A 121,896-nucleotide genomic window follows, 5' to 3' on the forward strand; every position below is an offset into this window, starting at 1 on the left:
CAATACTCTTTAAACTATTCCACAAAACAGAAACAGAAGGAGCTCTACCCAACTCATTCTATGAAGCCACAATTATGCTGATACCAAAACCACACAAAGATCCAACAAAGAAAGAGAACTTCAGGCCAATTTCTCTTATGAATATTGATGCAAAAATACTTAATAAAATTCTTGCCAACCAAATCCAAGAACACATCAAAATGATCATCCACCATGATAAAGTAGGCTTCATCCCAGGGATGCAGGGATGGTTCAATATAAGGAAATCCATCAATGCAATCCACTACATAAACAAACTCAAAGAAAAAAAAAACATGATCATCTCATTAGATGCAGAAAAAGCATTTGACAAAATTCAGCATCCTTCCATGCTAAAAGTCTTGGAAAGAACAGGAATTCAAGGCCCATACCTAAACATTGTTAAAGCAATATACAGCAAACCTGTAGCCAACATCAAACTAAACGGAGAGAAACTTGAAGCAATCACACTAAAATCAGGGACTAGACAAGGCTGTCCTCTCTCTCCATATCTTTTCAATATAGTACTTGAAGTTCTAGCTAGAGCAATTAGACAACATAAGGAGGTCAAGGGGATACAAATTAGAAAGGAAGAAGTCAAATTATCACTATTTGCAGATGACATGATAGTCAACTTAAGTGACCCAAAAACCTCCACCAGAGAACTCCTACAGCTGATAAACAACTTCAGCAAAGTGGCTGGTTATAAAATCAACTCAAGCAAATCAATTGCCTTCCTATACTCAAAGGATAAGCAGGCTGAGAAAGAAGTTAGGGAAATGACACCCTTCACAATAGCCACAAAAAATATAAAGTATCTTGGTGTGACTCTAACCAAACAAGTGAAAGATCTATAGGACAAGAACTTCAGGTCTCTGAAGAAGGAAATGGAAGAAGATCTCAGAAAATGGAAAAATCTTCCATGCTCGTGGATCGGCAGGATTAATATAGTTAAAATGGCCATCTTGCCAAAAGCAATCTACAGATTCAATGCAATCCCCATCAAAATCCCAACTCAGTTCTTCACAGAGTTAGAAAAAGCAATTCTCAAATTCATCTGGAATAACAAAAAACCCAGGATTGCTAAAAATATTCTCAACAGTAAAAAAACTTCAGGGGGATTCATTATCCCAGACCTCAAGCAATACTACAGAGCAAAAGTGTTAAAAACTGCATGGTATTGGCACAATGACAGGCAAGTGGACCAATGGAATAAAATTGAAGACCCAGGAATGAATCCACACACCTATGATCACTTGATCTTTGACAAAGGAGCAGAAAACATCCAGTGGAAAAAAAGATAGCCTTTTCAACAAATGGTGCTGGGTCAACTGGAGGTCAGCATGCAGAAGAATGCGAATTGATCCATTCTTATCTCCTTGTATTAAACTCAACTCCAAGTGGATCAAGGACTTCCATGTAATACCAGACACACTGAAACTAATAGAAAGGAAACTGGGGAAAACCCTTGAGGACATGGGCACAGGGGAAAAGTTCCTGAACAGAACACCAATAGCTTATGCTCTTAGATCAAGAATTGACAAATGGGACCTCATAAAATTACAAAGTTTCTGTAAGGCAAAGGACACTGTCAAAAGGACAAAATGGCAACCAACAAATTGGGAAAAAATCTTCACCAACCCTACATCTGATAGAGGGCTAATATCCAATATATACAAAGAACTCAAAAAGTTAGACCCCAGGGAACCAAATAACCCTATTAAAAATGGGGTACAGATCTAAACAAAGAATTTTCACCTGAAGAAATTCTGATGGCTGAGAGGCACCTTAAGAAGTGCTCAACAGCATTAGTCATTAGGGAAATGCAAATCAAAACAACTCTGAGATTTCACCTTACACCAGTCAGAATGGCTAAGGTCAAAAACTCAGGAGTCAGTGTTGGCAAGGATGTAGAGAAAGAGGAACACTCCTCCACTGCTGGTGGGGCTGTAAGATGGTACAACCACTTTGGAAATCAATCTGGCGGTTCCTCAGAAAACTGGACATGACACTTCCGGAGGACCCCGCTATACCTCTCCTGGGCATATACCCAAAGAATTCCCCAGCATACAATAAAGACACATGCTCCATTATGTTCATAGCAGCCTTATTTATAATAGCCAGAAGCTGGAAAGAACCCAGATGCCCCTCAAGGGAGGAATGGATACAGAAAATGTGGTATATTTACACAATGGAATACTACTCAGCAATTAGAAACAGTGAATTCACAAAAAATTTTAGGCAAATGGTTTGATCTGGAAAATATCATCCTAAGTGAGGTAACCCAATCACAAAAGAATACACATGGAATGCAATCTCTGATAAGTGGATATTAATTAGCCCAGAAACCCTGAATACCCAAGGCACAAATCGCATAACAAATGACTCCCATGAAGAAGTATGGAGAGGGTCCTGATCCTGGAAAGGATTGATCTAGCATTGTAGGGGAATATAAGGACAGAGAAAAAGGAGGGAGGTGATTGGAGAATGGGTAGAGAGAAGAAGATTTATGGGACATATGGGGAGGGGGGATCCGGAAAAGGAGAAATCATTTGGAATGTAAACAAAGAATATAGATTAAAATTAATTAAAAAAAAAGTCAAATGTCAAGGCTAGAAAGATGATTCCACAGTTAAGAAATCTTGATGCTCCTGCAGAGGATTCGAATTTGGTTTCCAGCACCCAGAGCTCATAGCCTTCTGTAGTAACTCCCACTCTAAGGGATCCAGCATTCTCTTCTGGCCTTTGAGGGTACTGAACCTACACACATATGCAAGCACACATAAATAAAAAGAAACTAATTATCAAAATATTAGTTTCTGATAGACCCTTTGAAACAGGTTTCCACTTCTATATTTTGATCCTATAAGGATCTCACTCACACACATGAGAAAGTGACCCATATAAAAGGGTGTTTACTGCATCTATATTTGTTCGGTCAACAGTTAAAACAATCTAAATAACCCCTGATTAATTGCTGTTTAGATCAACTGCAATATATCATATTTCTATGCAATGCAATGACAGCAGTCTTTGGAAAGGAAGTTATCTCTCTGTGTTCTAATAATGGAAAGACGTTTCAAGTAAATTATTCAATGAAAAAAATAAAGGGCAAGATAGTACCTAAAGTTTTGGGTTACTAAACAAAAAGTACATATGTGCTACTTATATGTATAATGATTTTTACTTAGAAATTAATTATAGCTTCAAAATTAAAAATAGTTAGGGAGCACCTACATTTCCTTTTCCTGATTACGAACACTGTAGAGGAATTTTAATCTTGCAACATGGCTGTTCTGGCAAGGAATCACATCCAAAGACCTAGGAGTATACGATCCCTCTGGAATGCAGACATACCCTTAGGACATTCCTTTACTTCCAAACATTGAAGGTAAAATTAGTTTGTAGAAAGTAGTAGCTATGTTTGAAAGTGGCATCTAATCGAGGGGTGGACAAAGTGACAAATCAAAGATTTAACAGAACGAGTCAAAGATAGGATACACCCAACTCTCAAGAGAACAGCAAAGGAAAGGGAGACTACTTAAGAGCAGCAGGGAGATAGAGGGAGTCAGTTAGTTGGGAGCCATGCAGTGAGTACAATTTAGTAGAGTTGAGTTCATTTGTGAGTTCAGGCAGTTCAGTTCAGGTCAGCAGAGGCAGTTGAATCCAGAGAATAAGGATCCAGAAGGTGAGAATAAATTGCCAAGTAGAGCAATTCAGTGAGAAGCTGAGAGAAGCCAGATTGAACAGGTCAGCTTGGAGAGCATGAGAGCCAGAACAGCTGAGTTGAGTCAGACAGCCAGAGTTTAGAAAGAACTAGAAAAAGTGAGCTTATTCAGCACAAAGTCTCCCAGATGACAATTATATCAGAAGAATAAAAGTTACTTTTATAGAATTTATCCCATTTGCTTTGTCATTCAACTATATACAGTTTCAATATCCAGGGAAGCCATAAACAGCATGCAACAAGAGCTGAGCATGATGGGACATGCTTATAATCCCAGCACTCAGGTGCTAAAACCCAAGAATCTCCAATTGAAGGCCAGTCTGGACTACAAAGTAAAATACTTGTCTAAGGGATACCATAGGAATGCCTATCTCTAGAGAGAATACTGAGTGGGGACAGGAGAGTAAGACTTATTATTCTATACTTAATCAAGGTATAGAATATACTTTATGTTATTTAAGAAATTAATAAGTATATAAACATCTTAGACAGAAATCTGTGGTCTGTATCCTTAAAGAAAAGATTCCCATTCCAGCTAAGGAAGTCAGTTATCTGAAGAGGTAAAGGAGAAAAATTAAGTCATTAACTAAAGAATGCAGAGGAGTCAGAGAAACCATTTAGATGACTGATTGCCACTGTCAATTGTCAACTTGACAGGGTGGGAACCATGAAGGCCACTCTCCATGCACACCTGTGATGGGTTTATTAGATTAAGTTAGCTGTTATGCCCAAATTGCAAGGTCACCACAGACTGCCAGAGACCACCAGTTGTCCAACTTTTATGCAAAAGCAAAAAGTCTTTATTCAAACTCAAGCTCAGATCCTCCAACGTCTGCAGTACAGGGGAATGTGTGGAAGGTCCTGAGCTGGTGCAAGCCTTGCCTATTTATTATGGTTACTGCAGCAGAGTGAGGGGCTTTCCAGCTTGGTAGTTACATAATTATCTGACCTTGTCTTGGCATACTTCTATTGGCTAGTAATCATTTAAGCTTGGCTATATACAATGGTTGCTAGTTTAATCAATATACTTTAAGACAGTAGGTGCTTTCCCATTAAGAACTGATTGGCTGTTGCTAGGGGTGGAGTGGCTGTTTGTTTAGGCGAATTGCAGTTGTTGCCAGGGTGGCATGGCTCCTGGGAAAAGTTGGGGTTTTCCCAGGAGCTGAGTTCATTCAGGGGGCAAGCTAATTATAAAATGAAGTCTGAAAGCAAGATGAAAATTGTAATGTTAAGCTGGGCCCTTCATTATCCTCTGGCACACCTGTAATGGAGGTAGGCCATTAGGTTAACTGAAGTAGGGTGGTGCTGCTTCCTGGGCCTCAGTCCTGGAGTGCATGAAGAGGACAGTACTGAGCACCAGCCTTGATCATTCTCTGGATGCTGACTGTGACTTCTGTAACAAGGTGCACTGTATCCTCTCTCTCTTCAGTTGCTTCTGACAGAGGTTTGATCACAGTGATAAGAAAGGTGACACAATGACCTTGCCCACATTTAGGCAATTGTCATAAATACAGACAAATATTTAAGTTCAAGAAAACAAAAAATAGGTGCAATGGGTTATGCTTAAATTTAGATGGTAAAATATAGCACACAGTCTTACGGTGGTAATTTAAAGCCTCTGTAAAATTAGGCAAAGTGTTCAAAAGTAACCAAGGAATTGAAAGAAATACTGAGTCTAGAAAAGGGTTCTGGACTGGGTAAATGACAGATCTGAGCCCTCTGCCCCTATAGAACCCTGCTTCTTATTCTAGAGAGGCTGGCTCTAGCAGGATGCCTTCTTAGGTTCCTGCATCAGCTGGTTTCTGGCAGATTTCAGGAGTGAGAACTGGTAGGAAGCTAGAGATGAGGAAGAAGAGGAACCACAGGGCTTTATCTTGTTTTGTTCTGTGTCTGGAATCTCTAACATCACTCATCGGTGTTCTGTAGTGATAGCTTCTTCTAGTCACACGACCGTGGCTCCAGCTTCTACCCCATGACTTAATAGCTTTGTAGCTGTTTCTCTGTCTTTGTCTCTGTCTCTGTCTCTCTGTCTCTGTCTCTCTCTGTGTATGTGTGTGTGCGCCGCACGCGCGCGCGTTGGGGGAATATGTATCTCCTGTGTATATGTGTGTCCCCATGTGTGAAAGCCAGGGGTCAATATCATGTATCTTCCTCTACAACTTTCCAGATTTTCATTTGGGTGGGATTCCCACACTTTGTTGCCACACCATTATTACATAAGTACTGGGATCTGAACACAGGCCCTCATGCTTACATAGCCAGCACGTTACCTATCAATCTTTGACCTCCAATAGCACCTCTTCTCCCCCTCATCCCCTCCAGGTTGGGGTGGTGGTAGGATATATTTAGATGCTGCTAATTTCATTTGGTTAGATTTTATGTTCCTTCCAATAGCTGAGTAATTAATCCCTGCTTCGATTCTCTTTAAAAATACATAAAATTTTGTTTTCTTGGTTGGACACCAATACAGGTTGTTTTATGGACTATTTAAAACTGAAAAGCATATAACTTCTGGTATGCATATGTATGTCATAACTTAGAAAAGAGACCTTCTAGTCTTTTTTATTAATCATTTTTTATTATATATTTTTATTTTCTATAATCTTTGTTTACATTCCAAATGATTTCCCCTTTCACAGTTCCCCCCCCTCCCCATATGTCCCATAAACCTTCTTTCCACCCATTCTCAAATCACCTCTCTCCTTTTTCTCTATCCTGGTACTCCCCTACAATGCTAGATCAAGCCTTTCCAGGATCAGGACCCTCTCCTTACTTCTTCATGGGAGTCATTTCTTATGCTAACTATGCCTAGGGTATTCAGAGCTTCTGGACAAATTAATATCCACTTATCAGAGATTGCATTCCATGTGTATTCTTTTGTGATTGGGTTACCTCAGGATGATATTTTCCAGATCCAACCATTTGCCTAAAAATTTCATGAATTCATTGTTTTTAATTGCTGAGTAGTATTCCATTGTGTAAATATACGACATTTGCTGTATCCATTCCTCCTTTGAGGGGCATCTGGGTTCTTTCCAGCTTCAGGCTATTATAAATAAGGCTGCTATGGATACAGAAAATGTGTTATATTTACACAATGGAATACTACTCAGCAATTAGAAACAATGAATTCACAAAATTTTTAGGCAAATGGTTTGATCTGGAAAATATCATCCTAAGTGAGGTAACCCAATCACAAAAGAATACACATGGAATGCAATCTCTGATAAGTGGATATTAATTAGCCCAGAAGCCCTGAATACCCAAGGCACAAATTGAATAACAAATGACTCCCATGAAGAAGTATGGAGAGGGTCCTGATCCTGGAAAGGATTGATCTAGCATTGGAAGGAAATATAAGGACAGAGAAAAAGGAGGGAGGTGATTGGAGAAGGGATGGAGAGAAGAAAGTTTATGGGACATATGGGGAGGGGGGGATCCAGGAAAGGGGAAATCATTTGGAATGTAAACAAAGAATATATAAAATAAAAATATTAATAAATAAATAAATAAATAAATAAATAAATAAATAAGGTTGCTATGAACATAATGGAGCATGTGTCTTTATTGCATGCTGGGGAATCCTTTGGGTATATGCCCAGGAGAGGTATAGCAGGGTCCTCCGGAAGTGTCATGTCCAGTTTTCTGATGAACTGCCAGACTGATTTCCAAAGTGGTTGTACCATCTTACAGCCCCACCAGCAGTGGAGGAGTGTTCCTCTTTCTCCACATCCTAGCCAACACTTGCTGTCTCCTGAGTTTTTGACCTTAGCCATTCTGACTGGTGTAAGGTGAAGTCTCAGGGTTGTTTTGATTTGCATTTCCCTAATGACTAATGATGTTGAGCACTTCTTAAGGTGCCTCTCGGCCATCTGAATTTCTTCAGGTGAAAATTCTTTGTTTAGATCTGTACCCCATTTTTAATAGGGTTATTTGGTTCCCTGGGGTCTAGCTTCTTGAGTTCTTTGTATATATTGGATATTAGCCCTCTATCAGATGTAGGGTTGGTGAAGATTTTTTCCCAATTTGTTGGTTGCCATTTTGTCCTTTTGACAGTGTCCTTTGCCTTACAGAAACTTTGTAATTTTATGAGGTCCCATTTGTCAATTCTTTTTTTTTTTACTTTTTTTTATTTATTTATTTTTATTTCCATTGCAAATGATTTCCCCTTTTCTGGGTCCCCACTCCCCGCAAATCCCATAAACCCTCTTCCGTCCCCCTATTCTTCCATCTACCTCTTCCCACTTCCCTGTTCTGGAATTCCCCTATACTCTTGCACTGAGTCTTTCCAGAACCAGGGCCCACTCCTCCATTCTTTTTGGACATCATTTAATTTGTGGATTATGTCCTGGGTATTCAAAGTTTCTAGGCTAATATCCACTTATCAGTGAGTGCATACCATGATTGATCTTTTGAGACTGGGTTACCTCACTTAGTATGATGTTCTCCAGCTCCATCCATTTGTCTAAGAATTTCATGAATTCATTGTTTCTAATGGCTGAATAGTACTCCATTGTATAAATATACCACGTTTTTTGTATCCATTCCTCTGTTGAAGGACATCTAGGTTCTTTCCAGTTCCTGGCTATTACAAATAGGGCTGCTATGAACATAGTGGAGCATGTGTCCTTATTGCATGCTGAAGAATCCTCTGGATATATGCCCAGTAGTGGTATAACAGGGTCCTCAGGAAGTGACAAGCCCAGTTTTCTGAGGAACCGCCAGACTGATTTCCAAAGTGGTTGCACCATCTTGCAATCCCACCAGCAGTGGAGGAGTGTTTCTCTTTCTCCACATCCTCGCCAACACCTGCTGTCTCCTGAATTTTTGACCTTAGCCATTCTGACTGGTGTGAGGTGAAATCTCAGGGTTGTTTTGATTTGCATTTCCCTAATAATTAATGATGTTGAACATTTCTTAAGGTGTTTCTCAGCTCTCCGAAGTTCTTCATGTGAAAATTCTTTGTTTAGCTTCGTACCCCACTTTTTAATGGGGTTATTTGGATCTCTGGGTTCTACTTTCTTGAGTTCTTTGTATATATTAGATATTAGCCCTCTGTCGGATTTAGGGTTGGAGAAGATTCTTTCCCAGTCTGTTGGTTGACGTTTTGTCCTTTTGACGGTGTCCTTTGCCTTACAGAAACTTTGTAGTTTTATGAGGTCCCATTTGTCAATTCTTGATCTTAGAGCACAAGCTATTGGTGTTCTATTCAGGAACTTTTCCCCTGTGCCCATGTCCTCCAGGGTCTTCCCCAGTTTTTTTTCAATTAGTTTCAGTGTGTCAGGTTTTATGTGGAGGTCCTTGATCCATTTGGAGTTAAGCTTGGCACAAAGAGATAAGAATGGATCGATGCACATTCTTCTGCATGCTGACCTCCAATTGAACCAGCACCATTTGTTGAAAAGACTATCTTTTTTTCCACTGGATGCTTTCAGCCCCTTTGTCGAAGACCAAGTGACCATAGGTGTGTTGGTTCATTTCTGGGTCTTCAATCCTATTCCATTGATCCGCTTGCCTGATATTGTACCAATACCATACAGTTTTTATCACTATTGCTCTGTAGTAGAGTTTAAAGTCTGGGATATTGAATCCCCCTGAAGTTCTTTTACTGTTGAGAATAGTTTTAGCTATCCTGGGTTTTTTGTTATTCCAGATGAATTTGAGAATTGCTCTTTCTAGCTCTATGAAGAACTGGGTTGGGATTTTTATGGGAATAGCATTGAATCTGTAGATTGCCTTTGGCAAGATGGCCATTTTAACTATATTAATCCTGCCAATCCACGAGCATGGAAGGTTTTTCCGTTTCCTGAGATCTTCTTCGATTTCCTTCTTCAGAGATCTGAAGTTCTTGTCATATAGGTCTTTCACTTGTTTGGTTAGAGTCACCCCAAGATACTTTATGTTGTTTGTAGCTATTGTGAAGGGGGTCATTTCCCTAATTTCTTTCTCAGTCTGCTTATCCTTTGAATATATAAAGGCTACTGATTTGCTTGCGTTAATTTTGTAGCCAGCCACTTTGCTGAAGTTGTTTATCAGCTGTAGTAGTTCTCTAGTAGAGTTTTTAGGGTCACTTAAGTATACGATCATATCATCTGCAAATAGTGATAATTTGACTTCTTCCTTTCCAATTTGTATCCCTTTGACTTCCTTCTGTTGTCTAATTGCTCTAGCTAGGACTTCAAGAACTATATTGAAAAGATATGGAGAGAGGGGGCAGCCTTGTCTAGTCCCTGATTTTAGTGGGATTGCTTCAAGTTTCTCTCCATTTAGTTTGATGTTGGCTACCGGTTTGCTGTATATTGCTTTTACTATGTTTAGATATGGGCCTTGAATTCCTGTCCTTTCCAAGACTTTTAGCATGAAAGGATGCTGAATTTTGTCAAATGCTTTTTTAGCATCTAATGAAATGATCATGTGGTTTTTTTCTTTGAGTTTGTTTATGTAGTGGATAGCATTTATGGATTTCCGTATATTGAACCATCCCTGCATCCCTGGAATGAAGCCTACTTGATCATGGTGGATGATCGTTTTGATGTGTTCTTGGATTCGGTGGGCAAGAATTTTATTTAGTATTTTTGCATCGATATTCATAAGGGAAATTGGCCTGAAATTCTCTTTCTTAGTTGGGCCTTTGTGTGGTTTTGGTATCAGCGTAATAGTGGCTTTGAAGAAGGAGTTGGGTAGTGTTCCTTCTGTTTCTATGTGGTGGAAGAGTTTGAAGAGTATTGGTGTTAAGTCTTCTTTGAAGGTCTGATAGAATTCTGCACTGAAACCATCTGGTCCTGTGCTTTTTTTTGGTTGGAAGCCTATCTATGACCCCTTCTATTTCTTTAGGGGTTATGGGTCTGTTTAGATGATCTATTTGATCCTGGTTTAATTTTGGTAATTGGTATCTGTCTAAGAAAATGTCCATTTCCTCCAGATTTTCCAGTTGTGTTGAGTACAGGTTTTTATAGTAGGATCTGATGATTTTTTGAATTTCCTCGGTTTCTGTTGTGATATCTCCGTTTCCATTCCTAATTTTGTTAATTTGGATACTTTCTCTGTGCCCTTTGGTTAGTCTGGCTAAGGGTTTATCTATCTTGTTGATTTTTTCAAAGAACCAGCTTTTGGTCTTGTTGATTCTTTGTATGGTTCTCTTGGTTTCTACTTGATTGATTTCAGCCCTGAGTTTGATGATTTCCTGTCTTCTCCTCCTCCTGGGTGAATTAGCTTCTTCTTGTTCCAGGGTTTTCAGTTGTTCCTTTAATCTTGTAGTGTAAGCTCTCTTGAATTTCTTTTTGAAGGCCCTCAAGGCTATGAGTTTTCCTCTTAGCACTGCTTTCAATGTGTCCCATAGATTTGTGTATGTTGTGCCTTCATTTTCATTAAATTCTAAGAAATCTTTGATTTCTTTCTTTATTTCTTCCTTGACCAAGGTATCATTGAGTAGAGTATTATTCAGTTTCCATGTGTATGTGGACTTTCTATTGTTTATACTGTTACTAAAGACCACTTTTGCTCCATAGTGATCTGATAGGAGGCATGGGATTATTTCAATCTTCTTATATTTGTTGAGGTCTGTCTTGTGACCAACTATATGATCTATTTTGGAGAAGGTACCATGAGGTGCTGAGAAAAAGGTATATTCTTTTGCTTTGGGATAAAAAGTTCTATATATATATCTGTTAAATCCAATTGGTTCAAAGCTTCAATTAATTTCATTGTCTCCCTGTTTAGTTTCTGTTTTCCTGATCGGTCCATTGGTGAAAGTGGAGTATTGAAGTCACCCACAATTATTGTGTTAGGTGCAATGTGTACTTTGAGCTTTAGTAAAGTTTCTTTTATGAATGAGGGCGCCCTTGTATTTGGGGCATAGATGTTCAGGATTGAGAGTTCTTCTTGTTGGATTTTTCCTTTGACCAGCAAGTAGTGACCTTCCATGTCTCTTTTGATGACTTTAGGTTGAAAGTCAATTTTACCAGAAATTAGAATGGCAACTCCGGCTTGTTTCCTGGGACCATTTGCTTGTAGAATTGTCTTCCAGCCTTTTACTCTAAGGTAGTTTTTGTCTTTGACATTGAGGTGTGTTTCCTGTAAGCAGCAAAATGTAGGGTCCTGTTTACGTAACCAGTCTGTTATTCTGTCTTTTTATTGGGGAATTGAGTCCATTGATGTTAAGAGATATCAATGAGTAGTGGTTATTGCTTCCTAACATTTTTGATTTTAATTTTATATGTGTGTGGTTATCCTCTTTGGGTTTGATGAAAGAAGCTTAATATCCTGCTCTTGCCAGGGTATAGTTTCCCTCATTGTACTGGTGCTTTCCCCCTATTAACCTTTGTAGGGCTGGGTTTGTAGAAAGGTATTGTGTAAATTTGCTTTTGTCGTGGAATATCTTGGTTTCTCCATCTATAGTAATTGAGAGTTTCGCTGGGTATAGTAGTCTCGGCTGGCATTTGTGTTCTCTTAGAGTCTGCATGAGCTCCGCCCAGGATCTTCTAGCTTTCATGGTCTCTGGTGAGAAATCTGGTGTAATTCTGATAGGTCTTCCTTTATATGTTACTTGCCCTTTTTCTCTTACTGCCCTAAGTATTCTTTCTTTGTTTAGTACATTTGGGGTTTTGATTATTATGTGACGGAAGGTATTTCTGTTCTGGTCCAGTCTGTTTGGAGTTCTGTCGGCTTCTTGTATATTCATGGGCATCTCTCTCTTTAGGTTAGGGAAGTTTTCTTCCATAATTTTATTGAAGATATTTGCTGGCCCTTTAAGTTGTAAATCTTCACTCTCATCAATACCTATGATCCTTAGATTTGGCTTTCTCATTGTGTCCTGGATTTCCTGGATATTTTGGGTAACAAGCTTTTTGCATTTTGCATTTTCTTTAACTGTTGAGTCCATGGTTTCTATGGTATCTTCGGCATCTGAGATTCTTTTTTCTATCTCTTGTATTCTGTTGTTGATATTTGCATCTATGGTCCCTGATTTCTTCTCAAGGTTTTCTATCTCCAAAGTTGTCTCCCTTTGTGCTTTCTTAGTTGTTTCTACTTCTGTTTTTAGATCCTGAAAATTTTTGCTCAGTTCTGTCATTTGCTTGTTTGTGTTTTCCTCTAATTCTTTACGCGACTTTTGTGTTTCCTCTTTCATGACTTCTGCCTGTTGATCAAGGTTCTCCTGTATTTCTTTAAGTGATTTTTGCGTTTCCTCCTTATTAGCTTTTGTATTCTCCTGAATTTCTTTCAATGATTTTTGTGTTTCCCTTGTAAGGGCTTCTAATTTTTGATCCATTTTCTCCTGAATTTCTTTAAGTATGTCCTTCATGTGTTCCTGTACTAGCATCATGACCATTGATTTTAAATCCAAATCTTGTTTTTCTGGTGTGTTGGGGTGTCCAGGACTTGCTAATGTTGGAGAATTGGGTTCAGATGCTGCCATAATGCCTTGGTTTCTGTTAGTAATGTTCCTACGTTTGCCTTTAGCCATCTGGTTCTCCCAGGAGTTAGATGGTCTTATTGTCACTGGCTGGAGCTTCAACCTACTGTGGATCTTTAAGGTTATTTCTGCAACACTGGATGACTGGGTTTCTTCTGGCACAGATTATTGATATTCTGGCTTCCTCTTTTGTGCCTTTGGAGCCCTTCTCAATCTTGCCTCAAGCAATGCTATACTTAGCTTGTCAAGGTCAACCAGGTGTTCTCTGTCTGCTCTATTATGGAGGGAAGAAGTTGTGGTGGGGGTCACTCCCTCTGTTGATTCTCACATAGGACGCAGGTTCTCACTGGTGTTAGCTGGTCTTGTTCTCAATGCTGGACTCACCAGTGCAAGCTGCCTCTGCCCAGCTGGCCTCCAGGTGCACAGCTGGCCTCCTGTACTGCCTGGAGTTGGGGTGCTGTGGCCCAGGCTGTTCTGGATCCCGAACCAGAGACCGGAAGGCTCCCGCTAGAGGCCTCAGGACTGGATCCTCTGCATGGCCAGACTCACCAGAGCATGCTGCTTCTTCCCAGAGACCTTCTAGTCTTATTTTAAGTGATTAATACAACCTTGGCATAAAACCTGTAAATAAACAGGGCAAAAGACAACTATATAAACTTTCTAAGAAAGCATCAATTCCTACTCCACCCTGCCCCACCCCTGCTCTATTACCCCAGTGAGGATCTATGCATCCCATGCCATTTTGTAGTCTAAAACTTCTCTCTAGAAATTTCACATTTCTACCTATGTTTTAGAGTGTAGGGAGTCATATGACCTGGCTTTCAGCCCTCGGTGGCTAGGCTCTGTCCACCTCAGTTTGATATCTGAAGCCCTTGGTTAGTGTGAGATGTCATGTCACAGAGCCATGGTACAGGAAAGATATCACTTGAACAAAGCGATGTAAGACACGAGGGGCCCAAAGGGAGGAAGATAATGAAGGTTAGGGGTAAGGGAAATGTATTTATGGAGGATAATACTTAAAGAACATAGAAGAGCAAAAGGGCCCTTGGTGACAACTGTTCTGAATTGTTTGGAGGTAAGGAAAAAAGAAGATAAGGAGGAAACAAGGCTACAGAGGCAGCTGGAGCCGCAGGACTACAAACTTGCAGGTCCCAATGAGTTGACTACTTGGAATATGGAAAGTAGCAGTGGGTAGACTAAGGCTGACAGAAACAAGTATATTTTACAAGAGTGTGGGGGAGAAAAAGGCAGGGGGTGTGGTGGCGCGCGGCCTGGAACACTGGCAGGCAGAGCCCGCAGAGGAAAAGCTGGCAGGCCAGAGTGGGGATACCAGGGTAGGGATGGCGGGCGCCTGAGTACCTATATAGAGAGAAGCTGCCTGGCTAGCGGGGAGGGGAGGTCCTGCTCAGAAGGTGGTGCCCTTCTGGCATGGGCCTCCCGGGTACCTGTAAAGGAAGCTTGGCTGAGAAGAGGCTGGGTCCTTCCCTGGGGCTGGAAACGCTGAGGCCTACTCCATGCTCCTACACGGTGGGTTATGATAAGAGACAGTTCATAGTTTCAATGCTTAATTATTGAAAAGTAGAAAGAGAAAAGGAGATAGAGAAGTAAAGAGAGAAAGAGAAGATAGAGGGATGAGAGCTGGCCATGACCACGTGGAAAGAGGGGAAACAGGGAGACAAGGGCAAAGATGAGAAAAAAGGAGAGAGAGGGAGAGAGAGAGGGAGAGAGAGGGAGAGAGAGGGAGAGAGAGGGAGAGAGAGGGAGAGAGGGAGAGAGAGGGAGAGAGGGAGAGAGGGAGAGAGGGAGAGAGGGAGAGAGAGAGAGAGAGAGAGAGCAAGGAGGGGCAGGAAGCCTTCTTTTATAGGAGGCTGGGTTACAGCCAGGTAACAGTGGGCGGGGAAAGCCTGGCTGTAGCCAGGTGACTGTAGGGGTGGAGTCCGGCCAGAACACTAGGGGCCTGGGGCGTGACCATAAGTGACTCATGGCCACGGCATTACAGAGTTGGGGAGTCAGCAGTCTGGGAGTCTGGCTCACTAGTTCCATCACTTGTAGAATATTCTACTGGGTTTCCGGAGTAAGCCTTGCTCAACCAGGCCACAGACTGCCTTACAGGATCCCACACAAGAAAGCCTGGGTCCTAGTCTTACTCTTCTGGAGGGAGGGATCTGGAATCAAGTCATTTTAAAAATTTATTTGGTCAAAACACATCTGGAAATCGAGAGAATAAGTAAGCAAATCTAGAGGATTATTATTTAAAACACCGTTTTTCCCACTATAATTATACACTGAAATATTTTTTAAATTTGTGTGTATGTGTATACATTTAATGTAAATATTTATTTATTTATTTATTTATTTATTTATTTATTTATTTAAAATCAGCACTCACTAAGTTCTGACTCCTCTTCTTATCAAGAACATTCTTTTCTTTTCTAAGCTAGCACAGGAGAATGCTTATTTCTTGTTTCATCCTGGGCCATGTAGTTACTTGGATGACAGCCACAAGTTTCATCATGAGAGGGGGGAACTACACAATAATGAAATACTCAGTTACATGATCCAGAATACATTCCCATATAACTGCCTGGACATTCCTGTGCGCTTTGTGTAAGCTGACCTCTACAAGGCTTACCCGACCAATGGGTATTTTTAGAATGGTGTCAGTTGAGAGATCTGAAAGCTGACTGGGAGTCAGAAAGCCCAACTTTCCATCAACCTCACCACTAATTTTCAGGAAGTCCCTAGGGAAATCAATGGGTGACACTGTCCTCATGATAAACTAGAGGTCTGGATATTTTGATACCAGGTTTGAATCTAGATTGAGACTTAGCTAACACTGGTCTTTCTCTGTGTTCTCTTGTGTTTTCACTTATATACAAGAACAAAAGTTCTAATCTCACTGGGCAGTCCCCAATATTCAGGCGGCAGAGACAGGTGGGTCTCTGTGAATTCAAGAACAGCCTGTATATAAAACAAGTTCCAGAACAGCCAGGGTTACAAGGATAAATCCTGTCTCAAACAAACAAACAAATGAACAAACAAACAAATGTTCCAAACTTACAGGATTGTTGAGACTCAACAATTTATATATTCAAAATGACTTGTAGCACACAGTAGCAGATTATAATGCAATATTAGTATCTACTACACCTCACTATTTTTATTCCTTCTTATTAATAATGTGACAAGCAAAAAGGCAGGAACATGGTTAGAAATATATAGGAAAATCCATCAAAGTTTGAGATGACCAGAAACGTGACCTTCTGCCATGACATCGCCCAGATTCATGGGTGTGTACTGCATATCATGTCATCCCTAGAGCTCTTTTGGAATCTCCTCTTCCAAGTGTCATAGCCATGTGCTAGCAACAGCAAATCAGGTAGGAGATCTCTTCCACTTGCTGCTGTGCAGTTCTTTTCTTTTGACTTTTTCAATTTCTTGTTAGCTTTTTCTTCCTCCTCTTCCTCTTCTTCCTCTTCCTTTTCTTCTTCCTCTCTATTTTTCTTTCCTTCCTTCTTTCCTTTTTAAAAAAAATTATTTTGTGTTGGGTGTTTTACTGGCATGTATGTCTGTGTACCACATGTGTGCCTAGTATCTTGATGGGGCCCCACCAATCCCTCTGGAATTGCAGTGACAGATGGTCACAGCCATCACATGAGTGCTGGAGATTGAGTCAAGGTCCTGTGACAAAGCAGCAGTGCTCCCAGCCTCTGAGCCATTTCCCTAGCCCCCCCTCTCCTTCCTTGTTTCATTGGTTCATCTGCATCTGTTTATCTTTTCTTTCCTTTGTACTTCAGTTTTCAAATGCACACATATGTGTAAACATGTAGCTGTATAAACATACACACATGAAACAGGAGAAATGTGTCAAGGAACATGTCTGAGGACTTGGTCAGGACATCAGTTTCTATTATAAGAGGTTGGGATAGGGTGTGCAGGGTACCTTGGTTTACTCTGGAGAAAGTGTTGGGGGAACAATGTAGATAGCTGGTCTCATATTTTTTGTCGACATTCCCTACGGAAAAGGGAGGGAAAATTTATTTACATTTCTTGTGCACCTTACTCATATCCAAAGCTAAGGGAGCTAAAGACTGAACTCAGGGGTGGGCACAGGATAGCTTTCAGCCACGATGAAAACTCAAGTTCAACACACTCTCAAATCTGATTTTCTTAGGAGTATGTGGAGGTTGACAGAGGGTTTTCCTCTGTAGCTTGGGGTATCAAAGAACTCACTCTATGGACCAGGCTAGTCTCTCCCTTCATGTCATTCTTCTGCCTCTATGTCCCAAGTCCTAGGATTACAGGCATCTGATACCACTCAGCTCTAAATCTGATTCTTAGTGGAAAAATTTTGCCAAGCCACACCTGACCATGGCTAAACAAGGTCATCCCGTGAAGAGCGATTACCAAATAATCTCCCTGGAACAGTCTCAGTTTCAAATGAAGTTATCTTCCTCTCCAATGTTCACTGCTTACCATCACACTGCATATGTAAGAGTTTAGCTGCAAAGTGTAACACCTCGGTCCAGAGCACATCCAGAATATTACGCACTGAACAAAGGTCAGGGCTAACAAGTCTAGGCTGGAATGTGTTTGTTTCACCACTTCGCAGTAAAATGAGATTCATTAAAGAGAAAGTAGAGATGCTCCTGGCTTTCATCACTGAACACGATGTCCTAGGCTGGGACTCCTCCCATAACATATCTGCTTGAGGAATCTTGACTTCACCAGGCTGCTCTTCCCCATCTCCCACCACCACGGCTGGCTGCCAATCCTTGTTAACAGGATGTGAGCACTGACCAAGACTCTCAGGACTCCGTGAACCGCTTCTGTAGCACTGTGTTCTCCTTAGGAATTTGCCTTGGCAACATCCTTGTGTTATATTAGATTTGGGCTGACAGAGACTGTTCTGAAGTGATATAATTCTGGTAAATCCTTAAAATATCCAGGGGTAAGGAGCTTGTCTAGATTTATAAAGGATATGAAAATGTTTTACTAACGGAAGATGCTGCCTTACCATTTAGTCTTTATAGACTGGGTCAAGGATGCTCTCATCAAATAATGCACTGTAGTGAAAATTTGCCCACCCTTTACATTTGCTTTAAAGCAATTCATTCAACATTAAAATACATACCATGTGCCAGTGCTGTGGTCAGCACTGAGGTTACAATGATGTTCAAAGAGATGCCCTAGACTTTAGCTTCTTGGAGTATACAGTCTAGATCAGAGGATGGCCTTCATCAAGGCCCACATGGAAAGTTATTAAAATTACTCCCAGTACTGCAGCAATGCAAACATGGCATTTCATGATATAACCCAGAGGCTTACTTGCAGATTCAGAAAACAGTGGTCAATATAAGAACTGCTCAAGAAAACTGATGGGAAATGACAATAGCAATATTAAAAAAAAGTACTGCTAAAGGGTCTGTACATTGAAAGCTGAGTTGAGAGCAACTGCTCAGAGTGACAAATTAGGTGGTGTCCTATGAGGTAACTATTCTCCAGTAGAAAAGAGGTGACCCACACTCACCAGGATAATACAAAGAGAAGGCTGCTACAGACCAGTATGATGAAAGGCCAAGGCTCTAAATAAAACCCAGGCTCACAGAAGCTGTGGATTAGCCTCTCAATGTAGTCATTCTTCTAGAAGAGAGCTGGCTGGTCAGGGACTGGAAAACCACAAACATGAGTGGGTATTGGTGGCTCCTCTTCTGAGGATGACCTGGTGGGCTTCTAATAAGTTCAAAAGGACAAAGGGAAGTGTTGAGATCACTGAGAGTAGCATGGCAAATTCTGGATAAGAATGACTCTTAGGTTACTGGAAAGGCAGTAGTGCACAAAAGAGCTGAGCTGTGCATTTAAAACATTTAAACTAGTTTTTATGTGTATGGGTGTCTTGCTGCATGTATGTCTGTACACCACATGCATACTACTGCTGGATGCCCATGGTGGGCAGAAAACGGTGTCAAGTGACCATGAAACTGGAGTTGTAGACAGCTGTGGGTGCTGGGAATTAAATGTGGGTCTTCTATAAGAGTAACAAGTGCTCTTATCTGCCGGGAGAATCTCTCCAGCCTGAATTTAATACTATATACAGCATAGATGAGCAAATTCATACTAACAGTCTGACCACATTATGGTTTAGCTATTCTGGGTTTCTAATGAGCTGACAGTCTTCCATACCTTGTTGATTTAAACTCTATGATGGCTAATATTTCTTTCCAGCCCAAGTCTATGGTCACTGAGGCAGTTCAGGACCTGAGACCCATAACTGGCTTGTAACATCTAGTCTGACAAAAAGTAAAGAATGAAGGTCAACACCCATAAAGTAAGGCCATTTGCTGAAGGAGAGATTATTTGGCATAGTAAAAACTGAAAACTGGCAAGTCTATCCATAAACATATAACGTAGTTCATGGGTCTTCTCTAATCTTGATATACAATCAAGTGGTTCTGCAACTCAAGTCACTGTTCTTGGCACAATATGCAAACATATTTCATTCGTTCTTTTAGTGATCATTCAAGGGCCCCATTGTATGACCAAGATTATTCAAGGAGATACTGGGATTTATGAAGAAGACTATGATGCAGACATTGGGATAAACAAGCTGTCAGTGTGGTACAGTGCTTGCACTGACCCAACAGCAGACATTGGCATAGTTCAGGAAGATGTGTTTGTATGCTGTAGATGCTCTTGCTAGTTACCTTTCTATTGCTGAGATAACACAATGACCCAGGTAATAACATATAAGAGACAGTTAATTGGGCTAATGGCTCCGGAAGGTTAGGTCCATGATAGTGGTGTGAGGGCACGGTGGCACGAAAAGTTGAGCTCACATCTTGAGCCACAAGTAGGAGGCAGAGAGAACACCGGTAATGACAGAAGTCTTTTGAAACCTCCCAGCTTGCCATCCCTCAGAACACTTCCTCTAACAAGGCCACACCTAGTCCTACCCAAAAAAGTTCTAACAACTGGAGACCAAGTATTCAAATACACAAGCCTTTGGGGGCTATTCTCATTGAAACCCCGACAGCATTGCATGGTAGAAAGATGCATAGAACCTGGAGGAGTTAGGTGGGGAAGCAAAAGGCACTGAAGGCTATGGAAGCAATCCTCAAACACCTCAATGGTGTTTCAATATTTAAAAAAAAAAACAATGAGGCTGAACAAGCTGGTAGCGTATCCTGAGGAAGCATTGAATGGCATGATATGGCTGAAATGTGAATACACTGACTGCTGTCAGGGACAGTGAAAGAAAACACTGAGGTTTCAGAATGGAACCTTTTTAGTGGGCTGCAATGAGAGAAGGGGTAGGTGGTGAGGACAATTCCTTCATAATTTCTAAGTGGCAGATTCTGTTTTTTCATAGTTCTGTGAACACAGAACACTCATAATCCTAAATACTTGGAATGAACAATGATCTCAAGGTCCTGCTGTAAAGGAAGAAGGCATGAAAACAACAAGTGCCTAACCCAAGTGCATGATCCTAGCACCTGAACTTGGTGACCTCTGCATGTTAATAACCTGTCTCTGACTTAGTGGGAAGCTACATATGCCAGACTGAAGCTGTAAGACACCACCAGCAAGAGCAGGAGCAACAACAGGAACAGCAGCTGCAGCAGGAGGAGGAGGAAGCAGAAGCAGCAGCAGCGGGAGGAGGAGGCAGCAGCAGGAGGTAGCAGCAGCAGGAGCACCAGGAGAAGGAGGCAGCAGCAGGAGGAGCAGCAGGAGCACCAGGAGAAGGAGGCAGCAGCAAGAGGAGCAGCAGGAGCACCAGAAGGAGGCAGCAGCAGGAGGACGAGCAGCAGGAGCACCAGAAGGAGGCAGCAGCAGGAGGAGCAGCAGGAGCACTAGGAGAAGGAGGCAGCAGCAGGAGGAGGAGCAAGAGCACCAGGAGAAGGAGGCAGCAGCAGGAGGAGGAACAGTAGGAGCACCAGGAGAAGGAGGAGTAGGAGGAGCAGCAGCAGCAGGAGGAGGAGCAGCAGCAGGAGCACCAGAAGAAGGAGGCAGCAGCAGGAGGAGCAGCAGGAGCACCAGGAGGAGGCAGCAGCAGGAGGAGGAGCAACAGGAGCACCAGGAGAAGGAGGGAGCAGCAGCAAGAGGAGCAGCAGCAGCAGGAACAGGAGAAGCAGCAGCAGAAGCAGGAGGAGCAGCAGGAGCAGCAGGGCTCCTCAGCGCAATGTGCTGGAGTCACACTTGCTTGGCCTTCCATCAGTGAAGAGCACGTTTCCTCACAGCTGTACTTATGAAGACAAATACCTGCTTGTTAGTTTTAATCAAATCGACTGTGACTATTAGCTTCTCATTGTGAAGTACCTTGTGTCCAATAAAATCATCTTTTATGTAATTTTTTTGAGAAGTGAATTAACAGAAACTAAGGTTTGTATGTGTGTATACATGTGTGTGTTTCAATAGCTGTAAGCAAACTGCAGGGCAGTGGCTCTCAACCTTCCTAATGCTGCAACCCTTTAATGTAGTTCTTCGTGTTGTGGTGACCCTTAACCATAAAATTATTTTTGTTGCGTTTTCCTGATGACTAAGGACTTTGAACATTTCTTCAAGTGCTTCTCAGCCATTCAAGATTCCTCTGTTGTGAACTCTCTGTTTAGTTCTGTACCCTATTTTTGATTGGGTTGTTTGGTTTTTTGAGTTTTTATATATTTTGGATATTAGCCCTCTAGCAGATGCAGGGTTAGTGAAGTTTTTTTTGTTTTTGTTTTTGTTTTCCTAATCTGTAAGTTGTGGATTTGTCTTATTAACTATGTCCTTTGCCATACAGAAGCTTTCCAGTTTCATGGGGTCCCATTGATCAATTCTTGATCTTAGAACCTGAGCCACTGGAGTTGTTTAGGAAATTTCCCCTGTGCCAATGAGTTCGAGGCTCTTTTCCACTTTCTCTTCTGTTAGATTCAGTGTATCTGGTTTTATGTTGAGGTCCTTGATCCACTTGGACTTGAGCTTTGTGCAAGGTGACAAATATGGCTCTATTTTCATTTTTCTACATATTGACTGCCAGTTAGACCAGCGCTATTTATTGAAGGTACTCTCTTTTTTCTATTGTATCTTTATAGGAATGTTTATAAATAATTTTATATAAATGTACATTTTATAGAAGTTTATGGCCCAGAATCCCCCACTGCCACCCTTGGGAATCGTCCTGCTCACAGTTGAGATGGGTTTTTTTTCTTTTTTATTGAATATGATCTTCATTTACATTTCAAATGATAAAACCTTTCCCGGTTTTCCTCTTCCCCCAAAATCCTCAACCTCTCCTCCCACCCCCTGCCTCCAGGTATAAGCCCCTCCACCTGATAAACTCCTACCCCTGCCCCTGGATTCCCTTTGTTGGGGGATCTATTGAGCTTTCACCTGTCCAAGGACTGCTCCTCCCACTGAGGCCCAACAGGGCATTCCTCTGCCACATTTTTGGCTGGAACCATGTGTACCCCTAGGTTGATGGTTTAGTCCCTGGGAGTCCTGGGGCATCTGGGTGGCTGACATCATTGTTCTTCCCATGGGGCTGTAAACCCCTTCAGCTCCTCCAGACCACCCTCCAACTCCTCCATTGGGGACCCCACGCCCAGACCAACGGTTGGCTGCTGGCATCTGCCTTTGTATGTGTAAGGCTCTGGCAGGGCCCCTCTGGAGACAACCACTGCATGCTCCTTTTGGTGTGCACTTCTTGCCGTCCATAATAGTGTCAGGGTTTGGTGACTGTTTATAGGATGAATCCCCAGGTAGGGCAGTCTCTGGGTGGCCTTTCCTTCAGTCTCTGCCCAGCACTTTGTCTCCTTTATTGCTCCTGTGAGTATTTTGTTCCCTTTCTCAGAGGAACCAAAGCAACCCCACTTCAGTCTTTCTTCTTCTTGAGCTTGCTGTGGTCTGTGAATTGTAACTTGTTTATTTTGAGCTTTTGGGCTAACATCTATTTATTAGTGAGTGCATACCATGTGCATTCTTTTGTGATTGGGTTACCTCGCTCAGGATGACACTTTCTAGTTCCATCCATTTGCCTAAGAATTTCATAAATTCATTGTTCTTAACAGCTGAATAGTATTCCATTGTATAGATATGCCACAGTTTCTGTATCCATTCCTCTGTTGAAGGACATCTGGATTCTTTCCAGCTTCTGGCTATTATAAATAAGGCAGCTATGAACCTAGTGGAACATGTGTCCTTATTACATGTAGGAACATCTTCTGGGTATATGTCCAGGAGTGGTATATCTGGTATATCTGGGTCCTCAGGTAGTACTATGTCTATTTTCTGAGGAATCTCCAAACTGATTTCCAGAGTGGTTTTACCAGCTTGCTATCCCACCAACAATGGAGGAGTGTTCCTCTTTCCCCACATCCTCTCCAGCATCTGCTGTCCCCTGAGTTTTTCAGCTTAGCCATTTTGACCTGTGTGAGGTGGAATCTCAGTGTTGATTTGATTTGTATTTCCCTGATAACTAAGGATGCTGAACATTTCTTTAGGTGTTTTAGAGTCATTCAAATTGAGAATTCTCTGTTTAGCTCTGTACCCCATTTTTAATATGGTTATATGACTCTCTCAAGACTAACTTCTTGAGTTCTTTGTATACATTGAATATTAACCCTCTATCGGATATAAGATTGGTAAAGATCTTTACCCAATTTGTTGGTTGCCGTTTTGTCCTATTGATGGTGTCCTTTGCCTTACAGAAGCTTTGCAGTTTTATGAGGTCCTATTTGTCGATTTTTGTTCTTAGAGCATAAGCCATTGGTGTTCTGTTCAGGAACTTTTCCCCTGTGCCCATGTGTTCAAGGTTTGTCCCCACTTTCTCCTCTATAAGCTTCAGTGTGTCTGGTTTTATGTGTATGTCCTGATCCACTTGGACTTGAGATTTGTACAAGGAGATAAGAATGGGTCAATTTGCATTTTTCTGCATGCTGACCTCCAGTTGATCCAGCACCACTTGTTAAAAATGCTGTCTTTTTTCCACTGGATGTTTTTAGCTCCTTTGTCAAATATCAAGTGACCGTACGGGTTCTTTTCTGAGTCTTCAATTCTATTCCATTGATCTTCCTGCCTGTCTCCATACCAATACCAAACAGTTTTTTATCACTATTGCTCTGTAGTAGAGTTTGAGGTCAGTCATGGTGATTCCCCCAGGAGATCTTTTGTTGTGGAGAATAGTTTTTGCTATCCTGGGTTTGTTATTCCAGATGAATTTGAGAATTGCTCTTTCTAGATCTATGAAGAATTGATTTGGGATTTTGATGGGGATTGCATTGAATCTATAGATTGCTTTTGGCAAGATGGCCATTTTTACTATATTGATCCTGCCAATCCATGAGCATGGGAGATCTTTCCATCTTCTGAGATCTTCTTCAATTTCTTTCTTCAGAGACTTGAAGTTCTTGTCATACAGATCTTTCACTTGCTTTGTTAGGGTCACACCAAGGTATGAAATATTATTTGGCTGCATAACATGTGCGTTCTTTTGTGACTGGGTTACCTCGCTCAGGATGACACTTTCTAGTTCTATCCATTTGCCTAAGAATTTCATGAATCCATTGTTTTTAATAGCTGAATAGTACTCCATTGTGTATATATACCACAGTTTCTGTATCCATTCCTCTGTTGAGGGACATCTGGGTTCTTTCCAGCTTCTGGCTATTATAAATAAGGCAGCTATGAACATAGTGGAGCATGTGTTCTTATTACATGTAGGAACACTTTCTGGGTATATGCCCTGGAGTGGTATAGCTGGGTCCTCAGGTAGTACTATGTCTAATTTTCTGAGGAATTTCTAAACTTATTTCCAAAATAAACAAGCTACAATTCACCCAGCACAGGAAGCTCAAGATGAAGGAGGACTTAAGTGAGGGAGCTATGGTTCCTCTGAGAAAGGGAACAAAATGCTCATAGGAGCAACAAGGGAGGCAATGTGTGGAGCAGAGTTTGAAGTAAAGGCCACCCAGTGAGTGCCCTACTTGGGGATTCATCCTATAAATAGTCGGCAAACCCTGATACTACAACGAGAAGGATATACCAAAAGAAGCATGCCATGGCTGACTCTAGAGGGGCCCTGCCAGAGCCTTACAAATTCAGAGGCAGAAACTAGCAACCAACTATTGGACTGAGCTTGGGGTCCCCAACGGAGGATCTGGAAGGTGGTCCAGAGGAGCTGAAGGGGTTTACAGTCCCATGGGAAGAACAATGACTTCGGACACCCAGACACCCCAAGACTCCAAGGTACTGAACTATCAACCAAGGGGTATACATGGTTCCAGCAAAAAATGTGACAGAGGAATGCCTTTTTGGGCATCAGTGGGAGGAGTGGTCTTTGGTCAGGTAAAGGCTCAATAGAGGCCACAACAAAGGGAAACAGATTGGGGGGGGGGGATAGAGGGGGTGGGACTGTGTCGGTAGAGGGGCATATACATGGAGGCAGGGGATGGGAGGAGGGGTAGGGAATCATTGGGGAGGGAGGCTTTTGGGAGGGGGGAAATTGGGAAAGGTTTTACCATTGGCAATGTAAATGAAGAAGATACTCAATAAAAAAAATGGAAAAAAAGAATTATTATTTGGGACTATTGTGAAGGGTATCATTTCCCTAATTTCTTTCTCAGCTTGTTTATCCTTTGGGTATAGGAAGGCTACTGATTTGCTTGAGTTAATTTTATATCCAGCCACTTTGCTGAAGTTGTTTATCAGCTTTAGGAGTTCTCTGGTGGAAGTTTTGGGGTCGCTTAAGTATATGATCATATCATCTGCAAATAGTGATATTTTGACTTCTTCCTTTCCAATTTGTATACCTTTGACCTCCTTTTGTTGTCTGATTGCTCTGGCTAGGACTTCAAGTGCTATATTTAATAGATAGGGAGAGAGTGGGCAGCCTTGTCTGATTTTAGTAGGATTGCTTCAAGTTTCTCTCCATTTAATTTGGTGTCAGTTACTGGGTTTGCAGTATGTTGCTTTCACTATGTTTAGGTGTGGGCCTTGGATTCCTGATCTGAGATGGGTTTTTTTCCACATCAGCTCACATGTCACATAATCCATCAAGGTCATGTGCAGAGGAGTTGACTGTCAAGTTGGTCACAGTGACCATTGCAGCACTAATAGGAGAATCTCCCCAGACTGTCCTACCTTCAGTGGAAGAACTTTCCTGCAGCATCCCTGTCCTCATCCTCCTTGCCATTCCATGAACTAGAATATGCACTGCACCAAGCCTAAAACATCGAATTCTTTAACTGTCCCTTAGTTTCTTATAATCTTTACTCTCTTGGTCTTCAAAAACACATCAGTAATAATTTGGGGAAATGGCCACACTTTTGTTTTCTTCTGTAATTGGTTAATAGGAGAAAATACCAAGAGATCTGAAAACAAATTTTTGTTAGCAGAGATAGTATATATCAAATTCAGATTCTTTTCCTTTTTGCTAAAACATGTTTAAAGTAGTGGAGACACGAGGGATGGAAAGCAGCCACTCCACTTTTTAAAATTCAGGTTATTTTTTTAAATTTCCATTTATGCTACCCTAGTAGTAGCAAGATAGTAATAATTTATGCTGTAGAAAGTATTTTATTCCCTTTCCAGTCCAGTCTCCCGACCCCCACCCCATCATCTTGGTCTTTTAAGCTCAGTGGCTACAAGCTGCTCTCTGTCGGAGTTATCAAGGTAGAGAATATGTTTTCTGTGACACTTCATCACCATCTCATCCTCTATCAAGCACAGGGAAATTGCTGCCAACACATTTATAGATAAGGCCCAGTTCCTGCCTCTACATTTTAGCAGTCTGCTGCTTGACTTGAGGTGTCAGAGCTACTTCAGCTGAGTCATATTTTTTCTCTACTGATTACAACTAAATTTATGATGTGCATGTGTGTGTGTGTGTGTGTGTGTGTGTGTGTGCATGCGCGGTATATATGCATGCATACACTCATGCTTGTATTCTGTATATATGGATGTAAGGGTTTCTAATCTTTGGCTGCTTAACTATCCAGTCTTATTCTTTTCAGTTATGTCTTCTAATTTAGATGTGTCTGAGCATGTACATTTTGAGATGCTTATTATAAATTACTGAGGGTTTTTGAAGTTGTGAGTAGAGAGGTTGGCCCTAAGTCTGATTTCTATTGGTGAAATAGGCATTAAGGTGTACTGTGAAAGAGCCATTGTTTTTCTCCTGAGAATCTCTGAACTCCCATTCGACAGATGAAGACACGGAGTCCCAGGCAGTTGGGACTAAAGCTAGAACATAGAGGCTGTAAGAAGCTTCAGGAGTGGCTGCCACCTATAGATTGGGCCCCTTAGTGGATAAAAAGGTTTGAACATGTCTTTGATTTTGCTGTCATCCCTTAGATGCATACTAAAGGCTTTTTTTTTTGTATTTTATTTTTTATTTACATTGCAAATGATTTCCCCTTTTCTGGGTCCCCACTCCCCGCAAGTCCCATAAGCCCTCTTCCGTCCCCTATTCTTCCATCCACCCCTTCCCACTTCCCTGTTCTGGAATTCCTCTATACTCTTGCACTGAGTCTTTCCAGAACCAGGGCCCACTCCTCCATTCTTTTTGGACATCATTTAATTTGTGGATTATGTCCTGGATTCAAAGTTTCTAGGCTAATATCCACTTATCAGTGAATGCATACCATGATTGATCTTTTGAGACTGGGTTACCTCACTTAGTATGATGTTCTCCAGCTCCATCCATTTGTCTAAGAATTTCATGAATTCATTGTTTCTAAGGGCTGAATAGTACTCCATTGTGTAAATATACCACATTTTTTGGTATCCATTCCTCCGTTGAAGGACATCTAGGTTCTTTCCAGCTTCTGGCTACTACAAATAGGGCTACTATGAACATAGTGGAGCATGTGTCCTTATTGCATGCTGAAGAATCCTCTGGATATATGCCCAGTAGTGGTATAACAGGGTCCTCAGGAAGTGACATGCCCAGTTTTCTGAGGAACTGCCAGACTGATTTCCAAAGTGGTTGTACCATCTTGCAATCCCACCAGCAGTGGAGGAGTGTTCCTCCTTCTCCACATCCTCGCCAGCACCTGCTGTCTCCTGAGTTTTTGACCTTAGCCATTCTGACTGGTGTGAGGTGAAATCTCAGGGTTGTTTTGATTTGCATTTCCCTAATGATTAATGATGTTGAACATTTCTTAAGGTGTTTCTCAGCTCTCCGAAGTTCTTCATGTGAAAATTCTTTGTTTAGCTCCGTACCCCACTTACTAAACAAAGAAAGAATACTAAAGGCTTTTAAAGTGCAGTCTTCATTTTCTTAGGCTGCACCTGTTCAGCCAGGTTCCCAGCAGGCTAAGGAGATCAGGAACTAACAGCAAGGTTAGCACTCTCTCAGGCATTGGGGGATATTTTGATGTGGCCATTCATGTTGATTTACATTTAAAACTACTTCTTGAGGCTGGAGGAATGCCTCAGTGCACATTGGCAACCAAATTAAACATACATAATGGTGGTCTGAATGGAATGAGCTTCTGTCCCCTGGAAGACTGAATTTTTTTTTTTTTTTTTTTTTTTTTTTTTTTTTTTTTTTTTTTTTTTTTTTTTTTGGTAAGAATAAGGCTTAGACTTCCAGATCAGTGCGGGCAGTGTGCCTGGAGAGCCTCAGTAAATACTCAGTCTTTGGATGGAGAGGCTTAAGTTATCATGAGCCCATGTTTAGCCCAGAACTTCGCAAATTGTTTCTAACAAAGAAAACAATATATAGCAACCCTATTCAAATGGTCACTAGTGATCTCTCCACTAGCAAAATAGCAGTTGCTGTTACGATAAACTGAAAACAGCTGAGGGCTTAAACACCATTGAAAAGTATCTCTCAGTCAATTTTAAAACATGTTCCTAATGGTCATTCTTCTCCAAAACCTGATCCATAGGCAAGCTCTTACAGTATTAAGGATTCATCTTCCAGTGAGGCTTCTAAAGGATCCACGCCCCTCTGGTTGAAGCTAGTAGCTAGGAAAGAGCTATAAGACTTGTCCTACAAAGATTTTTGTATGCCAGATTCAGAGATTGCACATACCGCTTCTATTCATCCAAGTTCTGCTATGCAGAATTTGCCAGCTTGGCTTCACTGAACAGTAGCTGGGAGTCTGTGAAGGAGGAAGGCGGGTGCCCGGCTGCCCGTAGCAATGCAGACAGTGCTAGAGACCAGTATATGTTTCAGCCAAATAGAAATAGAAAAACAATACAGGAAATGTCCCACTAGAGAGGGTCCTTAGAAAAATGACAGGATCATAGTGTAACCTAGAACAGAGTGCTGAGGTGGGCCTGTTAGCACTGAAGTCCCAAGGAGCCTCAATCACTGTTAAAAAGGGAACGTAAACTCCAAAGCAAACAGATGGAGCCATCCAGAAGGCCTTCCCTGGATCTTGTGAGTTATTACAATGCGTTGACTTACTAGGAATTACTTACAGACTCTGGGACCCCCACCTCAGAGCTAAGAATTGTCTGTATTTTCCAAGGTCCTCAGATGATTTGCATTCTTACCAAAGTTTAAAGGTCATTGTAATCCTGGCTCTGGCATGTATGAGCTCTGCAATATAAGGTTACTTAATATCTAATCCCATGTCTACTCTATCAGTAAGGTAGGGGTGGGGCAAATCTGCTACTGGATGGAGGGGTGTCCCTAGTGACTACACATCCAGATCCAGATGATAAATCACCCCTGACGCATAAGCACTGGTTTTTTTTTCCCCCTCGACGGGCCAAGCATTTTGAAAAGTGACAGTCACTGGGCTATGGTGGTGCACGCCTGTAATCCCAGCACCCTGGGAGGCAGAGGCAGGCGGATTTCTGAGTTCAAGGCCAGCCTGGTGACAGAGTGAGTTCCAGGACAGCCAGAGCTACACAGGGAAACCCTGTCTTGAAAAAACTGAATCCATAAAACAAAAAAACAAAACAAAAAACGAACAGTGACAGTCTTTGAACTGTAGCCATCTGAGCTCATCCTCTTTCCACACGCACCCTAAGGCATGTCACCTTAAGGAGTTTTGGCTCTGATTCCATCTTTGTTCTCTGAAGATGGATAAGCACAGGAACAATAAACCTTTCCAGTGTCAGCAAACACTGAATAGCCTAACAATCCCTGGCATAGCTGCATCTTTACATTAGAGATTATAGACTTTGAAGTATACACAGAAACAAGCTAATGTGTTTAACCATGAGGGCTGCCAACTGCCTAAGGAGCTTCACTCATCCATGCAGTGACAGGTTAGCAGACAACGGTGAAAAGGCGCCTTTAGAGATGTTGTGCATCAGTGCAGCCCGAAAGCAGCCTGCTTCCCACTCTGCAGACTGCTTTATTGTAACCGTCCTTGTTTGCTCTGATATGATTATTTAAGATAAATTTTGGTTCTACTTGAGGCTTTAGAAAGCTCATCCAGATCATAGGGGTCTGGCACATACTCTTACCCTGTTTCTCCTCATCCTATGTGAGGGATGTATGGATTATCACAGGTGGGGCTGAATCCCTTGCCCAAAGCTTTGTCGATTCTTCAATAGAAGCTTCTAGTCTCCGTTTAGTAGACCTTTACCTCTTAAAATGACAGTTTAATTATGATGTGATCTTTGTTATGGGTAGTGTCCTTTAGAGTCATCAAATTCTTTTAAACTGGAAAAGAAATTTAAAGACTTCAATAGTTATAGCCTTCACTCGAAGAGTCAACTCTGGGCCATTCACACTGTGTTTCAAATGGGAGGAAGGCGTTAGCTGGAATCAGGAATTGGTGGAAAGTACAGATAAAGGGGGGGGAGACTCTGAGTTTTACTCATCTAAGACAAAATTGCATATACACTGCACACAGACCATGCTTCTCAGTCATGGGGACGTGGGAAGCATGGCCAAGCCCCACAGGGGCTTTCTTTGTATGACACTGAGTGCAGGGCCAGGGGCTAAGAGAATTGTCCGTCTGTCTACTGGAGGCGATGCTCAGAGACCTTTGGCTCACCCAGTGGGAGTGTTCAAGTGAAAAGGAAGGGCATGAGCAGGGAGGGGAAGTGCTTCTGCTACCTCTCCAAATGGCTGCACTGGCTGCATTGAGCCAAGCTTGCTGGCAAAGGAAGTGCGGGGAGCTTCTGGTGGTGAAAGCTTCAGGAGAGCGGCCTCCTCCCAGGCGGGCTACAGCTCTTGTGACACATGCTCTCAGACAACAGAGTAATTCTCACACACCTTTATTCCTTCTGGATAGGATCTTATATACAGTTTGGGGTTGGTTGGATCTGACAGCAGGTGTTTCCTATTGGCTTGGCCTGAGATGCCTCATCTACATGAGGAGGGACTTGTGGGAGCTGCCCCTACCTGACTGATGGCCACAATTCTCTCTTGGGGGCTGTGGCTATGTGTCAGGGTACTGGAGTCAGGAGCAGGTGAAGCTCCTATCATCCCTTCAGGGTCCCTGGGGCTTCAAGCCTTAGCTCAACCTTACCAGGCTGCTGCTACTGCTGCTGCTTCCTCCAACTCCTCCTCCTACTCCCCCTCTTCCTCCTACTCCTCCTCCTCTTCCTCCTCCTCCTTCTTCTTTTTGTCAGTCCATTTTACTGGTACAGAAGATAGCCCAGGAAACCAGTTTAGAGCCTCGTATTATCCCTAAATTTCCACAGGAAGTCAAGGCATGGAATGTCACCACATAGGACTGCTTTGCATATGAGTTTTAGTTAGTTGTTTTCCTCTTACATCCACAGTTAGTTGTGCATCACATTGTGATGTTGGGATTCCATAGGCTTATATACAAATACTGCCATGATATATATCTATTTCCATTGTATATAGCACATCCTATACTCAAAGGATAAGCAGACTGAGAAAGAAATTAGGGAAATGACCCCCTTCACAATAGCCACAAACAGCATAAAGTATCTTGGGGTGACTCTAACCAAACAAGTGAAAGACCTATATGACAAGAACTTCAGATCTCTGAAGAAGGAAATCAAAGATCTCAGAAAATGAAAAAACCTTCCATGCTCGTGGATTGGCAGGATTAATATAGTTAAAATGGCCATCTTGCCAAAGGCAATCTACAGAGTCAATGCTATCCCCATAAAAATCCCAACCCAGTTCTTCATAGAGCTAGAAAGAGCAATTCTCAAATTCATCTGGAATAACAAAAAACCCAGGATAGCTAAAACTATTCTCAACAGTAAAAGAACTTCAGGGGGATTCAGTATCCCAGACCTTAAACTTTACTACAGAGCAATAGTGATAAAAACTGCATGGTATTGGTACAATGTCAGGCAAGCAGATCAGTGGAATAGGATTGAAGATCCAGAAATGAACCAACACACCTATGGTCACTTGATCTTCGACAAAGGAGCTGAAGGCATCCAGTGGAAAAAAGATAGTCTTTTCAACAAATGGTGCTGGTTCAATTGGAGGTCAGGATGCAGAAGAATGTGAATGGATCCATTCTTATCTCCTTGTACTAAGCTCAACTCCAAATGGATCAAGGACCTCCACATAAAACCTGACACACTGAAAGTAATAGAAAAGAAACTGGGGAAGACCCTGGAGGACATGGGCACAGGGGAAAAGTTCCTGAACAGAACACCAATAGCTTATGCTCTAAGATCAAGAATTGACAAATGGGACCTCATAAAACTACAACGTTTCTGTAAGGCAAAGGAGACAGTCAAAAGGACAAAATGTCAACCAACAGATTGGGAAAGGATCTTCACCAACCCTAAATACGACAGAGGGCTAATATCTAATATATACAAAGAACTCAAGAAGGTAGAACCCAGAGAACCAAATAACCCCATTAAAAAGAGGGGCACAGAGCTAAACAAAGAATTTTCACATGAAGAACTTCAGAGGGCTTAAGAACACCTTAAGAAATGTTCAACATCATTAATCATTAGGGAAATGTAAATCAAAACAACCCTGAGATTTCACCTCACACCAATCAGAATGGCTAAGGTCAAAAACTCAGGAGAAAGCAGGTGCTGGCGAGGATGTGGAGAAAGAGGAACACTCCTCCACTGCTGGTGGGATTGCAAGATGGTACAACCACTTTGGAAATCAGTCTGGCAGTTCCTTAGAAAACTGTGCATGACGCTTCCTGAGGACCCTGCTATACCACTCCTGGGCATATACCCAGAGGATTCTTCAGCATGCAATAAGGACACATGCTCCACTATGTTCATAGCAGCCCTATTTGTAGTATCCAGAAGCTGGAAAGAACCCAGGTGTCCCTCAACGGAGGAATGGATACAAAAAATGTGGTATATTTACACAATGGAGTACTATTTAGCCATTAGAAACAATGAATTCATGAAATTCTTAGACAAATGGATGGAGCTGGAGAACATCATACTAAGTGAGGTAACACAGTCTCAAAAGATCAATCATGGTATACACTCACTGATAGGTGGATAGGCCTAGAAACTTTGAATACCCAAGACATAATCCACATATTAAATGAGCTCCAAAAAGAATGGAGGAGTGGCCCCTGGTTCTGGAATGACTCAGTGCAAGAGTATAGGGGAATCCCAGGACAGGTAAGTGGGAAGCGGTAGATGGAGGAACAGGGGGAGAGAAGAGGGCTTATGGGACTCTTTCCAGCAGGGAATGGGGACCCAGAAAAGGGGAAATCATTTGAAAAATAAATAAAAATATATCAATAAAGAAAAAAATATTTGCTTTTTGTACTGGCTGGTTTTGAGTGTCAACTTGACACAGACTAGAGTTATCACAGAGAAAGGAGTTTCAGATGGGGAAGTGCCTCCATGAGATCCAACTATGAGGCATTTTCTCAATTAGTGATCAGGAGGGAGGGCCCCTTGTGGGTGGTACCATCTCTGGGCTGTATTCTTGGGTTCTATAAGAGAGCAGGCTGAGCAAGCCAGGGAAAGCAAGCCAGTAAGAAACATCCCTCCATGGCCTCTGCATCAGCTCCTGCTTCCTGACCTGCTTGAGTTCCAGTCCTGACTTCCTTTAGTGATGGACTGAAACGTGTAAGTTTAAGCTCAATAAACCCTTTCTTCCCCAACTTGCTTCTTGGTCATGATGTTTGTGCAGGAATAGAAACCCTGACTAAGACATTTTTTAAATAGTTGTATTGAGATACATGTTTAAAATTCATTCATTAAACATGTACAGATCTGCTGTTTTCTGTATTCGCAAAAGAGTTGTAAACCATTACCATGATCCATTTTTAAAGTATTTCAACACCCTAAGAGATGCTCTCATACTCACTAGCCGTCCTACCCTTCCCATCTTCCCTGGAAGGTCTGGTTGAATGCATCATATGCTCCCTTAGAACACTTCTCCATCTCCATGCTGTGCTCGTTGGCAGACCTCTGTGTGCGCCTGAGGAGATGAGGCCAGTACTGTGGCAGGAGAGTGGGTCAGAGAAAGACATTGAGAATGGCAGATGAAGGAGCTAATTGACCAAAAGATTAGAAATTCATCCCCACCAGGGCTGCATGTCAGGGACACACATGCTCGAGAAAAGCTGGGCTCTATAAATATGAAAGAAGCCGGTGCCGCATCATGAGTCTTGGCCCAGGGCTACTGAGCCACTAGGCTTTCTTCTTTTGTTATTATGAATATGTCACTTCAAATCTTTGCTCATGGACATGAGACCCTAAGAGCGCCCACTGGATTCTGATCCACACCTATGACAGAACAGACAATAATTCTCTCAGCTCTGATGCCCGCTGGCAGTCAGTGGTGCGCCAGGCTGAGCCCTTCTGGGTGCTTTCCTATGTATAGACTATCGACAGCTACAGCTACTTCACAGTGTGGCTGCACGGCACAGCGGTACACTGCCTCAGTGTCTGGCACAGGTTAAGAGGAGAACATTTATTCATCATTGGAACAAAATGCTAGGTTGGTGATGGCAATTGCATGCTCTAAAAGTTCTCTAATCTGCACCAGACACTTCCCTTCATCATCAATTTAAAGTTCAAACTAAGCACTTCTGTATGTCCCTTTTCTCTAGTTCATTAAAAGTAGAGTACAATTGACAGCTACGGACAACTGTAGGCCTGTCCTGATTCCGAAGGAGGAGCTTTCTCTTCATAGGCTCAGGCAGTTTTACTGCAAGGTCCATGTTTTGTATATAGACAACATTGTTCTGTCTATAAGTAATGAACAACTCATCTTTCAGATTGGAGAGATGTGCAGTGATTAAGAGCACATGGTGCTGTTGCAAAAGACCCAAGTTTGGCTCCAAGCATACAACCACCTGTAAGTAAACCTCTAAAGAGATCTGATGCTTAACTTCTGCAGGAGCCTGCCCTTAAGTGTACATACCCATACACAGACACACAGTTAAGAATAAAAATCCTTTTCAAAAATTTAAATTAAAAATAAACCTGACCTTTGGAGTTGGACTGCTAACACTCTATTCAAACATCAAGAACAGTCTGCCCTTTTCCTCGACTTCAGGGAAGACATGTTCAGTGGGAACATAATCTTCCCACTTTTAGCAACTGATTGCCTAGAGTTAATAGCCATGTCTTTGGGGAGTCTAGGGACCATTGTTTAGCTTCCTTCAGAATTATTTTTAGTTTTTTTAAAAAATTATTCATTTTATATCCCACTCACTGCCACCCTCCTGGTCACCCCCTCCCACAATCTTTCCCTATGTCTCCCCTCCTTTTTGCCTCTGAGCAGGTGGGGTTCCCCTTGTTATCCCCCCTCACCCTGGCATAGCAAGTCTCTGCGGGGCTGGGCACATCCTCTCCCACTGAGGCCAGACAAGGCAGTCCAGATAGAAGAACATACCCCAGACAGGTGACAGCGTTTGGGGTAGCCACCTACTCCAGTTGTTTGTGACCCAGAGCTGCCTATCTGCTACACGTGTGGGGAAGCTGAGGTCCAGCCTGTGTACACTTATTTGGTGGTTCAGACTCTGAGGGCCCCAAGGGTCCAAGTTAGTTGACTCTGTTGGTCTTCCTGTGGAGTTTCTATCCCCTTCAGGGACCCCAATCCTTCCTTCTACTCTTCACTAAGAGTCCCCAAGCAAAAATAATTGTTTCTATCGTGGAAAAATTGCATTGGGATAATAATAATCTGCTCACAGCCCATAGTTACTCATATTTGACTCCAGAATATGCTAACTCTTGTCCCATTTGAAGAGAGCTGTGTTTTGTTGCTGTTGTTGTTAGGTGGAGGTGGTGGTGGAGGTGGTGGTGGTGATAATGATGATGATGTTGGATTATCATCTTTTGTTTTCCTGGTTTTGGACATTCAACAAGGGGCCATGACTTCAGAAACTCAGTTGGGCCCAGATTCTCTTGAAGCATCTCTAAGAAGGTTTTTCCAGAGACTCCACATTGGAAAATTTGCTATCTTCACCATGTATGCTCCATCAAGAGAATAAATCTTCAGTTCTCAAGAAAAACAAAACAAAATAAGCAACAACAACAACAACAACAACAAAACAGAGTCACCAAACTCCATCTACTATTTCAATGTGGGTAAACTCACTGCATATGTCCGAGTCAGCTGCTAGGTGGAGCCTCTCAGAGGACAGCCTAGACTTCTGTCTGCAAGTATAACAGAATATCATTAATAGTGTCAGAGACTAGTGCTTGCCCATGGGATGGGTCTCACATTGAACTGGTTATTGGTTGGCCATTTCCTCTGTCTCTGCTCTGTACCTGACAGGAGAAATTTTGGGTTGAAAATTTTGTGGTGGGTTGGTTACCTCCAGAATTATTTTTTATTGGATAATTTATTTATTTACATTTCAAGTGTTATCCCCTTTCCCGATCCCCACAACAGAAGTCCCCTATCTCATGCCCCCTCCTCTAGCTTCTATGAGGGTGTACCCCTACCCACCCACTCCTGCCTCCCTGCCCTCACATTCCCCTATACTGGGGCATCAAGCCTTCACAGAACCAAGGGTCTCTTATCCTATTGATGCCCAACAAGGCCATCCTCTGCTACATATACTACTGGAGCCATGGGTTCCTCCATGTGTACTCCTTGGTTGGTGGTTTAGACCCTGGGAGCTCTGGTTGGTTAATATTATTGTTCTTCCTATGAGGGTGCAAACCCCTTCAGCTCCTTCAGTCCTTTCTCTAACTCCTCCATTGGGGACTCTGTGATCAGTTCAATGGTTGGCTGTGAGCATCCACCTCTGTATATGTAAGGCTCTGGCAGAGTCTCTCAGGAGACAGCTATATCAGGCTCCTGTCAGCATGCACTTTTTGGCATCCACAATGGTGTCTGTGTTTGGTGACTGTATATGGGATGGATCCCAGGTGGGGCAGTCTCTGGATGGCCTTTCCTTCAGTCTCTACTGCAGTCTCTGCATCTCCTCCCATTGGTATTTTGTTCTCCTTTTTAAGAAGGACCCAAGCACCCACACTTTGGTCTTCCTTCTTCATGAACTTATGTGGTCTGTAAATTGTATCTTGGGTATACCAAGCTTTTGGGATAATATCTGCTTATCAGTGAGTGCATACCATGTGTGTTCTTTTGTGATTGGGTTATCTCACTCAGGATGATATTTTCTAGTTCCATCCATTTGCCTAAGAATTTCATGAAATCATTGTTTTTTGTTTTGTTTTGTTTTGTTTGCTTTTTTGGATTTGGTTTTTTCGAGACAGGGTTTCTCTGTATATCCCTGGCTGTCGTGGAACTCACTCTGTAGACCAGGCTGGCCTTAAACTCAGAGATCCGCCTGCCTCTGCCTCCCAGAGTGCTGGGATTATAGGCGTGTGCCACCACCGCCTGGTGAATTCATTGTTTTTAATAGCTGAGTATTATTCCATTAAGTAAATGTACCACATTTTCTGTATCCATTCCTCTGTTGAAGGACATCTGGGTTCTTTCCAGCTTATGGCTATTATAAGTAAGGCTGCTATGACCATAGTGGAGCATGTGCCTTGTTATATGTTGGAGTATCTTTTAGGTATATGTCCAAGAGTGGTATAGCTCATAAAATTGCAAAGCTTCTGTAAGGCAAAGGACACTCTCAATAGGACAAAATAGCAACCAACATATTGGGAAAAGATCTTTACCAATCCTACATCTAATAGACAGCTAATATTCAATATACACAAAGGACTCAAGAAATTAGGCTCCAGACAATCAAATAACCCTATTAAAAATGGGGTACAGAGGTAAACAAAAAATTCTCAACTGAGGAAACTTGAATGGTTGAGAAGCACCTAAAGAAATATTCAACATCCTTAGTCATCAGGGAAATGAAAATCAAAACAACCCTGAGATTCCACCTCATTCCAGTAAGAATGGCTAAAATAAAAAACTCAGGTGACAACAGATGCTGGCCAGGATGTGGAGAAAGAGGAACACTCTTCCATTATTGGTGGGATTGCAAACTGGTACAATCAGTTTGGCAGTTCCTCAGAAAATTGGATATAGTATTACCTGAGGACCCAGCTATACCTCCAGAATTCTTTTTTTTTTTTTAACTCACACACCTATGGTCACTTGATCTTTGACAAAGGATCTAAAACCATCCAGTGGAAAAAAGATAGCCTTTTCAATAAATGGTGCTGGTTCAACTGGAGGTCAGCATGCAGAAGAATGCGAATTGATCCATTCTTATCTCCTTGTACTAAGCTCAACTCCAAGTGGATCAAAGACCTCCACATAAAACCAGACACACTGAAATTAATAGAAAACAAACTGGGGAAGACCCGTGAGGACATGGGCACAGGGGAAAAGTTCCTGAGCAGAACACCAATAGCTTATGCTCTAAGATCAAGAATTGACAAATGGGACCTCATAAAATTACAAAGTTTCTGTAAGGCAAAGGACACTGTCAAAAGGACAAAATGGCAACCAGCAAATTGGGAAAAGATCTTCACCAACCCTACATCTGACAGAGGGCTAATATTCAATATATACAAAGAACTCAAGAAGGTAGACTCCAGAGAGCCAAATAACCCTATTAAAAATGGGGTAAAAAGCTAAACAAAGAATTTTCACCTGAACCTCCAGAATTCTTTTTTTTTAATATTTTTATTTTCTATATTCTTTGTTTACATTCCAAATGATTTCCCCTTTCCCGGATCCCCTCTCCCCATATGTCCCATAAACCTTCTTCTCTCCATCCCTTCTCCAATCACCTCCCTCCTTTTGCTCTGTCCTTATATTCCCTTCCCATGCTAGATCAATCCTTTCCAGGATCAGGACCCTCTCCATACTTCTTCATGGGAGTCATTTGTTATGCAATTTGTGCCTTGGGTATTCCGGGCTTCTGGGCTAATTAATATCCACTTATCAGAGATTGCATTCCATGTGTATTCTTTTGTGATTGGGTTACCTCACTTAGGATGATATTTTCCAGATCAAACCATTTGCCTAAAAATTTTGTGAATTCATTGTTTCTAATTGCTGAGTAGTATTCCATTGTGTAAATATACCACATTATCTGTATCCATTCCTCCTTTGAGGGGCATCTGGGTTCTTTCCAGCTTCTGGCTATTATAAATAAGGCTGCTATGAACATAATGGAGCATGTGTCTTTATTGCATGCCGGGGAATCCTTTGGGTATATGCCCAGGAGAGGTATAGCAGGGTCCTCTGGAAGTCTCATGTCCAGTTTTCTGAGGAACCTCCAGACTGATTTCCACAGTGGTTGTACCATCTTACAGCCCCACCAGCAGTGGAGGAGTGTTCTTCTTTCTCTGCATCCTCGCCAACACCTGGTGTCTCCTGAGTTTTTGACCTTAGCCATTCTGACTGGTGTAAGGTGAAATCTTAGGGTTGTTTTGATCTGCATTTCCCTAATGACTAATGCTGTTGAGCACTTCTTAAGGTGCCTCTCGGCCATCCGAATTTCTTCAGGTGAAAATTCTTTGTTAAGATCTGTACCCCATTTTTTAATAGGGTTATTTGGTTCCCTGGGGTCTAACTTCTTGAGTTCTTTGTATATATTGGATATTAGCCCTCTATCAGATGTAGGGTTGGTGAATATCCTTTCCCAATTTGATGGTTGCCGTTTTGTCCTTTTAACAGTGTCCTTTGCCTTACAGAAACTTTGTAATTTTATGAGGTCCCATTTGTCAATTCTTGATCTTAAAGCATAAGCTATTGGTGATCTGTTCAGGAACTTTTCCCCTGTGCCCATGTCCTCAAGGGTCTTCCCCAGTTTCTTTTCTATTAGTTTCAGTGTGTCTGGTTTTACATGGAAGTCCTTGATCCACTTGGAGTGAAGTTTAGATTCTGTAAGGCAAAGGACACTGTCAAAAGGACAAAATGGCAACCAGCAAATTGGGAAAAGATCTTCACCAACCCTACATCTGACAGAGGGCTAATATTCAATATATACAAAGAACTCAAGAAGGTAGACTCCAGAGAGCCATATAACCCTATTAAAAATGGGGTAAAAAGCTAAACAAAGAATTTTCACCTGAACCTCCAGAATTCTTAAAGCCTCCACTTTCTTCTCTCTGAAGGTTGACTTTGAACATGTGCTATGTGGTTACTTTAGAAAATGTCTTTTGTAGAGTAATACTGAATAATGACATCCATCCATCTTTTACAAAAGATACAATATGTCACAGAAGAAAATGTCAAAATATTACAGAAATAATTAAAAAAAACTATCCAGGTAGTGAGATGTTTCAGTGGATAAAGATGCATGCTACCTGACTACCTTGGTACAATTCCCTGAACCCACATGGTACAGATAAGAACTGATTTTCACAAGTTTTTCTCTGACCTCCATATATGCTCCATGGTTCAGACAGACTGACAACTCCCCAATCTAATCTCTTGCACACACTCACACATCCACCTCTACCCACCACACAAAAAAAAATAAAAACTAAGAAACTAACTATAGTTAATGTGTACTAAAATAATGTACAAGCCTTACTTAAACTATTTGGTTCTTCAATTCTCTGCCCATTATATGGTCCTGGTCTATGGTCAATGGAAGCAGTTGTTGTCAGCCTTCTTTTAGTGTTTTGGCCTCAAACATGTTTCCTATCTTCTGAGTTCCAATCCTCTCATGTAGAAATGTCATGAGAATGAAAGGAGAAATACTTCAAGGACCTTGTGTGCTCTAACTTAGATCTTCTGATTGCTGAGATTAATGTGTACCACTAATATCTACCACATAAAAATTGATCCTTTTCATTTTAAAGTACACTACCTTACCAATTCAGGGAATGGCATATTGGTATATCTTCAAGAAAAAATATATTTTAAATCAGCAATTGTCAAGCAGGCCAAAGTAAATACTTTAGTGTTGTAAGCCAAATGGTTTTCTGATGATGACTCAAGACCCAGTTACACCACTCCTGTGTCTATACCCAAAAGATGCTCCATCATCCTACAAGACACTAGCTCAACTATATTCATAGCAGCATTATTCATAATAGCTAGAAACTGGAAACAACCCAGATGTCCTTCAACTGAAGAATGGATAAAGACAATGCAGTTCATTTACAGAATGCAATACTACTCAGCTATTAAAAACGACATCATGAATCTTTCAGGAAAATGGGTGGAACTAGAAAAGATCATTCTGAATGAAGTAGCTCACACCCAGAAAGATATGCAGGGCATGCACTCACATATAAGTGGAGTAGCCATAAAGTATAGGGCAAACATGCTCCAGTCCACAGATCCAAAGAAGCTAAGTAGCAAGGAGGACCAAGGAGGATATTTGAATCTTACTTGAGGAGAAATAAAATAGACATTGAAAATGGATGCAGAGAGGAACTAGGTGGGAGAGGGAGTGCTTAAGGAAATAGGGGTGGGGTGAGAGGACTGAGAGAAATCATTGGGGGAGCATCTCTGGGACAAGCTAGAGACCTGGAATGGGGGAGGTTCCTGGGATGACATGTGGGTGACCCTAGGTGAGACTCCTAGCAGTGGGGGATATGGATCCTGAAGTGCTCACCTCTAGTCAGGACTTCCAGTGGAGGGAGGGGAACACCAACCCACCCACAAAATCTTTGGTCCAAAATCTGCCCTGCCTACAAGATACTCAGGGATAAAGATGGAGCAGAAACTGAGGGAATCTGGTGAGTCTTTAAAGCCAGAATCTTGCAGGACTACAATTGGAGAAGGGAGAGGATTACAATTTCCTCTCTTGAAAGGAGGAAATTAAGAGCTGACCAACCTATCAACTTGCTTGATCAGGGAGAGCTACCCATGCAGCCTTGGAGCTTTACAAAGGTGGGGTGATGGTGTACCTCTCATATCTCTCTCTGGTGAAGGAAGCTTAATAAGAGTCACTCCCTTGAGAGTCTTCAGAAAATATATCAGTAATCAAAGAATTGCTTCTCTACCCTGTGCTAGATAGTTGATTCATTGTACTCCTGAATTGTGTGTTAGTTAGGAAACAGAGGCTTAAAGGACAACTTGGGGGTGGGGGTGGTGTACGGTGTACTTAAGCTTGGAGTACCAATATACAAATCCAGGAATAATTGACTAAATCCCACAGCTCCTCCCCACTTCTCAGAATACCAGGCCCATTAGAGCTAGAACTTCACAGAGCTCATTCTGTGTTATACCCCAGGACTCAAAAACAAGTGCTAGAATGGCACTAACTAAATCCTTGCTGAATAGATGATTTACCTCATTTTCTCCTCATACCAATGGCTGTTGAGCTTAGATTAGGGACTCCTGTGAGAGAGTTCAAGGTCACAGAGCATCTCTCCAGGTCCATCTCCATGGATAAAGCTCATGTTACAAGCTTGGCAGACCTAGGGAGGAAGGTGCTCAGCCTCCGAGCAATGTTCATCAGACTCCTCCTCATCACAGGCCTGGAGAAAGAATTGGCAGGGCCTTCCAGCCAACGTGATGCTGAAGACAGTTACGTGGGTGTGATCCCCACTACAGAAGTGACTTTCAACCTGTGGATCACAACCCTTTTGCAACCAAAGGACCCTTTCACAGGGGTGATTCATAACAGTAGCAAAATTCCAGGCATGAAGATCAAATACTCAGGTGACAGCACATGTTATTGAGAAGGTGGAGAAAGAGGAACACTCCTCCATTGCTGGTATGATTGCAAACTGGTACAACCACTCTGGAAATCAATCTGGAGGTTCCTCAGAAAATTAGATCTACTTGAAAACCCAGCTATACCACTCTTGGGTATATACCCAGAAGATGCCCTACTATGCTACAGTGTCATGTGCTCTGTTATGTTCATAGTGGCTTTATCTGTGATAGCCAGAAGCTGGAAACAACCCAAATGTCTCACAATGGAAGAATGGATAGAGAAAATGTGGTTCATTTACACAATGGAATACTACTAAGCTATTAGGAATAAGGGAGTTTTGCAGACACATGGATGGAACTAGAAAATATCATCCTGAGTGAGGTAACTCAGGCCCAAAAGGACATGCATGGAATGTACTCACTAATAAGTGGATATTAGCCCAAAAATACAGAATATCCAGGACACAATCCTCAGAACTCAAGAAGGTTAGCAAGCCGAAGGGCCCAAGTGAGGATGCCTCAGTTCCACTTGGGAGGGAAAAGAAAGCAGTCATGGAGGCAGAGGGAGGGAGGAAACTGGGTGGGAGAGGGGATAGGGAGGGGCACGGGGAAACATGATCAGGTATTGGGAGCAGTGACAGGGCTGAAGCCCCGAGGACCAGCAGAATCAATGGAAATAGACAACCTTGGGAGGTAGGAGGTAGGGGAACCCTCTAGGATGTACCAGAGATGTAGGAGGTGACAGGCTCTCAGGACTCAAAGGAAGGACCTTAGATGAAATGCCCAACAGTGGGGAGAGGGAACTTGTAGAATCCACCTCCAGCAGAAAGTGGAGGATGGGGTTGCCATCCCACAGTCAAAAACTCTGACCTGGGACTGTTCCTGTCTAAAAGACCTGCAAGGACAAAAATGGAGAAGAGACTGAGGGAAAGGAAAGTTAGGACTGACCTAACTTGGGATCCATCTCAAGGGGAGGCTCCAAAGCCTGGCACTATTACTGATGCTATGGTGTGCTTACAGATAGGAGCCTAGCATGGCTGCCCTTCGAGAGCCCCAACAAGCAGCTGAGACAGATGCAGATACATATACACAACCACTGGACTGAAGTTGGGGACCTGTGGTTGAATTAGGGAAAGGCTGGAAGAAGCTGAGGAGGAAGGTGACCCTGTAGGAAGTCCAGCAGTCTCAACTAACTCTGACGGCTAAGAGCTCACAGACACTGAGCCACCAACCAGGCAGCATACATGAGCTGGTATGAGGCCTCCGACACATATACAGCAGAGGACTGCCGGGTCTGGCCTCAGTGAGAGAAGATGCACCTAATCCTCTAGAGACTTGAGGCCGCAGTGGGGAGGCCTGGCAGGGTGGATGGGTGGGTGGGGACTTCCTCTTGCAGATGGGAGAGGAGGAATGAGAGGGCAGAACAAGAGAAGGATAAAGACTGGACTGTAAAAAAAGATTAAAGATAATTTAAAAAAAACTTGCATATTAAACAGAATAATCTCAATGAAAGCTTTATCTATAAAAAAATTAGAAAGCCAGCTGAACATTAGCATGCATACATTCATGTTTCCTGATCATGGAGATGCAACCCGCTGCTTTAAGCTCTGCTGCTCTGCTTCCTCTGCTGTGACAGATTATAGCCCAAACTGTGAGCTACAAAAGCCCTTTCTCCTTTACGTTGCTTTTGTCAGAGCATTTTATCAGTGACAGAAGAGTCAGACAGCTACTAACCATGTAACAAAGCAATGATGTGCAGACTGAATGCTCTGCTCCTAATGGCTTGGCATGACAATCCTTAAATGAAAAAAAATTTTTTTTTTGTCTAAGTATCAATACAGCAACAATTATTTACTTATTTCCTTATCTATAAAAAAAACACTAACTTTGTAATAAATGTGTGAGAAAACAAAATTTAAGATAAAAATTTTCAATCATTCTGTGTTCAATTACATAAAACGGGTTGATATCCTAGGGAAGGACATATCTGGGGATGGAGATGACATCACACATGACCAGCGACAAAACGGCTTACCTACCATATTTGTTAACATTATTTTAAAACTTTACTACTATCTATATCTCTGCCAAATCTCTGAACTTGATTTGGCTTTATCTATGCATAAGAGATGTAACTAATTTTATGTTTATGAATATAATTTAGATATATAAATACAAAAAGTGAAAACTGAGGAGCTAAGATGCTATGGGACGGGCAGTCATCGTCTTAAGTTCTATACTTACCAAGGAGCCCACCAGACTACAGTAAACAGCTCCAAATCCATGGTCTCAAAGATGACCCCAGTGAAACTCAGGGGAAGGGGGCTAGGGGAGAGACAGACAGGAGAGAGAGAGGGAGAGGGAGAGGGAGAGGGAGAGGGAGAGGGAGAGGGAGAGGGAGAGGGAGATCCTATGGGACAGGCAGTCATTGTCTTAAGTTCTATACTTACCAAGGAGCCCACCAGACTACAGTAAACAGTTCCAAATCCATGGTCTCAAAGAAGACCCCAGTGAAACTCGGGGGAAGGGGGCTAGGGGAGAGACAGACAGGAGAGAGAGAGAGGGGGGGAGGGAGGGGGAGGGAGAGGGAGAGGGAGAGGGAGAGGGAGGGTGGGACAGCAATTGGGGACTGGGCTACAGTAACCAGAATGCACTTTAATACATGTGTGAAACTATCAAAGCACAAATGCAATAAAAGCTATACTAAGGAAGAACACAGTAATAGTAATGATGATGATAAAACAAATAACAAAGTTCTCCTGTTGATTCAATACACAGTAATTTTCACTACTGGCCTTCACAGGCAATATTTGTAAAGACTGAGGCCTAATCTGAAGGGGACCCAACTACTGCATAGGAAGAGCTAAAACATTTAAAAAGGCAAGAGTGTTCACAGTAGCATTCTCAACAAATAAGTTTTAAGATCCTGTTAAAATGGTTTTAAGCATTCTTTGGCCAACAGCAATAAAAAATCATTTATATATGGTAAGCTCTTGATGTTTTAGCAAGAGTGATCTGGTGTAAACTAGTCCTGGCTCAGTGGAAATAACTGCATACTCAAAGTCTTATGATATGAATGCTATCTCTACTGTTTGGGCCATTATTGACCATACTCAACAGTTATGATTTATTAGTATAATTCATGTAGAGAATATTCTCTTGAATCCAGCAGCTGATCTTAGAAATATAGAAAAAAAGTTACTGATATTTATGAGAGCCACTGATATCACAAGACCATAATAGCACCTGTTTAAGTTAAAGCGCCAACACTTTGAGTGCTCTGTCTTTACACATGAATCACACAAGTCATAGTCAAAGAATATGCAAGCAGATTATCTACATTTATATGCATACACACATGCATAAATCTGCTTATACACATTTATTAAATCTATTTAGAAACTCTTATCACCTCTGGGTTTAGAACATGACTTAAATCATACATACATATGCACCTCACTCCAATTGTGTTAAAACTCTAATCTCACATGTGACGGTGGCACTTGAGCAGGTTAAGACAATGAGAGTGAGTGATGACCTCCCTTGTCTCTATGAAGATATAGCAGGGGGAGGGGAGCATCTTTCCAGGAACCAAAGTGTATGCTGTGTTGATCTTGGGTCTTTATCGACTTCCACAGTGAGTCTCCAGATTTAAGGTTTCATGCAATTACAAACCCAGAACTAAGCTGGGAGGCGGCATCAGAGGTAGTACAGCAAACACATTGTCCCATATGTTGCTTACGATGCCTATGAGAACAGTAAGGCTGGCAGTACTGCTCAGTAGTGTAGTGCTTGGCCAGCATGCCAGCCTCTGGGGTCAATATCTAGTACCCGAGGTGGGGTAGTGGTCTGTGGGGGGGGGGGGGGTAGAGACTCTGGAAAGTCCCTTAAGTCCAGTCAGAGAAGTCTCCAAGCTACCTTGTAGCACTTTTGGTCTTTAATACTACAATGCAGGGGTTCCACAGCCAGAGTTTTTCTTTATCCAACTTTTGAAATTCTTATTTATGAGCCAACCAGCTGAAACTGTGCATGCACACATATTAGGAAGATAATGATTTTTAGCTTGTGTTGAATACTATATTTTATCACTTTCCTGATAATTGTTACAAAGGAAAAACTAAAATCATTAATTTCTCAATATTTATTTATTTTCCTGGTGCTGGGGGTAGAATCCAGGCTCTGTGTGTGTTGCATGACTGCTCTACTATGGAGTTATAACCCCAGTTCTACTTTTCAATAAAAACAAATAAAAGCCCAGGAAGACATAGGCAGACTTCTTTTTTCTTTTGCTAGGGTTGTTATACTTACCCTTCTTTGGAAGGATACTTTATTTCTTTTAGACTTTCTGAAATTTAATAAAACAAACAAACAAACAAACACACACATATTTACAACCATTTCCTTATATATGTTCCTTTGATCTAGGGGCTTCCTAGATAAGAAAAAAAAATCCTGATTGCTCTTAAAAATACTACAAATGGAGTCCTCTGAAAAAGCAAATATAATAGACCATCTCACAATGAAACCAGAGAGACACAGTAAAGAAACTTTTAACAATAAGCCACTGCCATAACAATCTAGTACACTCAACCCCTCTCAAGAGGTCATTTTATGATCCAGAATATTGGATATGTGTGAGTCAGAAAAGTATGTGCTGAGGGAAATGGACTTCCATTACAAATTCTATCCTGTTTGCCTATCAGTCAATAAGCTAGTAATTTCTAGGTTGTGCCTTTAGCAAATCAGCTAGTGCTTGGCACAATCAAGGTTTAAATGGACTAAAGACTTGTTGGTGATCTGGGTTAACACCAGATCTTAGGGATCACCACTCAGTCACCCCATTATTCTCTGATACATTCTGGAAACCCTCTTGTGTTCTCCAGGCTATCCAAACCTTTGACAGAATGCATGTACATGACAGGTCACTTACTTATTTCAATACTAAGGCCACCTGCCTCCCCTCTAAGAAACAACCCATGGCACTTTAGACAATTATGAAAGCATGAACAACCCCACACTGGCCTTTACCTTTCTCTAGTCATCCTTACACACACTGCTCTATAGCCTTTCACCACCTTTACACTTCAATTGTATCAATTAGGCTAGAATATCAGTAAATACAGATTCTTACAGGTATGAAAAAAATATTCCTTCAAAAATATTGCATACAATATATTGCAACTTGCACAGATCTGGGTATCACAGCATATATTTACAATCCTAGCACTTTAGAGATTGAGACAGAGGGTCACAAGTCTGGGGCCAGCCTGAGTGTGAGTCTGTCTGAAAAAAAATACACAGACATTGTTCATATAAATTTTCTTCTGCTTGTCAAATAGCAAGGTAGCATGCAGCTTCTATTATACAGGGCGGCAATGGGTTAGTCCAGATGTTGGTTCTTAGCAGCTAAGTTCAGCACTGGTAGAGCAGGTGCTATAGCTGCTTCTACTAAGCAATGCTTCCGATCAAATGACACATTAATTGCTGTATGGGAGGAATTTAAAATACCAGACATTGTGAGGATGAGAGGGTTAAAAGAGGTAATGAAAGTAAGTTTACACCTGACATCTGACTGGTTGCCTGATGACCTAGAACATACCAGGAAGTACGGACAGTGTGGGTAGACAGAACTAGCAGTGGCTTTGTTATACCTATCTAACAAGGACACCTATCCAAGAAACATAAAATGATCACTGGGAGGGCTCCCTCTTAAAGATGAAGAGAAGCATGCTTCTTTCCCTCTCCTGAAGAGTGCTTAGGCAGTGGGCTGGGTCCCTGGGAGAGCTGACAGGGCCCAGCTTTGCCATCGAGTGTTTAGGCAGTGGACTGGGTCCCTGTTTTACTATCTCTTTCAGCTCTTACTTTTTCTCCTCTGAGCTGCAAACAAGCATGCTACAGTGAAGGGGATGGAGGTGGGTGGGTGAGGGCACCAAAGACTATAAAGACACTCACATGGAAACAATAATGCTTTGACCTTAATTCAAGAAGAAATCTTTAAAATGATTAACAGATGTTTCTTGCTAAATGGCAGCACTGTAGGAGAGCCAAAAGGAAATCTGGACAAAGCAGGAAGTGGTCAGAGGGTCTGGGTGGGATTTTGTGTGTGTGTGTGTGTGTGTGTGTGTGTGTGTGTGTGTGTGTGTGTGGTGTGTGTGTGACCCACCCTCCAAACACCACTCAGTCACTCAAAAGGTGCTAAAGACCATAGAGCCCCTTACAGAATTCCTTTACATATATTTATTCCCATTAACCCATCGAGAACTAAATGAAGACACTCTACTGCACCCTACTTCCTTCAATCCTCTGCATCCTGGAACAGCCAAGTTCGATCTAAATGCTATCTTTATGTTACCTCTGAGGTAGGTTGTATAATTCTAAATTTCACTCACTAAGGCACACACAGAGCTTGAATGGCAAATGTTTTGTGAAAGGTGAATTTTCTGGTCCTTGGATTTGTGCACTGTTACATACTCCCACCATAGTGATGTAGGCGACTCAAGCGATACTGAACCAACCAGGGCAATCAATTATGACTCTGAGAAGACGGCAGTGTGGTCAGGGATGGGTTCCTGCGCAATGTTCTTTACTTAGGAGTGCTGGTAGCACAAACATTCTTTTGATAAAGAGACTAGTCACATGATTATAGAGAAGAGTTGAAGATACAGTCTTCATGTTCTCCACAGTCTGAATCAAAACAGTATTGATAGGAACAAAGTAGGTAATCCAAGAAGCACTTACAGCTCAGCCTTACCTTGTGCCAACAATTTGCCAATTCTATGTTTTGTTGAAGGTTTTTACAGTTTGATCAGACACATTTCAATATTCTTGGTCATTGGCAATTCTATATTATAATCAGATCGTCTGTATAAAATGTAAATGGTATTAAAGCCAGGATCTGAGGGAACAATGCATCCGTTCAGCATACATTGGTTCTATATATTTTGAGAAACACTTAAATACACAAAGAGAGCGTGCACTGTTTAAGAGATGCTATGAACAACAGTGGTGGCCTGTGTAACAGAGTCCGGAAGCGTGCACTGTAAGCGATGACGTGAGCAACGTTGGTGGCCCATGTGACAGAGTCCAGCGTCCTTTAGAAAACTGAAGACACTCAAAAGTTGATCCCCAGTTTCCATTAATGCTCTAAAAATGAGCATTTCCATTTGATATAAATATACAAATTTAAAATGTATGCAGTTCAGAATGGCCTACCAGTTTTAGATTGTTTATGTGCCAGAAAATATATAGTCAATAAAAAAATACCAGAGAGGAGGGGACAAAAGCTCTCTGGATCTGTACAGCAAAAATGAACATCACTCCAATAGGTGGTGAGTTGTGGTGAAATGGAATCCTGCAACCAAGAAGCACTGAGAAGGCGGCAGGTCACAAATCAGGTGATGGAGGATAAGATGCAAAATAAGGCCCATTTTCCTGTGTAGAGAAAAAATATGAGAACGTTACGTAACAACACGAACTAATGAGGTGTGCCAAAGAAAGGGGCTTCTAATAAATGGAAAAATACATTTGAGATGGCTAGTGTGCATGCAGTGTGCAGCAACCTGAGTCCCCTGTCCCCTGGAGCGTGTCGGACAGAGCTGGTGTAAAGTAGGAGAAGCTGCAAGACTGGTAATGTGCTTTAATAACAATGTCACCTACTGAACCCTGGACTGTTACAGTGCTCTGTACAGTGTAGCTGGACTAGTTATAGGCACCTTGTCTTCACTGTCCCTTTAAGTTCTCACGTGATACCAGGAAACAGGCTACATTCTCATCTTATTGACAAAAATGAAGATTATATAGTTCAACTAAAGTACCTCACAAGTAACTGGCTGATCCCAAATTTAAAGAAACCTCTATCTTGACTGGACTCTTGTTAGATGGTGTTACCTTCCTATTGCTGAATCTTAGTTTAGTTATGGAACAATAAAAATGGTTTCTTAAGAATTTAGTAGCTGTCACTGTTTGGCAGCAGGCATCTTCATGACATGCCCAAGTGGCAAGACTTGTAACAATTACAGTTCTCAGGCCATTTAGTTCCACGTCAAGATAGGGAATTAAATCCCAGGAACTTAATGTCAAATGTAGAAAGCAACAGAACTAGTGTCAGGAGAGATTCTTTGGCCCCCACTTCGGTAGCCGTGATAAAAACAAGGCAGTTAACTTTATGATAGGAGGATCCTAGATTAGGTTTATGAGATGTAAGACTGGAATCTCATTTTTAGGAAAAGTATTTCTTTGGTAAAGAGCTTGTTTTTCAGTAAACCACAAACAGAAAATGCTTACCATTACCATAAGACAAAGGCCGGAGTGAGGAGGGAGAAGCAGGAAGCAACCTGCTCCATGGCGTTCACCTTACAGTTCCAGGGACCACAGGCTAGACCTGTTGTTAGCCTGGTAGACAAGCCAACCTCATCAGAGCAGAAATGAGCGGAAGCTCACTCAGTTGTTCTTCTGAGCACATGCTCTGAGCAGGAGCAGACCCTGGTGTCATAACCAGGAACTCAAAAGGACACCTAAGAGACTTTCTGATAATAAACAAATTTGACCAAGTAGTAGGGTGTGTGTATGTGTGTGTGTGTGTGTGTGTGTGTGTGGCGGTGGGGAGGGGGGCAGATCTCAGAATTGGCTACATTTCTGGAGCCTTGGGGGAAATACACATTGTGCATTTTAGCCCGTCTATTATAACCTGCTATCTAAGCAGTCAGTTCTGTATTTTTAATATGCAGAAATGAATGCCCTGAAAAACATATCCCAAAGAGAAATCTATTCTGAACACCAGAGGAAATCCTTTACTGCTGCAAGGTCTCTTGTTACTATCCTATGCTCTCTTCCAAAGATTTTCATCTCTGCAATGATTTGTGGCAAACGGGAGACACATATCTGATATGCGATGGCATGAAACAGCTTCCTGTGTTCACTTCACACTCCACAGGAGACTGCTGAGCTTCTCTGTTTCTGGAAACAATCACAGTAATGTAACGAATCCTCAGCAGGCAGATGGCATACATGGATTTTATTTGTAAGTGCTGATTTGCTTTTCTGTGGAGGCTGCCTTGGTATCATTTCTATCTAGATAAAAATCACCTTTCAACTACTTTTCAAAGAAACTGTTGGCTTTCTAAATGACAAGTCTTAGAAACTCTTTCAAGTCCACTGAAATGTGATACAAATCAACACCAATTCAGTCCTTTACCAAATAAAGGACCTATTTTGTGCTACCCAGTGTAAGACACAACTACACATAATAAAGTATGCCACCTTTGTTCTACTGTATCATTTCCCTTACAAATCAGTATCGAACCACCTCTGTTACATATCCCATACAATACTGTGTCATAAACATATGACCTGAACCTTCCCCGAGTTCCTCAAGGCTTTCCCCTGCATTGTGTCTCTGGGGCAATGGGAACACCAGCCCCCAAAAGTACTTGCTTTCTGCTTCGTCTCCCATAGCTACTTAAGACTTCAAAGATGGCCGCTCCTCTCTTGAAACCCTAGCCACCACCCTCAGCAACATGGCTGCTCTCCGGACGGACAGCTGAGGCTGAAGCCTTCCCGCAGACTTGCCTCTCTCTTTATCTTGTTCTCCGCTCTCTCCACCCTCGTCTCTGTACTGGATGTAATGGCAGCCCTCCCTTGCAGAGCCCTCCCCACTGACTGCCGCGTACCGCGTACAGCGCTGCACGCACAGTGGCGGTATGCCGTGACAAGCTCTCTGCCTGTCCCAGAGCACCGTCTCCTCGCACTGGAATCCTCATTTTTATTTCTGTCCTGTCTTCATAGACAGAGGGTATAGGATCTGCATTCTGAGAAACTCTACCTCAGGCAGAGAGAGATGATTTAATGAGTCAATGGTTAGTTTAGAAGTTAAACTTTCTTTTTACTGATTCTGCCAATGTATTCTTTTTGATATTCAAAACAACAGAAAACTAAAAACACCTAGGGAAAAGCAAGTGAGTCTGGTGGAGTAATCTTTCTGTATTTGTAGAGAAAAATGATATATCTAGATAGTAGCTTTGAAATGTTACTCAAATTCTGGGTATTGAATGTTCTTTCGTGTCTGTTACATTTCCTGCTATTAATTCAAGCATGACAGATATAGTTCAAAGGTAAATAAGGGGGTCAGTTCTGACTTCAGCATATTCAAGTAAATTCAGATGGATGGGGCTTCCTCCCAGGCCATATACTGTATAACCTTTGTTCTATAATCCAGATGTTCCAAATGCTTTCTATACAACAGCCAAATGTGAAATTCTATTAGCTATTAGGCACAGTAAATACTCTGCTTTCCACATAGGGGAGCAGAAGTCATCGCTGAAGTTGGAGAAACCTTAGAGAGAAATGTACATGTTGCCCAATAATTAGGGGAGAATACTTAAAGCGCAGTATGCCATGCCCAAAGATACGGAATCAGCCACAGTTAGAGAAGTTGCTTGGCTAACTTCTGGCCAAGAGTCTCAATTAAGAAAAAATATTATAAAGGTGACGCTGTGAATACACACAATAGAACTGCAATGAAGTTCAGTAGAAGTTGTGAGATTAATGCTTCAGAACAGATCTATGAATGTACCTGCAAATAATGCCACTAACGTGGTAGATACATTGAAAACATGACTAAAGCATTAAGAAAATGGGACTTGTAACAGGGCAGAGGCTACCAACTTACGTCAATGCTGCAAGGGGACACCAGCCAGTCTGGCTGTTCATATAGCTATGAAGCCTCCAATCTTAAGAAACGTCTTTGATGTGACAGAAACTGTCCACATGACTAAGGACTAGCTTTAAATTCATGACTGGGATTTTTTTTTTTTTTTTTTTTTTTGCTAAAATGTTGATTTGGGGAAAGCCCTCCTGGGACAAGGACTTTTCCTAAGATTATTGTGTGAAAAAATGCTAAATGATTATCCCAAAGCTCATGGCGCTGCTCTGCAGGACGCTTACAAAAACATACTCACAGGGGGCTGTTGTGTACTGTAAGTTGTCTCAGCATATAGAACACAAGGGACTGAATCTACGTGTAATGGGACAAAAGCTTTGCGAGACAGCCTCCTTGTTATGCAGGTAGCATGTAACACACTCACGTGCTCACACCCGCCGCTCTGTGACACACCCACATGCTTACAGCCACTGCTGTAGCACACCCACACACTACACCAGGAGAAGGAGGGCAGGCACTCACCCTGGCGTCATATTCCAGGACAAAAGGAGGAAAGTCTATCTGTTCTGGTGATATGGCAGAGAAGAGCTGCTGCAGGCTGTCGACGTGGTGGACCTTGTCTTTCAGTCCTGAGACAGAAAAGGTGGTGAAAAACCATGTTGAGACCTGATTAATAGGAGAGAAAACAATTTAAGCCAGGAGCCATCATTAAGAATATTAACAATTCTGAAATTGTGTCCTAGTTAAAACTGTAATTTCAAAATATTTGAAATAGTACAGTAACATGTTTTTTTTTAAAAGTACAGTTTGTAGTTCATTAGTAAGTTGCATAATAGTTTCGTAGACTACAAGGGACATTTATAAAAAAGAAAGAACAGTATCCTCATTAGGCTAGAAGGAGGAGGCTGTTTCACAGCGCATGTGTCCAGAGAGACACCTATGTGCACAGCATTCTGACAGCACATGCTTCTGCCTGCTGACTGAGCTGTGTGCGGTCCATAGCTGCTGGGAAAGAAGAAATGGAGGCCGCTGGGTGCCTAGCACTCCAGCACCGGCCCCATGTCTAAGAGCAATTGGCCAGCACAAAATGGACTCCATGGCTCTGTGCACTTCTTGTTATTTTTTGTTTGATTGTCCTTTGCTTTAATATTTGATGCCGGAGAGGGGGAGGGAGGGAATGAAGGAGTAAGACAGGAACACAAGATTAGGCAGACAGGGATGATCTGGGAGAGGGAGGGGAAAAGAATATGATTAAAATATACTGCCTGAATAAAAGGCTTCTGCATTATTTGACACAATAATGAATGTTTTGGTACAGTAGGTTAAGAGACTGTAAAGTTATTTTTATTTGTTTCCAATAATTTGAAACTACAATATTTTCACTTGATAACTGCCATATGGTTTCTGTTGAAGACAATCAAAATAGTGTGTGTGTGTGTGTGTGTGTGTGTGTGTGTGTACACATATACAATGGACTTTTCTTTGGCTATAAAGAAGAAAATTGTTTACAAGGAAAATAAGCCAGATTGAAAATTCACCATTATGTGTTTTCTCTCATATGTAGAATCCATATAGAGAGGGGACAAAAAGACATTAGGGTAGAAGGTGGCTACTGGAAAGAAGAGAGACAGTGGAGATGGGAGTGGAAGGCTGAGAAAAATGATAGGGACTGAAGATGGTCTAAGTGAATTATATACATGTATGAGAAAGCGGCCGGGTGGTGGTGGCGGCGCATGCCCGTAATCCCAGCACTCTGGGAGGCAGAGGCAGGTGGATTTCTGAGTTCAAGGCCAGCCTGGTCTACAGAGTGAGTTCCAGGACAACCAGGGCTATACAGAGAAACCCTGTCTCCAAAAAACCAAATCCAAAAGAGAGAGAGGGGGGGAGGGAGGGAGGGAGGGAAGGAGGGAGGGAGAGAGAGAGAGAGGGAGGGAGCGAGCACCATCATCTTTAGTTTACATGCTTTGATTGTTTTAAAGGCAGATAGCCACTGTGTCTCACCTTTGTTTAAGTCACTTAACTTAAAAAAACAAAGTTTTTGGTAGCTAGTGGTACTTTTGATACCAAGGTAGGTAATAGCTACAACTTATATATCTGAATTCTTATCAACAGGTTACACAACAGCCCAATGAAGTAGGTGTGATGTTGCTATCCCCATTTACCAAAGATGGTAGCAGATGCACATGGGCTTTCAGTGGACTGCAGAATATTCTCCAAAACAGTGTTAAAGTCCTGGGTAGATCACAGCCACGTTGTGTGGCCACTTTCCATTCATGCATCATTTTTATTAATTTATCTTTGGTACACACTCACATTCTTCAACACCTCTTCCAAACCTCTGACATCTCTCAAGCTCCTCATGAGACATACTTCCTTCAAACTTACTTGTAAGGTAAAACACATAACAGCCAACACTGAACTAGGTTATCACTACGTAAATCCTATGTTAGCTTCCAAATCGGGACAGGGGTCAGTCATTTCCTGTTCCTTACATACTGCTCTAAGCTGTCCCTTCTAGGATTCTTCTATTCTCCTGTTTAAATCTCACTTGCAGCGACCTGAGAGCTAGTCCCACTTCCTAGTATCTCTCCGTCACAGTCCTTTCTGCAATCTCTCTGGTTCCTCGAGTGAAGTCCCCAGCTGTGTTCCAGGCACTTGTGAAAGGATGTATGTACCTTAAGACCTATTTTATGATGGCCTTTGTATCCTGGGCCACTATTTATGTCTGCTATGTGACTGACGGCTAATCTATAGCTCAAACTTCCATATGACTATCTGGATTCTCCTTCCTCTCCGGGTTTAAAGTTTATTGGAAGGGGTTGATAGGGAGTAGGAGAGACATGATGCAAAATTAGAATCAAGCAGTTTGAACAGTAAAGGAATTACATATCAAAATCAACATATTTAAACACATGCTATCACATACCCTTTTCTCCAAACAAACTTCTATAAACTAGATTAGGAAAAATTTCTAGTTACCAATTTGAAAACTTATCACAGACATAGCTGGTAAACTTTAGTAGCTATAAAGGGATGATGTATAGAAATTAACCCCATATTGGTGTCTCCTGTGCAACAGTAACTGTGTATTAACCTTCTTTCTAAAGGCGTAGATGCCAAAAAAGTAGCTAAATTAAAACAATCAAACAAACAAATAACAATAACTACCTAAGGCAAACTTGCTACGTGTATTGAATGCCCCAAGGAAATATCTATTCTATGCAAGTAGCTTAAAAAACACAAATTTGTGGAACTGAGATGATGTGTGGGAAATTACACATCAAATCTTTTTCTGTCCTGCTTCAGCTCAGACATCTTTATCCTCGAATCTTTAACTGACTGTTATCCTAACTGAAAATTTCCTTGGCCCACCTCTATCCAAAGCTGCAAAAGGCTTTTAAACGGTTCGTCTGCACCTGTTCCTTCATCCTACTGCATAACCATGAACATCCTGGATTGTATCAGCTGATGCTCTACTCTGAGAGCTCTGTAATGAAGAACCACATCATATTCAGTCAGATGCGCATGTCTGTCTAGGCGGAGCACAGTGTTTGCTCAAAGAATTACCAAGTGACTTCCTTTAACACTACTCCTTCATAACCCCTTCTTTCTGGGGCTCAGTTACTCCATCTACATAATGAAGTTACATTTGAATGATTTTTTTTTAAAGGTTGCTATCCAATTGTTTAATGGGACAACTCTTTAGTGAGCTATTCTATATTGACATTAGTGGGGTGTTGGTGGAAAAGGGGTAGCAGGCAGCGCTGGGAAACACAGGCAGACCTTGAGCATACAATCTGCAGAAGAGAAGCACAACCTGGCAATCTCTCTCATCATGTCTTCCCTTTAGATTCCACAGGTGTCGGCCCCCAAAAATTATTCAAAGCAGACCAAAGTAGAAGGTCTGTTAAAAGTTCCCTGTTTGGGAAGACCCAAGAACACTGCTTCTTCCCCTCCCCCATTTCCATTATGGCTTAGTTTTAAATTTTCAATTGTTTATAGCATCAGCTACAAAAATACACATTAAGGTTTACTTTAGTTGTTTAGTATTTACTACGATAAAAAACTTGAAAAAACTAACACTTTTTGGAAAGCATAATTCAGGTATTTCAGCTAATGCTAGAGATTTTTTTCCCACCTAATTACTAAAAAAAATGCAAAGCCAAGAATATAGGGTCATAGGACATAAGCCAAGAAATTACAGTTTGCATGTTGCAGCCAAATATTCTCCCAGGGCTTAAGTTTTGTTAGCCTGTCTTCTACCAGTAAGCATCATTGAAGAAAAAGTAAGTTAACAAGCAATAATGTAATAGCATGTTGGGCAGAATGGCTTGGGAACGATGTGAGCAGAATGGAAGAAAGGCAGAGCAGTGATGGTTTTATAATTTCTTAATTTTATCTCCCTTTTAGAAACATCCCACTCATAGTTCTGATTTACTAAAAATGGGATGTTATTATATATGGACCTTACTCTCTCATTTTCCCATTCCAAAAGATCACGGCAACACGGCACAATGGCCCTGGTTTGCAGCCTGTACAGCAGCCCACATTGAACTGATGCCTGTGTGAAGCAATTCCAAGATGACGGCAGTGTTAGCTGACATACGTGAATGTCTGTGTGGAGAACTGTTTTAGGAATTTTAGATGTGCTCGCTTCACTTTTCTGAGTGCACTGTGAGGTAGGCATTATTCTTACAGTATAAAGGATAACGCCACTTACCTGAGATAGCAAACGAGACTGGGAGATTAGAACCTGGGCCCCCTGAAACCCTGCTTCTTAAAGTTAGGCTTATGACTGCCCCAAACACAGCATGAAGCATTGCACGTGTTTTGAAGGGTTGGTAGACACTGGGAGGAATAAGGTACAAAATGGAAGGTGAGGACGGGGGACTTAGGAAAACTAAGGCTCAAAGGATTAGCAGAGGAAGTCTATACAAAAGGCAGCAGAGAAGGGGCAGCTGCAAGCAGGAAAGAAACAAGGCAAAGTTAGCTTCAAATAAACCAAGACAGGTAACATGAAGACAGGAAGGTGTACTATATTAAGTGACAGGCGTAGCACATTTAAGAGGTGATCCTTTATCCTGGGTGTGATGTGACATGAATCTGAGGAAAATGAAGGAAAGACGGTGAGAAGAAGTAAGTTGGTGCTTTAGATCCAGTTAAGTGGTCCCACTTGAAAAAGATGCTAATTTCTTTAAAGAGATTTGGAATGTTCTATAATACAGTCCCCTTGCCTGCAAATGGGAATGCCACTCTTTATAAGCAAAGATAATGTAGGAAGAAACTATATGGAGGAAATGCTTAAAACAATTGATAGCCCTGTTAGTTATTACTACCATGGAAACTGGAGCACAGGTAGGGAAACTGTCCTTGGTTAGGAAGGAACACTTTTTTAAGACACTGAAAAGGAAAGCCACAGGTGGCAGGTGACAGGGTAAAGAGGGGTAGGTATAGAGATTCTTACCGAACTGGGTGAAGCAAAGTGATCTGTGGAGGAGGGGCTAGTAAAATGGAGCTTGTGGAGAATGAAGTGCTACCTGAGACACTTTATCCCTGTGAACAGCTACAGTAGTGAAGCCTATCGGTCCAAACAGGACTCCAAACCGGAGAGCACTATGATTTCTCCATGAAGGTTTTGCATAGTAAACAGAGACTTTCTCTCATCTGAGTTTTATGGGCAGGCATGATGAAAGAGTAAGAGGCTATCAGTTACAGTAGGCATTTACTAGAATGGTTGGAGAGGTGGGGTGTGGGCATGACTGGACGTAGGAAGCAAGAAATATGACATTTTTAGACCATATAAGGGCTAGATTTCTTGATGAGGTGAAGGTGAAGGAGCAATTACTAAAGAAATAGTTGTGAGCAAAATAGCTATATTCAGGCCCTCACAAGTTCACACACGAAGGCAGGAAATTAAATGTGTACTTAGAATGAAATCATCACAGTGATCAAAACCTATGACACCATAAGTGACAGGATGTGGAAGGGTCTATCCACTAGCTACAGGCTCAGGCAGCAAGGGCTCAGACCCGCAGAAAGCGATTATTGAACTGAGACGTGAAAGACAAGTAAGGGTTAGCTATAAGCAGGGGGCGGGAGTGAATTCTAGGCTAACAGCACGGCTTAATGAGAGAAAAAAAAGTCTGAGAAGGTAAAGACTGGGAAGCTGTGGTTGACAGGGTTGTTCAGAAGGATACCAGAGGCAGACACAGCAGACATGAGGAACAATGGATCAGCCAATGAGAACAGTAAACCAACAGCAGCTACAGTCTCCTGAGCATGCCCAAGTAAGTCTGGGACTTAGTGAAAACACAAACACCCACCTTTGACCGGAATGTTGGATGAACGAAATAAACAGCCTTCAAGTTCCTCTTGTATCTAAGCAAAACAAACAAAGAGTCGGCATGAGTAACAATGAGAACTACTCATCAGGACAGACAACCAGCACGTTTACCTGAGTATATAAACACATTCACACTGAGAAAAAAATACCTTAAAAGCAGCAGGAGTTATTATGCTGAATTTGGGGTAAAATGTCAAAAATAATTAAGTGAACATTTCATTATTTAAACTGCCCATTTTAAAGGAAAGTACTAATTGCTGCCTCTTACTGTGACAGAGCTACCTCAAGGAAGAACAAAATTGATCATACTTTCAAAAAACTGATGCATTTTTTATACCGTGATGGAGTCTCTGAGCGCAAATATATATAATTAAGTCACCTTGAAATCACTAAAATTGTAATAAAAATTAGAAAGTACAAGCTATAGCTATGTTACTGCAGACTGGGGAAGCCCATGGAAGCGTTGTAGTTTGTACTTAGTCGCTCCCCAGTTCTGAGAACAGTACCAGTACCACCTCCAGGTGCCGACAACCCGATGACCAAGAGGAGACGCCTAGAACCTGTAGCTTTTCCAGGTATGACTTAAGCTTTTGTTGTCTATTAGTTTAATAATCACCACTGAGTCATAAAATGTCAATTGTAAAGGACTTTGGAGAACTAGCAGCGGAATTATTCTAGTTGAGGATTGTGCCAGTTGAAGGACTAGCTAGAAGCAGGAGTAGATATACAGGAGTCCAGATTCATCATAAAATACTTTAAAGCACACTAAGTGTGTTAGCTAATGAAAACATTAGTATTGCTAATTAAGATGAGATTTAATGGTGGGTGGAAGGCAATGGAAATTTATGGTAATTTACCTTCTTTGTTCCCTAACTGTATAATGGTTTTTCAACCTAACCAATAAAGATTGTGTGATGCTACAAATAAAATAGCAACCAAGAGGGTAGAATAATCAGTTTATATAGGAAATGTATCACCGAGAAAATTCTTATAGCAAGGGAAGCATAATTTCATGAAAATAATTTTCTAGAATCAAGTCAGTAGTCTATTAAACCTAAATTCTGTATATAAAATTGTGATAACTTGGGCAATAAATGACCAATAATGCTTTTTTCTTCCAGCTTCCAGTATAGAAAACATTAAAAGATACAAGGACAGTGAACGGCACTAAGGTCAGGCCCGGTACCATGAAGCCCATCATACACGAGGTTTCTCTTGTCCCTTGTCAGCCTTGCTAACAGCGTGTGGAATGTGTCTGCCCCTCATCCCTGGCCACAGGAGAAGCTTCTCTAGGTACAGGGTAGAGTCAGGATATCTCCAGAGACAAAAACAGATGATCTTCTATGGGAAAGTCCACTTAAACCACAGGAAGAAATGTTAAAAGCAAAAAAGGTTCAGTCTGCATGACCAATCTAGCTTCAAATTCACCCCTGAACCCCAGTAAATGCCTGGCTTCTCTGTCAGTGGATAGCCTGAGTCCCCCAAACCAGTCTTCTTCCCTCTCGCTTCTCTTCTTCTTGTTCCAATGAAAACCTTTGCCTGTGAGTTTATGTTCAGTTTCTATTTTTATTTGTAATCACAGGGATAAGTTTCCTTGAACCTGCTACTAGTATCTCTCCCAACAGACTCACTGGCTACTGGATCAAGTTAATAATATTTATAAGTATACTCAGGTATGTATTATATTAACACACCATAGCAACCAAGGCTGCACTTCCATTATTTTATACACAAAGACTGGGCTTGACACCAAACCTCTTCCAAAGTGGTCAAAGTGGGATTACAAATGTATTTAGTTTACTACAAAACCAGGGCCTCCAATAGTTAGTCTCTAATGTCTATGATAAAAACCTTTGTCACATAAAAATCCTTTCAAAAATATTTACAAATGTCTGCTACTGCTTAGTGTTAAAAATACAGATGTAATAACCCAGTGATTTCCAAAAATAACTAACTTGATGTCAACAACATCGTAGAGTTTCTTCAGGAAGTCGGAGTCCAAGTGGTTGTATTCGCTGGTCAGTGTGTGAAAATACACCAATACATATTCCTTCACAGCGATGTGATCCATTACATGGATAAAGTACAAGAGGGCCTAAGAGAAAGAAGAAAACACACATCACAGTAGTTCACTCTGCAGGGAGCCCCTCCCCTAAGATTAACCTACAACTTCCTGGAGTTGCCCCCGGGAAGAGCAGCTGGTGACAATAAGCTCTCTCAGAAGGTGAAGCCCAGCCTTTAGCGGACTTCACTTTAGAGGACTCTCACAGGCTGTGGCACAGTCCTTTTCTGTAGTGCTCTAAGAAAGAGGATAACCCTAAGATTTCATCTTACACCAGTCAGAATGGCTAAGATTAAAAATTCAGGAGACAGCAGGTGTTGGAGAGGGTGCGGAGAAAGAGGAACACTCCTCCACTGCTGGTGGGGCTGCAAATTGGTACAACCACTCTGGAAAGCAGTCTGGCGGTTCCTCCGAAAACTGGGCACCTCACTTCCAGAAGATCCTGCTATACCACTCCTGGGCATATACCCAGAGGATTCCCCACCATGTAATAAGGATACATGCTCTACTATGTTCATAGCAGCCCTATTTATAATTGCCAGATGCTGGAAAGAACCCAGGTATCCCTCAACAGAAGAGTGGATACAAAAAATGTGGTATATCTACACAATGGAGTACTATTCAGCCATTAGAAACAATGAATTCATGAAATTCTTAGGCAAATGGATGGAGCTAGAGAACATCATACTAAGTGAGGTAACCCAGACTCAAAAGGTAAATCATGGTATGCACTCACTAATAAGTGGTTATTAACCTAGAAAACTGGAATACCCAAAACATAATCCACACATCAAATGAGATACAAGAAGAAAGCAGGAGTGGTCCCTGGTTCTGGAAAGACTCAGTGAAACAGTATTTGGCAAAACCAGAACGGGGAACTGGGAAGGGGTGGGAGGGAGGACAGGGGAAGAGAAGGGGGCTTACGGGACTTTCGGGGAGTGGGGGGGGCTAGAAAAGGGGAAATCATTTGAAATGTAAATAAATTATATCAAATAAAAAAAAAGCCAAAAAAAAAAAAAAAAAAAAAAAAAACGGGGAGTGGGGGGGGCTAGAAAAGGGGAAATCATTTGAAATGTAAATAAATTATATCAAATAAAAAAAAAAAGCCAAAAAAAAAAAAAAAAAAAAAGAAAGAGGATAATTAATCTTTGGCCTCTGAAATGACTCTTCAAATACCAGGAAGAGCTCTTGGATCAACTACCAGGTTTCTCCTATCTAGGACAATGATGTCAAAACATTTAGAACTAAGATTTGGTACTTCTTATAATTTTAATTAAGTCTTTAATTCTTGAAGTTTCTGTTTGCATTCCATCAAGATCTCTACGTTCTTGATCAGACAGACTCAGGCCAGCCACAGAGCACACGCTGTGTCCAGTGGCTCCTTCCATGCGCTCACAGAAGCTCATTTTCTTAGCACTTGTAATGCTTATCTGAATGAGCAAAGTGGAGGGCTTTGTGGGTGGTTGGCAACCCACTGGGTGATCCTTCTAGAACTCGAGGATGATCTAATATGACCCTGTTCGGTTAGGGATGGATCCTATTTTAAGAAATTTAAGAGAGACACTAAAAACAAAATGAGAAATATAACCCAAGCAGGGCTGATGTGACCCCGTGGTTTGGCTGAAAACAACCGCAAAGAGGGAGCTAAGCTACACCAACTGAATGGATTAATCGCCCAGGCTGTTTTCCAATTCCTCCTCAGCAGAGTCCTTGGCATTAGCATGGATTAGGGCCAAACTGCAGGCACAGTAGGCAGCAGAGGACATTAAGAACAGTTGCTTTGAAATGTTACCTGGTTTAAACCTCACAATAAGTCTCATTTTTTTTTAATTGCAAAATGACATATCATAATACCTGGAATGCTATGTAAGTACTTACCAAAATCAAATGCAGGGGTTATATGTTCTTACTGATGAATACTACTGATGGTAAGAGTGCATGTCACACAGACTATTAAGAACACAAATAGCTACATAAAGAATCATACAAATTCTTACCAGATGAGTCTTTCCTCTTTGTGAATAAGTTTATCCCTAATATTCCCACTGTTCCTCTTATCAGACTAGCTCTTTGTCCCTTCTATCCATTCTTTACTATCACACTTAAGCAATTTGGGACACTCCTTTTGGCTTCAAATTCTCTATCTTTAAGTTATTCTACTCTTATTTATAGTGTTAGCCAACAAGCAAAAGCTGTGGAGGACAAGAAAACCCCTTTTAAGAATTAAACAAAGATTTATTTGATTTTTAATCATGTGTGTGTGTGTGTGTGTGTACACCATGTGTGTAGGAGCACACACAGTGGCATCACAGTCCTCTATAACATATGGAGTTATAGGCAACTGTGGGTCACCCAATGTGAGTGCTGTAAATCAAACTCCAGCCCTCTTGAAGAGATATAGTCACTCTTAACTGCTAAAGGAACCATTTTTGAAAGACTTCTACCTTTTACTTCTATTGACACATCTCTCCTCTCTATTGTACTCACTTTAACCCCACTCCCACCCCCAGGCCACTCCCCTTACCCACATTCTGGAGATTTAACCCAGGGCCCTGTGGAGGTTACCTGAGCTACATCCCCAGCACCTTAGAACCAGAACATTCCATTTGTATTACCATAATCAGCTACTGGGAATTTACGTTGTAATGTTGTACGTACTTTCTCAGTTTTAAGTGTGCTATTTACCATGGCTAATACACGTGGGTCAGTCACAACTTATTTTTGGTAGTTATTTTGTAATGAAATTGATGTTTTTGGGAATATATGTTTATAAACATTTTAATAGAATATCTTTGATCTATTCTTTGGTAATTTCATATACGTAGCCAGTGTATCATATCCACTCCCCCTGCCTGTTCTAGGTACCCCAACATGCCCCGTTTTCTGCCCCGTTGTTTTTTAACAACGCACTGAGTTCACTTAGTGCTGCCCCAAGAATGCTGACAGAGGAGCTCTGTTTCGCTATTGGACGCAACTGTCCCTCCAGTGAGGAATTCACACTCAGCAGTTACAGGATTTACAGCTACATCTCCTCTTGGGAATATTTTCTTAGAAAGTCTCAGGAATTGAATCACTGGGTCGATGAATACAGCTTTTATAGTTTCAATTCATCTCTGCTGATGATACTTATTTACAAGTTCTCACTAATTCTCAGGATGAGAAATGACATTTTGAATTGCTTCTACATATTACTAGTCAGGTTGAACAATTTCTTCCTTTACTTCCAACCATTTTTTTCTTTTAAGATCATCTACTTCTGTTTTCTGGCCCCATATGAAGGGATGATAGAATTACACTCTTGCTATCTTGGGTAAACTGTACCTCTGGTATATGCTTTTTAAGTAGATATTCAAGTGTTAATTTTTCTTTTCTTTTTTTTTTGTTTTCAAAGATCAAGCCTGTATACTTAGAAGCAGGGTACTTCTAACCAAAAGCTTGTCATTACATCATATCCAAGAGAATAGCCACATTTCTGCAGTAGTATCAGAGCCATCTGGTATCTGTTTTTCCTACAGAGGACAAGCAACCCCTAACTAACCAGAGATGATGCATACTGATTTTCAGGGATGCTGGTCTACACACTTGTAACTCATTTCGCCCGGGCTGCAGACCCTAGATACCAATCCGATACCCTTCTTCCTTCCTACCCCCACCTGCTTTGCAGTCTAACATTTATGACTTACCTTGTCCATGTCTATCAATGTCACAGGAATGTTTCTTCCAACTACCACCATCACTGTGCGGCCACAATTATCTACACCTGAAAGAGGAGATGCAGTCAGGACCCAGGAACTGTAATACAAGACCAAGGTTTGTCCTGGTCTTTTTATGAACTTGACTTTATGTATTTGACTACAGAAAGGAATTCAAACAATAAGAAATGAGGTGCACACGCTTCTCAAATTATAGCATTAGATTTCTTTGATTGTTAGGAAAATACTTTATTTTCTTATGAGATTTTTGAACAGTCTGGACCAAGATTGTTTAAAGATTTTAAATCAGCATAATGTATGCACTTATTTTTTAAATAAATAAACACTTTGTTTAAGCTCAACACAATGTTTAATAATATTACTGACCCAGGAAATCAAAGCTCTCAACTGAAAATAACAGGTAATGCCTGAAACAAAACCCAATGGAGGAAGGGGGGACTGGAGAGTGCTGTAAGGTTTGAAATTTATGCTGACAATGCAGAAAACATCCTAACAGAAAAGGCCCCAGGGAAAAAAATGAAACAGGTACTGGTGAGCCCATAAGAACATCCTAGAGGTAGATATGGGATGTCGAACGTCCTTGTGTGTACTGTCTGGTTTTGTGTGTCAACTTGACACAGGCTGGAGTTATCACAGAGAAAGGAGTTTCAGTTGGGGAAGTGCCTCCATGAGATCCAACTGTGAGGCATTTTCTCAATTAGTGATCAAGGGGGAGAGCCCCTTGTGGGTGGTACCTGGGCTGGTGCTCTTGGGTTCTATAAGAGAGCAGGCCAAGCAAGCCAGGGGAAGCAAGCCAGTAAGAAACATCCCTCCATGGCCTCTGCATCAGCTCCTGTTTCCTGACCTGCTTGAGTTCCAGTACTGACTTCTTTGGTGATGAACAGCTGTGCAGAAGTGTAAGCAGAATAAACCCTTTCCTCCCCAACTTGCTTCTTGGTCATGATGTTTATGCAGGATTAGAAACCCTGACTAAGACAAACTGGTACCAGCGTAGTGGGGTATTCCTGTAACAACCTGACCATTTTCTGGGGAGGACTGTGGAAGGACTTTGGAACTTTGGGCTAGATGATCCATTCGGTGTTAAGAGCTCTGTGGAATGTTCTGTAGGAGCTTGGAAGATAATGTTGAGAACAGTGCAGAAGATGGAGGCCTAGCTTATGAAATTTCAGAGGAAAGATTAAAGACTCTTACAGTGTCCATGTTTTGATTGTGAAGATTCTGTGGTTTTGTTTAGCTGGGGCTGAATAATCATCTGTGAGTAACAAGATACCAGAACCACTAAAGCAAACCTTTGTGTTACTGGGACTATTGATGCTGGTTAGCTGGAGCTAAGAAATTAGCTGTGATTAAGAAGAAACCAGCATCACTGAGGTGAAATCTTCTGGGAAGTGTTTTCTGAGAGCACAAAGAATGTGTTCTAGAGATAGCCACAGTTGTATTTTGTGCTGTGGCTGGACTTGGTACTGTGTAAGTCACCCAGGTGGTTCTGGTTTTGAAGGCATGAAGGGGTCATGAAGAGCAGCTGAGGCTCTTGGTACAGTGAGAGGCCACGGAAGGCCATTGGTGAAGGTGCAGCCTCAGTTGCAATTGATGACCCAGGACTTGAAGGGGTCATGCATAGGAGCAGAGGCTTGTCACCATGAAGAGAGCCTATGAGAGGCTATTGGTGAAGCCTAATTACAATGGAAGATAGCAGCATTTTGGAGATGCCAGTACCATGTGATGACCACCAAGAACAGCAGCAACAGTGGAATACAGGCAGCTGGAGCCTAGAAGACAAGCTGTGTGCTACAAAGGGCAGAGCTGGAGAAGTGACCCAAGCCCTTGGAGGAGCCCAGAAGATCGTGAGTTGGATCCCAGACATTGAACCATTGGAGTTTGAGTTTTGCTTTTGGTTGTGACTGTGCCCTAATATGTTTCCCTCTTGAAGGAACAAAGTATTTTAGTGGAGCCCACAGTTGAGAGACTTTGAATTTTTAAAGATATTGGACATTTTGAAGTGATTGAACTTTTAATGTGTAAAGACTGTGGGACTTTTAAAGTAATTTAGATCTTGGGGATTAAGAAGAAAGTAAGGGCTGAGGCTTAATAGTGATGCATTTGTCTGTCAAGTTGACAAGGGGTCAATTGTACTGGCTAGTTTTGTGTGTCAATTTGACACAGGCTGGAGTTATCACAGAGAAAGGAGTTTCAGTTGGGGAAGTGCCTCCATAAGATCCAACTGTGAGGCATTTTCTCAATTAGTGATCAAGTGGGGAGGGCCCCTTGTGGGTGGTACCATCCCTGGGCTGGTGCTCTTGGGTTCTATAAGAGAGCAGGCCAAGCAAGCCAGGGGAAGCAAGCCAGTAAGAAACATCCCTCCATGGCCTCTGCATCAGCTCCTGCTTCCTCACCTGCTTGAGTTCCAGTACTGATTTATTTGGTGATGAACAGCTGTGTGGAAGTATAAGCAGAATAAACCCTTTCCTCCCCAACTTGCTTCTTGGTCATGATGTTTGTGCAGCAATAGAAACCCTGACTAAGACATTGTGATATCCAAAGCCTATTGATGTCAGCACAAAACACTGTATTTACAGAGAAAATCAGAGAAAACCAAGTCTCTCACAGCACAGTGAGTCAGATCCTAATTAGCAAGAATAAGTGATCATTTAGCTCACCTGTTTGGTATAACGCTTTCAGAGAAGCAATATCAGACAGGTCTTCAGATCTTGCTTGGCATAACCAGCGATTATAACTAAATAAATAAAGGATATAACGATTATAGCAAACATCTGGAAGTTACTTTTACAGATAGAACCTATTTTTTAATGTTTTTTTCTGACCACAAAGAACTCAGGGTTCATTATAACAAAGAGTTAAGAGGCCACTGCACCATGCAGAATCGTAAACCATTGATAAATGTGCACTAATGAGGAAACGTGTATACAGCCATGACTTGAAAAATTCTCACAGTAAGTAGATTATGTAGATACCTTGCTATAGCGTCAAGTATTCATAACAATATAATTAAAGAATATTCTTATTTTTCCTTACTACAAAAATGGAACAAGAAAAGCCTCAGTTGGGATGCCCTGCCCTGTTCAATATGAAGACTTTTGTCTTGTCTTATCGTATCTTTTGTCCTGTTTGGCTGTTGTCTCTTGGAGACTGGCTCTGTTCTGAAGAGGAAATGGAGGGAGAGTGGATCTGGGAGAGAGGGGAGTTAAGAAGGAGCTGGGAGGAGTGTGTGTGGGACTGTGGTTGGGATGTATTATGTGAGAAGAATATTTTCAATAAAAATAAAAATTTTAAAAAGTTCAATAACTAATGTATTTGGATAAAGCCCATTGCTCCACATGGAAATGCAAGGTTTTCCAGGCCTGGTGCAGATGCCACATCCTGCACTCGGGCATGTCTTTTTGTGTCCTTCACTATAAATGAAGCCAAGCGTTTGTGTGTGCACACAGTGCGAGGCTCTGTCTTGCTAGTCTCTGCTTTACTAGATGTAGTCCAGCATAGCACTGGCTACGTTAGTAAAGACTTAATGAGTACATAATAATCAATGGCACGATGCCTTTGTATGAGAAGTGACGTTAGCTTCACAGGGTGTCCATCCTAACTAATGAAAGGAAACAAAATATTTTAGTAAGATTATCTCTTCCCCATTTTCTAATGTCTTTTCCCCATGTTAATAAATAATCTAAAGACGTTCAAAGCTCTATTTTTGAAAAGTTGCTAGTCTGCTTCCTAACAACTCTACCTTATGCTACCAAATCACTCACGGTGGACCAAACGTGGAGACCGGTCAACAGAAGACCTCGGGCACTTGTCTCCTTTCTCAGGTGTTAGGAAGAACTGCTGCACAGACAGTGATGTGGCACAGCAGGGCAGGGCCAATGAGAACTTATCAGTGACAGGAGAGCTTAGGGATTGAAAATGATAACTAATCAAACATCTCCTTAACAGACAATGGGCTGAAGCCCCTCTGTCCTGGTCTGCTTAAGGGAACCTGGATTCAGTGTGCGAGATACAGTCCTGCTTCCGGAAAAGCGGAAGTATAACTTTCTAAACTCCACCCTGCAATCTTAAGCACTGCAGAGCACTGGCTTCTAGCTCTGTCCTATCATAAACTTAACAGTTATCAGCTTTTCAGTCTCAGGATTTGAGAACCATGAACAACCCATAAGCCATGACATGAACATTTTTAAAAGGCACATACAGAGTCAGAGCACCATGGTTTAGCAAAGGAATCCACTCACTCTACTTAAAAATGTTTGCTAGATGGCACTGCCCTTGACCAAGTTTAGAAATTATTGTTAATTATTTTATTTACATCTCAAATGCTGCCCCTCTCTCCTAGGCTCCCCTCTAGAGAGGATGCACCTAATTCTGTTTAGAAACTACTCAGCCTGTCATTTGGTTCATCCTTTGGAAAACTTGTTCACTGGTTCCCTCTAGTGGTCAATCTGCTTTTTTTCCTCAAATAAATCAGAGTAAAGTGAAGATCTGGGACTGAGGAAACAGAACATTTTAATTCTGGCTGAGGGAGAGGGAGCCATTTTCTTCAAGGCTGTCACCACGGCTATGCTGAACTGAATCCAGTAAATAACCTCCCCCCAAAGCTCATGGCGGCAACCTTATATACGCAGCGGTCTACAAAGCAGAACAGTCAGGAAAGAAGAGGAGGGGCTTCCTGGGAAGCGGTTCAGGGAGAGGAGGAGGGGTGCAGCAGGGTGACAGAGATGAAGGTGATGCAAATATCATAGGAAGCACTCAAGGAAATAAAACTTCTGTTTGTAAGGGACTGCTGAGATGTCCAGTCCAACTTCCGTTCTGTGACTGGAGACCGGCACTACGGAAGCACCCTGTAAACAGTATGATATGCTGTGTCACGTTGTGAGAAAGGACAGCAGCAGAAGCAGGCGTTCTAGATTCAGCAGGTGAGGTTTGAGGGGCATTTGCTTTCATCTGAAACCTGGAGAATGGGTAGGATTGAAGGAGAGAAGACGCTAACTGAAACAAACGGGAGGGGCCACAGCCAAGGCGCAAGGGTGAGACAGACAGGCTTGCCCAGGCCTGAAGAGAGCTGCTATGGCCTGTGGTCTGAAGTCTGCTGAGTTCTGACGGTGAGTTCCACTCTGCAGTCACTCTGATGCTCACGGCCTGGCCTGCCATCCTTTACCAGCCCAATGAGGGAATAGATAGCCATGTACAATTTACTTCTTTTCTTTTAAAAATCGAAAAGTAGCCATCTTTACTATTAATCTTTGGGAAAAGTTCCATCTATGGTTTTAAAAGCATTCATAGAAACACTTGGGGAAAACAGAATGCAAAGGTACACAGGGTAAGTGGGGGAGACATAAAACTCTTCAGCCGAAGAAAACTAACGCAAGGAAAAGGCAGGCAGAAACCTTGTGCTTTCCCACTTCCTAATTTCTGTGCTTAGACCACATGAAGGCGCATCAGTTAGAGCCCAGTGGGGGTAAGAGCTCTGTAAGCAGACACGCATCTGACCACCGCATCCCCGCATCCCCACGCTAACTGACTGAACTTCCGGCTCTGAATCTAAAGAATGCGGACAGGACCTCCTACTCAGCCATCGCTCAGGTTAAACAAAAGGAACTCTGTGTAGAGAGGAGCATGGCAGGTGCCAGAGCCCTGTCCTGACCCACACGATCTGACTATCGGAGCAAGCCTGCCTTACTTTCTTTGATGCTGCTTCTGCAGGGCAGCTTCGGACAACTGTCCCTGGAGGATCAATTTTCTTTGCTTGTCAATATCGCCTTCCATTCGAGCAAAAGCATGAGAACCAATGAAAGACAGATCCACTCCCAAGCCTTCATCCTCATCTTCTTCCTTGTCTGCAACAAAAGGTACCATCAGCAGAGAGCTACAAAAGTAGATAGCAAAACTAACTGTGAGTGCTACAGGGGGAAAGACTGTAAGGCAACAGCAGCAGCAGCAACAACAACACATAACAACATTTATGACTCTGAAGTAATTTAGAAATCCCAAGTCCTGAAATAATGAAGGAAAGGGAAGCAATATGTTCCCTGATTTCTGGTCAGGACAAGCACTGAGTGTGTGTGACAAGTCTCCATCCAAGATCTTATAGATGTGATGGCTGACAGAAGGGCTTCCATCCTAACATACACTCTCTACCTATAACTTTCAACTTACATGAGTATAAAACCTAAAGAAATAACATGGCTATAGTATTCTTATCTTACTATTTAATGCTAACTGTGATTTTTAGAGGAGCGTTAAAACTGCTCAAAACTTGAAACTTTAAGGTGGTAATACACTCAGCTACGGCTTCAACAGTTCTTCATGAGCCTCCCAACCCCATTCAGCTGAGCACGTTGCTATGCCTGCCTGCAAATCCCCAATACAAGTCCTATGCTTTGCTGGCTGGTGCTTACCTATACCCTAGAGTCCTGAAGAGGAAAATTAAGGAAGACAAATGCTGAACCACTGCATACTGCTGGTATAGAAATCACCAGGAAAGTTCCTAAAAAACTGCAAATTGAGTTAGCATGTGACTCAACTACATCATTCCTGAAGATAAACTCCAAAGACTTGGTTAAACATACCAGAGATATCTGCTCATCTGTGTTTATTACTGTATTACTCACAATAGTCAAGATCTAGGATCAGCCTAGATATTTGTAAGAGATGAATGGATAAAGTGTGAGACACACACACATATACACACTAGAGTTTTATTCAGCCATAACAAATGAGATCATGATCGGCAGGTGAAAGACACAAATCTCATGGTTTTTTTCTTATGAGGAATCTAGATTTCATACAGATGTAACACAAAAGAAAGTGTGTGTGGGAGTGAGCACTTCAAGAAGGGCCCAGCAGGAGAACAAGGGTGAGGAGTGAGGCTTGGCTGTGGCAAAGCAAATTCTGCCATGCCTGTATGAAACTGTCAAGGAAACCCACACTCCGTATGTCAATGAAGGAAGCTGAGGAGCGCAGAACCCCAGGACTCACCCTCCGAGGCACCGGGCTTCTCACTTATCCTGATTTGCCGCTCAGGCACCACGGGCTCCCCTTCTGCATTTCCGATGTCTGCGGGCAGGTACGGCAGTGACCGGCTCTCCTCCTTTAACGACCTTGGGAAGTACAGAGGTAGCAGCTTTTGGTAAGTGGCCTGCGTCAGAAAAGTAAGGCGCTGTGTGAAAAACAGTGAAGAGTGAAAGCAAGCCACACAGTGATGACGGTGGCCCCCGTGCCCTGACCACCACAGGCCTCACCACTCCCCCTCAGACTGCAGGCTGTCCGAGAGCCTCACCTGTCCGGCAGGGACAATCAAGCCTCCAGTCAAGTCACAGGAAACCCCACCCTGGTCCAGGTCACCACGGCTGCCACTCCTGCCTGTACTCACATCCTATTGGCTGACTCTTGAGGCACAGTGTTACCCGCTGAAGCTAGTGTACCAGTCTCTATTTGACCCACGTTTATTTTTTTCAGGTTTTTTTTTTTTTTTTTTTTGAGGTGGGCAGGGACTGGTGGTTGGAGAGAGGGTTTCTCTGTATAGCCCTCGCTGTCCTGGAACTTGATCTACAGACCAGGCTGGCCTCAAACTCAGAGATTCACCTGCTTCTGCCTCCTGAGTGCTGAGGTTAAAGGTGTGTACCACCATTGCCTGGCTAGCTGTTCATTTTTTAGAAACATTTCTAACTATTTTCTGAAGGTCTGTTAGTTTTCACTCACTCTTAGAAAAAAAAAGATCCTGTGAGATGGTTTCTTAGATAAAGGCCACAAAGTCTGATGACCTGGGTTTGATCCTTGTGACCTAACTAACACGGGAGAAGAGAACTGACTCCTAAAGAGCATCCTCTAATTTCCGCATATACACCTCCCCCAGCCTCCTCCAAAATAAAATACATAAATAAGCCTAATTTCAAAATAATTAATGAAGGCAATGGAGGTGGGAAATTAAGGATAACAAAATTTAATAACATGATATGAAGATGATGAAACCCATCACTTCGTAAGCTAACTAAAAATTAAAACAGTAACTACAATGTGCTACAATAAAAACTGAGTAAGGTGTACTCTCTTAATGATTTTTACCCTCACTGAGGGTATCAGAGCAGATGATGGTGCTGTAGTCTCCGTGTCTGTTGAGGCCCCCTGTCTCCTCTGCATCCTAGGCATGGCTGCACCATTCCCTAGCATCACTCATCGACTATCCTAAATTACAGGGCTGGAGAGAGCTCAGAGGCTGTGGGCATTTGCAGCTCTTCCCGAGGACCCAGGATCCAGGGCCCACACTGAGCAACTCACAGTTGTCTCTAACTAAAGATCCTTCTAGCATCTATGGGCACCTACACTCAAATGCACATGCATATGCATAAACATGAAATAAATGAATAAATCTTTAAAAAGGAGTAAAATAAGACGGCACACAAAGTGATGGAGTTGAGTATCTCAGTCAATGAAATCCTTTCAGAAATCAGTATTACACACAGAACTATAGCATTTCCTAAACAGAAGCCTGGAGACATGAGGTTTGTATCTTATAGAAACCCAGATAGGCTGGACATGGTGGCACATGCCTGTAATCCTCACACTTGAGAGGCAGAGACGGGTAAATCTATGAGTCTGAGGCTGGACTGATCTACAGTGAGTTCCAGGCTAATGAAGGCTACATAGAGACCCTTTCTCAAAAACAAACAAACAAACAGCAGAAACAAGCAAGTAAGCAAGAAAACACACAGACAACAGGCTTGGCTTGTCAAGGCACCTGCTGTGCAAACCTGGCCACCAGAGATCAATCTGACAGAAGCACAGAGGTGGAAGGAAGGAGACAGCAAAGTCTACACAGCTGCCCTGACTTCCACCCTGCATCATGGCACACTGGGTCCAGGCATGCCGACGCACACATTCGTTACTTAAGTGATGTTCTTAACGGCGCCCAATCACCACTGTCTAACTCCAGAGCACTGGCATCACCTCAACTCAACTCCCCAGCAACCGTTTCCCCATAACTCCTAGTTCCAAAACCTGGGCTGCCACCCATTCTGCCTCAGTGCATGTGACTATTTTCAACATTTCAATAAAGCAGAATTCACTTTGTGACCTTTTATGTCTAGTTTATTCTGGTTAGCATAATGCTACAAGGTTCACTGCCATACAGGTATCCACACTTCATTCCTCCAAGGCTGAAGACTTACTTCCTAGTCTATGTATCCTCAACATTTGCTCCCCATCCATTGTTGACTACTTTCTACTCTTTGGCTACTCTTTGTTGTCTTTGGCGAACAACACTTTTAAATATTCATCTTTATGTTTTAAGTATTTTCCATATATCCTTAAGAAGCTGCCGTATTTCACTGTAACTTCTTATGTGGCCGGCAGATGGCTTTGTGGTATCTCACTGTGGTTTTGGCTTGAGTTTCTATAATAGCCAATGTTGTGAAGTTTCTTTATCATGGTCATTTCTATAATACTTTTTAAGAACTAAGAATTAGTTATGTGCGTTTTCTTTACATTGTGTGTATTCCATGTTTTTTCATCTTCAAACTTTACTCGCTAGCTAAGGAATGCTGACCTTCTCAGGACCACCTGACTCCTAAAATCAGTATCAACTTACTCTAGAATATGACTTGTCTGTGAAAACCACCCAGCCACCATCCTCCTCCTCCTCCTCCACTTCCCTATTTTAGCAAAGCTCTGAGAAGGGAAGTGTCTGATGAAGGGTACAAGCAGAACTATCAGAAGCTGAGCACGACACAGTACTCTCAAACTAAGGACACCCAGGGAGATAGAAACAAAGATCTGACTTTCTACATGGCCCAAGTTTAAATAAGTCCACCGCACACAAGAAAACACATAAACCTGCCAAGCATTGGCTTGGCTACTACCTGCACCCAGTCAAGCAGATGACGAGGCCTCACCAGCAGAACAGAGATTTTCCAGCTATGGTCCTAAACCCTAGAGACCTAGTACTGAGAATACAAGGTGACAGTGCAGGCAGCAGGCAGAACTACCAACCTGTGTCACTTCCCTTATGAAGACAGCAGCTGAGATGTAAAACTGAACCAAACTCTCCCGTTTAGCTGGGTGGTGCATGCCTGTGATTCCAAACCTTGAAGCAGGAGGACTTGGCAGTCAGTACAGCGTGGTTTACACTGGTCTGTCAGGGTTCCTTCTACACTGCTTTAGTTTCATCATATGTCTTCTTCAATGAATGAGCATAATCCCACTACCATACATTTATTTAAATCATTAGATTTATCTGCTTCAGAGTCAGTGAACAGACCAGGACCACAAGGTTACACAAGTGGGGTTAAGACTCAAACTAAACAAAAAGTATTAGTAAAATACCTCTTCGAGTTCTGAGACGGCAAACACTACTTTTTCAATGGTTTCCCCATGGATCTCCAGGAAGCGCCTCACAGTACCTAAGGAAGAGAATGGGAAGATAGTCAATGTCAAAGTCAAGCTTTGATCTCTGTAACAGGCCACCCTTCACCTCATCAGCCACTGCTCAGTCACCCACCACCAGAAAAGCCTGGCACACGCCCCTCATATGCCCTCTCAAGCCTGGAATGCTTTCCTTCAGAGCAGCTGTGGCAGACCATTTTCACAGGTCCCTTTATGGCACATCTGCTCTGCTCTCAGCCCTTCACTGGCCCTAAGGCGACATGGCTTTATTATACTTGCTGCCCTAGTTACAGTGTCTGTGACAGTGGCTGGCTACAGAAGATGCTGAGTCCAGACTTCTTTCCTTTATCCAGCATGTTCTGTATTTCTCTGGGGCTTCCCTTTGGCCAGAATGATCTAGCACAAATACAAAACACAGTGCCTTTGGATTCATTCAGTTACCCTGTGAGGCGTCCCACTCAGCCTGTTTCCCGCTCCCAAAACCAAAGTTATCTTTTTCCTGGTCTCTATCCCATGCTAAGGTGTGTGCACCATTGTACACGTGCACCATGGCACGTGTGCATAGATCAGAGGACAACTCGCAGGGCTTAGCTCTGTCCTGTGCCAGGGTTCCAGGGTGGACTCAGGCTATCAGGCCTGGCAGCCAGCACCTTTACTTGCTGAGCCACCTCACCGGCTCTGCATTTCCTCTGGCATTCTCATTATTTTTTATTTCAATCCACACTGTCATGTGGTTTCTGTGCACAATCTTTTAATTCTGCTGGCATGTCAAATATCCATCCTTCCTCTATCAGCTGCTTTCAAGTTCTTAATGCTTACACACATTTTGGCACTAACTTATTGGCTGGTCTCTTTCATTTCCAAGGCTACAACTTTTGCTTCTTGGGTAATCTCTTTACAGTACCTTCCGTAGGAGATACTTCTAATGTGGTTGTACTCCTTTAAGTTAAGGTTCAAAGCTCCTGCGTTAAGGTTCAAAGCTCCTGAATGACTTGCCACACTGCCCTTGCTAACACCTCTTAAGTCCTGTTTCCAATGGTTCCTCCGCATGTCGTCTATTATCATGTTTCATGATGCCCTACCCAGTGGGAGGTCAGTTCTGACCAGAAAACATGGTTCCTCCACTCTCTTCTGGTGTTAAGCTATGTTTGTGTAGAACTCTACCCCTCCCTGTGCCCCACTATACAGAATCTTCTGCACCCACCTTAGTTCAAGTTCAAGTTCGATTTAGGGCTTTTCAAGTTTCCAATAGGTGTAATGAGATATTGTCCTATGGTAAATTGGGAAGCCTCTGAGAGCTTTTGAGCATCCTTCTATCTGTAAACTTCTTACAGCTACAATGTGGATTTATTTAAAGTCAGGCATATTTTATGTTAACACTATACTAATTGAAGTCTAGCAGAACATGGTTATATAACATGCACTCATCAAAAGCAACTAATAACTAAATTAATACTTTATGACCCGCATTGGTAAGTAATATAGTCCAAGGATGTAGTACAGTAGACTCATTTGTTGATAAAGATCTGTAACTTTGCTGCTCTAGGTGCAAGACTGCTTTTCTTCTGGTCTGCTTTCAACCGTTTCCTTAAAATAGCATCCTAAAATAAATTCTTTTATACTATCTACATTACATAAAAATTTGACACTCATATGTAATTGTCTCTAAACATAATTACTGTATATTTCCTATGGAAGGTAATGCCAAGTAGTAATCAAATCAAATTCTCTCAATGGTGCTCAGTTAGAAAGAGACTTCTGCCAGGAAGAGGAATGAGATTGACCTCATGACTCAAAGATTTGGCACTTCGGTCTACACTGTTCCTTCCAGCTGCAGCTGGGTACTCTGCTTGGCAGCCAAACAGGATGTCACATGCTTTATATTTATGAAGACGCTTTAACTAGTGAAAGTGACATTCAGGACATTAACACCTTCAACACCAAAGCGTGGACGACTAGAACAAGCACCATGGGCTTCTTGCTGCACTGCTGGCTGCTCTTGGACAGGACAGAGTACAGCAGGCCAGTAACTCAAATTCTTTTTGAATAAGTAACCCAGTAATTTTACTTCACTGTTGATGTTTATGGTTTTTCAAAGGCTTTATCTGTACATGAACTAGGGGGAAAAGATACTATAAAAAGTCTTAGTATACTGGTCAAGAAGCTATTAAGTTTTTGTATAAAAATGTTTTGCTAATAGTTTAATAAGCAAGAAAACTCTTGATTTGAAAGACATATGTCAATGGATTCACTTTTAGCAAGCATGCACTATAAACGTGTACAAACCAGTCATTATTTTCAAATTCCAGAAGTATACTATTGTCTCTATGTGTTCTGAATGAGATGCTCTATAATTCTCCCACATGTAAGGTCTAGGTGAAATGGCCCTGAGCCAATTTGACTAGCTCAGTTTTAAGAGTGACTTGCTTCCTTTCTGCCAATTACATTCTTAGAAGTAATCTTCCCACTATTGATCTTTATCTGTTATTGGAAAATTACTCTTAAAACTGGGGTGGCCTAAGGTATTACTATGTAGTAAAACAACCCTTTAGACCATTTCCCCAGAACAATGCACATAGGGAATTTACATAGTATCATCTAAGGAGGGTGTGCAGGCACTGTTCCTAGTAATGAGAACCTCTTTAACAGACAGTATTATCTCAAGGTAACCGAAGCCCCTCCCTGGAAACATGCTTACATCTGGCCGTCGGAGGTTAGGATTCTTACTCATCACCTTTATGAGGACTGTTAAGCTCTTGGGATAGCTTTTAAAGTCTGTATTTCTGATAAGGGACGGCAACATTCTTTTGATGGATGCACAATGTAGGTTATGATGATTGCCCAACCCCTGTGAAGAACTCTTGCTCAAAAATGCATTGCAGCATAAGACCACTGTGGGAGCCCCTCAGGTACTTGAAGATGAGCATCATATCTGCACACCACTGATGTTTCAAGCAAATGTCCTCGCTTTTCAATGTCTGTGACTGTGACCTAAAATACACTGAGGACATGGACTCCCAAGCTGAGTACTAGTTTTTATTTCTGGGAACTAAACTCAGAGACCTATACATCCTTGGCACATACTCCATCACTGACCTACGTCCCCAGCCCAACACTGCACGTTTATACAAACTTCTATACATGTCAGTTTGGAGTCAGTGATTTTTAATCTGAAGCACACAGTTTTATATTAAAGGAGTACTTCTGAATGGTACTGTCTATTGGATGATGCTTTTGTGCACTGTATATTCAAATGCTGATTTCTGCGCTCAGAGATCTAGTTGCTGTTCAGATGTTGGTATTGTCATTATTATAAAGCATCTCCCAAGCTAATATATTGTAAAGCACTGTTTTCCATCACCTTCTGATTGGCTAAAATAAAATGCTTATGGTCTATAGCAAAAAGCAGAATAGTAAGGTAAGGTGGAACTTTTGGAAGACAGATGGAGAGAGAGAGATAGACAGAGAGAGACAGAGAAAGAAGAAGGAGGAGAAGGAGGAGGAGGAAGAGGAAAAAGAAGAGGAAGAGGACGAACGAGATAAGGGAGATTTAGCCAGGTAGACAAGAAGGAAGAAGCAGTCCAGGAAGGAAGGAAAGGTAACTAACAAGCCATGTGGCAGAACTAAGATCAGTAGGAAACAATGCCTGGCTATAAGGCCAAAAGCTTATAAATAAATAGTCTCCATGTCACTATTCAGGAACAGGGGTGGGCATAGTTACAGCTGTCTAAATAGAAAAATACTATGCAAATATATTATGAATTTGTTTTTGCTACATTTTTATATACTGGTAAAATTATTCTTTTTTTTTTTTTTTTTTTTTGGTTTTGGATTTGGTTTTTTTGAGACAGGGTTTCTCTGTATAGCCCTGGCTGTCCTGGAACTTACTCTGTAGACCAGGCTGGCCTAGAACTCAGAAATCCACCTGCCTCTGTCTCTGCCTCTGCCTCCCAAGTGCTGGGATTAAAGGCATGAGTCACCACTGCCCGGTGTAATACTCATTACATTAATTATATTTTCTAGTCTGGTATCATTTTCAAACTTAATGAGCAAGTCCTGTAAGCCTTTATGACTAGGTATAAATTACACCATACTAACTGCATCTAGAAATGCAAAGTCTCCCAGAATGCCATGATGCTCTCTGGTTAGAACTCTGTCTAGTAATGGAAGATGCTAAGACCTTGATGTATGTGTGGTACCTCCAGCATTACTTACGAAGAGCAATGTGCGTTGCATCTTCTAGCGGATAACCTCGCTTTGCAGAATTGATGACACAGAAGCCAACAGAAGACATGGACTGTTCTCTGCAATCAGACAGAAAACCCAAAAGTTGTACTAAAACAATTCTCTACATACATAACCCATAAATACTCTCAAAATGCAAATGTGCATCTCTCCTTCCCCACCAATAAATTTACAATAGTCAACTGTATTGATAGTTACATTAATGTAACATCTAACCATACTCTGAGAGATACTATCTGAGCCCTTCAGAGTTTGCTTCCCACAGTGAGGCCTCCTCTCTGACAGCATGTGGGGAACAGGCCGTACTTGGCCAGCTGAAGCACGTTTCTGTAACAGCTGTACAGGGAGCTCTCCGCTGCAGTGCGATAGCGACTCTTGTACTTAGGTCCCACTGTGTGAATGATGAACCGAGCAGCTAGGTTGAAGCCTTTTGTCAACTTTGCTTCACCAGTTCGGCAACCTGGAAACAATGGGGACACATAAAAGCCTGTAAACATAAAAGCCTGTAAATATTAGGAAAACACAAATATGCAAGGCATACAGCATTGCATTAAGAACTGTGAGGAATGTCATCTGAAAACAGGAATCCAAGCACCCACGTCTGGTCCTTCTGTTCTTGTGGCGCTGAGATGGAGCAGGTATAAGCACAATCTTATATTACAAGATGCGCCCAGAGCAGAGAATTATCCAGGTTTTTGAAGGGAGAAAAGCCAACAGTCTATGGATGACCAGTTTAGCAAAGGGAAGAAATCTAGCAGCCTACAAATGGAGTAAGAGGTACGAAGCTTTGCAAAGGGCAGAGTCAGACTTAAAACAAATTGCTTCATTTAAATCCAGAGTCCAAAGTGTTTATGTGTAAATTCTGGGCAGGTTTATGGCCTCCCTGCTTTGATTTCCTACTCATGGGAAATACTGGCCTTAGAGGATCACATGAGCCAAATTATACAAAGTGCACAAGTGCAGCAGTGGCTATTGTTATTGTTATTTCTGGAGTACACTAGAAAGACTCATAATTACTTGCCAGACCATGCTGTGATGTGGGAAGAGACGGCTCGGCTATGCAGTCAATCAAAACCACAGCAACCCTCCTCACACTAGCATGGCAAGGTATATTTTCTTTGCCACTGATGCAACAGGACAGAAGAGTATTCCCTGGAGATGTTGGACAAGAGTCTCTGGGATCCAGAGACACACACAAGTGCAAAGAGGAGCTTCAGTTGAGGCACTGAAGCTGTCAGGAAAAGGCCTAGCTGCTTGCCTCCATCAGTTGTCTAACATGGATATCCAAAGACAAAGACAAGAATGAGTTGAGTCTGATAATCAAAGCAACCCTTCAGTTCCCCAATAGAACCATAGGATGTCTGTTCTTCCTGAGACCGGCCAACCAATAGCATTGCTAAGGAGTAAATTCATGCATGTCCCTCCCACTTCCTATGTTGAAACTTCACGGTGGCATGTGGTGGCATCAAAGCATATATCTTTGGGAGGTGAGAGAAATGAGATGAGATCTTGTTGGAATCCTCACAGATAGGATGAATGTCTTTTCAACACAATCCAGAGACTGCTTCCTCTAAGGAGGCCCAGAAACCCTCAGAAGATCCTGATCTGCCACCATCCTGAAACCAGACTTCCAGATCCCAGAACTGAGAATTAAATACTATAAGCCATACCTCATCTGTGCCCTGTCAGCAGCTTGAATGCACTAAGCAGTCAAGCATGGTGACCCACAGCTGTAATCCCAGCACTTGAGAGGACAAGTCGGGGTCCAAGTTAAAGACAGATTGGACCATACATAGTAAGTTCTAAGCCAGTATGGGCCACATAAGACACAATCTTAAACAAGCAGGCGAATAAGTAAGACAGGCACAAAACATGCCTCATCAGCTTTTCAGTTCCTCCTCAAACACCACTAGCACTGAAGGATCCCCAGGAAGTGAGGAAGTAGACAAAACAAACTGATGTTCCTGATATACAACAGGCAGCATAGAAACTTACAAAATGACCAGAAGTCCTGACGCTAGAAACGCAACGCAGAGACATGCGAGAGGATGCAAGACCTCTGAGTCAAGACCAGAATGCTGTTTTTAAAAACTATAGAAAGGGCAGAAAACAGCACTAATGCATATTTGCTACAGACTACTGAAACGGTAAGAACAGCTTCAATAGGGGTTGAAACTACAGCTGAAGAAACCAAGCAGAGAACAAAACAAAAGAAATGAAGAGATAACAACAACAACAAAAAGGAAGACAGACCAAGAAAATACAGCTCCCAGTGAGATTTCTTCTAAGAAAGAACTAGGGAAGAAAACAAGGATCTTCCCAGAACTGAGCACCTCACTCCTCACTCCCTCGTGATCTTCGGAGGTTGCTAAGGAGGAGGGACAGAGCAACTAACAAGCAGTCAGTGACCTGAAAGCCTCAGGTGGCCTGGGACACTCTGGACAAAGGGGAGTGACTGACAGCACCCACGGGAGCCTCTGAATGGAAACTCCACAGACTAAACCTGCTGCTATTTACTTTTAGCCTGTAGGGGAACTGACCTGCAGATAGACTCTTCTGTCTTCCGGTCCACCCCCACTCCCACCCCCAGTTTTTCATCCTATAAACCTCCAAAACCTCACACCACATGTGCACAGTCTCCCTTATGTGCAGAGTCTGCAGACCTTCATTCGTTCTGATTAAAGGGCACTTGTGCTTCTGGAGATTCTGGACTTCTGTCAATCTGTATCTAACAAGGATGTGTCCTGACTGAATATAAGATTTCAGTAAAATAACCTCAAAGGACATTTCTGGGCAATTGGAAATGTTACCTTGAGTTTAGGCTTAGATCTAATGTCTGAAGCCAAACAGCAGAACGCATCTTCTGAAGAACATGCTATGTGTACCACACTTGGAAGCAGTGCATATGTAATTACTGTTTCTAAGAATACGTGCATACCTTCATACTACATCTGGAAAGAGCCAGAAGTGGTGATATTTGAGTGGTGGGAATATTATGGTTTTAGTTATTTTAGCTTGTATGCTATATTGGTTCCAAAGTAGAAAATTGCTAGTTAAAAGAAATAAAATATGTGTATTATATTGATTTTTAAAAATAGGTCATAGGCAAATATATAATTAGTTTGTTGTAGAGATTTATCACATCAGAGTTTTGAAAAGAAAAAATCTGGGCTTGGTGGTACATGGAAGTAATACCAGCATTTGGAAGGCAGAGGCAAGATAGAGTCTAGGCTAACCTGGGGTATATGAGACCTTATTCCCCTTGACCAAAAGGAACAAATATCTTGTTTCTGGGTTAGCACTTTTCTTTTATTGTTCCCAAGAGCTCTGGATGCTGGAAATCATGCCCAAAAGTCCTGCTCAAATACCTGTCATGTATTTGTCTCTTCTAATCCAAAGCCCCAAAGCTGAATGGTGTTAAAAACATTTAAAACATCACCCTGAAAAAGGTTTTAAGGTTTGAAAAATAAACCCAGTTCACTGAGTAAGATTATCTCTGGTCTTAGTTCTGTCAAGTGTGATGTCTGCCCTCGGTTACATATCATGCTAACAAGCACTAAGTATCTGAGTTACCAAAGATGACTCAACAGCATTTCAACTGACTCCTTTGCAAGTCCTAACCCCACAATCATGAAGCACAGAGGCCGCTGAATCCTGGAAGAAAAGCATACTAAGCAGAAAACAGCAAGCAGAGATTGTAGTACATCCACTCCTACCCCTGAAAGCTCACACTGCAGTACTGAACACAACTCACGATCCCAGCATTTCCTTACTGTGTGTGTGCAGGCTTTGGCCTGTTTTGCTGGCTCTGGATATGTGCTCTGGGCTGGAACAAGCATTCCAGCGAACCCAGGTCTTCTAATTCTTTATAATGGAATACAAAGAACAACTCCCACAACTTTTGTTTTTATAAAAAGTAACCAAGTTCAAAGTCTGAAAGTTGTACTGATTGGGGACGGGCTAAATGGCTACCCAAATCCTACATGGCCCACCCTTAGAAAGATCTATTTCTCAGAAAAAAAAAATTCTAGCTAAATTGAAACACAATTCTAGATCAGGAATTCCAGCAACACAATAGATATCACCAAAGTATATCTTCTCGAGGGTTTGAGAATAACTAGTGTTTCCTCCAAATCCTCACTGGGTTTATTCTTTGTACTGTTCAATACTGTGCTTTCTATAACATCTAACACGAGAATACTTTTTCATTTAGGTGTATCCCAGGTTATCACTCTTAAAGAAGTAGTGCAACTACAACAAGAGCCCCACAGTCGCCCCAGGAATCTCAGTGCAGAGCAAACACAGCCTCACTTAACACTGATGGTTTGTTCTCGACAAAGCAGTGGAAGAGCGTGAGCTTCTTCAGTTAAAGCCTTGGGAGTTCCATTTCTCAACGACTTAAAGGACAAGATGTTGTTATCTTCTCTGGGCAGTTCCTGCCTACATGACGTTCACACTGCTCAGGACAGCGTCCTCACCTTAACAACCTATAACATCACAGCATGATTAGGGCACAACTGAGAAGCTAGCCCTGCAGGCTAAGAGCACATTCTATGGGACAAAGGACCTTTCTGAAGGAAAGGGAATCTGGGTACTGCAGACATCGGGAAGACTTGAGAGTGCACAGCTGAAAGAGCAACGGCAGATGCAAACCACAGAGAAACTTTCGGAGAGCAAGTGGTAATCAGAGATCCTTTGGGCTCAGATACTGAATTCTGAAGGCAAAAGGCAGCATGGGCTGAGACGGGAACAAAGGAGTGAAGTCACTCAGGAACTGGAGACTAGCTTACAGACTCTAATGGATCACTAAACAGTCTGCAGTTGAGGAGCAAGTATGTGTGCACAGTTTACTATGCAAGCACTGCTTAGTGTGTGGAAAATGGAGTTTATGAAGAATAATGTAAGGAGACCAGTTGGCATGGAAGGAGAAATACAGCCACAGCAAATTAGGACCTCATAGCACACTCTGTGGAAAGGATGAAGAACATGCTAACCCTAAGTTTTTTTTTTTTTAAATAAAAAAATAGAATGGAAGATATGTTGTTCTACTGATGGTATTTCAAATGTGCAAGAAAGATTGTCAAACTGGCTTCCCTGGCTTGACCCTGTGTATAATTCTAAATTTCATGCAAGGCTATAACTTTAACATCTATCAATTTTTCTGTCTATTTTTTGCTTATATTTCTAGTCAGTTCATTTGATATGTGTATGTAGCTTTCTATAATAAATTTGGTAAGCCATAACTTGTAGTCATTTATTAATTAACAAAAATGTTACAGTGTCACCTGTTCAGACTTTCAATGATTTCTTCAGGTCAGCACTGGCCATGCATACAGGACACGTGAGAGCTAACTAGTCACACCAGCAGCAATATAACTTAACTGCCCCACTCTCCCAGGCTGGAGAGATGGCTCAGTGGTTAAGAGCACTGACTGCTCTTCCAGAGGTCCTGAGTTCAAATCCCAGCAACCACATGGTGGCTCACAACCATCTGTAATGAGGTCTGGTGCCCTCTCCTGGCTTGCAGGCATAAATGCAAGCAGAACACAGTGTACACAATAAGTAAATCTTAAAAAAAAAAAATAGAAACTTAACTCCCACTATGGCACCTGATGACCGCCACTATCACGCCTGATGTCCCCCACTGTAGCAGCTGATGCCCCTAACTATTGCAACTGAGGTCCCCCACTGTGGCCTCCCACTATGCCACCTGGTGTCCCCTGTTATTGCTCCTGCCATATGACCCGTGCTTTAATTTATTGGTAGAGCTTGCTGCATCAGAAATTGGCATCCATTATACCAACTGGCTTATATGATACCGATTTTTTTCATCCAAAATATTTATTCAATTTTTGCTATGTGTCAAGAGCTGAGGTTGGAACTTCCATTCTCATGATGACTTGAGAAATGAGAAGATTCAGACTGAGCAGTGAGAGATGACACGGTTCCCAGTCACACGTTCAGTACAGGGCTGAGTTATGATATGAACCTCAGCTAAGCACCAATAACTCTCAGCCTATTAATTCCTCTTTAAAAGGTTGAGTGATAAATTTTGTGTAAAATCATCTTGCTTTTCCACTCTCTGCATTATTTCCAAGTCCCACCCTATGATGTATGAGAACACACACGCATGCTTATCCCAGAAGGATGAGCTTCATATAACAGAGAAGCTTCTTCCTGCTAGCTTCTGTTATCTCTACCTAAGAACTTTTCACTGTTTTCTTAAAGCTCCTTTCTAACGTCCATACATTTATTATGGCATCTATTATAGTTTGATTAAAGGTTCTTCGACCTCCCTCAGTCCTCCTCCATATCCCCATGGCCTCTGCTAACCACCCTGCTCTTCACAGTTTCCTCACCCTGCGTTATAGAACTTCGGACCACCAGCCTGGGGGCAGCTCCACCCACAGTGGGCTGGGGCCCCTACATCAATCACTCACTAAGACAATGCCATATAGACTTGCCTACAGGCCAGTCTTATGAAGAAGGCACTTTTAAAACTCAGGTTCCCTCCTCTGAGATAACTCAAGTTGATACACCAGCACACTATCATTTTAAAATGCGGCACATGACTGATAAGTTGTACTGCTAGTAAAATATTAGGGGATTTTATGCACTCTGGGGGCTACACAAATTTCAACAACAGACAAATCAGCTTTACATAGCTTTTTTCATGAACACCCAATACACTTCTTCACAGTGGAAGACATCCAAGTACCCTAAGCAGTAACAGGCCCAAGAGTGTTCGCTCACCTTTAAGTTTCTGTAGGTCCTCCTTCAAATCTGGCCCCGCAAGCATGAAGATGCTCTCTGACACAGGATTCTTATCTGTGAGGCTTTCATTACTGGTATTCACAATGGCTGTACAGTTCAGTAATGCCACGTCTCCTTTCCTGATGGACCAACAGATAAACAGCAATTGTGAAGCAGATGAAGGAGATAACTGACCTAGTTTCTAGTTTCTCCAAAACCTTCCATCTCTGCAATATCGGCTTTTTGCAATAGCAGAAAAGTAGAAACAGAAAAAAAAATTCCAGATTCAAATTATTCTGCCATTTTAGAACTTTACGGTAACTGCGGAATTCACAGAACCTTCATCGTGTACCTTTGCCCCTTGCTATAGTCCCACCATTATGGCAGAATGCTTACACAGTGGAGGGTAGGTAGTTGGTTATTAGAGTTTAGAATTCGCATCAGTGATAACAGTCGAAAGAATATAAGCAACCTGACTGATGCCCACCACCTAGGGCGCTGATAAGTGTGCTCTCAGTGGGCACACATGGAGTACTATTAAGTCATAAAAAGAAAAGTACTACTTTGTACTACACTGAAAACATTAGTCCAAAAGTCTCAACGTATTTTCCTGCAGGAATTTCATATATATGAAATGTCCAAAACAGGCAAACCAACAAGATTAGTTCTGAAAATGAAGGGAACATCTCTGTCTAACTGTGGAGAGGGCTTCATGGATGCAACATTTAAGCTGTGCATTTTAAACCTGTACCATTTGCCATATGTTATTATATCTCAATAAGGCTGTATCGTAAAGTAATATTTCAATAATGCTATGAATTCAATAAAAAAGAACTTTAGAGGACAATTATGAGAATTCACATGCAGTAAGGTATAATGAAAAAGTTACCAAAGAACCACTTTTGCATTAATGTCCCGATTATAAAGAAAAGGTGATCTGCTGGCGTCCTCCTGGAATGCCTCGGCTGTACCGTCAGAGGCGGTTACTTCATCTTCATATGAGTCACCCCAGCTCAGCAGGGTGTCCACATCCACAAACTGGGAAGGTGCGCCCAAGGGATCCATGGAATGGGAACTTCAGCTTGTGAACCAAACTCTTTGGCAATTCAACAATCCCTGGAGATTTTAGCTTAAAAGAGAAGAAGGGATCTTTTAAAAACGTAAATTCAGATACTGAGCACAATATCACTTTAATTCTACCAATTACTACACCAATGCACCAGACTCTGCTGTGGAACAGACTGAGCCAAGAGCCAGTACACTGTGTGTCCAGTCATTGTAATGACCCTATTACAACAAAGATACGAAAACGCCTTAAAAACTATGCAAGCACAAACTCCTTTAAAGGATCTGCATCCTTGTGTGGTCAGAATCATCACAGATCACAACAGCTCCACTCTTCAGAAAGGCCTGCTTATTCAACCACTTGAGTGTCCACTACTGTAAAAATAAATAAATAAAACACTATATGCCATGCTACGAGGGATAAAATGAAAGATAACATGTATAAATTAAATAATTCCATTTGATAATAATTAGGCTAATTGATACAGGGGTCACAACACTTAAGTAGTAAGAGATAATAAAGGTTTCAACTATCAAAGAAGATGAGGCTTGGATTTAAGAGGCAACATATGGGGGCTAGAGAGCTGGCCCAGCAATTATGAGTACATACTGCTCTTGCAGAGGATCTGATTTAGTTCTCACCAGCTATGGTGGGAGGCTCACAACCACTATAACTCTGGCTCTAGGATATATGATGCCCTCTTCTGGCCTCTGCAGGCAACTGCCTTCATATGCACCAACCACACACAGTCATACACATACAAACTTAATTATAATTAAAGTAAAATCTTTTTTTAAAAAGAGGCAACATGCAGAGGAGCAATGAACAGGATCTGACAATACACAGGATATGGTATATGAGACTGCATGTGGTAGACAGCTGGTTGTACAAACGTTGGAAGAGGAGGGTGAGAGTTTCTAGAGCTGGACCTAGGCTCCAGACAGTTCCACCAGAGAAAGGGATGCTTGGCTTACCCCTGACTCCTACAGCTGTTTCAGTAAACTACAGCCTTGTTTATCCACTTAGCATCTGTAAGCACTGAGTGTGTGGTAGGCACTGTTCTAAGTCCTGGGGACTGAGAGCAGGGCACTTCTACCTTCGGGAGCTCACGTGTCTGCAGAGAAGAAAGGTGATGATAACAGGGTAAAGAGAGCGCATTCCAGAGAACAGGTGTCATGTGAGGAGCAAGCTGAGAAAGCAAGAGAGGAGGAGAGCAGCCAGGGCAAAGACCAAAGGGTGGGGAGGAGTGAGCTGCCCTCCAGGGGGGTCCAGGAAGCAATCTAGGTAACGATTTAGATGATAGAGTTGGTGCTGAGCAAGGCCAGATGATGCGGTTGTATAACCATGCTAAAAATCTCAGCTCCTCCTCTAAATATGAGGAAGCCAAATACAACACTTGACTCTAACTAGGGAAAAGTGAGAAGAGCAAGAGTAGCAGTAGGAGAGACAGGGGGACCCTAGGAGAGATGGGTGGCTATGAGAAATGTCAGATCTAGAGTATAATTGACAGATAGAACTAAAGAATTTATCTTAGGAAAGCAGCGGGCAAGGATCAACTCAAGTGGACATCCTTGAGCAGCTGAATTGGGTAGTAATGCTACTTAGAAGAGGTGTTGGAGTGAGCTGTGAGGCGAAGGGAAAGCAAAGGATTGCCCATCCCATAGGTTCTTTGAATGCGCTGAGTTCAAAATGCTTATTACACAGCCATGAGTTTACCATCAAACTGACAATCAGATGCTTGAGGCCAGATCTCAGAGAGCAGAGGTTCAGCATAGATCTAGAAGTCTCAGCGTGTGCAGTGTTGAAAACTTCGGGAACTAGACACGATTGTCTGCAGACCAAATGTAAACTTCAAGAGAAAAGAGCTCCTAGGGCTGAGTCCTACAGCAAACTGTACAGTAAGACAAGAGTCTACATGAGGAGGCTGCAAGGTAGGCAGGAAGGTCAGCAAAGACAGCAGTGGAAGGCCAACAGAAGTGGGTATTCATGGAGTGCTTCACAAAGATCAGTCAGAGGGGAAGCCTGCAGAAGGACCAAGGCCACGTGAGTTCAGGAAGTGAGCAGGCGGATCAAGAGGGGAGAAAGTCAATCTGGGAGCTTTTTCACCTGAAACTAATGTTTGTTGTCACACTCAGGGAGAACAAACTTGCCCTTCCCAAACTAATTTATTCATGTTTCTTGGTAAGAGACATAGCTACTAACTAGAAGCACAGATCTATCCGCATATTCAAATTATTCTACACATATTGTTAGATGGGAATTTGGTCATTCAGCTAGCAGTTAAAAAAAGCTTACAGATTATACTAAGATAATTTGTATTAGTGCTTAATATTTAAACTAAATACTTTAAGGTTAGTTTTTCTAGATGTTGTACTTAATTCAGTCAGCCTTTGCACCTGGAGGCAAACACAAGCCATGTGTTTACAAATTCTCAGATTTGCTCCAGGCAAACTGAACAGAGGACAGATGCCACTGACTCAAGGTAAAGACTGCAGAAATTCCTGATGGCCAAGTAAATAAATGATTGCTTCTTTAAACTAAATTCTATTTTTGACTCTAACACCTGCCTCTAGAACATCTGAAAATCAACAAAAAGTTAAATGGCTAAGAAAAAAAGAATCTGTCAACTCTGCTGTAGTTCTTCTTTTCTCTGTGACAGAGGTAAAGTCACATTGTGTGCATAACTTCGAACCTAGTCAGGTGACTATGTCCACACACAGTGCAAAAGTGGAGTGTGGCACAATGCAAGTCATGAGTCTGTGTGTCCAGGCCTAAGTTCGGATCCCTGAGCCAACGTCTTCCAGCTGTGATCCTTGAGGCAAAGCTAGTATTTATAGCTAAAGCAGAGGTAATTAACTCACAGGCTTAACATGAAGATGAATACAATAATCTGTGCCAAAACTACACAGCAGAGCACCTGACAAGAAGCAAGGCACAATGAATTACCTTTTTAGATTTCCTTAGGGCCAATGTAAACACGGCTGAGATGAAGTTCTATTTCCATGTGTAGCAAAGACTCCATACTCGCTATCAAATCACCATGCAAGCTAAATGCTGAGCGCTGAACTAAGTTACAGTCCTACAGATCTTGATGTCATGACTTCTCTTGTCATGTCTTGTTAATCCCTAAATAATCCAACATCTGCTCCTATGTCACTAGGGGAAGGAAACCACATAATCAGCAATTTTGTGCTAAAATGAGTGTGCATGTTCCTACATTAGCTGGACCCTCCAATTCTATTGCTCAAACCACTAACTCTCTCTAGTTCCAAATCTATCTTTATGGAATACACTTATCCAAAGTCTGAGTTATCGTGGAGTATATTCTACATGTTTAAGCCAGCCAAAAGGTTTTAATTCAAGCACTTTACCCACTGCCCTTTACAGGAATAACATCAATTCTCCCCAAACATCTTCCTACTTTCTCCCCCTGTCCTCCCATTTTTGAAAAATATCTTTCCTCCCTCATTTCTCTTCAGACCATAGAAACATCTCCCCAGTTTGTTGCTATTGTTGTTGTTTGTTTGTCTGTTTTGAACTGGGCGTGCTGGGCAAACACTATCACATGCTCTAGCTCCAGCCTCCTTTACTCTTTCATTTTTGAGATGGCATCCTAAGTTGCCTGGACTTCCCTTGCTCACTCTAACTCATGTAAGCCTTGAAACCAGATTCTCCTGCCTCAGCCTCCTGAGAGCCCTGGGCCTGGCTCACCATGTCACTTCGTGTGAGCGTGTGTGGTGTCTGTGTGCATGGGTGTGTGTAAGCATGTGAATGGAGGTTAGAAGCCAGCAGCAGGCATCTTCCTTAATTGCTTGTTCAACTTATTGAGACAGCGTCTCTCACTGAGCCTGGAGCTTGGTGAATCTGCCAAAAACCTCAAGGATGCCATCTCGTGTGTCCTCCTTCCGAAGCAGAGATCGCAGGTGCACACCAAAGCATCTAGCTTCTTACCCGGTGCTCAGGAGCCCAGCTCAGTCCTCCTCCCACTGGAGGAGCAGTAAGAGGGAGATACTACTCTCGGCTCCACCTCCCTTCTGAGCATTGGTTGCAGAGCCCAGCTTCCTCTTCCATCTACTCACTCTCTTGCAACTGTCCCCCAGTTCAACAACGGTTACAGCTCTGATTTCAAGGTCAACAGGAACCTAAGTGGATCATTTCCTCCTTGGAATCCTATTATTGTCTTTGATGTGTATGCACTTCAGTAGTTCTCCTATATGTCCGATCATCTCCAGTTGGCTCTCTCCAGCTACTGAAGAAGTCACTGTGAGTGCTAAAAGAGTGATAACTAATGTTCACAGCTGACTGCAGGGTACAAGGAAAGGACTTTTCTGGAAAGCATCCTGAAAGTTAACTGAGGCTGAATTCTTTTGCAACTCCATCCTCAACCTCCACAGAGAAACTGATTTTTCTCATTAAAAAGAGATTTAACTCCCACCTCCTTCCAACATAAACGTATGGACATGCTTGTGGGAAAGCAGAGCTGCAAACCCAAAGGCAGCAGAAGCCTAAACACTGTCTCATCCCACAGAATGTGTGTTAAGGGCTTGTTTATGCCTAGATATGCATATATCTGAAAGGATTTTCAGACTTATCGACTACAAACTCTAGGGATAGACTGAAAACAAGAAGGGGCCATGGGCATGATAGGAACTGGGGGGTGCAGACAGATGCATGATGGGAACTGGGGGGGTGCAGAGAGATGCATGATGGGAACTGGGGGTGTGGTGGGGGGAAAGGGGGCAGACAGATGACTATAGTAATTCTATATAACCTTAACCATAAACTGAATAACATGAAACTGAAAAAACACTTCCCACTGGAAATCAATTGATCAGTTTTGAACTTTGAACAAGCTTGCAAACAAACACTAGTTTAGTGTTTAACAACTCCTGAGGCATAGTTTTAATATCAAAAAGTTGTTGGTTTCCAGACTAGATCAGATCTATGAATTAGACCAAATACTTTCTTTCTATGTTAGCTTAAGAGAAAGGACCCCCAAACAAAAAGAAGCTACTAAATATCCTTTGTGATTCAAAGAGTTCTCTGTAGCTTATTTTCCCCTACATCCTGCCATCACTAGTTTAAAAAAAAAATCTAAATTGTGATTTACTTGAAAAATTGAATTGCCTTGAGAGACCAAATTTTACTATTCAAGATTGGGCAGCATCGGGCAGAACACTTTGGATCACAGTGTCAAACACTGATTTTCAAACAGGTAAAAAGAATGGTATCAAGTTGGGTGTGGTAACACAAGCCTTTAATTCCAGCACTGGGAGGCAGAGGCAGGTGGAGCCCTGTGACTTTGAGACCAATCTAGCTCAGTTCTAGGACAGCCATAACTATGTAGACAGACCTTACCAAAGCAAAACAAAACAAATGGTGTGGCTTACAAAGGGAAAGTGGGAATCCCCTAAGATGCCTGGCAAATGTTATCCAGGTGAGACAAGTCTGGGCAGTACACAGGTGGACCACGCATCTGACCTCTAATAATTAAACAGCTGTTCATTGCTGTTGGTAAACACCAGGTTTACTATTCATTATGGCTCCGTATTCCAATATTTAAACAACCAGGTGAAAGCACCAACCATATTCATACCCAATACCAAATCTATTATACCTAAAAGTTTTTTAATGCAAATGGGAAGCTGCTCAAACAATAAACATATCCATGCTCAAATATATCAGCAAATAAATACATCATAACAAAAAAGACCTCTAACCTTCATCAATCGTCCCAGGTAAACTGTAACATCATTCAAAAACACACAAAACACATGTTTACTGGTGAATTAGCAGTCACTTATGTATTAAATACACCAGAGCATGCTTCAGTTGCAAGTCTTCATACAGTGTGCAATTTGAAACTTAAAATAATAATGTTTTCCTTGAAGTACTAGATAAGACAATACTAGATAAGAAGATGGGTAAGATTAAGGTGTGCTATTTTAGCCAGACAGGCCAGGACACGCCTTTAATCCCTGAACTATGTAGGCAGAGGCAGGTGGATCTCTGTGAGTTCAAGGACAACATGGTCTACAGAGAGCTCCAGAACAGGGACTTTGCGAGACTCTGTCTAAAGGGGTTTGGGGATGGGGGTGCTTGATTTTAGCACTCTGTATCTAGAGGACGTTGGCTTTCTGGTGCTAGTATTAAGTCATGGACCAAACCTGGCTTTGATCTCAGGATCAAAGATGACAACATCCATTCGCAATATCTAAAGGTTGGAAAGGCCTGAAATATTCTAACCTGTTTTTCCACCAAAGCACACATTTTCCACCTCTAACAAGGTAATGCACAGCACCTACAGGAGGTAGGGACAATACCTAGGAAGGGATATCCAAATATTCCTCCCCCCCCCCCCCCCCGCTTGAAATGTTGTCTTCACAATTAGAATCTTGCCTTCTCATTCATCCAACCTACTACAAATGATTCTTCTTTCAAAACAATTGTCTTGAATATAGAGATGAGCTGAACATGTTTTCGAACATGAAAGAAACCATACCTGATAAATAATACCTAAAATTAAAGAGGAAGACACAAATCTATCCGCCAACTACACTTGTGTACATGTCTAATTTCTAGGCTGCTACAGAGGATATGTTTAGTAAGCCACGGCAGGGATCACTTCTTTTGTATAGTTATATGTATAGCTATAGAGACAGCTACAGACATCAGATCTCGTTTCTAAAACTTCTAGACCAGCCCAAGGATAGAAGAGGGAAGAACTGCAAGACAAGAAAAGCTAATTTCCTCTTGTTAACAGAGCGGCTCAGTCTCAGTCTACAATTAAGGACCGGCAAGACCAGGGTCACGTCCCTCTCAAGTGGCCTGAGAGCGGAAACACAAAGCCAGGTCAATGTCACTCCAGGGACTGCAGGGTCTCTGGACAACTCAGCATCCTGGGCTCAATGTCTGACTACAGCGAATCCAATTTATAGGACGGGCTGGACTCGACCCGCAGGACTGCTCGCGGCACCGCGTTCCTGCAAATCCCGGAACCGGCGTCCCCAGAGCTTCGCGACCCAACCTGTCCCGAGTGCGAACCCCAAAGCCCGGGCGGACCCGCCAGCCTGATCCCTCCTAGCTGCCGCACCCGACAGTGCCGACCTCCCTTCCCGGCTTCTCCCTCCTCTTACAGCGCTCGGGCGGGCCCATCCAGGCGGCGGCCGCAGCTCAGATCCGCAGCAGAAATCGGGCGGGTGACATCTGTACACTTTGATTGCCAGAGGCGGAGGCTGAAGTGTACGGGTTTCCAGAGGCCGGGATGACTGGCGACAGCGTTCTGACAGCAAAGGAACCTGCTTCCTCTCCGCCTCGCCACCCAATCACAGCGCTCTGCCGTCACTTCCGCCTAGAAGGTAAGGGAAACGCCGGGCGGAAGAATCGCCCAACGGGACCGGAAGTGGCGGTCTCGTTGGCAGCGCAGTCCGCTGGAGCCGCGTGGAGGGTGAGGTGAGTGTCTCTGACTGTTTAGGGATTGCGGGCCGCAGTTCTCCGCACTGTGGAGTTCATGGTGAGCCGACGCGGCTAGGGACTACGCGCTTAGGGAGCTAGGGAGGCTGGGGGAGTCTCTTTGCCGCGGCCCTCTGCGCTGCAGAAGCCGGAGACCGCGCGCAACCCCCCCTCCCCCCCCCCCCCCCGGGCCGGAGTGCGAGGCCGCTGGAACTGCCTGACTTCCCTGGAGTATTTCGGGGATGATGTGCAATAGGAACTTAGAAGAGTAGATGTGGGGGATAGTTTGAGAGTGACAAGGTCGCAGGAAGGAAAACAAGTAAAATTATTTGAGAAATAAGCAGTTAGGTTAAAGAAACTGGGTGAACCAGAGGAAGGTGTTGCCTCTTCTGTGGGTCTGAGGCATTGAAGTCCTTGGCATGACTACATTCATCAGCAGGACCCATTCACTCTGAGCTTCCTCTGCTCTACACACAAGGTCTCTCTGAATTCCAGGGATCTATCTCTGCCTTCCCAGTGCTGGGATCATAGACCTGCATATCTCTGTGCCTGGCCTTTTGAGTGTGTGAACTTAAGTACTTAAACAGCAAGTACTTTTCCATCTGTGACAAGTTACATGCTTTTGATCACATAAAAACAAAACAAGCCAAACAAACAAAAAAACAGTTCCTGTTTGTTAGCTGTCCAGAGCCATTGTACTGCAGAAACTGAATTTCGTTTGTTTACACAGATCGCCTTCCCTGCGGCATCAGACATCCTAACATGGGGCTTACTAAACAGTACCTCCGCTATGTGGCTAGTGCTGTCTTTGGCCTCATTGGCAGCCAAAAAGGTAACATTGTTTTTGTGACACTCCGTGGTGAGAAAGGACGCTATGTGGCAGTACCGGCCTGTGAACACGTTTTTATCTGGGACTTAAGGAAAGGCGAGAAGGTGAGTCAGAAAGAAGCAATGGCCACCGTTAAAGTTAAATGACACCAACTCTGGAGGGGTGAAGAGGGAGAGCTTGACTGGCCTGCCTGCATTCAGTGTGTGTGTGTGAGCCCCCAAGAGATCACTTTCCTCTTTTTCTAGACAGCTAGCAGCAAATTCTGTTGTGTTCTGAAAGTCACAGCCAAACAGGAGCTTGCTCCTTGGATGTGTGTGTGTGTGTGTGTGTGTGAGCCCCCAAGAGATCACTTTCCTCTTTTTCTAGACAGCTAGCAGCAAATTCTGTTGTGTTCTGAAAGTCACAGCCAAACAGGAGCTTGCTCTTTGGATGTGTGTGTGTGTTCGTTTTCATAGGTCATTGTGTTTAGCCATTGCTTACTTCTGCTTCTGTGTACCAGTTCTGCTTTCCACGTTCTGCTTGTTCTCACAGCCAGATTACAGTATTAGGATTTACCAAGGACTGCCACTCTGCTGTGTTGCGCAGTCCTTCTCTTAATCGCACTGATCGCTAAACGCTGCTTCAACTGTGACGGAAGTTGTTACTTTTTTTGCTAAGCATATAGATATTTAAATTATCCCTCTTTACTGTGTGACTCCCAGGAGGTGAGATGAGATTGCATATAGACTTATAGGTATAAATATATAGATACTTGTTGCCTCCCAGAGCCTCTTGGGATGAAGCAGTCCGTATTGTAGTACTGTCATGAGGTTGAGTTATAGCAAGAATGAGTCTAAAACCCTTTATCAACAATCACTGGACAAAAAGTTGGTAACATATCTCATTGCATGGATAATTTGCATGTATACACCAGTGTCCAGCTTGAGAGGAAATGATTGCCTTTTGAAGAGCTCATGGTCTTTGCTTGTAGAGTTTTATCCTTGAGTGTCAGTGACTGGATATTGTCGATACCGTGTTGCTGAGATCATTCCCATGCTACTGTCTTCATATATGCCTCACTCTTCTGAGTTGGTTTTGATTTTTATGATTTCAGATCCTTATCCTTCAGGGGCTTAAACAAGAAGTCACTTGCTTGTGTCCTTCCCCAGATGGGCTGCATCTAGCTGTTGGCTATGAGGATGGAGCCATCCGAATCTTCAGCCTCCTCAGTGGTGAAGGAAACATAACCTTCAATGGACACAAAGCAGCTGTCACCAGCTTAAAGTACGATCAGCTAGGAGGCAGACTGGCTTCTGGGTCTAAGGTGAGCCTCAGAGACGGGTGTTCAGGGTTGCTTTTCACACTTAATGTTATTCACATAAATCGTGCTATGAGATTGGATTCCCAGTGTCCAAGCTAGTGTACCTTGGGGAGAAAGAGTGAGGGGGATGGGTGCACATGAGGGAGTGTTCTGCTTGTTTCCTGTTCTGTTCTCTGATAAAAGTCTGTGGCATGAAAGAATAAGACAGAGGTACTGTGGAATCTGTCATTGTGGTAGAGGGATCCCAGACTATATAACCAGGAAGATTAGAAAAGACGATGGTCATAGTTTGCCAATGAATCTGTAGTTAGTATCTTTCCTATGTTTTAGAAGTTGTTGAGTTAAAGCCAGGTGTGCTAATAACCACCTTTAATCCCAGAGATAGGGCACCTGCATTGCTGTGAGTTAGAAGACAGTCAGACAAGCTCTGTCCTCTGGGGATACACAGTGAGACCCTCTCTCAAAGGAAAGGCAAAGGAAAAAACATTGTTTTCCCAGCACAGGAGAAGGGGGAATGAGCTATTTGTAATTGTAGTCGCTGGGAGAGGAAAGTCAGTTTCCTTTAGCAGACTGACACTGAGCACATCAGCCAGGCTTTGGGTAGACCCTGTGCTGGGGTGGTTGGCCAGCACGTATCAGGCTCCCGTTTGTTGTTGTTGTTGTTGTTGCTTTTTATGTTGTTGGTTTGGTTTTTTTTTGGGGGGGGTGTTAGTTTTTTGGTTTTTTGTTTTTTTTTCCAAGACAAGGTTTCTTTGTGTAGTCCTGGCTATCCTGGAACTCACTCTGTAGACCAGTCTGGCCTTGAACTCAGAAATCTGCCTGCCTCTGCCTCCCAAGTGCTGGGATTAAAGGCGTGTGCTACCACTGCTCGGCTTATTGGTTTGTTTTTTAAAGAAGGAAAAAGAGCATGAAGTTCGGTAGCTGGGAATGTTAAGGGGAAGAATACATGAAATTCTCAAAAAATAAAAACACAAATGAAGAAAAGATTGATAGATTTGAGTCATAAATTTAAGACATTAAACTTTTTGCATTTAAAAAATATAAAAAGAAAAGTGGAAATATTTAATAAAAAACTATCATCTACCTATTAGACTTATAAATTAAGATGTAAAAAAAATAACATGTGAAAGAAAACATCAATGAAAAAGAAACAAGATGAAGTGCCATTATTCACCACAGATAATGGGAATAATTAGCATTAGTTGGTAGAATGTTTGTCGAGCCTATAGGCATTCCTGGGTTTGGTCCCTAGCACCACATAAACTTGTCCTATGCTTGTAAATCTAATACTTGGACATGGTGGCTAAAGAGTGGAAGTTCAGGGTCAGCCTCAGCTACATAGTGAAATCAAGGCCAGCCTGGGCTACATCAGACTCCATCTCAAAGAAAAATATCAGCAGTGTTTAGGAAAACAAATTAAAATGGATATGAAGAGCAAGCATTCTTGATGGAAGGAAGGGGATTGGCAGTGATTTTCAGAACTGTGATAAAACCCAGAGTGCACAAATGGGAAGCTAGTCTTCTCATTCAGCTTGGGAGTCTGAGGATTGTTATAACGGTGTAAATCTAAACCTGTAAAAATAACCACAGCCTTTACCAAGAACCTCAAGCTGTAGTTTTTATTTGCAGTAAGATAAATGGACAAAGATTTATGCATGTGAGTTTTCAGTTTTGCATACTTACAGTAACAAAATTGGAAATGACTCACTTGTAAAATATGAAATTTAAATAGTAATACTAGAAAGTAGAGTACATCAGAATTAACTACCAGAATGCATTAAATAAAAAGATGGTATCAAGCTGAATATTGGCATGGACTCTTTTCCTCTTTATTTTGTTCTGTGATTTGATGTGGTGTCTCACTGAACTGTACAGCTTTCCTCCCAAGTGGCTGTTACAACAAGGGCTTGCCACCATACCTAGAGAGAGCTCTGTTTTCTAACGAAGAAATAGCCTGGAGATCTCACGCATATGTAACTAGAGCAATGTAGGACAGAGTCTCTGCTCAATGATCCTGGATGAAAGGGTGGGCTGCCATCTAACTGCAAGCTGTACAGGGTAGTATAGTGCTTTGTCTTGATTGAGCCCATGGCTTGTTATTTGGCCTCTTGTGGTAAGAAAACTTTTTTTCTTCTGTGTTACTTCGTTCCTCAAGGATACAGATGTCATTATTTGGGATGTGATCAATGAAAGTGGTCTCTACCGTCTAAAGGGACACAAGGATGCTGTCACACAAGCTCTGTTCCTCCGAGAAAAGAATCTGCTAGTTACAAGGTAAGACATTGTTGCAAGGTATTTCCTATACATTCATATTGAAGCAGTGAGAGGCCAGTGATTGGAGGGGAGAGGAGGAGGAGCTAAGGAGAGGGCGAGAGCCTTGGATATTCAGATGGCTTCAGATGTATTTCTGGTGTTTTGGAGAGGTTAGAAATATTGGGATAAGACTTTATCATTGTAAATTGGCATTATGTAATTGAGAGTTTTATATACAAAAAACATATTTGGGTAAGTTTATGAGTCATGCTTTACCAGGTAGCACAGGACTCCCTGTTTACAGAGTCTGTAGCAGAGACAGCTGGGATGCTGTGAGAGCTAGCTGGGAGAGATTGGCTCGGAGGCGACAGTGAGAGCAGCCCTGAGTGAGACCCGCCGGGACTTGGTGCAGAGGCCTGGTGGGGGCGGTACTCTTTATGATTATGTCCCACTATAAGTCATGATGATGTGGGAGTTTCAGAGTCGGCCTGATTGCTCGTTGTGGCTGCTGTGCTCATGGTTGTAAGCCAGTGTGTCTTCTCTTAGACTGCCAGCTCTCCCACTTTCTGCCTCTAGGATGCTAGACTTGTACACTGAGTTTTTGTAAAATGCTAAGCTGTGTGTTTGCTAGCCTGCCTTTTGAGGAGAAAAATGCTTTAGAGGCCTAATGAACATCTACTTGGTTGATCCATTTGCAAATTTTATTTTTGTTATATCAGAAGTGATCAAATATCAGTTTCATATGCTTCAGCCTAATATAACACAGGCATTGACAAGGACAACTAAGATCATAGGGTTTATTGGTCAGTAATTAGAAAAACCATTGTAGTTCCTCGGGAAGTTACCTCAGTGGTTGGTGGGCTGACAAACCAGCCATGGGGCAAGAGGCCATATGAGAAGCTACTGAATAGTTCAGGACAGAGGACATGTACAGGTTTTAACCGATGTGGATTAGGAGTCAAGCTTTAGAGACCACAAAGGATGTTTTCGGTATGGGAAAACCTAAGCTGATGATGTGGATGACTGCAGCTGAGCGCTCTGAGGTGTTTCCACCTTGGACAGTGGGAATGTCAGTGCTGTAAGGTGAGGTGTGGGAGGAAGGCAGGGGATTGGACTGTGTTCTGTGTGCAAGAATGAAGCTTCCTGTTTTCATGGTTGAGCAGCCACGTGGAGAGTTGGAATTCTTTGCTTATCAGGATAAACAGTAAGGTAGAATAGCTTATAAACATTACTGTTATTATTCTAAAACAACAAGCAAGTTACTCTCATACCTATTAGTTTGGCAATTCTTTCTAGTAAAAATACCTTTCTGGTTTTTCTTTTAGTGGGAAAGATACTATGGTAAAGTGGTGGGACCTGGATAACCAGCATTGCTTCAAAACAATGGTCGGCCACCGAACCGAGGTGTGTATTGCATCGTGGGCTCCAGAAAATGGCAAAGCAAAGGATACTTTCTCCTTCAGCCTTTATGGAGTCTTTACTGCTCACTTATCTCTGTCCTGTCTTGAGAGACATTAAAGTTGGCTGGCAGGAAGTAGTGCCAGCCATTGGAAGAGTTGTAGCTTCCCTGGTCTAATACACATTAGCCTTGGGTGGCTTATAACCTCTGAGTTCACCATTTCAATTAGACTCACCTATGATTGTTATATTAGTCAAGAGTTCTTTAGAGGAACCGAATGTATAGAATGAATCTTGATATACATATAGAAAGGGGAATTAATAGAATAACTTACAGGCTGTGGTCCAGCTAGTCCAACAATGACTATCTACCAATCAAAAGTCCAAGAATTTATTAGATGTTCAGTCCACAAGGCTGGATGTCTCAGCTGATCTTCTATAGATGCCAGAATCCGGAAGAAGTAGGCTCTAATGCCAGTGAAGAAATGGACTTGCTAGTGTGAGGGAGAGCAAGCAGGCAAAGGAAGAGCTAGCTTCCTTCTTTCATGTCCTTTATGTAGGCTGCCAACAGAAACTGTGGCCAGATTAAACATGCATCTTCATACCCCAAAAGTTCTGTATTAAGGTATCATTGTCTCACTTCAAAGACTCATAGTACAAAGTTGATCTCTCCACTTAAATTGATTTAATTAAGAAAAACAATACTTCTCACAGGTGTACCCAATCATTTGAGTTTTAGTTAATTCCAGATGTGGTCAAGTTGACTACCAAGAATAGCTGTCACAACTATAGGGATGTTTAATGATGTTATGTGTACAGTGCCTTCCGCAGTAACATACATTCAGCAAAAGGATAGTTTTATGTTTACCTGGAAAATATCTATTCAGCCAAATTCAGAGATTATTTTAAATATTCCTAACTCCCTTTAGATGAGGCTTTCAAAAACATACTTGTAATAATGAAGTGAAAAGTGATTCTGTGAAAATTGACTGTCAACAGTATTGCTGTGTCTCTACTGTTTAATTCTTGGATGCTGAAGGCTGAGAATTATGCAGTAGACATTAATAAGGCATCTTTTATTTGCCAGACATTTCTGAAAACAAGTATGAGACCCAGAGTCATGGATTGTGCTGTGATTTTGTGATGAGTAGCATTTATCTAAACAGGGCAGTAAGAAAGTAGAGAAATTCTTAGTAACACATGAACAATTTCACTACCGGCCACCTCCCTGGAAAAGTGGTTCTGTTAGTGAATTTTGAAAGAATTGCCTAATACACTTTTCTTAGATTTGAAATGTCAGAGAAACTTCATTGTGTCACTTGGAATATTAAAAAATGATACTATATAAACTGTTTTGTGTTCTTAGGTGTGGGGCTTGGTTTTGGTTTCAGAAGAAAAGCGGTTAATCACTGGGGCCGCGGACAGTGAGCTGAGAGCCTGGGATGTCACCTATCTGCAAGAGGTATTTATTGTGTTTGGACTCTGGCCAATTGCATGTTTTCACAGTTCAGCATCTTAGTGACTGAGAATCTGATTTGTAATAGTTCTTACACTGGTGACCTGCAACATTTCTAAACAAAGACTTCCCTTCTTGCGCACTCATTGTCCTGGTCTATTTAAGTTGTAAATAGGCTTACAGTTTTTGGTAATAGTGTCATTCAGGCTATGGTGCTTTAGACTTGTATTCCTGGCCCTTTGGGCATATGTGGGTGACTTTTAGAGGCCTTTCTCTTCAAACAACATCTATGAAGGTACATGCAGTTTTGTATGCAGATAAATTCCCAGGAGACATACATTGATTCTCAATTTATGTGGGTATGGGGTAAACTTTAGGCTTACTTGGAGTTAGTGTATAGCCATAGAGCCAGTACCCATTACGATGGGTTTTGTATAACTTAAGACTTAACATTTGTTTTTCTGTGTTTAAGGGAGAAACTGTAACACACTTTACAGTGCCTTTGCCATTACTAATACCAGTAGCAGTCTTTCTCTCTAGAATACCTTTTATCCTACAAATTTTGAAGTTGAGGAAGAGTTGAACCATTAGTTTTTACTCTCTTATCTGCTTGTATATGGTCCTCATACTGTGGAAACCAGTGGCATAGTGTAATGAACAATGCTTTGTTGTATATATGCCAGTTTCTAATAAGTTCTTACCTTTCCTGACATTGAAGGTGTTTGTTAGAGGTGACTAGTCAAGATGTAAGTGGTTATAGGAGAGACTATAGGTCTTTGGGGTTAAAGGTCATCTGAGACATTTGAACTTTCATTCTTCTATTTTTATAAAATAGATTGATGACCCAGAAGAACCAGAGCCCAAGAAAATCAGAGAATGTCCTGGAATACAGGACACATCTGAAGCAGAGGACAGCCCCGTTGAGGCGGATGATGAAAAGTCTGAAGATGTAATCCGCTTTGTGTCTTCAGTTGGGCTGAGTAGTCGGGCAGGGAAGAACTCAGTCGGGCATCTCTAGGGATCATTTGGGGGAGGGGGAGTCTTGTGCTTATATTAGCTTTTCAGAGGTTTAACAGGGCAGGCCTTTCACCTCCATGTTCTCTTGCTTCCTCTATAGCGCATACTTTCATGTAGAAAAGCTGGCTCCATAATGCGGGAAGGAAGGGACAGAGTTGTGAACCTTGCCGTGGACAAGACAGGCAGGATTCTTGCTTGCCACGTGAGTATCGGCTTAGAAACCAGTAAGAGTGCTCCTTGTCAGTGCTCGTTCTGTCACACTGCGCTGTGGGCATGGACTTTTTATTGTGGTGATGATTCGGAACGTGAGTCTGGAGTGATAGCTTAATGGGGAAGACCGAGCATGGCCCCTGCAGGGCACCTGGGTTTGCATCCTATCATTCGTGTTGGGCAGTTCACAGCCACCTGTCCCTCCAACTTTAGCAGGTGTGACAGACAGGTGTGGCCTGTGCACACACCTACCTATACAGACACAGATGTAGACACATAGATGCACATGCACGCACACACATACTTATTTTAAAATTTAGTAAATATTCCTATGTGTGTCTAATGTCCTAATACAACATGTATAACATCATGAATGTAACTACATTTGTTATTACTAGCCATTTATTAAATGCTGGCTTTTCCATTAGTGTAAAAGGTGCAAGTTCTGTTTGGCCTTCAAAGAATGTTGAGCAGGAAATAGCATTCTAATTTTACAGACTATAAACCCAGAGAGATTAAATGGTTCAAGGTGATCCAGCCAGTATGGGAAGACATAAATCCTGATGTTTAGTTCTTACCTACTATAGGCTAAATTATAAACTGCCTGTCCTAGACTCATATTGTCTACCTTTTGCCTTCCTAGGGAACTGATTCTGTACTAGAAGTATTTTGTATTCTTTCCAAAGCAGAAGTTCAGAAGAAAATGGATAAGAAGCTAAAGAAAGCTAGAAAGAAAGCAAGGTATGTTTTGTTTTTTAAAATAAACTTAATAGTAGTAGAACATCCTGGGAAGTCATATATTACAGAAAAACTGTAACTTAAAGGAAATGTTTACTTGATTACCCATTTGAGCTAAATGCTAGAGAATTTGTGGGGTATCAGTACCCCACAAAGTGTGAATTTCTAATTCATAGTTATTTATTGCTAACACATTTTTGAGTTGCACTAAGACTCACACAGAAGTATGTTTAAAGATGTTTAAAGCCAGGCAAGCTGGGATTGTGTCTGTGACAGTGCTAGGGACTGCTGTTACTGACAGGAGACTGCTATTACTCTCTGCGGCTTGCTATAAGAGACACTGTTTCAGATTGGAGCATGATTAGAAACAGACATCCTTCATAGGTGTCTGACCTCCACACTTATAAACACACAGATGCAATAGAAAAGAATCCTTTAATGGGTAATTGATCAAATTTAAAAGTGAGTTTTAAAGTCATCTGATGGCAAATATTTTGAGGTGTGTTTTGTTCTCATGTCAGGGTCAGGCTAACTTTAACTTAGACTTGTTTGAGAAAGTTCTAGAGTAAGAGAAGTCTATCAGGAATGCTTCAGTACAGTGACTTGGATGGCAATTTGTTGCAGGAGATGTTAGGTCCTAGTGCATTCTGAATCTGTTATCAAGGGTAGCACTATGAGTGGACTATAGTCTGCTCAGTCAGTTCTCTTGAGTAACCCTGTGGCCAGGCCGCTCCCCGAGAATCTCTCCACTTGTTTGGCCCAGGACCAGAGTGTGGCTCAGTAAGAGCAAGGCTGTTCTGGGAAAAGGGATTGGTAAAATGATTGTTTCGCTTTGTAGGTTGAACTCTGCCAATGAGGAGGAGGACCCTGAAATGAGTGTCTCAATGACTCTGCAGGATGAGATCCTTCGGTTAGCCAAGATCAAGACTTCTGCCAAGATCAAGTGAGTAAGGAGTTAGTGCTGTGAGTCCTATAGAGTAATGTGCTACCACGCATCCCTGCATTGTCCCAGTGTTTTCCAGCCTGTGTGAATTACATTTGAAGGTGGTGATCTTGTCACCTCACAGCCTGTGTCCATTTTTATTATTCCCTTTATTGATTCCTTCAGTCTGCCAATTAAAAAAACTGTGTGGTCTTTGTTCAGAAAGTATTTTAAATCACACACAACACAGCATAACACGGAAACAAAGTATGTGTCCAAACTAAGAGCTGAACCCAAAGTTTTGTTTTGTTTTTTTTCCCTTTTCTTTGTTTACTTTAAAAGAAGCCAGTGCTTGTGGATCTCTGATGCTTCAGCAGGTAACTGAAAGGTGCTTGCTGTCATCTGACAGCCTGACTGTGGTCCCTGGGACCCACGTGATAGAAGGAAAGAGCTGACTCCTCCAAGTCATGCTCTGACTCCACACACTCATGCTCTGGTCCATACACTGTCCACACATACACATTCAAATAAATAAAGTAGTAAAAAGGTTAACTCCTGTGTTCCTGCTGCTCGATACCCAGAATACTATTAAATAAAAATTATCTATACCTACATGCCTCTGTGTGTGTGTGTCTCTGTGCGTGCGCGCGCGCGCGCGTGTCTGTGTGTCTGTGTGTGTGCTTAAACTATAGGTTTAGAGCATCACTAAACTTTGAACAGAAAATGTTGACTTCATGAGCCAAGATAGTAGCTTCCCCATAAATCAAATGAAAAAAAAAATTATGACTTTTCCCATGCAGATCTTTTGACCTGATTCATTCACCTCAAGGAGAGTTGAAGGCAGTCTTCCTGCTGCAGAACAATCTGGTGGAACTGTACTCGCTCAATGCGTCCTTGCCAACCCCTCAGCCTGTGAGGACGAGCAGGATCACCATCGGAGGCCATCGCAGTGATGTGCGCACTTTGTCATTCAGCTCCGATAACATAGCTGTGCTTTCAGCGGCCGCTGATTCCATTAAGATATGGAACAGGTCTGTGAAGTGCTATTTTCCTGAACCTCTGAATTGAACCAGTAGAATTGTCTTTTCTTTGAAATATTTTTGGTACTTTTCATGATTGGCTCACATCCTCAAAAACCTAAATACAATTCAGTTAAAAGATACTATTGGTTCATTTTGGCCATTGGTTTACAGAGATTATATTAGAATTTTGGTTTAGGGCTGGTGAAACTATTCAGCAGATAAAGGAACTTGCCACTAAAGACACGAGTTTGATCCCTGGAGCCTAGGCACTGGAAAGAGAAAACTGACTTTGGCAAGACCATGTCCCTACTCCTCCCCATAAATAAAATGAAAAAATAAAATTAAAAGAATAAAATTTGGAGTAAAGTAAATCAAGCTGTTCTTTCATCTGGAGCTTTGGCTGCCTTTGGCTAGAAGAGAACATGCAGTCCTCAGCCCTTGCTCTTCGTGTAATGCCTTCAGAAATGTGCATTAATTCTCATCTTTTCCCTTAGACTTCAGATAATTCACATGCTTTAAAGCTGATGATGCCTCCTGGTTTACTGAGAAAACTGGACACATCTAGAACAGTCTATGTGCTCTTGTGTCTAGGGGATCTGACACTCCCTTATGGCCTCTGTCAGCACTACATGTATATGGTATACAGATACACATGCAGGCTAAATACCCATACATATAAGACAGTAATAACGAAATTAACTTTCAGATATGGGCAAAGACACGCCGTTTCAGCCTGAAAGTATATATACTCTCCCAGGCCTTACAGACTGGACCGTGTGGTCAGCCTGGTCAACACTTGGCTTTTGTATGATCTCTTTTGTTTATGGTAGTTTTTCTCTCCAGAGAAATCTGGCTTTGGTCCATAATATTTTTCCTCTTAAGATAATTGTGAGCTAAGAGTTAGACTTGTCTTCTGTCACGTCACCCTCTGTGTGGCTCACTGAACACTGACTTCCAGGATGCGGGACAGGTTTCTTTAGAGTGCCCTCTCTCTCTTGTAGGTCTACTCTGCAGTGCATCCGCACCATGCCTTGTGAATATGCTCTCTGCTCCTTCTTCGTTCCTGGCGATAGGCAGGTGGTCATAGGAACAAAGGTAAACCGGGGCTTTTCTGTGGAGCTCTCAAAAGAGCCTTGAGAAATTGAATGTTTTTAAACAGCATATTGATAATATATAAGGATATTACAGGTATTTGATAGCTTATTTTCTTTTTCTTCCTTTTTTTTTTTTTGGTGTTTTTCAAGTTTTATTTCCTTGTATCAAACCGTATGTCAAATTACAAAGAAAGACATTAATTAAAGTCAGGACTTTAAAGGTGACTGCCATCAGCATTTTGATCATTATCCTTACTTGCATCTTATAAATGTATGTAATTAGATTTAACTGATGGTAAGATATATTAGCTTTAAATAATATAACATTTCCAGGTTTGACACAACATGGTAATATGAAGCCAAGCTGACCAGGTCTTCATTCTTAGATTCACCAGTTTGGGAACAGTCATAAGTAGACATGGGTTTGAATTCAGATTACCTTTCAAAAACCTGACAGCCATGGTGAAACTCAGAGAACTCCATCTGAGTATTCTGCCACTCAATAACTTTACAACCTTTGAACATTTGCTTTAGCTCTAAACCTGCTTTCCTTGGAGTGTAGAATAAACAGAGACCAGTCACAGCAAAAGCAAGTAGTGAGAATAAAGGAGAATAAGGTTTTTGGGGGATGTATTTGTCCTCACACAGAGTTTTCTAGCCCAGGCTGCCTCACACTCACAATTCAGCCTCCCAAGTGCCGAACTGTTCTTAGTGTGTCTCTGTATTCAGCTGTGGGGTGTTTTGGAAAATATATTGCAAGCATCCTTATCCCTTGTAAAATATGCGTGTGTTTTATTAGGAAGCCAACATATCATAGTGGCTATATCTTGTCCAACAAGAAGTATAACATGGTGGGAACCATTCCAGGTCCTGTTGAAAATAACAGTTTATTTGAAAGTTTCACTCATTTTTCACCCATCCTTCAACAAATGTGTGTGTGCTGTTTGTCATTAGGAAAGTGTTTTGTGGATTGCTTTGAGGGCTGTCTATAAGGGTAATATATAGTTTCTGGCCTAGATGGTGCAAGGCAGTTAGCACTTGGCTCTTGTGATCCTCATGACATCTTGCAGATGCTAGTGATGCAAACTTCATTTTATAAAAAGCAAATTACTGGAAATGAATTCTATATCAATCACAGAGTTAAAAAGAGGCAAGCTTGAGGTTTAGGTCTCCTTGCTTCCGAGTTCTCCTTGCTTCTGCTGTCTGTCATGTGGCATAGAAGCTTGTGAGGTTAGTAGTGTCTGTTAAATGCTGACATCAGGTTTGTGGCATATACAGAAGTCTAGGCAAGATCATGGGAGGGTCCTGGCTCTCAATGTCAGTGTGTTGCCAAAAGAAAAAAACAAAACCAATGGGAAGACTTGTTAGACAGTGACTGTAGACTGTAGTGGTCCTTGTAAAGCAGGGGAAATTTAAAGGCTTCTAAGTCTCCAGTTGAATGAACTGCTTGGATTTGTCTATGGCTGTGATACGGAGTCAAGGAAGGAGGCAGAATCAAGAACTGCAAGGTTGTAGTATCCATAGCAGTGTGTGAAAGCAAGCAGTCAACCCCGTTGGTTACCTAGCTGTTTCACTGGGAACAGTATGTCTTCAGATACAGAATGCAGAAAGTATTTAGTCAGGCTTTATTTCCTGAGCAGTTGACCCACATTTGTTGCTTTCTAACTTTCGGGCATGACTAATGAAGTCTGTGGATGTGCTCCTTACAGCTCTGTTCACTTTCCCAGACAGGAAATCTGCAACTTTATGACCTGGCCTCAGGCAATCTCTTAGAGACGATAGCTGCCCACGATGGAGCTCTGTGGTCCATGTCTCTTTCTCCAGATCAGGTAACTGCACAGGGCTTTAAAGCATTGGGCTTCTGCACTGTGACTACATCATAGATCTGCCAAGTTCAGTTGCCTAAGAAAGGTTCCTCTTGTGGTTGCATTAAAGAAAGCCCTGCTATGGGTCTGATCACACGTGTAATATGAACAGTTACTATTGCAAAATTAAGTTATTTAGCTGTTGATCCTCAGCAGCATGGTTTTTTTGGTGGTGGTGGTGGTGGTGGTGGTGGTGGTGGTGGTGGTGGTGGTGGTTTTATTTTGGGGGTGGGTGTCAAGACAGGGTTTCTCTGTGTAGCCCTGGCTGTCCTGGAACTCACTCTGTAGACCAGGCTGACCTCGAACTCAGAAATCCACCTGCTGCTGCCTCCCAAGTACTGGGATTAAAGGTGGCCGCCGCCCGGCTGGGTTTTTTTTTTTTTTTTAAGATGTATTTATTCAATGTGCATCAGTGTTTTGCCTGCATGTATGCCTATGTGAGGATGTTAGATCTCCTGGAACTGGAGCTATATGTAGTTGTAAGCTGCCATGTGGTTGCTAGAAATTGAACCCAGGTCCTCCGGAAGAGCAGCCAGTGCTCTTAACTGCTAAGCTATCTCTCCATCCACCGCATGACTTATTTTTAGATGTTTGTGGTACTTTATACAGAGGGAAATGTTTTCTTAACACCTTAGCAGGGAGTGAAGTATGCTTTGTTGTTCCCCCTGTAGTCCAGTGATGACTAGGGAAATTCTTTAACAAATGTGAGTCTCATGACTCAGTAATAAGTCATTATCACTCATGTGCCCATAGTGCTTTATCCACTGGAGAGCGATAGGAGAACTGATGCAGATGGCCCTCTGACATTTTGAGTTTGTTTTGTTTTGTTTTTGACAGTACTTTTGACTTTATCCAAATATTCTCAATGATAGCAATCCTTTATTCACTGGAAGTACATATATATTTGGAAAACCTAGATTTTAGAGTGGCTAAAATGTTACGTAATGTAGAATACACATGGATATTTTGATATGAGGTGGGGCTGAATAGACTGCAGTTGATTTTCTTCATTTGGAAAACAACCATTGCAAAGTTGTTTGAAGCAGGGACCCTCAGGAGTAGTTTATATCTTCCTGAGGTGACCACTGGAGACACGCTATTCATGTTTATAAAGCTAACCTTACTGCCTTGTAGCAAATTCACTTGACTGCTGCCCTTTTAGGTGAAGTTGTAAAAAGGAAGGAGGGAGAGAGGGAGGGAGGGAAGGAAACTCCACACTATTCTTAGGCTTTTCTTAATGATGCTAAGAAGAAATTACCTAGGACTTCAGTGATCCTGCTGTCGGTGTTAGTCTGTGCTGGCATTCTCAGATGACACCTGTGGCAGTGGGAAAGTAGTGAAGGGTGGGTATATTTTTCTTAATTGTTGTCGTACACCATTTAGTAAAAATTCAACTGATGTACATACTTAGCGATGTTTTTGTGCTACAGTGTTTTTAACTGAAGTGTCATTTGATTTTCAGCGTGGCTTTGTGACAGGTGGTGCTGATAAAGCTGTCAAGTTCTGGGATTTTGAGTTGGTGACAGATAAAAATAGTACCCAGAAAAGGTGAGGGGAAACTGTTGTGGGGGGCTTTAGCATGAAGTGGGAAACTGTTTATTAGCATGTCTTTCTGTGTCAGGTTTGGAGCTGTCTGTCTGGTGTTCTCATCTGTTCTGTTTCTCGATGCTGTCCGGGCAGACTTTCTGTGAAGCAGACTCGAACCTTGCAGCTAGATGAGGATGTCCTTTGTGTCAGCTACTCGCCCAATCAAAAGCTGCTGGCTGTGTCTTTGCTGGATTGCACTGTGAAGATTTTCTATGTTGACACTTTAAAGGTATGATGGTTTGGGCTGGGAATAATCTTTTTGTGTGACCTTAAGAATGTGGGATTATCTCATGTGGTAGTTTTTGTTATTATCTCTTAGAAGCCTGTTCTTTTCTAATAAGACACAGAAAGGGAGTGGATCAGGATGAGAGTGAAAGTGGGAAGGAACTGGGAGGAGTAGACGGAGGGAAACCGTAATCAGGATATATTAATGTGCGAAGAGAATCTATTTCCGATATAAGGAAAAAAGAATTGGGATGATAGCCAGCAATAGTGTATTTTTAAAGATGTGTTTACTAAAACAGAGTATGCTTGAGAAACTAATAGTGTCACAGAGTTCATCAGTTTTGTTTAAAATTAAGTAAATGCTAGTTCATATTCAGAAGATCTCTAAATAGAAATCTCTGTCCTGTCATAGGAAGTAGCTTTAAAAGTATTGATAAGTACAGGCTGCTGCGTGTTATATCTTGGGACTGGCTTGGGCCTCAGGATAATTTGTGAAACAGTTATCCTAGAGAGTCTGTAGGGGTAGGTTTTGGGGAGCCTAATGTCCTTCAGAGTTCTTGGCAAGTATGTGTAGGGTGACCATAGTGGACACAGGCAACCTTACTTAGCAAGCAGTCCAGATATTTGTCTAGTATTATACATTTATATTTAGCTCCATGTGCAACAGATTGTATTTTGTAGACAAACATGAATTAATTGTATTCTTTCTTTCATGTTCAGTTTTTTCTCTCACTGTATGGACACAAACTGCCGGTTATATGCATGGACATCTCCCATGTAAGTAAAGTGTGTCAGGCTCTTTTCTAATTCATGGTTGCTACTTGATTGTACACCACTTGCTTCATTCTGCTGAGTTTATTATAGCTTCCTCCAGAAAATCACAGGTCTGTATATTAGTAATGGCATATACATGATAATGTTTAACAAATAGTATCTAAGTCCTTCTAACCACCTACAGTGGCTCTGGAAGATTGCTACTCTAAATTTTGTAATTGGCAGAACATCCTGAAATTCATGTTTTTTCAGAAGCACTCCTTTCTGCTGCAGGATAGCACCGTTGAGGACTTGAATACTGTAGTATTTTGTTTTGTGTAAATACTCTCATTCTTGGGAGTCTGTTATTTCCATTGGGTCACTATGGTTAAAACTGTATATTTGAAAAGTGTCTGCTCTGCACCAAAGGGGAATGAATGGATTCCACAGCTGTGAGATCCTTGTATGAACACAGCAATTGAACAATGTGAGGGAATGGGGGTGGGGGTGGTGGTGGTGGTTGGTGTGTGTGTGTGTGTGTGTGTATGTGTGTGTGTTACAAGACAGTAGGTTCTTTTCCAGCCTCATTTTCTTTTTACTTTCCCTGCTTTCCCCACAAATCCCATTCCAGAGATCAGAGTAGCCCTTTTCTTTCTTAACTGAGTGAACTGACCACTTGACCCTAAGGCACACAACAGCGCTGTGCTGGGATATTGTCCTATGACAGAGTCAGAGTTCACACATTCACTTTCCAACCTTTAAGAAGCTCTGTAAGTCTTAGCACAGGTATTTTGGGTAGAGATGAATATGTTTTTGTCCTATTATGATATTTTTAAAGAAATGAATTAAATATCCCATGGCTTTAGCTGTCTAGTTTAATTAAATGCTAACATTTTATTTCTCTGCTCTAGGATGGAGCACTAATAGCAACTGGTTCTGCTGATAGAAATGTGAAAATCTGGGGTCTGGACTTTGGGGACTGCCACAGGTCTCTCTTTGCACATGATGACAGGTGAGTGGAGTCCTCTGGAAGGATCTATTTAGTTGTTCTCAGGAGCTCCATCGAGTAGGCATTTCCGATGGTGTGAGTGTTCTAGCTCACTCACCTGGAGCTGACATCACTCTCCACCCTTAGTGTGATGTATCTGCGCTTTGTGCCGAAGTCTCACCTCTTCTTCACTGCTGGGAAGGATCGCAAGATCAAGCAGTGGGATGCAGACAAATTTGAGCACATCCAAACGCTGGAGGTAACCCCTTGCTTGTTTTGCTTGACTGGTACTTCCCTAGTTAGGGTTCCTATTGCTGAGAAAAGGCATCATGAGCATGGCAACTCTTATAAAGGAAAACATTCAGTTTGGGCTGGCTTACAGTGCAGAGGTGTAGCCCAGTGTCATGGTGGGAAGCATGGTGGCACACAGGCAGACATGGGGGTGGACGGGTGGACGGGAGAGTTCTACATCTGGAGCCACAGGCATCAGGAAAAGAACTGAGAGCCACTAGGCCTGGTTTGATCTTCTGAGACTTCAAAACCCACCTACTGGTGACATACTTTCCTCAGTAAGGCTGCACATCCTAGTACTGCCATTCCCTATGGTCTATGGGGTCACTTTTATTCTAACCACCACAGCACTTTAAGAACTTCTTTAAGGGTATTTACCCTACCCACTAGCATAAACAGGTGGTAACCAATGAGGAAGTCAGACTTCCTTGGGTCATTTTGTTTTGTCTTTGTCCAGGGACACCACCAGGAAATATGGTGTTTGGCTGTCAGCCCCAATGGAGACTACGTCGTATCAGCATCTCATGACAAGTCACTGAGACTCTGGGAGAGAACGAGAGAGCCTCTTATTCTTGAGGAAGAAAAGGAAATGGTAAAACCTTTAAGTTTGGTTTCACATTTGCTGGGGGTGACCTACAGACTGTCCCTTCTGAAGTTTTCCATCCAGTGGAGTTATAACTCACCAGGAGTTATTTCCAGATCAGTGCCACACATTCCAGGTTCACACGGGTGCTGTTGGCATCACGCTCTGAAAGAAACCCTTCCGCTGCCTCAGTCGCTCGCTCTCCAGCGTCTCCGTTTTCCCCTCATTATAACTTGTGTGTGTCTCTTGGCAGCAAAGGGAAGCAGAGTATGAAGAGAGTGTGGCCAAAGAAGACCAGCCAGCAGTAAGTGAATCTTTTGGGATACGGGAATTATGTAATTTCAAGTACTTAGAATGGGAGAGGATTGAGAATCCAGAGGCATTGCTCTCTAGTGTTAGAATCTATATAGTGTTTTATTCAGTTGTATAGCTAGTTCTGTGATTAGCTTAGTATGAGAATTCTACCATTATGGCTTTCTCTTTGTCAGTGAAACTTTATAAGGAATTATAGTATTTATTCAGCGAAACAAAAATTTAAAAAGACTAAGAAAGTGGATACATTATAAACATTTATAGGATAGTGCTCCTGATGATACAAATATAGCATTTAATATTGTGCTGTCCTTAATGGAAGATAGTGACTGGTATTTTTATAAGATAATACCCATCCTGTTCAGGATCTCATGTCTGACAGGTTCCAGGGGAGACCCAGGGTGACAACTACTTCACTGGGAAGAAAACGATTGAAACAGTCAAAGCGGTAAGTTGGCTCTTGTAATGGGTTTCTGACTTTTCAGTAAAAACCTTGCCCTGTGTTAGCCACATAGCCCTATGCGGTGCAAAAGTTGATGAATTCTAGGAGTTGATAATTGTCTGGTGCTCTTGGTCTTGCATCGACCAGCATGGGACACTCAGTGAGAGACACTTATCTCGATGGCCCATGGCATTTTGTCTTTCTTACAAATTAAAAATAAACATACAGACAACTGTAAATGCTGCATTGCACCCTAGCTGGCATGTCTTTATTAAGCTGATTCGTTAGCTGGGCCTTCCCATCTCTGTGTCTTGGGTGTGCACTGGATGATCTCTTCCTTTGTCATCGGAGTAGGCTGAGAGGATCATGGAGGCCATCGAGCTGCATCGAGAGGAAACTGCAAAGATGAAAGAGCACAGAGCCATCTGTAGAGCAGCAGGGAAAGAGGTGAGCATCTGTCAGGTTACGCACTTACCATGTAGTCTACAAAAATTCCTACAGAGACCATTTCTGGCTTAAATGAGATAAGGATATGTATAAAGGCAGGAAATGATACGTTAGTCAAGCGTTAGAATAAGTCAAACTGGGAGGAAAGAGGCTTTTAATGACTTGGCTTTATAACTTCTTTATAGGTCCCTCTTCCTGTCAACCCCATCCTGATGGCTCATGGCAATATTTCTGTGAGTAAGATATCTGTTTCTCCTTGGTGGTTCAGGGATTAACTTCAGAGATGAGAGGGAGTGAGGAGGCATTGTGATTTGGGGGTATGTGCCCTGGGAAGTCCCTTTGTTTCCAAAAGTCTCAGTGTCTTCTAAAACAGCTTGTATCTCAAAGGGCTGCTAGTGAAACGTCCCAGGATGCATCTGGGTTAGACCAGCCTGACTCTTCCACCTTCAGTGCTTTTGTGTGACCAGCATCCACAGCTCTCTGAAGACTTGTCTGTACATGACCTCTGATACAAATCTTTGTAGGAACAATTGACAAAACCCATCATGAAGGAAGAGATGTATCAGGAGAACATGTTTATCTGGGAGTTGCTAATTATTTGTATGTGTTTTTCATTACAATAATCTCAGAATATCTTCATTGTGTAGATATGAAACAGGCCCAGCTTACAAGGAAGTGTAGTTATAAAGGACATATATAGGGCTGGCCTAATTATAACCCTATGTGGCTAACTGCAAACCCACACAGCCCTGCCATGTCAGCCTCTCTTCTCAAGTGGCATGGGTGCAGGCCCTGGAGAAAAGCACTCAAGAGCTTCACTAATGCTGCTGTCCTTCCTTTGTAGCCTTCAGCGTATGTGTTAGAGACTTTTAAAGGGATCAGGTCAAGGTAAGTCCTAGCGCACTATTGTAACTTGACAACAGTTACTGAATATCTGAGTGTGAAATACAAGTTCGAATTGATAGTTTTCTTTCTTTAAATTTTAATTGTCAAACTTTTGGTAGAAAACAATTATAATAAATTTTGAGTATCAGAAAGGAGGAGGCTCTTAAACTGTGAAGGGTGTTTTGAAGGACCGATGTTAAAGGTAATAAAAGTACACGTCAATCAAATACCAGCTCTCAGAAGCTTTTGCTGTATCTCTCGTTTGATTGTTTTGTTTGTATACACAGTTGGAATCATTGTGTAAGTACTACACACACCCCGATGGGGCCACTCAAGCTCCAGGCTCACTGTGTAGGTTTGCATCTTACTCACTTTCACCTAGGACATTACCTTGAACATTTGCTCATGTTAGTAATACTCTAGAAACACATATTGTTAAACATCTTCAGTACAAGTAATTACTATTTTTTTGCTGCCTTTTTTATTTTTCTATTATTGGTAATGTCTCAACAAACAAGTATATATATATATATATATATATATATATATATATATATATATATATATATATATAGTCTGTTCTTGAATATCTTATAATATATTCATTTAATTTATTCATTTCATTAAAAGTTACAGTCAACAAGTATGATTTAAAATTTTAGTTTCTGTTCTTTGTGTTCTGTGGTGGTCTGACTGGTTCTTAGAATTTGATATAAAGAAGTTTATTTTTCTAAATTGCAATGTGTCAGTAATCCTTACAGAAATGAGTAGAACTGCCTGAGGATAAGGCTGAGCTTTCATTAGAAAAACGTAGGGGGTACCTGATAATGGAGGTGCAGAAACACGTGCCAAGATGGGAGGGTTCGGTTCTGAGGGGTTACAATTGTTAAACTAAGGAAGAGATTTTTGATCCAAACTGAAATCCTCTTGAGGTTTCAAACTGGAAATGGCAGTGTGGTACTAGAACTAGTTTTAGAAGAAGCAAAATCAAATGGTGAAAGATGGGTGTGAGACTAAGTCGATTACCCAGTCATTGCAGACTCAAAAGCTTCGAAATACATATGCACACTTAACACATCCATACACAGTCAAGTATATATGTGCAGTATTCACGTACACTGTGCATGTACAATAGACAGATTCAGCGTGTAGCAACTTGTGTGCATTTGTGTGGTGGAAGAAGCTTCATGAGGATGCGACAGAGTGGAATTTTCAACAAGGCTCAGTGAATACTGCTTGTCTGCAGTACTTAGGTTTTCCCCTTTATGCCAGGGACTAAAATACTCTCTAATGGTATAAGTGTAAAAGACATTTAGAAAAATCATTTTGAGTATGAGTGACTATTTAACTCTGAATGGACAGAATCTTCTCGAATATAAAAGCAGGAAACGCAGTAAAGAGCAGCCGCGAGTGCTATGGGGTGTGATGGTTTGCTTGTCTTCCTCAGTGAACTGGAAGAGGCCCTGCTTGTGCTGCCCTTCTCCTATGTCCCAGACATTCTTACACTATTCAATGAATTCATCCAGACGGGCTCAGACGTCGAGCTGTTGTGCCGCTGCCTCTTTTTTCTCCTCAGGTAACATGTTCGTACAAATACTGGCTCTTCTGCCAGACTGCTCCAGCTGCACACCAGCTGAGGCTGGCATTGTTTAGGGATTACAAATTTTTTGTTTCATTTTCAGAGACTGTTAAAAAAAATAGCTCTTGCCATTAGGCAGTCATTCCTGCCTTTAAGTCAAGGGTCCTGATGACCCGCTTTTCAGAGTCGCATGTTTGGGTGAGACTAGGCTGCGGCTCTAGGGAGAGACTAGGTTGATTGTTCCCAGCCAGTTTACTCAGTCTGTTCTGCTTTGAAATTGCTAAGCCTTGGCTGACCAGCCTTGTTCACGACATTTTAAAAAAAACCAGTTAGTGTCTCTAGGTATCTACAGGCACAGAAGGAATGGAGGGACATAGGCTGGGAAACTAAGGAATATACAGGTAGGTAAACAGCTGTTAGATAAAATGACCAAGTATTTAGTGAATTGGCCTGATTGTGCTTGTTTTGAGACAGGCTTTCACTATTTATTCCTGCCTGCCATGCAATATCTATATAGAGAAACCAGGCTGGCCTTGGACTTGCCCGCCTCTGCATCTAAGATTTCAGGTGTATGCCACCATAGCTGGCCTCCTTTGGTTTTTTGAGACAGGATTTCATTCTAACCCATGCTGGCCTTGTACAGCCTGGTCTGCCCAATAAATGGCAGTCTTGCCTTAGTGCCAGTATTGCAATTCATGAGCCACCATGCACATCTTCTTGGATGGGTACTGGGGATGAACCCTAGGTCCTCATGCTTGTATGACAAGTACCTTATTGGCTGAGCTCTCACCGGGCTCCATGAAGAATTCTTTACATTCTATCTCTCCAGCTTCCCATTGTAATCTCTAGCCCTATGGTAGATTTCTGAGAGAAAATATTACTGTATTACCAGATTTAAATGTAGCATTTTTCAAATCATGAATGGTGGGATACTTAGGTGATTTTTGTTCCTGTTTCTGATGGTGGTTGGGTTGTCACCTGTTGACTGTTTCAAGGAGGGACAGGTAGGGTAGATCCTCTCTTTGCAGCATGACTGTTTTCTTTTAGGATTCACTTTGGCCAGATTACCAGCAACCAGATGCTTGTGCCCGTGATAGAGAAACTAAAGGAAACAACTATTTCAAAAGTCAGACAAGTCCAGGTAAGTATCTGTTGTAGACACCATAAGGTACCATATGCTGGGCAATACCAAACAGACATAGAGTAAACTTTCTGTTGTCATTTGCACAAATAGGATTTTTAAACCATTGACAACAGAAGCACTTAGTGAGTTGGGAACAAGACAAAACCCACTCAGACTGCTGTGCTGACTACCGGTTACTCTTTTGTATCCTTCTCTAGGATATTATTGGCTTCAATATGGCTGGTCTCGATTATCTTAAGAGAGAATGTGAAGCAAAGAGTGAAGTTATGTTTTTTGCAGAAGCTACTAGTCATTTGGAAGAGAAGAAGAGAAAACGAAAAAACAGGAAAAAGATGATTTTAACACTGACTTAGAATTGGAATGCTGTCTTTTCCTGTTTCTCCTCAAAGGAGTGTGCACATAAACTGAGCTATCATGAGTTGGCAACATAAAAATACCAAAAAAGATCATGTTGTAGATCTTGGGGTACAGATGTCAGCCTTGGCTGAAGAAATCCAACATGGCTGTGAGTTCTGTCTTCGCCTTTTGAAAAAGAGATTTTAGTTTAAAGATCTGTATTTTTCAAAGTTGGACCTTTAGATTGTAGCAAGAAGTAAAATAATATTTTTTAATTGTGTATTTGATTCAGAAGTGTCTTATTTATGGTAGATTATTTGTATTAGAGCTTTTTCATTTACCATGTGTATAATTGTCTTCTAAAGGAAGTACCATAGACTGTGGGGCAAAAAGGGATGGTAACATGCCTAGAGAAGCTTCCTTACGCCAGTGCAGATTGTTGAGTTTACATATGAGATCATAATGCTGTTTGTACTTTTGGGAATACAATAGCTTTTTCATTAAAAGCATTTAAAATGTCTTGCTTGTCTGTCTGAATATTAAAGGATGGGTCTGCTCTCTCTCTCTCTCTCTCTCTGTGTGTGTGTGTGTGTAATATATACATTATATATGGATGGATGGATAGATAGATAGATAGATAGATAGGTAGGTAGATAGATAGATAGATAGATCTGTCTAAAGAAATTGACTCAAATAGCTTTGGACCTAGGCTTTTCTTGGTGGGGAATTTCTCAATTAATTTAGACTCCTTGTTATGGTTTAATAATTAGACTCTAGTCAGATGACCAGAGAGAAGGCCATACTGAGTTTATCTTCCAAAATTCTATCAAATGGAATCTGTAAATGTGACCTTGTTTGTAAAAGCATCTATCGATTTGGGATGGAGATAGCCTCTAACTGAGTTAATAACAGAGAAATTCACAGTAAGTTGTACTGTTGAGCAAGGCAAAGGGTGAGTGGTGCGGGTGGTGTTAATACTTAACATCTAGGTGCATAGCAACGCTTCCACAAGGAACCAGCTCTGCTGCTGGTGGTGCCTGGAGTTTAAGCCTCTGGCCAACAAGCTATGAGAGAATGACTGTAGTGATTTGTAGTGCTCCATTATGGAGGCCTGGGAACTAGACAAGTGACATTGTCATCATAATGGGCATAGAGTGGAACTTTCAGAGAACTTATGATATGTGACTTGGGAACATAGAACAGCACATCACAAGAGTCCTGTGAGCTAGATGCTAACAAGATTTATAAAAATGCAAAGCAGTGCCACTGCTAATGTATTGCTTAAGAAAACAGTGATATCATTTGTTTGTTTGTATATTGATTGATTTATATCAAAAATCAGGGAAATAACATTTCACAAATGATATAAAATACCTTGAGATACTTTAACCAAACAAGTGGAAGACCTGTATGATTCCAGACTTCAAGTCACTGAAGGTACCGGAAGATGGAGAGCTCTCCCATGCTCATGGATCAGTAAGATTGATACAGTGAGAATGGTCATCCTACCAGAAGCAATCCACAGAGTAAATGCAATGCCCAACAAAATTTTAAAACAATTTTCACAAAAGCTTAAAGGCCAGTTTTCAGCTTCATAAGGAAGCACACATTTAAAAAAAGATAGCTAAGACAATCCTGAATACTAAAAACCACAGGAAGTATCACTGTCCTGATTTCAGATTGTACTACAAAGGTCATACTATAGTAATAAAAACAGCATGGTATACAAAAACAGACATTGAACAATGAAATCTAATTGAAGACCCAGAATAAATCCACACACCTATGGATACCTGAATTTCCATAGGCAAGAAACATACACTGGGGGCTGGAGGGGAGCATCGTCCACAAATGGTGCTGGTCACACTGGATGTCTGCATGTAGAAGAAGCCAAGTAGATCCATACTTAACATCTTGTACAAAACCCTAAATGGATCCAAGACTTCAACATAAAACCAGACACACTAAACCTGATAGAAAGAAGAGAATAGCCTTCAACCCACTGATGTGTGAGACAACTCCCTGAACTCCATTAGTACAGGCACTAAGATCAGCAATTGGTAAATGGGACCTTTTAACACTGAGAAGTTTGGGTACAGCAAAGGGCACTCATTCACACAAAGTGGCAGCCTACAGAATGGGAAAGATTGTTACCAACTATATAGCCAATAGAGTACTAATATCCAAAATATATAAATAACTCAAAAAAAAAAAAAGACAAAACAAAAGATTCAAAACCCTAGACATCAAGAAAATAACCCAGGGTTAGTGAGATGGCTCAATGGTAAACACTCAGTGGTAAAACATGCTATTCTTCCAGATATCCTGAGTTCAATTCCCAGCAACCACATGGCTTACCAACATTTAGAAGGGAATCTGATATCCTCTAAGCCATGTGGGTGTACTTGCAGTAGAGCACTCATACATTAAATAAATAAAATTTAAAAAGAAAAAAGTCCAATTTAAAAATGGGGTAGAGAGGGGCTGGAGAGATGGCTCAGTGGCTAAGAGCAC

At 41.9% G+C, this 121,896-nt stretch overlaps 2 protein-coding genes across 3 annotated transcripts; one reads left to right on the plus strand and one right to left on the minus strand.

Moving 5' to 3' along the window:
- Positions 1–49,582: 49,582 nt before the first annotated feature.
- Positions 49,583–95,570, minus strand: Gdap2 (ganglioside induced differentiation associated protein 2). 2 transcript variants are annotated; one of them, XM_052179646.1, is made up of 14 exons: positions 95,391–95,570; positions 88,078–88,317; positions 87,189–87,328; positions 80,742–80,895; positions 80,406–80,494; positions 76,131–76,207; positions 72,789–72,948; positions 71,491–71,647; positions 68,465–68,541; positions 65,778–65,854; positions 61,988–62,127; positions 60,013–60,067; positions 54,212–54,355; positions 49,583–50,463 (listed from the first exon to the last, which is right to left on the minus strand). In XM_052179646.1, the coding sequence occupies exons 2-14, from the start codon at positions 88,251–88,253 to the stop codon at positions 50,416–50,418; spliced, it is 1,494 nt and encodes a 497-aa protein (XP_052035606.1). In that variant the 5' UTR covers positions 88,254–88,317; positions 95,391–95,570; the 3' UTR covers positions 49,583–50,415. The 2 variants fall into 2 exon arrangements, with proteins under 2 accessions (XP_052035606.1, XP_052035607.1); XM_052179647.1 differs by lacking the exon at positions 49,583–50,463 and having other exon boundaries at positions 54,233–54,318.
- A 66-nt stretch (positions 95,571–95,636) lies between these two features.
- Positions 95,637–119,902, plus strand: Wdr3 (WD repeat domain 3). Its single transcript, XM_052179648.1, has 27 exons — positions 95,637–95,706; positions 96,437–96,639; positions 97,629–97,838; positions 99,991–100,109; positions 101,414–101,492; positions 102,853–102,948; positions 103,778–103,891; positions 104,060–104,161; positions 104,813–104,910; positions 105,746–105,850; positions 106,630–106,860; positions 107,853–107,946; positions 109,673–109,774; positions 111,273–111,358; positions 111,491–111,626; positions 112,343–112,399; positions 113,287–113,387; positions 113,511–113,622; positions 114,112–114,246; positions 114,491–114,541; positions 114,932–114,997; positions 115,346–115,438; positions 115,624–115,671; positions 116,283–116,326; positions 117,771–117,899; positions 118,950–119,043; positions 119,244–119,902. Exons 2-27 carry the CDS (start codon positions 96,469–96,471, stop codon positions 119,397–119,399), a joined length of 2,829 nt encoding a protein of 942 aa, XP_052035608.1. The 5' UTR covers positions 95,637–95,706; positions 96,437–96,468; the 3' UTR covers positions 119,400–119,902.
- The last annotated feature ends 1,994 nt before the right edge of the window (positions 119,903–121,896 follow it).

This window comes from Apodemus sylvaticus, chromosome 4, assembly GCF_947179515.1.
Source record: "Apodemus sylvaticus chromosome 4, mApoSyl1.1, whole genome shotgun sequence".
NCBI classification, from domain to species: domain Eukaryota; kingdom Metazoa; phylum Chordata; class Mammalia; order Rodentia; family Muridae; genus Apodemus; species Apodemus sylvaticus.

Bases quoted from the DNA above. Each gene is read 5' to 3' on its own strand.
- Wdr3 (XM_052179648.1), top strand. From the start codon at position 96,469: ATGGGGCTTACTAAACAGTACCTCCGCTATGTGGCTAGTGCTGTCTTT. The intron at 111,627-112,342 runs GTATGATGGTTT...TTTCATGTTCAG, and splicing joins TCTATGTTGACACTTTAAAG to TTTTTTCTCTCACTGTATGG. The intron at 116,327-117,770 runs GTAAGTCCTAGC...TGTCTTCCTCAG, and splicing joins TTTAAAGGGATCAGGTCAAG to TGAACTGGAAGAGGCCCTGC.
- Gdap2 (XM_052179646.1), bottom strand. From the start codon at position 88,253: ATGGATCCCTTGGGCGCACCTTCCCAGTTTGTGGATGTGGACACCCTG. The intron at 76,208-80,405 runs GTAAGTAATGCT...TCTCTTCCTTAG, and splicing joins TGCAACGCACATTGCTCTTC to GTACTGTGAGGCGCTTCCTG. The intron at 50,464-54,211 runs GTGAGTGCCTGC...TTCTCTACACAG, and splicing joins TCCTGGAATATGACGCCAGG to GAAAATGGGCCTTATTTTGC.